This window comes from Balaenoptera borealis (assembly GCF_965194805.1).
Source record: "Balaenoptera borealis genome assembly, chromosome: 10".
NCBI classification, from domain to species: Eukaryota; Metazoa; Chordata; class Mammalia; order Artiodactyla; family Balaenopteridae; genus Balaenoptera; species Balaenoptera borealis.
This window is the reverse complement of record NC_138874.1, coordinates 42,862,371-43,006,549: the sequence shown is the minus strand read 5'-3', so window position 1 is coordinate 43,006,549 and position 144,179 is coordinate 42,862,371.

The window sequence follows — 144,179 nt, the reverse complement described above, 5'->3', positions numbered from 1 at the left end:
CAATGGAATATCACTCAGCCATGAAATCAACGTCATAAGGCTAGGAGCAGCATGATGAGTGGATTTAGGTACGACGATTCTAAGTGAAATAAGTCACACAGAAAAAGACACTTATCATAAGATATCACTTACAGAGGGAATGTAAAAACCGCTACCCTTGAACTGAATTACAAAACAGAACAGAGTCGCACGTTTAGAAAACACACTATGGCTGCTTAACGGGAAAGGTGAGGTGGGGTGATGCATAAAACAAGGGTTTCAAATTAGCTCAGATACCGTTCCATAAACCCAATATGTAATAGACAAGACCTACTCCTTGCTCAGTGAACTGGACTCAACAACCCCTATTCACCGCCCAAGAATATATCGGACTAGTAAGAATCTTAAAACCTATGTATTGATATCTCTCTGTAAGTGAGTCAAGTAGGTGTAAAGCGGCATAAACACAGCAGTGCAAAGCAGCTAAACCCCATTATAAAAATCAATTACTTTTAAAAACCCGTGAAACAAAGACAGTGAAAGAGAGAGTAATTCTTACAAAATTCGTTCAGGTGCTGCGATGCCACCTGGATTGACCATATCTAGACCCACAGCTGATTGAGACATAAGGGTGGACACTCTTGGGGCTGAGAGGTTTGGTGAGGTTGGGTGAGCTAACGCAGACCCTGTAAAGTAATACGGCGTGGTACCCATCCCATGGGTCCCAAATCTCCAGGTTCAAGGGCATCTTCCTACGTCGAAAACATGCACGAGAAACCCAGAAGATGGTACACTGTGTGACCGGGAAAGGTTTCTAAAACGCACCTCATTTCTCATCTCCTTGTGCTCCGGTTCGCCATTCCAGCCGCTTTACTAGCAATCTCCCTCCTTGGAGAATCAGCACCTTTAACCTCCTGTTCCGAACACGTTGCAATTTGTCCTGAGGATGAACGGGAAGAGGGGGAACCAATGAGAGACTAGCTCTAGGTGTTGGGACAGGCACAGGTCACTCTATTTTCCCATCAGGAAGCAGAATTAACCACAGGCTCAGCCTGCCGCCCGGAGCCAGAATAGGGCCTGAAGCAATCCTGCGCTTTTGCGGCCAGCTCCCAAGAAAGCGAGTTGAAAAATGGAGCTCAGGGGCACTGCAATTCACAAACCTGCAGAGTTAGAAATGATAACTCTCGTCCACAAATATATGGAGGGAAGGCTACGAAGAGGATTTGAAAGCAAGGCAGAATTGCAGGAAACCGATTTCAGGAGGTAGATTCGAATCGCCTTTAAAGCACAGGAAAAGCGGCAAAACCTCGACAATGATGCCCTTGGCCAAAAAGGGCGTATGCGTTTTTTCCTGAATATATTCAGGAAAAAACGCATACGCCCTTTTTGGCCAACCAAGCAACCTGGAAAGGCAAATCAGCGCTACAAAGAAGTCTCGCTTCCCATCGGTCAAAAGGGCCATGCTGAATAAAGTGTCAAAACCAGAAATGCAGGACAGGCCATGGAGAAATGGGAGCCTTGCTACGCTGATGGGCGGGCTGTAAATTGCCAACAGCCACTCTGGAGAAGTGTACGGTGTGTCCTGAAACATCTAAAAAACTCAGCTTAGAGAGCATAGGGCACTTCCACTCATGGGCGTATAAATTGGGAAAACTAAAAATCAGCAAGACACAGGCACCCCAAAGTTTAGGGCTGCTCTGTTGACAAGAACCTCCACTTCGTTACACCTTAAACATCCCAGGAAAGAGAAGAATGGATAAAGAAGTTGTGGTCCTTATGTACAATGGAATATCACTCAGCCATGAAATCAACGTCATAAGGCTAGGAGCAGCATGATGAGTGGATTTAGGTACGACGATTCTAAGTGAAATAAGTCACACAGAAAAAGACACTTATCATAAGATATCACTTACAGAGGGAATGTAAAAACCGCTACCCTTGAACTGAATTACAAAACAGAACAGAGTCGCACGTTTAGAAAACACACTATGGCTGCTTAACGGGAAAGGTGAGGTGGGGTGATGCATAAAACAAGGGTTTCAAATTAGCTCAGATACCGTTCCACAAACCCAATATGTAATAGACAAGACCTACTCCTTGCTCAGTGAACTGGACTCAACAACCCCTATTCACCGCCCAAGAATATATCTGACTAGTAAGAATCTTAAAACCTATGTAGTGATATCTCTCTGTAAGTGAGTCAAGTGGGTGAAAAGCGGCATAAACACAGCAGTGCAAAGCAGCTAAACCCCATTATAAAAATCAATTACTTTTAAAAACCCGTGAAACAAAGACAGTGAAAGAGAGAGAAATTCTTACAAAATTCGTTCAGGGGCTGCGATGCCACCTGGATTGACCATATCTATACCCACAGATGACTGAGACATAAGGGTGGACACTCTTGGGGCTGAGAGGTTTGGTGAGGTTGGGTGAGCAAACGCAGACCCTTTAAAGTAATACGGCGTGGTACCCATCCCATGGGTCCCAAATCTCCAGGTTCAAGGGCATCTTCCTACGTCGAAAACATGCACAAGCAACCCAGAAGATGGTACACCGTGTGACCGGGAAAGGTTTCTAAAACGCACCTCATTTCTCATCTCCTTGTGCTCCGGTTCGCCATTCCAGCCGCTTTACTAGCAATCTCCCTCCTTGGAGAATCAGCACCTTTAACCTCCTGTTCCGTACACGTTGCAATTTGTCCTGAGGATGAACGGGAAGAGGGGGAACCAATGAGAGACTAGCTCTAGGTGTTGGGACAGGCACAGGTCACTATATTTTCCCATCAGGAAGAAGAATTAACCACAGGCTCAGCCTGCCGCCGGGAGCCAGAATAGGGCCTGAAGCAATCCTGCGCTTTTGCGGCCAGCTCCCAAGAAAGCGAGTTGAATAATGGAGCTCAGGGGCACTGCAATTCACAAACCTGCAGAGTTAGAAATGATAACTCTCGTCCACAAATATATGGAGGGAAGGCAACGAAGAGGATTTGAAAGCAAGGCAGAATTGCAGGAAACCGATTCCAGGAGGTAGATTCGAATCACCTTTAAAGCACAGGAAAAGCGGCAAAACCTCGACAATGATGCCCTTGGCCAAAAAGGGCGTATGCGTTTTTTCCTGAATATATTCAGGAAAAAACGCATACGCCCTTTTTGGCCAACCAAGCAACCTGGAAAGGCAAATCAGCGCTACAAAGAAGTCTCGCTTCCCATCGGTCAAAAGGGCCATGCTGAATAAAGTGTCAAAACCAGAAATGCAGGACAGGCCATGGAGAAATGGGAGCCTTGCTACGCTGATGGGCGGGCTGTAAATTGCCAACAGCCACTCTGGAGAAGTGTACGGTGTGTCCTGAAACATCTAAAAAACTCAGCTTAGAGAGCATAGGGCACTTCCACTCATGGGCGTATAAATTGGGAAAACTAAAAATCAGCAAGACACAGGCACCCCAAAGTTTAGGGCTGCTCTGTTGACAAGAACCTCCACTTCGTTACACCTTAAACATCCCAGGAAAGAGAAGAATGGATAAAGAAGTTGTGGTCCTTATGTACAATGGAATATCACTCAGCCATGAAATCAACGTCATAAGGCTAGGAGCAGCATGATGAGTGGATTTAGGTACGACGATTCTAAGTGAAATAAGTCACACAGAAAGACACTTATCATAAGATATCACTTACAGAGAGAATGTAAAAACCGCTACCCTTGAACTGAATTACAAAACAGAACAGAGTCGCACGTTTAGAAAACACACTATGGCTGCTTAACGGGAAAGGTGAGGTGGGGTGATGCATAAAACAAGGGTTTCAAATTAGCTCAGATACCGTTCCATAAACCCAATATGTAATAGACAAGACCTACTCCTTGCTCAGTGAACTGGACTCAACGCCCCCTATTCACCACCCAAGAATATATCTGACTAGTAAGAATCTTAAAACCTATGTATTGATATCTCTCTGTAAGTGAGTCAAGTGGGTGAAAAGCGGCATAAACACAGCAGTGCAAAGCAGCTAAACCCTATTATAAAAATCAATTACTTTTAAAAACCCGTGAAACAAAGACAGTGAAAGAGAGAGAAATTCTTACAAAATTCGTTCAGGGGCTGCGATGCCACCTGGATTGACCATATCTAGACCCACAGATGACTGAGACATAAGGGTGGACACTCTTGGGGCTGAGAGGTTTGGTGAGGTTGGGTGAGCAAACGCAGACCCTTTAAAGTAATACGGCGTGGTACCCATCCCATGGGTCCCAAATCTCCAGGGTCAAGGGCATCTTCCTACGTCGAAAACATGCACGAGAAACCCAGAAGATGGTACACCGTGTGACCGGGAAAGGTTTCTAAAACGCACCTCATTTCTCATCTCCTTGTGCTCCGGTTCGCCATTCCAGCCGCTTTACTAGCAATCTCCCTCCTTGGAGAATCAGCACCTTTAACCTTCTGTTCCGTACACGTTGCAATTTGTCCTGAGGATGAACGGGAAGAGGGGGAACCAATGAGAGACTAGCTCTAGGTGTTGGGACAGGCACAGGTCACTCTATTTTCCCATCAGGAAGCAGAATTAACCACAGGCTCAGCCTGCCGCCCGGAGCCAGAATAGGGCCTGAAGCAATCCTGCGCTTTTGCGGCCAGCTCCCAAGAAAGCGAGTTGAAAAATGGAGCTCAGGGGCACTGCAATTCACAAACCTGCAGAGTTAGAAATGATAACTCTCGTCCACAAATATATGGAGGGAAGGCTACGAAGAGGATTTGAAAGCAAGGCAGAATTGCAGGAAACCGATTTCAGGAGGTAGATTCGAATCGCCTTTAAAGCACAGGAAAAGCGGCAAAACCTCGACAATGATGCCCTTGGCCAAAAAGGGCATATGCGTTTTTTCCTGAATATATTCAGGAAGAAACGCATACGCCCTTTTTGGCCAACCAAGCAACCTGGAAAGGCAAATCAGCGCTACAAAGAAGTCTCGCTTCCCATCGGTCAAAAGGGCCATGCTGAATAAAGTGTCAAAACCAGAAATGCAGGACAGGCCATGGAGAAATGGGAGCCTTGCTACGCTGATGGGCGGGCTGTAAATTGCCAACAGCCACTCTGGAGAAGTGTACGGTGTGTCCTGAAACATCTAAAAAACTCAGCTTAGAGAGCATAGGGCACTTCCACTCATGGGCGTATAAATTGGGAAAACTAAAAATCAGCAAGACACAGGCACCCCAAAGTTTAGGGCTGCTCTGTTGACAAGAACCTCCACTTCGTTACACCTTAAACATCCCAGGAAAGAGAAGAATGGATAAAGAAGTTGTGGTCCTTATGTACAATGGAATATCACTCAGCCATGAAATCAACGTCATAAGGCTAGGAGCAGCATGATGAGTGGATTTAGGTACGACGATTCTAAGTGAAATAAGTCACACAGAAAAAGACACTTATCATAAGATATCACTTACAGAGGGAATGTAAAAACCGCTACCCTTGAACTGAATTACAAAACAGAACAGAGTCGCACGTTTAGAAAACACACTATGGCTGCTTAACGGGAAAGGTGAGGTGGGGTGATGCATAAAACAAGGGTTTCAAATTAGCTCAGATACCGTTCCATAAACCCAATATGTAATAGACAAGACCTACTCCTTGCTCAGTGAACTGGACTCAACAACCCCTATTCACCGCCCAAGAATATATCTGACTAGTAAGAATCTTAAAACCTATGTATTGATATCTCTCTGTAAGTGAGTCAAGTAGGTGTAAAGCGGCATAAACACAGCAGTGCAAAGCAGCTAAACCCCATTATAAAAATCAATTACTTTTAAAAACCCGTGAAACAAAGACAGTGAAAGAGAGAGAAATTCTTACAAAATTCGTTCAGGTGCTGCGATGCCACCTGGATTGACCATATCTAGACCCACAGCTGATTGAGACATAAGGGTGGACACTCTTGGGGCTGAGAGGTTTGGTGAGGTTGGGTGAGCTAACGCAGACCCTGTAAAGTAATACGGCGTGGTACCCATCCCATGGGTCCCAAATCTCCAGGTTCAAGGGCATCTTCCTACGTCGAAAACATGCACGAGAAACCCAGAAGATGGTACACCGTGTGACCGGGAAAGGTTTCTAAAACGCACCTCATTTCTCATCTCCTTGTGCTCCGGTTCGCCATTCCAGCCGCTTTACTAGCAATCTCCCTCCTTGGAGAATCAGCACCTTTAACCTCCTGTTCCGAACACGTTGCAATTTGTCCTGAGGATGAACGGGAAGAGGGGGAACCAATGAGAGACTAGCTCTAGGTGTTGGGACAGGCACAGGTCACTCTATTTTCCCATCAGGAAGCAGAATTAACCACAGGCTCAGCCTGCCGCCCGGAGCCAGAATAGGGCCTGAAGCAATCCTGCGCTTTTGCGGCCAGCTCCCAAGAAAGCGAGTTGAAAAATGGAGCTCAGGGGCACTGCAATTCACAAACCTGCAGAGTTAGAAATGATAACTCTCGTCCACAAATATATGGAGGGAAGGCAACGAAGAGGATTTGAAAGCAAGGCAGAATTGCAGGAAACCGATTTCAGGAGGTAGATTCGAATCGCCTTTAAAGCACAGGAAAAGCGGCAAAACCTCGACAATGATGCCCTTGGCCAAAAAGGGCGTATGCGTTTTTTCCTGAATATATTCAGGAAAAAACGCATACGCCCTTTTTGGCCAACCAAGCAACCTGGAAAGGCAAATCAGCGCTACAAAGAAGTCTCGCTTCCCATCGGTCAAAAGGGCCATGCTGAATAAAGTGTCAAAACCAGAAATGCAGGACAGGCCATGGAGAAATGGGAGCCTTGCTACGCTGATGGGCGGGCTGTAAATTGCCAACAGCCACTCTGGAGAAGTGTACGGTGTGTCCTGAAACATCTAAAAAACTCAGCTTAGAGAGCATAGGGCACTTCCACTCATGGGCATATAAATTGGGAAAACTAAAAATCAGCAAGACACAGGCACCCCAAAGTTTAGGGCTGCTCTGTTGACAAGAACCTCCACTTCGTTACACCTTAAACATCCCAGGAAAGAGAAGAATGGATAAAGAAGTTGTGGTCCTTATGTACAATGGAATATCACTCAGCCATGAAATCAACGTCATAAGGCTAGGAGCAGCATGATGAGTGGATTTAGGTACGACGATTCTAAGTGAAATAAGTCACACAGAAAGACACTTATCATAAGATATCACTTACAGAGAGAATGTAAAAACCGCTACCCTTGAACTGAATTACAAAACAGAACAGAGTCGCACGTTTAGAAAACACACTATGGCTGCTTAACGGGAAAGGTGAGGTGGGGTGATGCATAAAACAAGGGTTTCAAATTAGCTCAGATACCGTTCCATAAACCCAATATGTAATAGACAAGACCTACTCCTTGCTCAGTGAACTGGACTCAACGCCCCCTATTCACCGCCCAAGAATATATCTGACTAGTAAGAATCTTAAAACCTATGTATTGATATCTCTCTGTAAGTGAGTCAAGTGGGTGAAAAGCGGCATAAACACAGCAGTGCAAAGCAGCTAAACCCTATTATAAAAATCAATTACTTTTAAAAACCCGTGAAACAAAGACAGTGAAAGAGAGAGAAATTCTTACAAAATTCGTTCAGGGGCTGCGATGCCACCTGGATTGACCATATCTAGACCCACAGATGACTGAGACATAAGGGTGGACACTCTTGGGGCTGAGAGGTTTGGTGAGGTTGGGTGAGCAAACGCAGACCCTTTAAAGTAATACGGCGTGGTACCCATCCCATGGGTCCCAAATCTCCAGGGTCAAGGGCATCTTCCTACGTCGAAAACATGCACGAGAAACCCAGAAGATGGTACACCGTGTGACCGGGAAAGGTTTCTAAAACGCACCTCATTTCTCATCTCCTTGTGCTCCGGTTCGCCATTCCAGCCGCTTTACTAGCAATCTCCCTCCTTGGAGAATCAGCACCTTTAACCTTCTGTTCCGTACAGGTTGCAATTTGTCCTGAGGATGAACGGGAAGAGGGGGAACCAATGAGAGACTAGCTCTAGGTGTTGGGACAGGCACAGGTCACTCTATTTTCCCATCAGGAAGCAGAATTAACCACAGGCTCAGCCTGCCGCCCGGAGCCAGAATAGGGCCTGAAGCAATCCTGCGCTTTTGCGGCCAGCTCCCAAGAAAGCGAGTTGAAAAATGGAGCTCAGGGGCACTGCAATTCACAAACCTGCAGAGTTAGAAATGATAACTCTCGTCCACAAATATATGGAGGGAAGGCTACGAAGAGGATTTGAAAGCAAGGCAGAATTGCAGGAAACCGATTTCAGGAGGTAGATTCGAATCGCCTTTAAAGCACAGGAAAAGCGGCAAAACCTCGACAATGATGCCCTTGGCCAAAAAGGGCGTATGCGTTTTTTCCTGAATATATTCAGGAAGAAACGCATACGCCCTTTTTGGCCAACCAAGCAACCTGGAAAGGCAAATCAGCGCTACAAAGAAGTCTCGCTTCCCATCGGTCAAAAGGGCCATGCTGAATAAAGTGTCAAAACCAGAAATGCAGGACAGGCCATGGAGAAATGGGAGCCTTGCTACGCTGATGGGCGGGCTGTAAATTGCCAACAGCCACTCTGGAGAAGTGTACGGTGTGTCCTGAAACATCTAAAAAACTCAGCTTAGAGAGCATAGGGCACTTCCACTCATGGGCGTATAAATTGGGAAAACTAAAAATCAGCAAGACACAGGCACCCCAAAGTTTAGGGCTGCTCTGTTGACAAGAACCTCCACTTCGTTACACCTTAAACATCCCAGGAAAGAGAAGAATGGATAAAGAAGTTGTGGTCCTTATGTACAATGGAATATCACTCAGCCATGAAATCAACGTCATAAGGCTAGGAGCAGCATGATGAGTGGATTTAGGTACGACGATTCTAAGTGAAATAAGTCACACAGAAAAAGACACTTATCATAAGATATCACTTACAGAGGGAATGTAAAAACCGCTACCCTTGAACTGAATTACAAAACAGAACAGAGTCGCACGTTTAGAAAACACACTATGGCTGCTTAACGGGAAAGGTGAGGTGGGGTGATGCATAAAACAAGGGTTTCAAATTAGCTCAGATACCGTTCCATAAACCCAATATGTAATAGACAAGACCTACTCCTTGCTCAGTGAACTGGACTCAACAACCCCTATTCACCGCCCAAGAATATATCTGACTAGTAAGAATCTTAAAACCTATGTATTGATATCTCTCTGTAAGTGAGTCAAGTAGGTGTAAAGCGGCATAAACACAGCAGTGCAAAGCAGCTAAACCCCATTATAAAAATCAATTACTTTTAAAAACCCGTGAAACAAAGACAGTGAAAGAGAGAGAAATTCTTACAAAATTCGTTCAGGTGCTGCGATGCCACCTGGATTGACCATATCTAGACCCACAGCTGATTGAGACATAAGGGTGGACACTCTTGGGGCTGAGAGGTTTGGTGAGGTTGGGTGAGCTAACGCAGACCCTGTAAAGTAATACGGCGTGGTACCCATCCCATGGGTCCCAAATCTCCAGGTTCAAGGGCATCTTCCTACGTCGAAAACATGCACGAGAAACCCAGAAGATGGTACACCGTGTGACCGGGAAAGGTTTCTAAAACGCACCTCATTTCTCATCTCCTTGTGCTCCGGTTCGCCATTCCAGCCGCTTTACTAGCAATCTCCCTCCTTGGAGAATCAGCACCTTTAACCTCCTGTTCCGAACACGTTGCAATTTGTCCTGAGGATGAACGGGAAGAGGGGGAACCAATGAGAGACTAGCTCTAGGTGTTGGGACAGGCACAGGTCACTCTATTTTCCCATCAGGAAGCAGAATTAACCACAGGCTCAGCCTGCCGCCCGGAGCCAGAATAGGGCCTGAAGCAATCCTGCGCTTTTGCGGCCAGCTCCCAAGAAAGCGAGTTGAAAAATGGAGCTCAGGGGCACTGCAATTCACAAACCTGCAGAGTTAGAAATGATAACTCTCGTCCACAAATATATGGAGGGAAGGCTACGAAGAGGATTTGAAAGCAAGGCAGAATTGCAGGAAACCGATTTCAGGAGGTAGATTCGAATCGCCTTTAAAGCACAGGAAAAGCGGCAAAACCTCGACAATGATGCCCTTGGCCAAAAAGGGCGTATGCGTTTTTTCCTGAATATATTCAGGAAAAAACGCATACGCCCTTTTTGGCCAACCAAGCAACCTGGAAAGGCAAATCAGCGCTACAAAGAAGTCTCGCTTCCCATCGGTCAAAAGGGCCATGCTGAATAAAGTGTCAAAACCAGAAATGCAGGACAGGCCATGGAGAAATGGGAGCCTTGCTACGCTGATGGGCGGGCTGTAAATTGCCAACAGCCACTCTGGAGAAGTGTACGGTGTGTCCTGAAACATCTAAAAAACTCAGCTTAGAGAGCATAGGGCACTTCCACTCATGGGCGTATAAATTGGGAAAACTAAAAATCAGCAAGACACAGGCACCCCAAAGTTTAGGGCTGCTCTGTTGACAAGAACCTCCACTTCGTTACACCTTAAACATCCCAGGAAAGAGAAGAATGGATAAAGAAGTTGTGGTCCTTATGTACAATGGAATATCACTCAGCCATGAAATCAACGTCATAAGGCTAGGAGCAGCATGATGAGTGGATTTAGGTACGACGATTCTAAGTGAAATAAGTCACACAGAAAAAGACACTTATCATAAGATATCACTTACAGAGGGAATGTAAAAACCGCTACCCTTGAACTGAATTACAAAACAGAACAGAGTCGCACGTTTAGAAAACACACTATGGCTGCTTAACGGGAAAGGTGAGGTGGGGTGATGCATAAAACAAGGGTTTCAAATTAGCTCAGATACCGTTCCATAAACCCAATATGTAATAGACAAGACCTACTCCTTGCTCAGTGAACTGGACTCAACAACCCCTATTCACCGCCCAAGAATATATCTGACTAGTAAGAATCTTAAAACCTATGTAGTGATATCTCTCTGTAAGTGAGTCAAGTGGGTGAAAAGCGGCATAAACACAGCAGTGCAAAGCAGCTAAACCCCATTATAAAAATCAATTACTTTTAAAAACCCGTGAAACAAAGACAGTGAAAGAGAGAGAAATTCTTACAAAATTCGTTCAGGGGCTGCGATGCCACCTGGATTGACCATATCTATACCCACAGATGACTGAGACATAAGGGTGGACACTCTTGGGGCTGAGAGGTTTGGTGAGGTTGGGTGAGCAAACGCAGACCCTTTAAAGTAATACGGCGTGGTACCCATCCCATGGGTCCCAAATCTCCAGGTTCAAGGGCATCTTCCTACGTCGAAAACATGCACAAGCAACCCAGAAGATGGTACACCGTGTGACCGGGAAAGGTTTCTAAAACGCACCTCATTTCTCATCTCCTTGTGCTCCGGTTCGCCATTCCAGCCGCTTTACTAGCAATCTCCCTCCTTGGAGAATCAGCACCTTTAACCTCCTGTTCCGTACACGTTGCAATTTGTCCTGAGGATGAACGGGAAGAGGGGGAACCAATGAGAGACTAGCTCTAGGTGTTGGGACAGGCACAGGTCACTATATTTTCCCATCAGGAAGAAGAATTAACCACAGGCTCAGCCTGCCGCCGGGAGCCAGAATAGGGCCTGAAGCAATCCTGCGCTTTTGCGGCCAGCTCCCAAGAAAGCGAGTTGAATAATGGAGCTCAGGGGCACTGCAATTCACAAACCTGCAGAGTTAGAAATGATAACTCTCGTCCACAAATATATGGAGGGAAGGCAACGAAGAGGATTTGAAAGCAAGGCAGAATTGCAGGAAACCGATTCCAGGAGGTAGATTCGAATCACCTTTAAAGCACAGGAAAAGCGGCAAAACCTCGACAATGATGCCCTTGGCCAAAAAGGGCGTATGCGTTCTTTCCTGAATATATTCAGGAAAAAACGCATACGCCCTTTTTGGCCAACCAAGCAACCTGGAAAGGCAAATCAGCGCTACAAAGAAGTCTCGCTTCCCATCGGTCAAAAGGGCCATGCTGAATAAAGTGTCAAAACCAGAAATGCAGGACAGGCCATGGAGAAATGGGAGCCTTGCTACGCTGATGGGCGGGCTGTAAATTGCCAACAGCCACTCTGGAGAAGTGTACGGTGTGTCCTGAAACATCTAAAAAACTCAGCTTAGAGAGCATAGGGCACTTCCACTCATGGGCGTATAAATTGGGAAAACTAAAAATCAGCAAGACACAGGCACCCCAAAGTTTAGGGCTGCTCTGTTGACAAGAACCTCCACTTCGTTACACCTTAAACATCCCAGGAAAGAGAAGAATGGATAAAGAAGTTGTGGTCCTTATGTACAATGGAATATCACTCAGCCATGAAATCAACGTCATAAGGCTAGGAGCAGCATGATGAGTGGATTTAGGTACGACGATTCTAAGTGAAATAAGTCACACAGAAAGACACTTATCATAAGATATCACTTACAGAGAGAATGTAAAAACCGCTACCCTTGAACTGAATTACAAAACAGAACAGAGTCGCACGTTTAGAAAACACACTATGGCTGCTTAACGGGAAAGGTGAGGTGGGGTGATGCATAAAACAAGGGTTTCAAATTAGCTCAGATACCGTTCCATAAACCCAATATGTAATAGACAAGACCTACTCCTTGCTCAGTGAACTGGACTCAACGCCCCCTATTCACCACCCAAGAATATATCTGACTAGTAAGAATCTTAAAACCTATGTATTGATATCTCTCTGTAAGTGAGTCAAGTGGGTGAAAAGCGGCATAAACACAGCAGTGCAAAGCAGCTAAACCCTATTATAAAAATCAATTACTTTTAAAAACCCGTGAAACAAAGACAGTGAAAGAGAGAGAAATTCTTACAAAATTCGTTCAGGGGCTGCGATGCCACCTGGATTGACCATATCTAGACCCACAGATGACTGAGACATAAGGGTGGACACTCTTGGGGCTGAGAGGTTTGGTGAGGTTGGGTGAGCAAACGCAGACCCTTTAAAGTAATACGGCGTGGTACCCATCCCATGGGTCCCAAATCTCCAGGGTCAAGGGCATCTTCCTACGTCGAAAACATGCACGAGAAACCCAGAAGATGGTACACCGTGTGACCGGGAAAGGTTTCTAAAACGCACCTCATTTCTCATCTCCTTGTGCTCCGGTTCGCCATTCCAGCCGCTTTACTAGCAATCTCCCTCCTTGGAGAATCAGCACCTTTAACCTTCTGTTCCGTACACGTTGCAATTTGTCCTGAGGATGAACGGGAAGAGGGGGAACCAATGAGAGACTAGCTCTAGGTGTTGGGACAGGCACAGGTCACTCTATTTTCCCATCAGGAAGCAGAATTAACCACAGGCTCAGCCTGCCGCCCGGAGCCAGAATAGGGCCTGAAGCAATCCTGCGCTTTTGCGGCCAGCTCCCAAGAAAGCGAGTTGAAAAATGGAGCTCAGGGGCACTGCAATTCACAAACCTGCAGAGTTAGAAATGATAACTCTCGTCCACAAATATATGGAGGGAAGGCTACGAAGAGGATTTGAAAGCAAGGCAGAATTGCAGGAAACCGATTTCAGGAGGTAGATTCGAATCGCCTTTAAAGCACAGGAAAAGCGGCAAAACCTCGACAATGATGCCCTTGGCCAAAAAGGGCATATGCGTTTTTTCCTGAATATATTCAGGAAGAAACGCATACGCCCTTTTTGGCCAACCAAGCAACCTGGAAAGGCAAATCAGCGCTACAAAGAAGTCTCGCTTCCCATCGGTCAAAAGGGCCATGCTGAATAAAGTGTCAAAACCAGAAATGCAGGACAGGCCATGGAGAAATGGGAGCCTTGCTACGCTGATGGGCGGGCTGTAAATTGCCAACAGCCACTCTGGAGAAGTGTACGGTGTGTCCTGAAACATCTAAAAAACTCAGCTTAGAGAGCATAGGGCACTTCCACTCATGGGCGTATAAATTGGGAAAACTAAAAATCAGCAAGACACAGGCACCCCAAAGTTTAGGGCTGCTCTGTTGACAAGAACCTCCACTTCGTTACACCTTAAACATCCCAGGAAAGAGAAGAATGGATAAAGAAGTTGTGGTCCTTATGTACAATGGAATATCACTCAGCCATGAAATCAACGTCATAAGGCTAGGAGCAGCATGATGAGTGGATTTAGGTACGACGATTCTAAGTGAAATAAGTCACACAGAAAAAGACACTTATCATAAGATATCACTTACAGAGGGAATGTAAAAACCGCTACCCTTGAACTGAATTACAAAACAGAACAGAGTCGCACGTTTAGAAAACACACTATGGCTGCTTAACGGGAAAGGTGAGGTGGGGTGATGCATAAAACAAGGGTTTCAAATTAGCTCAGATACCGTTCCATAAACCCAATATGTAATAGACAAGACCTACTCCTTGCTCAGTGAACTGGACTCAACAACCCCTATTCACCGCCCAAGAATATATCTGACTAGTAAGAATCTTAAAACCTATGTATTGATATCTCTCTGTAAGTGAGTCAAGTAGGTGTAAAGCGGCATAAACACAGCAGTGCAAAGCAGCTAAACCCCATTATAAAAATCAATTACTTTTAAAAACCCGTGAAACAAAGACAGTGAAAGAGAGAGAAATTCTTACAAAATTCGTTCAGGTGCTGCGATGCCACCTGGATTGACCATATCTAGACCCACAGCTGATTGAGACATAAGGGTGGACACTCTTGGGGCTGAGAGGTTTGGTGAGGTTGGGTGAGCTAACGCAGACCCTGTAAAGTAATACGGCGTGGTACCCATCCCATGGGTCCCAAATCTCCAGGTTCAAGGGCATCTTCCTACGTCGAAAACATGCACGAGAAACCCAGAAGATGGTACACCGTGTGACCGGGAAAGGTTTCTAAAACGCACCTCATTTCTCATCTCCTTGTGCTCCGGTTCGCCATTCCAGCCGCTTTACTAGCAATCTCCCTCCTTGGAGAATCAGCACCTTTAACCTCCTGTTCCGAACACGTTGCAATTTGTCCTGAGGATGAACGGGAAGAGGGGGAACCAATGAGAGACTAGCTCTAGGTGTTGGGACAGGCACAGGTCACTCTATTTTCCCATCAGGAAGCAGAATTAACCACAGGCTCAGCCTGCCGCCCGGAGCCAGAATAGGGCCTGAAGCAATCCTGCGCTTTTGCGGCCAGCTCCCAAGAAAGCGAGTTGAAAAATGGAGCTCAGGGGCACTGCAATTCACAAACCTGCAGAGTTAGAAATGATAACTCTCGTCCACAAATATATGGAGGGAAGGCAACGAAGAGGATTTGAAAGCAAGGCAGAATTGCAGGAAACCGATTTCAGGAGGTAGATTCGAATCGCCTTTAAAGCACAGGAAAAGCGGCAAAACCTCGACAATGATGCCCTTGGCCAAAAAGGGCGTATGCGTTTTTTCCTGAATATATTCAGGAAAAAACGCATACGCCCTTTTTGGCCAACCAAGCAACCTGGAAAGGCAAATCAGCGCTACAAAGAAGTCTCGCTTCCCATCGGTCAAAAGGGCCATGCTGAATAAAGTGTCAAAACCAGAAATGCAGGACAGGCCATGGAGAAATGGGAGCCTTGCTACGCTGATGGGCGGGCTGTAAATTGCCAACAGCCACTCTGGAGAAGTGTACGGTGTGTCCTGAAACATCTAAAAAACTCAGCTTAGAGAGCATAGGGCACTTCCACTCATGGGCATATAAATTGGGAAAACTAAAAATCAGCAAGACACAGGCACCCCAAAGTTTAGGGCTGCTCTGTTGACAAGAACCTCCACTTCGTTACACCTTAAACATCCCAGGAAAGAGAAGAATGGATAAAGAAGTTGTGGTCCTTATGTACAATGGAATATCACTCAGCCATGAAATCAACGTCATAAGGCTAGGAGCAGCATGATGAGTGGATTTAGGTACGACGATTCTAAGTGAAATAAGTCACACAGAAAGACACATCATAAGATATCACTTACAGAGAGAATGTAAAAACCGCTACCCTTGAACTGAATTACAAAACAGAACAGAGTCGCACGTTTAGAAAACACACTATGGCTGCTTAACGGGAAAGGTGAGGTGGGGTGATGCATAAAACAAGGGTTTCAAATTAGCTCAGATACCGTTCCATAAACCCAATATGTAATAGACAAGACCTACTCCTTGCTCAGTGAACTGGACTCAACGCCCCCTATTCACCGCCCAAGAATATATCTGACTAGTAAGAATCTTAAAACCTATGTATTGATATCTCTCTGTAAGTGAGTCAAGTGGGTGAAAAGCGGCATAAACACAGCAGTGCAAAGCAGCTAAACCCTATTATAAAAATCAATTACTTTTAAAAACCCGTGAAACAAAGACAGTGAAAGAGAGAGAAATTCTTACAAAATTCGTTCAGGGGCTGCGATGCCACCTGGATTGACCATATCTAGACCCACAGATGACTGAGACATAAGGGTGGACACTCTTGGGGCTGAGAGGTTTGGTGAGGTTGGGTGAGCAAACGCAGACCCTTTAAAGTAATACGGCGTGGTACCCATCCCATGGGTCCCAAATCTCCAGGGTCAAGGGCATCTTCCTACGTCAAAAACATGCACGAGAAACCCAGAAGATGGTACACCGTGTGACCGGGAAAGGTTTCTAAAACGCACCTCATTTCTCATCTCCTTGTGCTCCGGTTCGCCATTCCAGCCGCTTTACTAGCAATCTCCCTCCTTGGAGAATCAGCACCTTTAACCTTCTGTTCCGTACACGTTGCAATTTGTCCTGAGGATGAACGGGAAGAGGGGGAACCAATGAGAGACTAGCTCTAGGTGTTGGGACAGGCACAGGTCACTCTATTTTCCCATCAGGAAGCAGAATTAACCACAGGCTCAGCCTGCCGCCCGGAGCCAGAATAGGGCCTGAAGCAATCCTGCGCTTTTGCGGCCAGCTCCCAAGAAAGCGAGTTGAAAAATGGAGCTCAGGGGCACTGCAATTCACAAACCTGCAGAGTTAGAAATGATAACTCTCGTCCACAAATATATGGAGGGAAGGCTACGAAGAGGATTTGAAAGCAAGGCAGAATTGCAGGAAACCGATTTCAGGAGGTAGATTCGAATCGCCTTTAAAGCACAGGAAAAGCGGCAAAACCTCGACAATGATGCCCTTGGCCAAAAAGGGCGTATGCGTTTTTTCCTGAATATATTCAGGAAGAAACGCATACGCCCTTTTTGGCCAACCAAGCAACCTGGAAAGGCAAATCAGCGCTACAAAGAAGTCTCGCTTCCCATCGGTCAAAAGGGCCATGCTGAATAAAGTGTCAAAACCAGAAATGCAGGACAGGCCATGGAGAAATGGGAGCCTTGCTACGCTGATGGGCGGGCTGTAAATTGCCAACAGCCACTCTGGAGAAGTGTACGGTGTGTCCTGAAACATCTAAAAAACTCAGCTTAGAGAGCATAGGGCACTTCCACTCATGGGCGTATAAATTGGGAAAACTAAAAATCAGCAAGACACAGGCACCCCAAAGTTTAGGGCTGCTCTGTTGACAAGAACCTCCACTTCGTTACACCTTAAACATCCCAGGAAAGAGAAGAATGGATAAAGAAGTTGTGGTCCTTATGTACAATGGAATATCACTCAGCCATGAAATCAACGTCATAAGGCTAGGAGCAGCATGATGAGTGGATTTAGGTACGACGATTCTAAGTGAAATAAGTCACACAGAAAAAGACACTTATCATAAGATATCACTTACAGAGGGAATGTAAAAACCGCTACCCTTGAACTGAATTACAAAACAGAACAGAGTCGCACGTTTAGAAAACACACTATGGCTGCTTAACGGGAAAGGTGAGGTGGGGTGATGCATAAAACAAGGGTTTCAAATTAGCTCAGATACCGTTCCATAAACCCAATATGTAATAGACAAGACCTACTCCTTGCTCAGTGAACTGGACTCAACGCCCCCTATTCACCGCCCAAGAATATATCTGACTAGTAAGAATCTTAAAACCTATGTATTGATATCTCTCTGTAAGTGAGTCAAGTGGGTGTAAAGCGGCATAAACACAGCAGTGCAAAGCAGCTAAACCCTATTATAAAAATCAATTACTTTTAAAAACCCGTGAAACAAAGACAGTGAAAGAGAGAGAAATTCTTACAAAATTCGTTCAGGGGCTGCGATGCCACCTGGATTGACCATATCTAGACCCACAGCTGATTGAGACATAAGGGAGGACACGCTTGGGGCTGAGAGGTTTGGTGAGGTTGGGTGAGCTAACGCAGACCCTGTAAAGTAATACGGCGTGGTACCCATCCCATGGGTCCCAAATCTCCAGGGTCAAGGGCATCGTCCTACGTCGAAAACATGCACGAGAAACCCAGAAGATGGTACACCGTGTGACCGGGAAAGGTTTCTAAAACGCACCTCATTTCTCATCTCCTTGTGCTCCAGTTCGCCATTCCAGCCGCTTTACTAGCAATCTCCCTCCTTGGAGAATCAGCACCTTTAACCTCCTGTTCCGTACAGGTTGCAATTTGTCCTGAGGATGAACGGGAAGAGGGGGAACCAATGAGAGACTAGCTCTAGGTGTTGGGACAGGCACAGGTCACTCTATTTTCCCATCAGGAAGAAGAATTAACCACAGGCTCAGCCTGCCGCCCGGAGCCAGAAGAGGGCCTGAAGCAATCCTGCGCTTTTGCGGCCAGCTCCCAAGAAAGCGAGTTGAGAAATGGAGCTCAGGGGCACTGCAATTCACAGACCTGCACAGTTAGAAATGATAACTCTCGTCCACAAATATATTGAGGGAAGGCAACGAAGAGAATTTGAAAGCAAGGCAGAATTGCAGGAAACCGATTTCAGGAGGTAGATTCGAATCGCCTTTAAAGCACAGGAAAAGCGGCAAAACCTCGACAATGATGCCCTTGGCCAAAAAGGGCGTATGCGTTTTTTCCTGAATATATTCAGGAAAAAACGCATACGCCCTTTTTGGCCAACCAAGCAACCTGGAAAGGCAAATCAGCGCTACAAAGAAGTCTCGCTTCCCATCGGTCAAAAGGGCCATGCTGAATAAAGTGTCAAAACCAGAAATGCAGGACAGGCCATGGAGAAATGGGAGCCTTGCTACGCTGATGGGCGGGCTGTAAATTACCAACAGCCACTCTGGAGAAGTGTACGGTGTGTCCTGAAACATCTAAAAACTCAGCTTAGAGAGCATAGGGCACTTCCACTCATGGGCGTATAAATTGGGAAAACTAAAAATCAGCAAGACACAGGCACCCCAAAGGTTAGGGCTGCTCTGTTGACAAGAAACTCCACTTCGTTACACCTTAAACATCCCAGGAAAGAGAAGAATGGATAAAGAAGTTGTGGTCCTTATGTACAATGGAATATCACTCAGCCATGAAATCAACGTCATAAGGCTAGGAGCAGCATGATGAGTGGATTTAGGTACGACGATTCTAAGTGAAATAAGTCACACAGAAAAACACACTTATCATAAGATATCACTTATAGAGGGAATGTAAAAACCGCTACCCTTGAACTGAATTACAAAACAGAACAGAGTCGCACGTTTAGAAAACACACTATGGCTGCTTAACGGGAAAGGTGAGGTGGGGTGATGCATAAAACAAGGGTTTCAAATTAGCTCAGATACCGTTCCATAAACCCAATATGTAATAGACAAGACCTACTCCTTGCTCAGTGAACTGGACTCAACACCCCCTATTCACCGCCCAAGAATATATCTGACTAGTAAGAATCTTAAAACCTATGTATTGATATCTCTCTGTAAGTGAGTCAAGTGTGTGTAAAGCGGCATAAACACAGCAGTGCAAAGCAGCTAAACCCCATTATAAATATCAATTACTTTTAAAGACCCGTGAAACAAAGACAGTGAAAGAGAGAGAAATTCTTACAAAATTCGTTCAGGGGCTGCGATGCCACCTGGATTGACCATATCTAGACCCACAGCTGACTGAGACATAAGGGTGGACACTCTTGGGGCTGAGAGGTTTGGTGAGGTTGGGTGAGCTAACGCAGACCCTGTAAAGTAATACGGCGTGGTACCCATCCCATGGGTCCCAAATCTCCAGGTTCAAGGGCATCTTCCTACATCGAAAACATGCATGAGAAACCCAAAAGATGGTACACCGTGTGATCGGGAAAGGTTTCTAAAACGCACCTCATTTCTCATCTCCTTGTGCTCCGGTTCGCCATTCCAGCCGCTTTACTAGCAATCTCCCTCCTTGGAGAATCAGCACCTTTAACCTCCTGTTCCGTACAGGTTGCAATTTGTCCTGAGGATGAACGGGAAGAGGGGGAACCAATGAGAGACTCGCTCTAGGTGTTGGGACAGGCACAGGTCACTCTATTTTCCCATCAGGAAGAAGAATTAACCACAGGCTCAGCCTGCCGCCCCGAGCCAGAATAGGGCCTGAAGCAATCCTGCGCTTTTGCGGCCAGCTCCCAAGAAAGCGAGTTGAGAAATGGAGCGCAGGGGCACTGCAATTCACAGACCTGCACAGTTAGAAAGGATAACTCTCGTCCACAAATATATTGAGGGAAGGCAACGAAGAGGATTTGAAAGCAAGGCAGAATTGCAGGAAACCGATTTCAGGAGGTAGATTCGAATCGCCTTTAAAGCACAGGAAAAGCGGCAAAACCTCGACAATGATGCCCTTGGCCAAAAAGGGCGTATGCGTTTTTTCCTGAATATATTCAGGAAAAAACGCATACGCCCTTTTTGGCCAACCAAGCAACCTGGAAAGGCAAATCAGCGCTACAAAGAAGTCTCGCTTCCCATCGGTCAAAAGGGCCATGCTGAATAAAGTGTCAAAACCAGAAATGCAGGACAGGCCATGGAGAAATGGGAGCCTTGCTACGCTGATGGGCGGGCTGTAAATTACCAACAGCCACTCTGGAGAAGTGTACGGTGTGTCCTGAAACATCTAAAAACTCAGCTTAGAGAGCATAGGGCACTTCCACTCATGGGCGTATAAATTGGGAAAACTAAAAATCAGCAAGACACAGGCACCCCAAAGGTTAGGGCTGCTCTGTTGACAAGAAACTCCACTTCGTTACACCTTAAACATCCCAGGAAAGAGAAGAATGGATAAAGAAGTTGTGGTCCTTATGTACAATGGAATATCACTCAGCCATGAAATCAACGTCATAAGGCTAGGAGCAGCATGATGAGTGGATTTAGGTACGACGATTCTAAGTGAAATAAGTCACACAGAAAAAGACACTTATCATAAGATATCACTTATAGAGGGAATGTAAAAACCGCTACCCTTGAACTGAATTACAAAACAGAACAGAGTCGCACGTTTAGAAAACACACTATGGCTGCTTAACGGGAAAGGTGAGGTGGGGTGATGCATAAAACAAGGGTTTCAAATTAGCTCAGATACCGTTCCATAAACCCAATATGTAATAGACAAGACCTACTCCTTGCTCAGTGAACTGGACTCAACACCCCCTATTCACCGCCCAAGAATATATCTGACTAGTAAGAATCTTAAAACCTATGTATTGATATCTCTCTGTAAGTGAGTCAAGTGTGTGTAAAGCGGCATAAACACAGCAGTGCAAAGCAGCTAAACCCCATTATAAATATCAATTACTTTTAAAGACCCGTGAAACAAAGACAGTGAAAGAGAGAGAAATTCTTACAAAATTCGTTCAGGGGCTGCGATGCCACCTGGATTGACCATATCTAGACCCACAGCTGACTGAGCCATAAGGGTGGACACTCTTGGGGCTGAGAGGTTTGGTGAGGTTGGGTGAGCTAACGCAGACCCTGTAAAGTAGTACGGCGTGGTACCCATCCCATGGGTCCCAAATCTCCAGGTTCAAGGGCATCTTCCTACATCGAAAACATGCATGAGAAACCCAAAAGATGGTACACCGTGTGATCGGGAAAGGTTTCTAAAACGCACCTCATTTCTCATCTCCTTGTGCTCCGGTTCGCCATTCCAGCCGCTTTACTAGCAATCTCCCTCCTTGGAGAATCAGCACCTTTAACCTCCTGTTCCGTACAGGTTGCAATTTGTCCTGAGGATGAACGGGAAGAGGGGGAACCAATGAGAGACTCGCTCTAGGTGTTGGGACAGGCACAGGTCACTCTATTTTCCCATCAGGAAGAAGAATTAACCACAGGCTCAGCCTGCCGCCCCGAGCCAGAATAGGGCCTGAAGCAATCCTGCGCTTTTGCGGCCAGCTCCCAAGAAAGCGAGTTGAGAAATGGAGCGCAAGGGCACTGCAATTCACAGACCTGCACAGTTAGAAAGGATAACTCTCGTCCACAAATATATTGAGGGAAGGCAACGAAGAGGATTTGAAAGCAAGGCAGAATTGCAGGAAACAGATTTCAGGAGGTAGATTCGAATCGCCTTTAAAGCACAGGAAAAGCGGCAAAACCTCGACAATGATGCCCTTGGCCAAAAAGGGCGTATGCGTTTTTTCCTGAATATATTCAGGAAAAAACGCATACGCCCTTTTTGGCCAACCAAGCAACCTGGAAAGGCAAATCAGCGCTACAAAGAAGTCTCGCTTCCCATCGGTCCAAAGGGCCATGCTGAATAAAGTGTCAAAACCAGAAATGCAGGACAGGCCATGGAGAAATGGGAGCCTTGCTACGCTGATGGGCGGGCTGTAAATTGCCAACAGCCACTCTGGAGAAGTGTACGGTGTGTCCTGAAACATCAAAAAAACTCAGCTTAGAGAGCATAGGGCACTTCCACTCATGGGCGTATAAATTGGGAAAACTAAAAATCAGCAAGACACAGGCACCCCAAAGTTTAGGGCTGCTCTGTTGACAAGAAACTCCACTTCGTTACACCTTAAACATCCCAGGAAAGAGAAGAATGGATAAAGAAGTTGTGGTCCTTATGTACAATGGAATATCACTCAGCCATGAAATCAACGTCATAAGGCTAGGAGCAGCATGATAAGTGGATATAGGTGCGACGATTCTAAGTGAAATAGGTCACACAGAAAAAGACCCTTATCATAAGATATCACTTACAGAGGGAATGTAAAAACCGCTACCCTTGAACTGAATTACAAAACAGAACAGAGTCGCACGTTTAGAAAACACACTATGGCTGCTTAACGGGAAAGGTGAGGTGGGGTGATGCATAAAACAAGGGTTTCAAATTAGCTCAGATACCGTTCCATAAACCCAATATGTAATAGACAAGACCTACTCCTTGCTCAGTGAACTGGACTCAACACGCCCTATTCACCGCCCAAGAATATATTTGACTAGTAAGAATCTTAAAACCTATGTATTGCTATCTCTCTGTAAGTGAGTCAAGTGGGTGTAAAGCGGCATAAACACAGCAGTGCAAAGCAGCTAAACCCCATTATAAAAATCAATTACTTTTAAAGACCCGTGAAACAAAGACAGTGAAAGAGAGAGAAATTCTTACAAAATTCGTTCAGGGGCTGCGATGCCAGCTGGATTGACCATATCTAGACCCACAGCTGACTGAGCCATAAGGGTGGACACTCTTGGGGCTGAGAGGTTTGGTGAGGTTGGGTGAGCTAACGCAGACCCTTTAAAGTATTACGGCGTGGTACCCATCCCATGGGTCCCAAATCTCCAGGTTCAAGGGCATATTCCTACATCGAAAACATGCATGAGAAACTCAGAAGATGGTACACCGTGTGATCGGGAAAGGTTTCTAAAACGCACCTCATTTCTCATCTCCTTGTGCTCCGGTTCGCCATTCCAGCCGCTTTACTAGCAATCTCCCTCCTTGGAGAATCAGCACCTTTAACCTCCTGTTCCGTACAGGTTGCAATTTGTCCTGAGGATGAACGGGAAGAGGGGGAACCAATGAGAGACTAGCTCTAGGTGTTGGGACAGGCACAGGTCACTCTATTTTCCCATCAGGAAGAAGAATTAACCACAGGCTCAGCCTGCCGCCCGGAGCCAGAATAGGGCCTGAAGCAATCCTGTGCTTTTGCGGCCAGCTCCCAAGAAAGCGAGTTGAGAAATGGAGCTCAGGGGCACTGCAATTCACAGACCTGCACAGTTAGAAATGATAACTCTCGTCCACAAATATATTGAGGGAAGGCAACGAAGAGGATTTGAAAGCAAGGCAGAATTGCAGGAAACAGATTTCAGGAGGTAGATTCGAATCGCCTTTAAAGCACAGGAAAAGCGGCAAAACCTCGACAATGATGCCCTTGGCCAAAAAGGGCGTATGCGTTTTTTCCTGAATATATTCAGGAAAAAACGCATACGCCCTTTTTGGCCAACCAAGCAACCTGCAAAGGCAAATCAGCGCTACAAAGAAGTCTCGCTTCCCATCGGTCAAAAGGGCCATGCTGAATAAAGTGTCAAAACCAGAAATGCCGGACAGGCCATGGAGAAATGGGAGCCTTGCTACGCTGATGGGCGGGCTGTAAATTGCCAACAGCCACTCTGGAGAAGTGTACGGTGTGTCCTGAAACATCGAAAAAACTCAGCTTAGAGAGCATAGGGCACTTCCACTCATGGGCGTATAAATTGGGAAAACTAAAAATCAGCAAGACACAGGCACCCCAAAGTTTAGGGCTGCTCTGTTGACAAGAACCTCCACTTCGTTACACCTGAAACATCCCAGGAAAGAGAAGAATGGATAAAGAAGTTGTGGTCCTTATGTACAATGGAATATCACTCAGCCATGAAATCAACGTCATAAGGCTAGGAGCAGCATGATGAGTGGATATAGGTACGACGATTCTAAGTGAAATAGGTCACACAGAAAAAGACCCTTATCATAAGATATCACTTACAGAGTGAATGTAAAAACCGCTACCCTTGAACTGAATTACAAAACAGAACAGAGTCGCACGTTTAGAAAACACACTATGGCTGCTTAACGGGAAAGGTGAGGTGGGGTGATGCATAAAACAAGGGTTTCAAATTAGCTCAGATACCGTTCCATAAACCCAATATGTAATAGACAAGACCTACTCCTTGCTCAGTGAACTGGACTCAACACCCCCTAGTCACCGCCCAAGAATATATTTGACTAGTAAGAATCTTAAAACCTATGTATTGCTATCTCTCTGTAAGTGAGTCAAGTGGGTGTAAAGCGGCATAAACACAGCAGTGCAAAGCAGCTAAACCCCATTATAAAAATCAATTACTTTTAAAAACCCGTGAAACAAAGACAGTGAAAGAGAGAGAAATTCTTACAAAATTCGTTCAGGGGCTGCGATGCCATCTGGATTGACCATATCTAGACCCACAGCTGACTGAGCCATAAGGGTGGACACTCTTGGGGCTGAGAGGTTTGGTGAGGTTGGGTGAGCTAACGCAGACCCTGTAAAGTAATACGGCGTGGTACCCATCCCATGGGTCCCAAATCTCCAGGTTCAAGGGCATCTTCCTACATCGAAAACATGCATGAGAAACCCAAAAGATGGTACACCGTGTGATCGGGAAAGGTTTCTAAAACGCACCTCATTTCTCATCTCCTTGTGCTCCGGTTCGCCATTCCAGCCGCTTTACTAGCAATCTCCCTCCTTGGAGAATCAGCACCTTTAACCTCCTGTTCCGTACAGGTTGCAATTTGTCCTGAGGATGAACGGGAAGAGGGGGAACCAATGAGAGACTCGCTCTAGGTGTTGGGACAGGCACAGGTCACTCTATTTTCCCATCAGGAAGAAGAATTAACCACAGGCTCAGCCTGCCGCCCGGAGCCAGAATAGGGCCTGAAGCAATCCTGCGCTTTTGCGGCCAGCTCCCAAGAAAGCGAGTTGAGAAATGGAGCGCAGGGGCACTGCAATTCACAGACCTGCACAGTTAGAAATGATAACTCTCGTCCACAAATATATTGAGGGAAGGCAACGAAGAGAATTTGAAAGCAAGGCAGAATTGCAGGAAACAGATTTCAGGAGGTAGATTCGAATCGCCTTTAAAGCACAGGAAAAGCGGCAAAACCTCGACAATGATGCCCTTGGCCAAAAAGGGCGTATGCGTTTTTTCCTGAATATATTCAGGAAAAAACGCATACGCCCTTTTTGGCCAACCAAGCAACCTGCAAAGGCAAATCAGCGCTACAAAGAAGTCTCGCTTCCCATCGGTCAAAAGGGCCATGCTGAATAAAGTGTCAAAACCAGAAATGCAGGACAGGCCATGGAGAAATGGGAGCCTTGCTACGCTGATGGGCGGGCTGTAAATTGCCAACAGCCACTCTGGAGAAGTGTACGGTGTGTCCTGAAACATCGAAAAAACTCAGCTTAGAGAGCATAGGGCACTTCCACTCATGGGCGTATAAATTGGGAAAACTAAAAATCAGCAAGACACAGGCACCCCAAAGTTTAGGGCTGCTCTGTTGACAAGAACCTCCACTTCGTTACACCTGAAACATCCCAGGAAAGAGAAGAATGGATAAAGAAGTTGTGGTCCTTATGTACAATGGAATATCACTCAGCCATGAAATCAACGTCATAAGGCTAGGAGCAGCATGATGAGTGGATATAGGTACGACAATTCTAAGTGAAATAGGTCACACAGAAAAAGACACTTATCATAAGATATCACTTATAGAGGGAATGTAAAAACCGCTACCCTTGAACTGAATTACAAAACAGAACAGAGTCGCACGTTTAGAAAACACACTATGGCTGCTTAACGGGAAAGGTGAGGTGGGGTGATGCATAAAACAAGGGTTTCAATTTAGCTCAGCTACCATTCCATAAACCCAATATGTAATAGACAAGACCTACTCCTTGCTCAGTGAACTGGACTCAACACCCCCTATTCACCGCTCAAGAATATATTTGACTAGTAAGAATCTTAAAACCTATGTATTGCTATCTCTCTGTAAGTGAGTCAAGTAGGTGTAAAGCGGCATAAACACAGCAGTGCAAAGCAGCTAAACCCCATTATAAAAATCAATTACTTTTAAAAACCCGTGAAACAAAGACAGTGAAAGAGAGAGAAATTCTTACAAAATTCGTTCAGGGGCTGCGATGCCACCTGGGTTGACCATATCTAGACCCACAGCTGACTGAACCATAAGGGTGGACACTCTTGGGGCTGAGAGGTTTGGTGAGGTTGGGTGAGCTAACGCAGACCCTTTAAAGTATTACGGCGTGGTACCCATCCCATGGGTCCCAAATCCCCAAATCTCCAGGTTCAAGGGCATATTCCTACATCGAAAACATGCATGAGAAACCCAGTAGATGGTACACCGTGTGATCGGGAAAGGTTTCTAAAACGCACCTCATTTCTCATCTCCTTGTGCTCCAGTTCGCCATTCCAGCCGCTTTACTAGCAATCTCCCTCCTTGGAGAATCAGCACCTTTAACCTCCTGTTCCGTACAGGTTGCAATTTGTCCTGAGGATGAACGGGAAGAGGGGGAACCAATGAGAGACTAGCTCTAGGTGTTGGGACAGGCACAGGTCACTCTATTTTCCCATCAGGAAGAAGAATTAACCACAGGCTCAGCCTGCCGCCCGGAGCCAGAAGAGGGCCTGAAGCAATCCTGCGCTTTTGCGGCCAGCTCCCAAGAAAGCGAGTTGAAAAATGGAGCTCAGGGGCACTGCAATTCACAGACCTGCACAGTTAGAAATGATAACTCTCGTCCACAAATATATTGAGGGAAGGCAACGAAGAGAATTTGAAAGCAAGGCAGAATTGCAGGAAACAGATTTCAGGAGGTAGATTCGAATCGCCTTTAAAGCAGAGGAAAAGCGGCAAAACCTCGACAATGATGCCCTTGGCCAAAAAGGGCGTATGCGTTTTTTCCTGAATATATTCAGGAAAAAATGCATACGCCCTTTTTGGCCAACCAAGCAACCTGGAAAGGCAAATCAGCGCTACAAAGAAGTCTCGCTTCCCATCGGTCAAAAGGGCCATGCTGAATAAAGTGTCAAAACCAGAAATGCAGGACAGGCCATGGAGAAATGGGAGCCTTGCTACGCTGATGGGCGGGCTGTAAATTACCAACAGCCACTCTGGAGAAGTGTACGGTGTGTCCTGAAACATCTAAAAAACTCAGCTTAGAGAACATAGGGCACTTCCACTCATGGGCGTATAAATTGGGAAAACTAAAAATCAGCAAGACACAGGCACCCCAAAGTTTAGGGCTGCTCTGTTGACAAGAAACTCCACTTCGTTACACCTTAAACATCCCAGGAAAGAGAAGAATGGATAAAGAAGTTGTGGTCCTTATGTACAATGGAATATCACTCAGCCATGAAATCAACGTCATAAGGCTAGGAGCAGCATGATGAGTGGATTTAGGTATGACGATTCTAAGTGAAATAAGTCACACAGAAAAAGACACTTATCATAAGATATCACTTATAGAGGGAATGTAAAAACCGCTACCCTTGAACTGAATTACAAAAGAGAACAGAGTCGCACGTTTAGAAAACACACTATGGCTGCTTAACGGGAAAGGTGAGGTGGGGTGATGCCTAAAACAAGGGTTTCAATTTAGCTCAGCTACCGTTCCATAAACCCAATATGTAATAGACAAGACCTACTCCTTGCTCAGTGAACTGGACTCAACACCCCCTATTCACCGCGCAAGAATATATTTGACTAGTAAGAATCTTAAAACCTATGTATTGATATCTCTCTGTAAGTGAGTCAAGTAGGTGTAAAGCGGCATAAACACAGCAGTGCAAAGCAGCTAAACCCCATTATAAAAATCAATTACTTTTAAAAACCCGTGAAACAAAGACAGTGAAAGAGAGAGAAATTCTTACAAAATTCGTTCAGGGGCTGCGATGCCACCTGGATTGACGATATCTAGACCCACAGCTGACTGAGCCATAAGGGTGGACACTCTTGGGGCTGAGAGGTTTGGTGAGGTTGGGTGAGCTAACGCAGACCCTTTAAAGTATTACGGCGTGGTACCCATCCCATGGGTCCCAAATCCCCAAATCTCCAGGTTCAAGGGCATATTCCTACATCGAAAACATGCATGAGAAACCCAGAAGATGGTACACCGTGTGATCGGGAAAGGTTTCTAAAACGCACCTCATTTTTCATCTCCTTGTGCTCCAGTTCGCCATTCCAGCCGCTTTACTAGCAATCTCCCTCCTTGGAGAATCAGCACCTTTAACCTCCTGTTCCGTACAGGTTGCAATTTGTCCTGAGGATGAACGGGAAGAGGGGGAACCAATGAGAGACTAGCTCTAGGTGTTGGGACAGGCACAGGTCACTCTATTTTCCCATCAGGAAGAAGAATTAACCACAGGCTCAGCCTGCCGCCCGGAGCCAGAAGAGGGCCTGAAGCAATCCTGCGCTTTTGCGGCCAGCTCCCAAGAAAGCGAGTTGAGAAATGGAGCTCAGGGGCACTGCAATTCACAGACCTGCACAGTTAGAAATGATAACTCTCGTCCACAAATATATTGAGGGAAGGCAACGAAGAGAATTTGAAAGCAAGGCAGAATTGCAGGAAACCGATTTCAGGAGGTAGATTCGAATCGCCTTTAAAGCACAGGAAAAGCGGCAAAACCTCGACAATGATGCCCTTGGCCAAAAAGGGCATATGCGTTTTTTCCTAAATATATTCAGGAAAAAACGCATACGCCCTTTTTGGCCAACCAAGCAACCTGGAAAGGCAAATCAGCGCTACAAAGAAGTCTCGCTTCCCATCGGTCAAAAGGGCCATGCTGAATAAAGTGTCAAAACCAGAAATGCAGGACAGGCCATGGAGAAATGGGAGCCTTGCTACGCTGATGGGCGGGCTGTAAATTACCAACAGCCACTCTGGAGAAGTGTACGGTGTGTCCTGAAACATCTAAAAACTCAGCTTAGAGAGCATAGGGCACTTCCACTCATGGGCGTATAAATTGGGAAAACTAAAAATCAGCAAGACACAGGCACCCCAAAGTTTAGGGCTGCTCTGTTGACAAGAAACTCCACTTCGTTACACCTTAAACATCCCAGGAAAGAGAAGAATGGATAAAGAAGTTGTGGTCCTTATGTACAATGGAATATCACTCAGCCATGAAATCAACGTCATAAGGCTAGGAGCAGCATGATGAGTGGATTTAGGTACGACGATTCTAAGTGAAATAAGTCACACAGAAAAAGACACTTATCATAAGATATCACTTAGAGAGGGAATGTAAAAACCGCTACCCTTGAACTGAATTACAAAACAGAACAGAGTCGCACGTTTAGAAAACACACTATGGCTGCTTAACGGGAAAGGTGAGGTGGGGTGATGCATAAAACAAGGGTTTCAAATTAGCTCAGATACCGTTCCATAAACCCAATATGTAATAGACAAGACCTACTCCTTGCTCAGTGAACTGGACTCAACACCCCCTATTCACCGCCCAAGAATATATCTGACTAGTAAGAATCTTAAAACCTATGTATTGATATCTCTCTGTAAGTGAGTCAAGTGTGTGTAAAGCGGCATAAACACAGCAGTGCAAAGCAGCTAAACCCCATTATAAATATCAATTACTTTTAAAGACCCGTGAAACAAAGACAGTGAAAGAGAGAGAAATTCTTACAAAATTCGTTCAGGGGCTGCGATGCCACCTGGATTGACCATATCTAGACCCACAGCTGACTGAGCCATAAGGGTGGACACTCTTGGGGCTGAGAGGTTTGGTGAGGTTGGGTGAGCTAACGCAGACCCTGTAAAGTAATACGGCGTGGTACCCATCCCATGGGTCCCAAATCTCCAGGTTCAAGGGCATCTTCCTACATCGAAAACATGCATGAGAAACCCAAAAGATGGTACACCGTGTGATCGGGAAAGGTTTCTAAAACGCACCTCATTTCTCATCTCCTTGTGCTCCGGTTCGCCATTCCAGCCGCTTTACTAGCAATCTCCCTCCTTGGAGAATCAGCACCTTTAACCTCCTGTTCCGTACAGGTTGCAATTTGTCCTGAGGATGAACGGGAAGAGGGGGAACCAATGAGAGACTCGCTCTAGGTGTTGGGACAGGCACAGGTCACTCTATTTTCCCATCAGGAAGAAGAATTAACCACAGGCTCAGCCTGCCGCCCCGAGCCAGAATAGGGCCTGAAGCAATCCTGCGCTTTTGCGGCCAGCTCCCAAGAAAGCGAGTTGAGAAATGGAGCGCAGGGGCACTGCAATTCACAGACCTGCACAGTTAGAAATGATAACTCTCGTCCACAAATATATTGAGGGAAGGCAACGAAGAGAATTTGAAAGCAAGGCAGAATTGCAGGAAACAGATTTCAGGAGGTAGATTCGAATCGCCTTTAAAGCACAGGAAAAGCGGCAAAACCTCGACAATGATGCCCTTGGCCAAAAAGGGCGTATGCGTTTTTTCCTGAATATATTCAGGAAAAAACGCATACGCCCTTTTTGGCCAACCAAGCAACCTGCAAAGGCAAATCAGCGCTACAAAGAAGTCTCGCTTCCCATCGGTCAAAAGGGCCATGCGGAATAAAGTGTCAAAACCAGAAATGCAGGACAGGCCATGGAGAAATGGGAGCCTTGCTACGCTGATGGGCGGGCTGTAAATTGCCAACAGCCACTCTGGAGAAGTGTACGGTGTGTCCTGAAACATCTAAAAAACTCAGCTTAGAGAGCATAGGGCACTTCCACTCATGGGCGTATAAATTGGGAAAACTAAAAATCAGCAAGACACAGGCACCCCAAAGTTTAGGGCTGCTCTGTTGACAAGAACCTCCACTTCGTTACACCTGAAACATCCCAGGAAAGAGAAGAATGGATAAAGAAGTTGTGGTCCTTATGTACAATGGAATATCACTCAGCCATGAAATCAACGTCATAAGGCTAGGAGCAGCATGATGAGTGGATTTAGGTACGACGATTCTAAGTGAAATAGGTCACACAGAAAAAGACCCTTATCATAAGATATCACTTACAGAGGGAATGTAAAAACCGCTACCCTTGAACTGAATTACAAAACAGAACAGAGTCGCACGTTTAGAAAACACACTATGGCTGCTTAACGGGAAAGGTGAGGTGGGGTGATGCATAAAACAAGGGTTTCAATTTAGCTCAGCTACCGTTCCATAAACCCAATATGTAATAGACAAGACCTACTCCTTGCTCAGTGAACTGGACTCAACACCCCCTATTCACCGCTCAAGAATATATTTGACTAGTAAGAATCTTAAAACCTATGTATTGCTATCTCTCTGTAAGTGAGTCAAGTAGGTGTAAAGCGGCATAAACACAGCAGTGCAAAGCAGCTAAACCCCATTATAAAAATCAATTACTTTTAAAAACCCGTGAAACAAAGACAGTGAAAGAGAGAGAAATTCTTACAAAATTCGTTCAGGGGCTGCGATGCCACCTGGATTGACCATATCTAGACCCACAGCTGACTGAGCCATAAGGGTGGACACTCTTGGGGCTGAGAGGTTTGGTGAGGTTGGGTGAGCTAACGCAGACCCTTTAAAGTATTACGGCGTGGTACCCATCCCATGGGTCCCAAATCCCCAAATCTCCAGGTTCAAGGGCATATTCCTACATCGAAAACATGCATGAGAAACCCAGAAGATGGTACACCGTGTGATCGGGAAAGGTTTCTAAAACGCACCTAATTTCTCATCTCCTTGTGCTCCGGTTCGCCATTCCAGCCGCTTTACTAGCAATCTCCCTCCTTGGAGAATCAGCACCTTTAACCTCCTGTTCCGTACAGGTTGCAATTTGTCCTGAGGATGAACGGGAAGAGGGGGAACCAATGAGAGACTAGCTCTAGGTGTTGGGACAGGCACAGGTCACTCTATTTTCCCATCAGGAAGAAGAATTAACCACAGGCTCAGCCTGCCGCCCGGAGCCAGAAGAGGGCCTGAAGCAATCCTGCGCTTTTGCGGCCAGCTCCCAAGAAAGCGAGTTGAGAAATGGAGCTCAGGGGCACTGCAATTCACAGACCTGCACAGTTAGAAATGATAACTCTCGTCCACAAATATATTGAGGGAAGGCAACGAAGAGAATTTGAAAGCAAGGCAGAATTGCAGGAAACAGATTTCAGGAGGTAGATTCGAATCGCCTTTAAAGCAGAGGAAAAGCGGCAAAACCTCGACAATGATGCCCTTGGCCAAAAAGGGCGTATGCGTTTTTTCCTGAATATATTCAGGAAAAAACGCATACGCCCTTTTTGGCCAACCAAGCAACCTGGAAAGGCAAATCAGCGCTACAAAGAAGTCTCGCTTCCCATCGGTCAAAAGGGCCATGCTGAATAAAGTGTCAAAACCAGAAATGCAGGACAGGCCATGGAGAAATGGGAGCCTTGCTACGCTGATGGGCGGGCTGTAAATTACCAACAGCCACTCTGGAGAAGTGTACGGTGTGTCCTGAAACATCTAAAAAACTCAGCTTAGAGAGCATAGGGCACTTCCACTCATGGGCGTATAAATTGGGAAAACTAAAAATCAGCAAGACACAGGCACCCCAAAGTTTAGGGCTGCTCTGTTGACAAGAAACTCCACTTCGTTACACCTTAAACATCCCAGGAAAGAGAAGAATGGATAAAGAAGTTGTGGTCCTTATGTACAATGGAATATCACTCAGCCATGAAATCAACGTCATAAGGCTAGGAGCAGCATGATGAGTGGATTTAGGTACGACGATTCTAAGTGAAATAAGTCACACAGAAAAAGACACTTATCATAAGATATCACTTATAGAGGGAATGTAAAAACCGCTACCCTTGAACTGAATTACAAAACAGAACAGAGTCGCACGTTTAGAAAACACACTATGGCTGCTTAACGGGAAAGGTGACGTGGGGTGATGCATAAAACAAGGGTTTCAAATTAGCTCAGATACCGTTCCATAAACCCAATATGTAATAGACAAGACCTACTCCTTGCTCAGTGAACTGGACTCAACACCCCCTAGTCACCGCCCAAGAATATATTTGACTAGTAAGAATCTTAAAACCTATGTATTGCTATCTCTCTGTAAGTGAGTCAAGTAGGTGTAAAGCGGCATAAACACAGCAGTGCAAAGCAGCTAAACCCCATTATAAAAATCAATTACTTTTAAAAACCCGTGAAACAAAGACAGTGAAAGAGAGAGAAATTCTTACAAAATTCGTTCAGGGGCTGCGATGCCACCTGGATTGACCATATCTAGACCCACAGCTGACTGAGCCATAAGGGTGGACACTCTTGGGGCTGAGAGGTTTGGTGAGGTTGGGTGAGCTAACGCAGACCCTTTAAAGTATTACGGCGTGGTACCCATCCCATGGGTCCCAAATCCCCAAATCTCCAGGTTCAAGGGCATATTCCTACATCGAAAACATGCATGAGAAACCCAGAAGATGGTACACCGTGTGATCGGGAAAGGTTTCTAAAACGCACCTCATTTCTAATCTCCTTGTGCTCCGGTTCGCCATTCCAGCCCCTTTACTAGCAATCTCCCTCTTTGGAGAATCAGCACCTTTAACCTCCTGTTCCGTACAGGTTGCAATTTGTCCTGAGGATGAACGGGAAGAGGGGGAACCAATGAGAGACTAGCTCTAGGTGTTGGGACAGGCACAGGTCACTCTATTTTCCCATCAGAAAGCAGAATTAACCACAGGCTTAGCCTACCGCCCGGAGCCAGAATAGGGCCTGAAGCAATCCTGCGCTTTTGCGGCCAGCTCCCAAGAAAGCGAGTTGAAAAATTGAGCTCATGGGCACTGCAATTCACAGACCTGCACAGTTAGAAATGATAACTCTCGTCCACAAATATATTGAGGGAAGGCAACGAAGAGGATTTGAAAGCAAGGCAGAATTGCAGGAAACAGATTTCAGGAGGTAGATTCGAATCGCCTTTAAAGCACAGGAAAAGCGGCAAAACCTCGACAATGATGCCCTTGGCCAAAAAGGGCGTATGCGTTTTTTCCTGAATATATTCAGGAAAAAACGCATACGCCCTTTTTGGCCAACCAAGCAACCTGGAAAGGCAAATCAGCGCTACAAAGAAGTCTCGCCTCCCATCGGTCAAAAGGGCCATGCTGAATAAAGGGTCAAAACCAGAAATGCAGGACAGGCCATGGAGAAATGGGAGCCTTGCTACGCTGATGGGCGGGCTGTAAATTGCCAACAGCCACTCTGGAGAAGTGTACGGTGTGTCCTGAAACATCTAAAAAACTCAGCTTAGAGAGCATAGGGCAGTTCCACTCATGGGCGTATAAATTGGGAAAACTAAAAATCAGCAAGACACAGGCACCCCAAAGTTTAGGGCTGCTCTGTTGACAAGAACCTCCACTTCGTTACACCTGAAACATCCCAGGAAAGAGAAGAATGGATAAAGAAGTTGTGGTCCTTATGTACAATGGAATATCACTCAGCCATGAAATCAACGTCATAAGGCTAGGAGCAGCATGATGAGTGGATTTAGGTACGACGATTCTAAGTGAAATAGGTCACACAGAAAAAGACCCTTATCATAAGATATCACTTACAGAGGGAATGTAAAAACCGCTACCCTTGAACTGAATTACAAAACAGAACAGAGTCGCACGTTTAGAAAACACACTATGGCTGCTTAACGGGAAAGGTGACGTGGGGTGATGCATAAAACAAGGGTTTCAAATTAGCTCAGATACCGTTCCATAAACCCAATATGTAATAGACAAGACCTACTCCTTGCTCAGTGAACTGGACTCAACACGCCCTATTCACCGCCCAAGAATATATTTGACTAGTAAGAATCTTAAAACCTATGTATTGCTATCTCTCTGTAAGTGAGTCAAGTGGGTGTAAAGCGGCATAAACACAGCAGTGCAAAGCAGCTAAACCCCATTATAAAAATCAATTACTTTTAAAAACCCGTGAAACAAAGACAGTGAAAGAGAGAGAAATTCTTACAAAATTCGTTCAGGGGCTGCGATGCCACCTGGATTGACCATATCTAGACCCACAGCTGACTGAGCCATAAGGGTGGACACTCTTGGGGCTGAGAGGTTTGGTGAGGTTGGGTGAGCTAACGCAGACCCTGTAAAGTAATACGGCGTGGTACCCATCCCATGGGTCCCAATTCTCCAGGTTCAAGGGCATCTTTCTACATCGAAAACATGCATGAGAAACCCAGAAGATGGTACACCGTGTGATCGGGAAAGGTTTCTAAAACGCACCTCATTTCTCATCTCCTTGTGCTCCGGTTCGCCATTCCAGCCGCTTTACTAGCAATCTCCCTCCTTGGAGAATCAGCACCTTTAACCTCCTGTTCCGTACAGGTTGCAATTTGTCCTGAGGATGAACGGGAAGAGGGGGAACCAATGAGAGACTAGCTCTAGGTGTTGGGACAGGCACACGTCACTCTATTTTCCCATCAGGAAGAAAAATTAACCACAGGCTCAGCCTGCCGCCCGGAGCCAGAATAGGGCCTGAAGCAATCCTGCGCTTTTGCGGCCAGCTCCCAAGAAAGCGAGTTGAGAAATGGAGCTCAGGGGCACTGCAATTCACAGACCTGCACAGTTAGAAATGATAACTCTCGTCCACAAATATATTGAGGGAAGGCAACGAAGAGGATTTGAAAGCAAGGCAGAATTGCAGGAAACAGATTTCAGGAGGTAGATTCGAATCGCCTTTAAAGCACAGGAAAAGCGGCAAAACCTCGACTATGATGCCCTTGGCCAAAAAGGGCGTATGCGTTTTTTCCTGAATATATTCAGGAAAAAACGCATACGCCCTTTTTGGCCAACCAAGCAACCTGCAAAGGCAAATCAGCGCTACAAAGAAGTCTCGCTTCCCATCGGTCAAAAGGGCCATGCTGAATAAAGTGTCAAAACCAGAAATGCAGGACAGGCCATGGAGAAATGGGAGCCTTGCTACGCTGATAGGCGGGCTGTAAATTGCCAACAGCCACTCTGGAGAAGTGTACGGTGTGTCCTGAAACATCTAAAAAACTCAGCTTAGAGAGCATAGGGCACTTCCACTCATGGGCGTATAAATTGGGAAAACTAAAAATCAGCAAGACACAGGCACCCCAAAGTTTAGGGCTGCTCTGTTGACAAGAACCTCCACTTCGTTACACCTGAAACATCCCAGGAAAGAGAAGAATGGATAAAGAAGTTGTGGTCCTTATGTACAATGGAATATGACTCAGCCATGAAATCAACGTCATAAGGCTAGGAGCAGCATGATGAGTGGATATAGGTACGACGATTCTAAGTGAAATAGGTCACACAGAAAAAGACCCTTATCATAAGATATCACTTACAGAGGGAATGTAAAAACCGCTACCCTTGAACTGAATTACAAAACAGAACAGAGTCGCACGTTTAGGAAACACACTATGGCTGCTTAACGGGAAAGGTGAGGTGGGGTGATGCATAAAACAAGGGTTTCAAATTAGCTCAGATACCGTTCCATAAACCCAATATGTAATAGACAAGACCTACTCCTTGCTCAGTGAACTGGACTCAACACCCCCTAGTCACCGCCCAAGAATATATTTGACTAGTAAGAATCTTAAAACCTATGTATTGCTATCTCTCTGTAAGTGAGTCAAGTGGGTGTAAAGCGGCATAAACACAGCAGTGCAAAGCAGCTAAACCCCATTATAAAAATCAATTACTTTTAAAAACCCGTGAAACAAAGACAGTGAAAGAGAGAGAAATTCTTACAAAATTCGTTCAGTGGCTGCGATGCCACCTGGATTGACCATATCTAGACCCACAGCTGACTGAGACATAAGGGTGGACACTCTTGGGGCAGAGAGGTTTGGTGAGGTTGGGTGAGCTAACGCAGACCCTGTAAAGTAATACGGCGTGGTACCCATCCCATGGGTCCCAAATCTCCAGGTTCAAGGGCATCTTCCTACATCGAAAACATGCATGAGAAACCCAAAAGATGGTACACCGTGTGATCGGGAAAGGTTTCTAAAACGCACCTCATTTCTCATCTCCTTGTGCTCCGGTTCGCCATTCCAGCCGCTTTACTAGCAATCTCCCTCCTTGGAGAATCAGCACCTTTAACCTCCTGTTCCGTACAGGTTGCAATTTGTCCTGAGGATGAACGGGAAGAGGGGGAACCAATGAGAGACTCGCTCTAGGTGTTGGGACAGGCACAGGTCACTCTATTTTCCCATCAGGAAGAAGAATTAACCACAGGCTCAGCCTGCCGCCCGGAGCCAGAATAGGGCCTGAAGCAATCCTGCGCTTTTGCGGCCAGCTCCCAAGAAAGCGAGTTGAGAAATGGAGCGCAGGGGCACTGCAATTCACAGACCTGCACAGTTAGAAATGATAACTCTCGTCCACAAATATATTGAGGGAAGGCAACGAAGAGAATTTGAAAGCAAGGCAGAATTGCAGGAAACAGATTTCAGGAGGTAGATTCGAATCGCCTTTAAAGCACAGGAAAAGCGGCAAAACCTCGACAATGATGCCCTTGGCCAAAAAGGGCGTATGCGTTTTTTCCTGAATATATTCAGGAAAAAACGCATACGCCCTTTTTGGCCAACCAAGCAACCTGCAAAGGCAAATCAGCGCTACAAAGAAGTCTCGCTTCCCATCGGTCAAAAGGGCCATGCTGAATAAAGTGTCAAAACCAGAAATGCAGGACAGGCCATGGAGAAATGGGAGCCTTGCTACGCTGATGGGCGGGCTGTAAATTGCCAACAGCCACTCTGGAGAAGTGTACGGTGTGTCCTGAAACATCGAAAAAACTCAGCTTAGAGAGCATAGGGCACTTCCACTCATGGGCGTATAAATTGGGAAAACTAAAAATCAGCAAGACACAGGCACCCCAAAGTTTAGGGCTGCTCTGTTGACAAGAACCTCCACTTCGTTACACCTGAAACATCCCAGGAAAGAGAAGAATGGATAAAGAAGTTGTGGTCCTTATGTACAATGGAATATCACTCAGCCATGAAATCAACGTCATAAGGCTAGGAGCAGCATGATGAGTGGATATAGGTACGACAATTCTAAGTGAAATAGGTCACACAGAAAAAGACACTTATCATAAGATATCACTTATAGAGGGAATGTAAAAACCGCTACCCTTGAACTGAATTACAAAACAGAACAGAGTCGCACGTTTAGAAAACACACTATGGCTGCTTAACGGGAAAGGTGAGGTGGGGTGATGCATAAAACAAGGGTTTCAATTTAGCTCAGCTACCATTCCATAAACCCAATATGTAATAGACAAGACCTACTCCTTGCTCAGTGAACTGGACTCAACACCCCCTATTCACCGCTCAAGAATATATTTGACTAGTAAGAATCTTAAAACCTATGTATTGCTATCTCTCTGTAAGTGAGTCAAGTAGGTGTAAAGCGGCATAAACACAGCAGTGCAAAGCAGCTAAACCCCATTATAAAAATCAATTACATTTAAAAACCCGTGAAACAAAGACAGTGAAAGAGAGAGAAATTCTTACAAAATTCGTTCAGGGGCTGCGATGCCACCTGGATTGACCATATCTAGACCCACAGCTGACTGAGCCATAAGGGTGGACACTCTTGGGGCTGAGAGGTTTGGTGAGGTTGGGTGAGCTAACGCAGACCCTTTAAAGTATTACGGCGTGGTACCCATCCCATGGGTCCCAAATCCCCAAATCTCCAGGTTCAAGGGCATATTCCTACATCGAAAACATGCATGAGAAACCCAGAAGATGGTACACCGTGTGATCGGGAAAGGTTTCTAAAACGCACCTCATTTCTCATCTCCTTGTGCTCCAGTTCGCCATTCCAGCCGCTTTACTAGCAATCTCCCTCCTTGGAGAATCAGCACCTTTAACCTCCTGTTCCGTACAGGTTGCAATTTGTCCTGAGGATGAACGGGAAGAGGGGGAACCAATGAGAGACTAGCTCTAGGTGTTGGGACAGGCACAGGTCACTCTATTTTCCCATCAGGAAGAAGAATTAACCACAGGCTCAGCCTGCCGCCCGGAGCCAGAAGAGGGCCTGAAGCAATCCTGCGCTTTTGCGGCCAGCTCCCAAGAAAGCGAGTTGAAAAATGGAGCTCAGGGGCACTGCAATTCACAGACCTGCACAGTTAGAAATGATAACTCTCGTCCACAAATATATTGAGGGAAGGCAACGAAGAGAATTTGAAAGCAAGGCAGAATTGCAGGAAACAGATTTCAGGAGGTAGATTCGAATCGCCTTTAAAGCAGAGGAAAAGCGGCAAAACCTCGACAATGATGCCCTTGGCCAAAAAGGGCGTATGCGTTTTTTCCTGAATATATTCAGGAAAAAATGCATACGCCCTTTTTGGCCAACCAAGCAACCTGGAAAGGCAAATCAGCGCTACAAAGAAGTCTCGCTTCCCATCGGTCAAAAGGGCCATGCTGAATAAAGTGTCAAAACCAGAAATGCAGGACAGGCCATGGAGAAATGGGAGCCTTGCTACGCTGATGGGCGGGCTGTAAATTACCAACAGCCACTCTGGAGAAGTGTACGGTGTGTCCTGAAACATCTAAAAAACTCAGCTTAGAGAACATAGGGCACTTCCACTCATGGGCGTATAAATTGGGAAAACTAAAAATCAGCAAGACACAGGCACCCCAAAGTTTAGGGCTGCTCTGTTGACAAGAAACTCCACTTCGTTACACCTTAAACATCCCAGGAAAGAGAAGAATGGATAAAGAAGTTGTGGTCCTTATGTACAATGGAATATCACTCAGCCATGAAATCAACGTCATAAGGCTAGGAGCAGCATGATGAGTGGATTTAGGTATGACGATTCTAAGTGAAATAAGTCACACAGAAAAAGACACTTATCATAAGATATCACTTATAGAGGGAATGTAAAAACCGCTACCCTTGAACTGAATTACAAAAGAGAACAGAGTCGCACGTTTAGAAAACACACTATGGCTGCTTAACGGGAAAGGTGAGGTGGGGTGATGCCTAAAACAAGGGTTTCAATTTAGCTCAGCTACCGTTCCATAAACCCAATATGTAATAGACAAGACCTACTCCTTGCTCAGTGAACTGGACTCAACACCCCCTATTCACCGCGCAAGAATATATTTGACTAGTAAGAATCTTAAAACCTATGTATTGATATCTCTCTGTAAGTGAGTCAAGTAGGTGTAAAGCGGCATAAACACAGCAGTGCAAAGCAGCTAAACCCCATTATAAAAATCAATTACTTTTAAAAACCCGTGAAACAAAGACAGTGAAAGAGAGAGAAATTCTTACAAAATTCGTTCAGGGGCTGCGATGCCACCTGGATTGACGATATCTAGACCCACAGCTGACTGAGCCATAAGGGTGGACACTCTTGGGGCTGAGAGGTTTGGTGAGGTTGGGTGAGCTAACGCAGACCCTTTAAAGTATTACGGCGTGGTACCCATCCCATGGGTCCCAAATCCCCAAATCTCCAGGTTCAAGGGCATATTCCTACATCGAAAACATGCATGAGAAACCCAGAAGATGGTACACCGTGTGATCGGGAAAGGTTTCTAAAACGCACCTCATTTTTCATCTCCTTGTGCTCCAGTTCGCCATTCCAGCCGCTTTACTAGCAATCTCCCTCCTTGGAGAATCAGCACCTTTAACCTCCTGTTCCGTACAGGTTGCAATTTGTCCTGAGGATGAACGGGAAGAGGGGGAACCAATGAGAGACTAGCTCTAGGTGTTGGGACAGGCACAGGTCACTCTATTTTCCCATCAGGAAGAAGAATTAACCACAGGCTCAGCCTGCCGCCCGGAGCCAGAAGAGGGCCTGAAGCAATCCTGCGCTTTTGCGGCCAGCTCCCAAGAAAGCGAGTTGAGAAATGGAGCTCAGGGGCACTGCAATTCACAGACCTGCACAGTTAGAAATGATAACTCTCGTCCACAAATATATTGAGGGAAGGCAACGAAGAGAATTTGAAAGCAAGGCAGAATTGCAGGAAACCGATTTCAGGAGGTAGATTCGAATCGCCTTTAAAGCACAGGAAAAGCGGCAAAACCTCGACAATGATGCCCTTGGCCAAAAAGGGCATATGCGTTTTTTCCTAAATATATTCAGGAAAAAACGCATACGCCCTTTTTGGCCAACCAAGCAACCTGGAAAGGCAAATCAGCGCTACAAAGAAGTCTCGCTTCCCATCGGTCAAAAGGGCCATGCTGAATAAAGTGTCAAAACCAGAAATGCAGGACAGGCCATGGAGAAATGGGAGCCTTGCTACGCTGATGGGCAGGCTGTAAATTACCAACAGCCACTCTGGAGAAGTGTACGGTGTGTCCTGAAACATCTAAAAACTCAGCTTAGAGAGCATAGGGCACTTCCACTCATGGGCGTATAAATTGGGAAAACTAAAAATCAGCAAGACACAGGCACCCCAAAGTTTAGGGCTGCTCTGTTGACAAGAAACTCCACTTCGTTACACCTTAAACATCCCAGGAAAGAGAAGAATGGATAAAGAAGTTGTGGTCCTTATGTACAATGGAATATCACTCAGCCATGAAATCAACGTCATAAGGCTAGGAGCAGCATGATGAGTGGATTTAGGTACGACGATTCTAAGTGAAATAAGTCACACAGAAAAAGACACTTATCATAAGATATCACTTAGAGAGGGAATGTAAAAACCGCTACCCTTGAACTGAATTACAAAACAGAACAGAGTCGCACGTTTAGAAAACACACTATGGCTGCTTAACGGGAAAGGTGAGGTGGGGTGATGCATAAAACAAGGGTTTCAAATTAGCTCAGATACCGTTCCATAAACCCAATATGTAATAGACAAGACCTACTCCTTGCTCAGTGAACTGGACTCAACACCCCCTATTCACCGCCCAAGAATATATCTGACTAGTAAGAATCTTAAAACCTATGTATTGATATCTCTCTGTAAGTGAGTCAAGTGTGTGTAAAGCGGCATAAACACAGCAGTGCAAAGCAGCTAAACCCCATTATAAATATCAATTACTTTTAAAGACCCGTGAAACAAAGACAGTGAAAGAGAGAGAAATTCTTACAAAATTCGTTCAGGGGCTGCGATGCCACCTGGATTGACCATATCTAGACCCACAGCTGACTGAGACATAAGGGTGGACACTCTTGGGGCTGAGAGGTTTGGTGAGGTTGGGTGAGCTAACGCAGACCCTGTAAAGTAATACGGCGTGGTACCCATCCCATGGGTCCCAAATCTCCAGGTTCAAGGGCATCTTCCTACATCGAAAACATGCATGAGAAACCCAAAAGATGGTACACCGTGTGATCGGGAAAGGTTTCTAAAACGCACCTCATTTCTCATCTCCTTGTGCTCCGGTTCGCCATTCCAGCCGCTTTACTAGCAATCTCCCTCCTTGGAGAATCAGCACCTTTAACCTCCTGTTCCGTACAGGTTGCAATTTGTCCTGAGGATGAACGGGAAGAGGGGGAACCAATGAGAGACTCGCTCTAGGTGTTGGGACAGGCACAGGTCACTCTATTTTCCCATCAGGAAGAAGAATTAACCACAGGCTCAGCCTGCCGCCCCGAGCCAGAATAGGGCCTGAAGCAATCCTGCGCTTTTGCGGCCAGCTCCCAAGAAAGCGAGTTGAGAAATGGAGCGCAGGGGCACTGCAATTCACAGACCTGCACAGTTAGAAATGATAACTCTCGTCCACAAATATATTGAGGGAAGGCAACGAAGAGAATTTGAAAGCAAGGCAGAATTGCAGGAAACAGATTTCAGGAGGTAGATTCGAATCGCCTTTAAAGCACAGGAAAAGCGGCAAAACCTCGACAATGATGCCCTTGGCCAAAAAGGGCGTATGCGTTTTTTCCTGAATATATTCAGGAAAAAACGCATACGCCCTTTTTGGCCAACCAAGCAACCTGCAAAGGCAAATCAGCGCTACAAAGAAGTCTCGCTTCCCATCGGTCAAAAGGGCCATGCGGAATAAAGTGTCAAAACCAGAAATGCAGGACAGGCCATGGAGAAATGGGAGCCTTGCTACGCTGATGGGCGGGCTGTAAATTGCCAACAGCCACTCTGGAGAAGTGTACGGTGTGTCCTGAAACATCTAAAAAACTCAGCTTAGAGAGCATAGGGCACTTCCACTCATGGGCGTATAAATTGGGAAAACTAAAAATCAGCAAGACACAGGCACCCCAAAGTTTAGGGCTGCTCTGTTGACAAGAACCTCCACTTCGTTACACCTGAAACATCCCAGGAAAGAGAAGAATGGATAAAGAAGTTGTGGTCCTTATGTACAATGGAATATCACTCAGCCATGAAATCAACGTCATAAGGCTAGGAGCAGCATGATGAGTGGATTTAGGTACGACGATTCTAAGTGAAATAGGTCACACAGAAAAAGACCCTTATCATAAGATATCACTTACAGAGGGAATGTAAAAACCGCTACCCTTGAACTGAATTACAAAACAGAACAGAGTCGCACGTTTAGAAAACACACTATGGCTGCTTAACGGGAAAGGTGAGGTGGGGTGATGCATAAAACAAGGGTTTCAATTTAGCTCAGCTACCGTTCCATAAACCCAATATGTAATAGACAAGACCTACTCCTTGCTCAGTGAACTGGACTCAACACCCCCTATTCACCGCTCAAGAATATATTTGACTAGTAAGAATCTTAAAACCTATGTATTGCTATCTCTCTGTAAGTGAGTCAAGTAGGTGTAAAGCGGCATAAACACAGCAGTGCAAAGCAGCTAAACCCCATTATAAAAATCAATTACTTTTAAAAACCCGTGAAACAAAGACAGTGAAAGAGAGAGAAATTCTTACAAAATTCGTTCAGGGGCTGCGATGCCACCTGGATTGACCATATCTAGACCCACAGCTGACTGAGCCATAAGGGTGGACACTCTTGGGGCTGAGAGGTTTGGTGAGGTTGGGTGAGCTAACGCAGACCCTTTAAAGTATTACGGCGTGGTACCCATCCCATGGGTCCCAAATCCCCAAATCTCCAGGTTCAAGGGCATATTCCTACATCGAAAACATGCATGAGAAACCCAGAAGATGGTACACCGTGTGATCGGGAAAGGTTTCTAAAACGCACCTAATTTCTCATCTCCTTGTGCTCCGGTTCGCCATTCCAGCCGCTTTACTAGCAATCTCCCTCCTTGGAGAATCAGCACCTTTAACCTCCTGTTCCGTACAGGTTGCAATTTGTCCTGAGGATGAACGGGAAGAGGGGGAACCAATGAGAGACTAGCTCTAGGTGTTGGGACAGGCACAGGTCACTCTATTTTCCCATCAGGAAGAAGAATTAACCACAGGCTCAGCCTGCCGCCCGGAGCCAGAAGAGGGCCTGAAGCAATCCTGCGCTTTTGCGGCCAGCTCCCAAGAAAGCGAGTTGAGAAATGGAGCTCAGGGGCACTGCAATTCACAGACCTGCACAGTTAGAAATGATAACTCTCGTCCACAAATATATTGAGGGAAGGCAACGAAGAGAATTTGAAAGCAAGGCAGAATTGCAGGAAACAGATTTCAGGAGGTAGATTCGAATCGCCTTTAAAGCAGAGGAAAAGCGGCAAAACCTCGACAATGATGCCCTTGGCCAAAAAGGGCGTATGCGTTTTTTCCTGAATATATTCAGGAAAAAACGCATACGCCCTTTTTGGCCAACCAAGCAACCTGGAAAGGCAAATCAGCGCTACAAAGAAGTCTCGCTTCCCATCGGTCAAAAGGGCCATGCTGAATAAAGTGTCAAAACCAGAAATGCAGGACAGGCCATGGAGAAATGGGAGCCTTGCTACGCTGATGGGCGGGCTGTAAATTACCAACAGCCACTCTGGAGAAGTGTACGGTGTGTCCTGAAACATCTAAAAAACTCAGCTTAGAGAGCATAGGGCACTTCCACTCATGGGCGTATAAATTGGGAAAACTAAAAATCAGCAAGACACAGGCACCCCAAAGTTTAGGGCTGCTCTGTTGACAAGAAACTCCACTTCGTTACACCTTAAACATCCCAGGAAAGAGAAGAATGGATAAAGAAGTTGTGGTCCTTATGTACAATGGAATATCACTCAGCCATGAAATCAACGTCATAAGGCTAGGAGCAGCATGATGAGTGGATTTAGGTACGACGATTCTAAGTGAAATAAGTCACACAGAAAAAGACACTTATCATAAGATATCACTTATAGAGGGAATGTAAAAACCGCTACCCTTGAACTGAATTACAAAACAGAACAGAGTCGCACGTTTAGAAAACACACTATGGCTGCTTAACGGGAAAGGTGACGTGGGGTGATGCATAAAACAAGGGTTTCAAATTAGCTCAGATACCGTTCCATAAACCCAATATGTAATAGACAAGACCTACTCCTTGCTCAGTGAACTGGACTCAACACCCCCTAGTCACCGCCCAAGAATATATTTGACTAGTAAGAATCTTAAAACCTATGTATTGCTATCTCTCTGTAAGTGAGTCAAGTAGGTGTAAAGCGGCATAAACACAGCAGTGCAAAGCAGCTAAACCCCATTATAAAAATCAATTACTTTTAAAAACCCGTGAAACAAAGACAGTGAAAGAGAGAGAAATTCTTACAAAATTCGTTCAGGGGCTGCGATGCCACCTGGATTGACCATATCTAGACCCACAGCTGACTGAGCCATAAGGGTGGACACTCTTGGGGCTGAGAGGTTTGGTGAGGTTGGGTGAGCTAACGCAGACCCTTTAAAGTATTACGGCGTGGTACCCATCCCATGGGTCCCAAATCCCCAAATCTCCAGGTTCAAGGGCATATTCCTACATCGAAAACATGCATGAGAAACCCAGAAGATGGTACACCGTGTGATCGGGAAAGGTTTCTAAAACGCACCTCATTTCTAATCTCCTTGTGCTCCGGTTCGCCATTCCAGCCCCTTTACTAGCAATCTCCCTCTTTGGAGAATCAGCACCTTTAACCTCCTGTTCCGTACAGGTTGCAATTTGTCCTGAGGATGAACGGGAAGAGGGGGAACCAATGAGAGACTCGCTCTAGGTGTTGGGACAGGCACAGGTCACTCTATTTTCCCATCAGAAAGCAGAATTAACCACAGGCTTAGCCTACCGCCCGGAGCCAGAATAGGGCCTGAAGCAATCCTGCGCTTTTGCGGCCAGCTCCCAAGAAAGCGAGTTGAAAAATTGAGCTCATGGGCACTGCAATTCACAGACCTGCACAGTTAGAAATGATAACTCTCGTCCACAAATATATTGAGGGAAGGCAACGAAGAGGATTTGAAAGCAAGGCAGAATTGCAGGAAACAGATTTCAGGAGGTAGATTCGAATCGCCTTTAAAGCACAGGAAAAGCGGCAAAACCTCGACAATGATGCCCTTGGCCAAAAAGGGCGTATGCGTTTTTTCCTGAATATATTCAGGAAAAAACGCATACGCCCTTTTTGGCCAACCAAGCAACCTGGAAAGGCAAATCAGCGCTACAAAGAAGTCTCGCCTCCCATCGGTCAAAAGGGCCATGCTGAATAAAGGGTCAAAACCAGAAATGCAGGACAGGCCATGGAGAAATGGGAGCCTTGCTACGCTGATGGGCGGGCTGTAAATTGCCAACAGCCACTCTGGAGAAGTGTACGGTGTGTCCTGAAACATCTAAAAAACTCAGCTTAGAGAGCATAGGGCAGTTCCACTCATGGGCGTATAAATTGGGAAAACTAAAAATCAGCAAGACACAGGCACCCCAAAGTTTAGGGCTGCTCTGTTGACAAGAACCTCCACTTCGTTACACCTGAAACATCCCAGGAAAGAGAAGAATGGATAAAGAAGTTGTGGTCCTTATGTACAATGGAATATCACTCAGCCATGAAATCAACGTCATAAGGCTAGGAGCAGCATGATGAGTGGATTTAGGTACGACGATTCTAAGTGAAATAGGTCACACAGAAAAAGACCCTTATCATAAGATATCACTTACAGAGGGAATGTAAAAACCGCTACCCTTGAACTGAATTACAAAACAGAACAGAGTCGCACGTTTAGAAAACACACTATGGCTGCTTAACGGGAAAGGTGACGTGGGGTGATGCATAAAACAAGGGTTTCAAATTAGCTCAGATACCGTTCCATAAACCCAATATGTAATAGACAAGACCTACTCCTTGCTCAGTGAACTGGACTCAACACGCCCTATTCACCGCCCAAGAATATATTTGACTAGTAAGAATCTTAAAACCTATGTATTGCTATCTCTCTGTAAGTGAGTCAAGTGGGTGTAAAGCGGCATAAACACAGCAGTGCAAAGCAGCTAAACCCCATTATAAAAATCAATTACTTTTAAAAACCCGTGAAACAAAGACAGTGAAAGAGAGAGAAATTCTTACAAAATTCGTTCAGGGGCTGCGATGCCACCTGGATTGACCATATCTAGACCCACAGCTGACTGAGCCATAAGGGTGGACACTCTTGGGGCTGAGAGGTTTGGTGAGGTTGGGTGAGCTAACGCAGACCCTGTAAAGTAATACGGCGTGGTACCCATCCCATGGGTCCCAATTCTCCAGGTTCAAGGGCATCTTTCTACATCGAAAACATGCATGAGAAACCCAGAAGATGGTACACCGTGTGATCGGGAAAGGTTTCTAAAACGCACCTCATTTCTCATCTCCTTGTGCTCCGGTTCGCCATTCCAGCCGCTTTACTAGCAATCTCCCTCCTTGGAGAATCAGCACCTTTAACCTCCTGTTCCGTACAGGTTGCAATTTGTCCTGAGGATGAACGGGAAGAGGGGGAACCAATGAGAGACTAGCTCTAGGTGTTGGGACAGGCACACGTCACTCTATTTTCCCATCAGGAAGAAAAATTAACCACAGGCTCAGCCTGCCGCCCGGAGCCAGAATAGGGCCTGAAGCAATCCTGCGCTTTTGCGGCCAGCTCCCAAGAAAGCGAGTTGAGAAATGGAGCTCAGGGGCACTGCAATTCACAGACCTGCACAGTTAGAAATGATAACTCTCGTCCACAAATATATTGAGGGAAGGCAACGAAGAGGATTTGAAAGCAAGGCAGAATTGCAGGAAACAGATTTCAGGAGGTAGATTCGAATCGCCTTTAAAGCACAGGAAAAGCGGCAAAACCTCGACTATGATGCCCTTGGCCAAAAAGGGCGTATGCGTTTTTTCCTGAATATATTCAGGAAAAAACGCATACGCCCTTTTTGGCCAACCAAGCAACCTGCAAAGGCAAATCAGCGCTACAAAGAAGTCTCGCTTCCCATCGGTCAAAAGGGCCATGCTGAATAAAGTGTCAAAACCAGAAATGCAGGACAGGCCATGGAGAAATGGGAGCCTTGCTACGCTGATAGGCGGGCTGTAAATTGCCAACAGCCACTCTGGAGAAGTGTACGGTGTGTCCTGAAACATCTAAAAAACTCAGCTTAGAGAGCATAGGGCACTTCCACTCATGGGCGTATAAATTGGGAAAACTAAAAATCAGCAAGACACAGGCACCCCAAAGTTTAGGGCTGCTCTGTTGACAAGAACCTCCACTTCGTTACACCTGAAACATCCCAGGAAAGAGAAGAATGGATAAAGAAGTTGTGGTCCTTATGTACAATGGAATATGACTCAGCCATGAAATCAACGTCATAAGGCTAGGAGCAGCATGATGAGTGGATATAGGTACGACGATTCTAAGTGAAATAGGTCACACAGAAAAAGACCCTTATCATAAGATATCACTTACAGAGGGAATGTAAAAACCGCTACCCTTGAACTGAATTACAAAACAGAACAGAGTCGCACGTTTAGGAAACACACTATGGCTGCTTAACGGGAAAGGTGAGGTGGGGTGATGCATAAAACAAGGGTTTCAAATTAGCTCAGATACCGTTCCATAAACCCAATATGTAATAGACAAGACCTACTCCTTGCTCAGTGAACTGGACTCAACACCCCCTAGTCACCGCCCAAGAATATATTTGACTAGTAAGAATCTTAAAACCTATGTATTGCTATCTCTCTGTAAGTGAGTCAAGTGGGTGTAAAGCGGCATAAACACAGCAGTGCAAAGCAGCTAAACCCCATTATAAAAATCAATTACTTTTAAAAACCCGTGAAACAAAGACAGTGAAAGAGAGAGAAATTCTTACAAAATTCGTTCAGTGGCTGCGATGCCACCTGGATTGACCATATCTAGACCCACAGCTGACTGAGACATAAGGGTGGACACTCTTGGGGCAGAGAGGTTTGGTGAGGTTGGGTGAGCTAACGCAGACCCTGTAAAGTAATACGGCGTGGTACCCATCCCATGGGTCCCAAATCTCCAGGTTCAAGGGCATCTTCCTACATCGAAAACATGCATGAGAAACCCAAAAGATGGTACACCGTGTGATCGGGAAAGGTTTCTAAAACGCACCTCATTTCTCATCTCCTTGTGCTCCGGTTCGCCATTCCAGCCGCTTTACTAGCAATCTCCCTCCTTGGAGAATCAGCACCTTTAACCTCCTGTTCCGTACAGGTTGCAATTTGTCCTGAGGATGAACGGGAAGAGGGGGAACCAATGAGAGACTCGCTCTAGGTGTTGGGACAGGCACAGGTCACTCTATTTTCCCATCAGGAAGAAGAATTAACCACAGGCTCAGCCTGCCGCCCGGAGCCAGAATAGGGCCTGAAGCAATCCTGCGCTTTTGCGGCCAGCTCCCAAGAAAGCGAGTTGAGAAATGGAGCGCAGGGGCACTGCAATTCACAGACCTGCACAGTTAGAAATGATAACTCTCGTCCACAAATATATTGAGGGAAGGCAACGAAGAGAATTTGAAAGCAAGGCAGAATTGCAGGAAACAGATTTCAGGAGGTAGATTCGAATCGCCTTTAAAGCACAGGAAAAGCGGCAAAACCTCGACAATGATGCCCTTGGCCAAAAAGGGCGTATGCGTTTTTTCCTGAATATATTCAGGAAAAAACGCATACGCCCTTTTTGGCCAACCAAGCAACCTGCAAAGGCAAATCAGCGCTACAAAGAAGTCTCGCTTCCCATCGGTCAAAAGGGCCATGCTGAATAAAGTGTCAAAACCAGAAATGCAGGACAGGCCATGGAGAAATGGGAGCCTTGCTACGCTGATGGGCGGGCTGTAAATTGCCAACAGCCACTCTGGAGAAGTGTACGGTGTGTCCTGAAACATCGAAAAAACTCAGCTTAGAGAGCATAGGGCACTTCCACTCATGGGCGTATAAATTGGGAAAACTAAAAATCAGCAAGACACAGGCACCCCAAAGTTTAGGGCTGCTCTGTTGACAAGAACCTCCACTTCGTTACACCTGAAACATCCCAGGAAAGAGAAGAATGGATAAAGAAGTTGTGGTCCTTATGTACAATGGAATATCACTCAGCCATGAAATCAACGTCATAAGGCTAGGAGCAGCATGATGAGTGGATATAGGTACGACAATTCTAAGTGAAATAGGTCACACAGAAAAAGACACTTATCATAAGATATCACTTATAGAGGGAATGTAAAAACCGCTACCCTTGAACTGAATTACAAAACAGAACAGAGTCGCACGTTTAGAAAACACACTATGGCTGCTTAACGGGAAAGGTGAGGTGGGGTGATGCATAAAACAAGGGTTTCAATTTAGCTCAGCTACCATTCCATAAACCCAATATGTAATAGACAAGACCTACTCCTTGCTCAGTGAACTGGACTCAACACCCCCTATTCACCGCTCAAGAATATATTTGACTAGTAAGAATCTTAAAACCTATGTATTGCTATCTCTCTGTAAGTGAGTCAAGTAGGTGTAAAGCGGCATAAACACAGCAGTGCAAAGCAGCTAAACCCCATTATAAAAATCAATTACATTTAAAAACCCGTGAAACAAAGACAGTGAAAGAGAGAGAAATTCTTACAAAATTCGTTCAGGGGCTGCGATGCCACCTGGATTGACCATATCTAGACCCACAGCTGACTGAGCCATAAGGGTGGACACTCTTGGGGCTGAGAGGTTTGGTGAGGTTGGGTGAGCTAACGCAGACCCTTTAAAGTATTACGGCGTGGTACCCATCCCATGGGTCCCAAATCCCCAAATCTCCAGGTTCAAGGGCATATTCCTACATCGAAAACATGCATGAGAAACCCAGAAGATGGTACACCGTGTGATCGGGAAAGGTTTCTAAAACGCACCTCATTTCTCATCTCCTTGTGCTCCAGTTCGCCATTCCAGCCGCTTTACTAGCAATCTCCCTCCTTGGAGAATCAGCACCTTTAACCTCCTGTTCCGTACAGGTTGCAATTTGTCCTGAGGATGAACGGGAAGAGGGGGAACCAATGAGAGACTAGCTCTAGGTGTTGGGACAGGCACAGGTCACTCTATTTTCCCATCAGGAAGAAGAATTAACCACAGGCTCAGCCTGCCGCCCGGAGCCAGAAGAGGGCCTGAAGCAATCCTGCGCTTTTGCGGCCAGCTCCCAAGAAAGCGAGTTGAAAAATGGAGCTCAGGGGCACTGCAATTCACAGACCTGCACAGTTAGAAATGATAACTCTCGTCCACAAATATATTGAGGGAAGGCAACGAAGAGAATTTGAAAGCAAGGCAGAATTGCAGGAAACAGATTTCAGGAGGTAGATTCGAATCGCCTTTAAAGCAGAGGAAAAGCGGCAAAACCTCGACAATGATGCCCTTGGCCAAAAAGGGCGTATGCGTTTTTTCCTGAATATATTCAGGAAAAAATGCATACGCCCTTTTTGGCCAACCAAGCAACCTGGAAAGGCAAATCAGCGCTACAAAGAAGTCTCGCTTCCCATCGGTCAAAAGGGCCATGCTGAATAAAGTGTCAAAACCAGAAATGCAGGACAGGCCATGGAGAAATGGGAGCCTTGCTACGCTGATGGGCGGGCTGTAAATTACCAACAGCCACTCTGGAGAAGTGTACGGTGTGTCCTGAAACATCTAAAAAACTCAGCTTAGAGAACATAGGGCACTTCCACTCATGGGCGTATAAATTGGGAAAACTAAAAATCAGCAAGACACAGGCACCCCAAAGTTTAGGGCTGCTCTGTTGACAAGAAACTCCACTTCGTTACACCTTAAACATCCCAGGAAAGAGAAGAATGGATAAAGAAGTTGTGGTCCTTATGTACAATGGAATATCACTCAGCCATGAAATCAACGTCATAAGGCTAGGAGCAGCATGATGAGTGGATTTAGGTATGACGATTCTAAGTGAAATAAGTCACACAGAAAAAGACACTTATCATAAGATATCACTTATAGAGGGAATGTAAAAACCGCTACCCTTGAACTGAATTACAAAAGAGAACAGAGTCGCACGTTTAGAAAACACACTATGGCTGCTTAACGGGAAAGGTGAGGTGGGGTGATGCCTAAAACAAGGGTTTCAATTTAGCTCAGCTACCGTTCCATAAACCCAATATGTAATAGACAAGACCTACTCCTTGCTCAGTGAACTGGACTCAACACCCCCTATTCACCGCTCAAGAATATATTTGACTAGTAAGAATCTTAAAACCTATGTATTGATATCTCTCTGTAAGTGAGTCAAGTAGGTGTAAAGCGGCATAAACACAGCAGTGCAAAGCAGCTAAACCCCATTATAAAAATCAATTACTTTTAAAAACCCGTGAAACAAAGACAGTGAAAGAGAGAGAAATTCTTACAAAATTCGTTCAGGGGCTGCGATGCCACCTGGATTGACGATATCTAGACCCACAGCTGACTGAGCCATAAGGGTGGACACTCTTGGGGCTGAGAGGTTTGGTGAGGTTGGGTGAGCTAACGCAGACCCTTTAAAGTATTACGGCGTGGTACCCATCCCATGGGTCCCAAATCCCCAAATCTCCAGGTTCAAGGGCATATTCCTACATCGAAAACATGCATGAGAAACCCAGAAGATGGTACACCGTGTGATCGGGAAAGGTTTCTAAAACGCACCTCATTTCTCATCTCCTTGTGCTCCAGTTCGCCATTCCAGCCGCTTTACTAGCAATCTCCCTCCTTGGAGAATCAGCACCTTTAACCTCCTGTTCCGTACAGGTTGCAATTTGTCCTGAGGATGAACGGGAAGAGGGGGAACCAATGAGAGACTAGCTCTAGGTGTTGGGACAGGCACAGGTCACTCTATTTTCCCATCAGGAAGAAGAATTAACCACAGGCTCAGCCTGCCGCCCGGAGCCAGAAGAGGGCCTGAAGCAATCCTGCGCTTTTGCGGCCAGCTCCCAAGAAAGCGAGTTGAGAAATGGAGCTCAGGGGCACTGCAATTCACAGACCTGCACAGTTAGAAATGATAACTCTCGTCCACAAATATATTGAGGGAAGGCAACGAAGAGAATTTGAAAGCAAGGCAGAATTGCAGGAAACCGATTTCAGGAGGTAGATTCGAATCGCCTTTAAAGCACAGGAAAAGCGGCAAAACCTCGACAATGATGCCCTTGGCCAAAAAGGGCATATGCGTTTTTTCCTAAATATATTCAGGAAAAAACGCATACGCCCTTTTTGGCCAACCAAGCAACCTGGAAAGGCAAATCAGCGCTACAAAGAAGTCTCGCTTCCCATTGGTCAAAAGGGCCATGCTGAATAAAGTGTCAAAACCAGAAATGCAGGACAGGCCATGGAGAAATGGGAGCCTTGCTACGCTGATGGGCGGGCTGTAAATTACCAACAGCCACTCTGGAGAAGTGTACGGTGTGTCCTGAAACATCTAAAAACTCAGCTTAGAGAGCATAGGGCACTTCCACTCATGGGCGTATAAATTGGGAAAACTAAAAATCAGCAAGACACAGGCACCCCAAAGTTTAGGGCTGCTCTGTTGACAAGAAACTCCACTTCGTTACACCTTAAACATCCCAGGAAAGAGAAGAATGGATAAAGAAGTTGTGGTCCTTATGTACAATGGAATATCACTCAGCCATGAAATCAACGTCATAAGGCTAGGAGCAGCATGATGAGTGGATTTAGGTACGACGATTCTAAGTGAAATAAGTCACACAGAAAAAGACACTTATCATAAGATATCACTTAGAGAGGGAATGTAAAAACCGCTACCCTTGAACTGAATTACAAAACAGAACAGAGTCGCACGTTTAGAAAACACACTATGGCTGCTTAACGGGAAAGGTGAGGTGGGGTGATGCATAAAACAAGGGTTTCAAATTAGCTCAGATACCGTTCCATAAACCCAATATGTAATAGACAAGACCTACTCCTTGCTCAGTGAACTGGACTCAACACCCCCTATTCACCGCCCAAGAATATATCTGACTAGTAAGAATCTTAAAACCTATGTATTGATATCTCTCTGTAAGTGAGTCAAGTGTGTGTAAAGCGGCATAAACACAGCAGTGCAAAGCAGCTAAACCCCATTATAAATATCAATTACTTTTAAAGACCCGTGAAACAAAGACAGTGAAAGAGAGAGAAATTCTTACAAAATTCGTTCAGGGGCTGCGATGCCACCTGGATTGACCATATCTAGACCCACAGCTGACTGAGACATAAGGGTGGACACTCTTGGGGCTGAGAGGTTTGGTGAGGTTGGGTGAGCTAACGCAGACCCTGTAAAGTAATACGGCGTGGTACCCATCCCATGGGTCCCAAATCTCCAGGTTCAAGGGCATCTTCCTACATCGAAAACATGCATGAGAAACCCAAAAGATGGTACACCGTGTGATCGGGAAAGGTTTCTAAAACGCACCTCATTTCTCATCTCCTTGTGCTCCGGTTCGCCATTCCAGCCGCTTTACTAGCAATCTCCCTCCTTGGAGAATCAGCACCTTTAACCTCCTGTTCCGTACAGGTTGCAATTTGTCCTGAGGATGAACGGGAAGAGGGGGAACCAATGAGAGACTCGCTCTAGGTGTTGGGAAAGGCACAGGTCACTCTATTTTCCCATCAGGAAGAAGAATTAACCACAGGCTCAGCCTGCCGCCCCGAGCCAGAATAGGGCCTGAAGCAATCCTGCGCTTTTGCGGCCAGCTCCCAAGAAAGCGAGTTGAGAAATGGAGCGCAGGGGCACTGCAATTCACAGACCTGCACAGTTAGAAATGATAACTCTCGTCCACAAATATATTGAGGGAAGGCAACGAAGAGAATTTGAAAGCAAGGCAGAATTGCAGGAAACCGATTTCAGGAGGTAGATTCGAATCGCCTTTAAAGCACAGGAAAAGCGGCAAAACCTCGACAATGATGCCCTTGGCCAAAAAGGGCGTATGCGTTTTTTCCTGAATATATTCAGGAAAAAACGCATACGCCCTTTTTGGCCAACCAAGCAACCTGCAAAGGCAAATCAGCGCTACAAAGAAGTCTCGCTTCCCATCGGTCAAAAGGGCCATGCGGAATAAAGTGTCAAAACCAGAAATGCAGGACAGGCCATGGAGAAATGGGAGCCTTGCTACGCTGATGGGCGGGCTGTAAATTGCCAACAGCCACTCTGGAGAAGTGTACGGTGTGTCCTGAAACATCTAAAAAACTCAGCTTAGAGAGCATAGGGCACTTCCACTCATGGGCGTATAAATTGGGAAAACTAAAAATCAGCAAGACACAGGCACCCCAAAGTTTAGGGCTGCTCTGTTGACAAGAACCTCCACTTCGTTACACCTGAAACATCCCAGGAAAGAGAAGAATGGATAAAGAAGTTGTGGTCCTTATGTACAATGGAATATCACTCAGCCATGAAATCAACGTCATAAGGCTAGGAGCAGCATGATGAGTGGATTTAGGTACGACGATTCTAAGTGAAATAGGTCACACAGAAAAAGACCCTTATCATAAGATATCACTTACAGAGGGTATGTAAAAACCGCTACCCTTGAACTGAATTACAAAACAGAACAGAGTCGCACGTTTAGAAAACACACTATGGCTGCTTAACGGGAAAGGTGAGGTGGGGTGATGCATAAAACAAGGGTTTCAATTTAGCTCAGCTACCGTTCCATAAACCCAATATGTAATAGACAAGACCTACTCCTTGCTCAGTGAACTGGACTCAACACCCCCTATTCACCGCTCAAGAATATATTTGACTAGTAAGAATCTTAAAACCTATGTATTGCTATCTCTCTGTAATGAGTCAAGTAGGTGTAAAGCGGCATAAACACAGCAGTGCAAAGCAGCTAAACCCCATTATAAAAATCAATTACTTTTAAAAACCCGTGAAACAAAGACAGTGAAAGAGAGAGAAATTCTTACAAAATTCGTTCAGGGGCTGCGATGCCACCTGGATTGACCATATCTAGACCCACAGCTGACTGAGCCATAAGGGTGGACACTCTTGGGGCTGAGAGGTTTGGTGAGGTTGGGTGAGCTAACGCAGACCCTTTAAAGTATTACGGCGTGGTACCCATCCCATGGGTCCCAAATCCCCAAATCTCCAGGTTCAAGGGCATATTCCTACATCGAAAACATGCATGAGAAACCCAGAAGATGGTACACCGTGTGATCGGGAAAGGTTTCTAAAACGCACCTAATTTCTCATCTCCTTGTGCTCCGGTTCGCCATTCCAGCCGCTTTACTAGCAATCTCCCTCCTTGGAGAATCAGCACCTTTAACCTCCTGTTCCGTACAGGTTGCAATTTGTCCTGAGGATGAACGGGAAGAGGGGGAACCAATGAGAGACTAGCTCTAGGTGTTGGGACAGGCACAGGTCACTCTATTTTCCCATCAGGAAGAAGAATTAACCACAGGCTCAGCCTGCCGCCCGGAGCCAGAAGAGGGCCTGAAGCAATCCTGCGCTTTTGCGGCCAGCTCCCAAGAAAGCGAGTTGAGAAATGGAGCTCAGGGGCACTGCAATTCACAGACCTGCACAGTTAGAAATGATAACTCTCGTCCACAAATATATTGAGGGAAGGCAACGAAGAGAATTTGAAAGCAAGGCAGAATTGCAGGAAACAGATTTCAGGAGGTAGATTCGAATCGCCTTTAAAGCAGAGGAAAAGCGGCAAAACCTCGACAATGATGCCCTTGGCCAAAAAGGGCGTATGCGTTTTTTCCTGAATATATTCAGGAAAAACGCATACGCCCTTTTTGGCCAACCAAGCAACCTGGAAAGGCAAATCAGCGCTACAAAGAAGTCTCGCTTCCCATCGGTCAAAAGGGCCATGCTGAATAAAGTGTCAAAACCAGAAATGCAGGACAGGCCATGGAGAAATGGGAGCCTTGCTACGCTGATGGGCGGGCTGTAAATTACCAACAGCCACTCTGGAGAAGTGTACGGTGTGTCCTGAAACATCTAAAAAACTCAGCTTAGAGAGCATAGGGCACTTCCACTCATGGGCGTATAAATTGGGAAAACTAAAAATCAGCAAGACACAGGCACCCCAAAGTTTAGGGCTGCTCTGTTGACAAGAAACTCCACTTCGTTACACCTTAAACATCCCAGGAAAGAGAAGAATGGATAAAGAAGTTGTGGTCCTTATGTACAATGGAATATCACTCAGCCATGAAATCAACGTCATAAGGCTAGGAGCAGCATGATGAGTGGATTTAGGTACGACGATTCTAAGTGAAATAAGTCACACAGAAAAAGACACTTATCATAAGATATCACTTATAGAGGGAATGTAAAAACCGCTACCCTTGAACTGAATTACAAAACAGAACAGAGTCGCACGTTTAGAAAACACACTATGGCTGCTTAACGGGAAAGGTGACGTGGGGTGATGCATAAAACAAGGGTTTCAAATTAGCTCAGATACCGTTCCATAAACCCAATATGTAATAGACAAGACCTACTCCTTGCTCAGTGAACTGGACTCAACACCCCCTAGTCACCGCCCAAGAATATATTTGACTAGTAAGAATCTTAAAACCTATGTATTGCTATCTCTCTGTAAGTGAGTCAAGTAGGTGTAAAGCGGCATAAACACAGCAGTGCAAAGCAGCTAAACCCCATTATAAAAATCAATTACTTTTAAAAACCCGTGAAACAAAGACAGTGAAAGAGAGAGAAATTCTTACAAAATTCGTTCAGGGGCTGCGATGCCACCTGGATTGACCATATCTAGACCCACAGCTGACTGAGCCATAAGGGTGGACACTCTTGGGGCTGAGAGGTTTGGTGAGGTTGGGTGAGCTAACGCAGACCCTTTAAAGTATTACGGCGTGGTACCCATCCCATGGGTCCCAAATCCCCAAATCTCCAGGTTCAAGGGCATATTCCTACATCGAAAACATGCATGAGAAACCCAGAAGATGGTACACCGTGTGATCGGGAAAGGTTTCTAAAACGCACCTCATTTCTAATCTCCTTGTGCTCCGGTTCGCCATTCCAGCCCCTTTACTAGCAATCTCCCTCTTTGGAGAATCAGCACCTTTAACCTCCTGTTCCGTACAGGTTGCAATTTGTCCTGAGGATGAACGGGAAGAGGGGGAACCAATGAGAGACTAGCTCTAGGTGTTGGGACAGGCACAGGTCACTCTATTTTCCCATCAGAAAGCAGAATTAACCACAGGCTTAGCCTACCGCCCGGAGCCAGAATAGGGCCTGAAGCAATCCTGCGCTTTTGCGGCCAGCTCCCAAGAAAGCGAGTTGAAAAATTGAGCTCATGGGCACTGCAATTCACAGACCTGCACAGTTAGAAATGATAACTCTCGTCCACAAATATATTGAGGGAAGGCAACGAAGAGGATTTGAAAGCAAGGCAGAATTGCAGGAAACAGATTTCAGGAGGTAGATTCGAATCGCCTTTAAAGCACAGGAAAAGCGGCAAAACCTCGACAATGATGCCCTTGGCCAAAAAGGGCGTATGCGTTTTTTCCTGAATATATTCAGGAAAAAACGCATACGCCCTTTTTGGCCAACCAAGCAACCTGGAAAGGCAAATCAGCGCTACAAAGAAGTCTCGCTTCCCATCGGTCAAAAGGGCCATGCTGAATAAAGGGTCAAAACCAGAAATGCAGGACAGGCCATGGAGAAATGGGAGCCTTGCTACGCTGATGGGCGGGCTGTAAATTGCCAACAGCCACTCTGGAGAAGTGTACGGTGTGTCCTGAAACATCTAAAAAACTCAGCTTAGAGAGCATAGGGCAGTTCCACTCATGGGCGTATAAATTGGGAAAACTAAAAATCAGCAAGACACAGGCACCCCAAAGTTTAGGGCTGCTCTGTTGACAAGAACCTCCACTTCGTTACACCTGAAACATCCCAGGAAAGAGAAGAATGGATAAAGAAGTTGTGGTCCTTATGTACAATGGAATATCACTCAGCCATGAAATCAACGTCATAAGGCTAGGAGCAGCATGATGAGTGGATTTAGGTACGACGATTCTAAGTGAAATAGGTCACACAGAAAAAGACCCTTATCATAAGATATCACTTACAGAGGGAATGTAAAAACCGCTACCCTTGAACTGAATTACAAAACAGAACAGAGTCGCACGTTTAGAAAACACACTATGGCTGCTTAACGGGAAAGGTGACGTGGGGTGATGCATAAAACAAGGGTTTCAAATTAGCTCAGATACCGTTCCATAAACCCAATATGTAATAGACAAGACCTACTCCTTGCTCAGTGAACTGGACTCAACACGCCCTATTCACCGCCCAAGAATATATTTGACTAGTAAGAATCTTAAAACCTATGTATTGCTATCTCTCTGTAAGTGAGTCAAGTGGGTGTAAAGCGGCATAAACACAGCAGTGCAAAGCAGCTAAACCCCATTATAAAAATCAATTACTTTTAAAAACCCGTGAAACAAAGACAGTGAAAGAGAGAGAAATTCTTACAAAATTCGTTCAGGGGCTGCGATGCCACCTGGATTGACCATATCTAGACCCACAGCTGACTGAGACATAAGGGTGGACACTCTTGGGGCTGAGAGGTTTGGTGAGGTTGGGTGAGCTAACGCAGACCCTGTAAAGTAATACGGCGTGGTACCCATCCCATGGGTCCCAAATCTCCAGGTTCAAGGGCATCTTTCTACATCGAAAACATGCATGAGAAACCCAGAAGATGGTACACCGTGTGATCGGGAAAGGTTTCTAAAACGCACCTCATTTCTCATCTCCTTGTGCTCCGGTTCGCCATTCCAGCCGCTTTACTAGCAATCTCCCTCCTTGGAGAATCAGCACCTTTAACCTCCTGTTCCGTACAGGTTGCAATTTGTCCTGAGGATGAACGGGAAGAGGGGGAACCAATGAGAGACTCGCTCTAGGTGTTGGGAAAGGCACAGGTCACTCTATTTTCCCATCAGGAAGAAGAATTAACCACAGGCTCAGCCTGCCGCCCCGAGCCAGAATAGGGCCTGAAGCAATCCTGCGCTTTTGCGGCCAGCTCCCAAGAAAGCGAGTTGAGAAATGGAGCGCAGGGGCACTGCAATTCACAGACCTGCACAGTTAGAAATGATAACTCTCGTCCACAAATATATTGAGGGAAGGCAACGAAGAGAATTTGAAAGCAAGGCAGAATTGCAGGAAACAGATTTCAGGAGGTAGATTCGAATCGCCTTTAAAGCACAGGAAAAGCGGCAAAACCTCGACAATGATGCCCTTGGCCAAAAAGGGCGTATGCGTTTTTTCCTGAATATATTCAGGAAAAAACGCATACGCCCTTTTTGGCCAACCAAGCAACCTGCAAAGGCAAATCAGCGCTACAAAGAAGTCTCGCTTCCCATCGGTCAAAAGGGCCATGCGGAATAAAGTGTCAAAACCAGAAATGCAGGACAGGCCATGGAGAAATGGGAGCCTTGCTACGCTGATGGGCGGGCTGTAAATTGCCAACAGCCACTCTGGAGAAGTGTACGGTGTGTCCTGAAACATCTAAAAAACTCAGCTTAGAGAGCATAGGGCACTTCCACTCATGGGCGTATAAATTGGGAAAACTAAAAATCAGCAAGACACAGGCACCCCAAAGTTTAGGGCTGCTCTGTTGACAAGAACCTCCACTTCGTTACACCTGAAACATCCCAGGAAAGAGAAGAATGGATAAAGAAGTTGTGGTCCTTATGTACAATGGAATATCACTCAGCCATGAAATCAACGTCATAAGGCTAGGAGCAGCATGATGAGTGGATTTAGGTACGACGATTCTAAGTGAAATAGGTCACACAGAAAAAGACCCTTATCATAAGATATCACTTACAGAGGGTATGTAAAAACCGCTACCCTTGAACTGAATTACAAAACAGAACAGAGTCGCACGTTTAGAAAACACACTATGGCTGCTTAACGGGAAAGGTGAGGTGGGGTGATGCATAAAACAAGGGTTTCAATTTAGCTCAGCTACCGTTCCATAAACCCAATATGTAATAGACAAGACCTACTCCTTGCTCAGTGAACTGGACTCAACACCCCCTATTCACCGCTCAAGAATATATTTGACTAGTAAGAATCTTAAAACCTATGTATTGCTATCTCTCTGTAAGTGAGTCAAGTAGGTGTAAAGCGGCATAAACACAGCAGTGCAAAGCAGCTAAACCCCATTATAAAAATCAATTACTTTTAAAAACCCGTGAAACAAAGACAGTGAAAGAGAGAGAAATTCTTACAAAATTCGTTCAGGGGCTGCGATGCCACCTGGATTGACCATATCTAGACCCACAGCTGACTGAGCCATAAGGGTGGACACTCTTGGGGCTGAGAGGTTTGGTGAGGTTGGGTGAGCTAACGCAGACCCTTTAAAGTATTACGGCGTGGTACCCATCCCATGGGTCCCAAATCCCCAAATCTCCAGGTTCAAGGGCATATTCCTACATCGAAAACATGCATGAGAAACCCAGAAGATGGTACACCGTGTGATCGGGAAAGGTTTCTAAAACGCACCTAATTTCTCATCTCCTTGTGCTCCGGTTCGCCATTCCAGCCGCTTTACTAGCAATCTCCCTCCTTGGAGAATCAGCACCTTTAACCTCCTGTTCCGTACAGGTTGCAATTTGTCCTGAGGATGAACGGGAAGAGGGGGAACCAATGAGAGACTAGCTCTAGGTGTTGGGACAGGCACAGGTCACTCTATTTTCCCATCAGGAAGAAGAATTAACCACAGGCTTAGCCTACCGCCCGGAGCCAGAATAGGGCCTGAAGCAATCCTGCGCTTTTGCGGCCAGCTCCCAAGAAAGCGAGTTGAAAAATTGAGCTCATGGGCACTGCAATTCACAGACCTGCACAGTTAGAAATGATAACTCTCGTCCACAAATATATTGAGGGAAGGCAACGAAGAGGATTTGAAAGCAAGGCAGAATTGCAGGAAACAGATTTCAGGAGGTAGATTCGAATCGCCTTTAAAGCACAGGAAAAGCGGCAAAACCTCGACAATGATGCCCTTGGCCAAAAAGGGCGTATGCGTTTTTTCCTGAATATATTCAGGAAAAAACGCATACGCCCTTTTTGGCCAACCAAGCAACCTGGAAAGGCAAATCAGCGCTACAAAGAAGTCTCGCTTCCCATCGGTCAAAAGGGCCATGCTGAATAAAGGGTCAAAACCAGAAATGCAGGACAGGCCATGGAGAAATGGGAGCCTTGCTACGCTGATGGGCGGGCTGTAAATTGCCAACAGCCACTCTGGAGAAGTGTACGGTGTGTCCTGAAACATCTAAAAAACTCAGCTTAGAGAGCATAGGGCAGTTCCACTCATGGGCGTATAAATTGGGAAAACTAAAAATCAGCAAGACACAGGCACCCCAAAGTTTAGGGCTGCTCTGTTGACAAGAACCTCCACTTCGTTACACCTGAAACATCCCAGGAAAGAGAAGAATGGATAAAGAAGTTGTGGTCCTTATGTACAATGGAATATCACTCAGCCATGAAATCAACGTCATAAGGCTAGGAGCAGCATGATGAGTGGATTTAGGTACGACGATTCTAAGTGAAATAGGTCACACAGAAAAAGACCCTTATCATAAGATATCACTTACAGAGGGAATGTAAAAACCGCTACCCTTGAACTGAATTACAAAACAGAACAGAGTCGCACGTTTAGAAAACACACTATGGCTGCTTAACGGGAAAGGTGACGTGGGGTGATGCATAAAACAAGGGTTTCAAATTAGCTCAGATACCGTTCCATAAACCCAATATGTAATAGACAAGACCTACTCCTTGCTCAGTGAACTGGACTCAACACGCCCTATTCCCCAAGAATATATTTGACTAGTAAGAATCTTAAAACCTATGTATTGCTATCTCTCTGTAAGTGAGTCAAGTGGGTGTAAAGCGGCATAAACACAGCAGTGCAAAGCAGCTAAACCCCATTATAAAAATCAATTACTTTTAAAAACCCGTGAAACAAAGACAGTGAAAGAGAGAGAAATTCTTACAAAATTCGTTCAGGGGCTGCGATGCCACCTGGATTGACCATATCTAGACCCACAGCTGACTGAGCCATAAGGGTGGACACTCTTGGGGCTGAGAGGTTTGGTGAGGTTGGGTGAGCTAACGCAGACCCTGTAAAGTAATACGGCGTGGTACCCATCCCATGGGTCCCAAATCTCCAGGTTCAAGGGCATCTTTCTACATCGAAAACATGCATGAGAAACCCAGAAGATGGTACACCGTGTGATCGGGAAAGGTTTCTAAAACGCACCTCATTTCTCATCTCCTTGTGCTCCGGTTCGCCATTCCAGCCACTTTACTAGCAATCTCCCTCCTTGGAGAATCAGCACCTTTAACCTCCTGTTCCGTACAGGTTGCAATTTGTCCTGAGGATGAACGGGAAGAGGGGGAACCAATGAGAGACTAGCTCTAGGTGTTGGGACAGGCACACGTCACTCTATTTTCCCATCAGGAAGAAAAATTAACCACAGGCTCAGCCTGCCGCCCGGAGCCAGAATAGGGCCTGAAGCAATCCTGCGCTTTTGCGGCCAGCTCCCAAGAAAGCGAGTTGAGAAATGGAGCTCAGGGGCACTGCAATTCACAGACCTGCACAGTTAGAAATGATAACTCTCGTCCACAAATATATTGAGGGAAGGCAACGAAGAGGATTTGAAAGCAAGGCAGAATTGCAGGAAACAGATTTCAGGAGGTAGATTCGAATCGCCTTTAAAGCACAGGAAAAGCGGCAAAACCTCGACTATGATGCCCTTGGCCAAAAAGGGCGTATGCGTTTTTTCCTGAATATATTCAGGAAAAAACGCATACGCCCTTTTTGGCCAACCAAGCAACCTGCAAAGGCAAATCAGCGCTACAAAGAAGTCTCGCTTCCCATCGGTCAAAAGGGCCATGCTGAATAAAGTGTCAAAACCAGAAATGCAGGACAGGCCATGGAGAAATGGGAGCCTTGCTACGCTGATGGGCGGGCTGTAAATTGCCAACAGCCACTCTGGAGAAGTGTACGGTGTGTCCTGAAACATCTAAAAAACTCAGCTTAGAGAGCATAGGGCACTTCCACTCATGGGCGTATAAATTGGGAAAACTAAAAATCAGCAAGACACAGGCACCCCAAAGTTTAGGGCTGCTCTGTTGACAAGAACCTCCACTTCGTTACACCTGAAACATCCCAGGAAAGAGAAGAATGGATAAAGAAGTTGTGGTCCTTATGTACAATGGAATATGACTCAGCCATGAAATCAACGTCATAAGGCTAGGAGCAGCATGATGAGTGGATATAGGTACGACGATTCTAAGTGAAATAGGTCACACAGAAAAAGACCCTTATCATAAGATATCACTTACAGAGGGAATGTAAAAACCGCTACCCTTGAACTGAATTACAAAACAGAACAGAGTCGCACGTTTAGGAAACACACTATGGCTGCTTAACGGGAAAGGTGAGGTGGGGTGATGCATAAAACAAGGGTTTCAAATTAGCTCAGATACCGTTCCATAAACCCAATATGTAATAGACAAGACCTACTCCTTGCTCAGTGAACTGGACTCAACACCCCCTAGTCACCGCCCAAGAATATATTTGACTAGTAAGAATCTTAAAACCTATGTATTGCTATCTCTCTGTAAGTGAGTCAAGTGGGTGTAAAGCGGCATAAACACAGCAGTGCAAAGCAGCTAAACCCCATTATAAAAATCAATTACTTTTAAAAACCCGTGAAACAAAGACAGTGAAAGAGAGAGAAATTCTTACAAAATTCGTTCAGTGGCTGCGATGCCACCTGGATTGACCATATCTAGACCCACAGCTGACTGAGACATAAGGGTGGACACTCTTGGGGCAGAGAGGTTTGGTGAGGTTGGGTGAGCTAACGCAGACCCTGTAAAGTAATACGGCGTGGTACCAATCCCATGGGTCCCAAATCTCCAGGTTCAAGGGCATCTTCCTACATCGAAAACATGCATGAGAAACCCAGAAGATGGTACACCGTGTGATCGGGAAAGGTTTCTAAAACGCACCTCATTTCTCATCTCCTTGTGCTCCGGTTCGCTATTCCAGCCGCTTTACTAGCAATCTCCCTCCTTGGAGAATCAGCACCTTTAACCTCCTGTTCCGTACAGGTTGCAATTTGTCCTGAGGATGAACGGGAAGAGGGGGAACCAATGAGAGACTAGCTCTAGGTGTTGGGACAGGCACAGGTCACTCTATTCTCCCATCAGGAAGAAGAATTAACCACAGGCTCAGCCTGCCGCCCGGAGCCAGAATAGGGCCTGAAGCAATCCTGCGCTTTTGCGGCCAGTTCCCAAGAAAGCGAGTTGAAAAATGGAGCTCAGGGGCCCTGCAATTCACAGACCTGCACAGTTAGAAAGGATAACTCTCGTCCACAAATATATTGAGGGAAGGCAACGAAGAGGATTTGAAAGCAAGGCAGAATTGCAGGAAACAGATTTCAGGAGGTAGATTCGAATCGCCTTTAAAGCACAGGAAAAGCGGCAAAACCTCGACAATGATGCCCTTGGCCAAAAAGGGCGTATGCGTTTTTTCCTGAATATATTCAGGAAAAAACGCATACGCCCTTTTTGGCCAACCAAGCAACCTGGAAAGGCAGATCAGCGCTACAAAGAAGGCTCGCTTCCCATCGGTCCAAAGGGCCATGCTGAATAAAGTGTCAAAACCAGAAATGCAGGACAGGCCATGGAGAAATGGGAGCCTTGCTACGCTGATGGGCGGGCTGTAAATTGCCAACAGCCACTCTGGAGAAGTGTACGGTGTGTCCTGAAACATCTAAAAAACTCAGCTTAGAGAGCATAGGGCACTTCCACTCATGGGCGTATAAATTGGGAAAACTAAAAATCAGCAAGACACAGGCACCCCAAAGTTTAGGGCTGCTCTGTTGACAAGAACCTCCACTTCGTTACACCTGAAACATCCCAGGAAAGAGAAGAATGGATAAAGAAGTTGTGGTCCTTATGTACAATGGAATATCACTCAGCCATGAAATCAACGTCATAAGGCTAGGAGCAGCATGATGAGTGGATATAGGTACGACGATTCTAAGTGAAATAGGTCACACAGAAAAAGACACTTATCATAAGATATCACTTATAGAGGGAATGTAAAAACCGCTACCCTTGAACTGAATTACAAAACAGAACAGAGTCGCACGTTTAGAAAACACACTATGGCTGCTTAACGGGAAAGGTGAGGTGGGGTGATGCATAAAACAAGGGTTTCAAATTAGCTCAGATACCGTTCCATAAACCCAATATGTAATAGACAAGACCTACTCCTTGCTCAGTTTACTGGACTCAACACCCCCTATTCAGCGCCCAAGAATATATTTGACTAGTAAGAATCTTAAAACCTATGTATTGCTATCTCTCTGTAAGTGAGTCAAGTGGGTGTAAAGCGGCATAAACACAGCAGTGCAAAGCAGCTAAACCCCATTATAAAAATCAATTACTTTTAAAGACCCGTGAAACAAAGACAGTGAAAGAGAGAGAAATTCTTACAAAATTCGTTCAGGGGCTGCGATGCCACCTGGATTGACCATATCTAGACCCACAGCTGACTGAGACATAAGGGTGGACACTCTTGGGGCTGAGAGGTTTGGTGAGGTTGGGTGAGCTAACGCAGACCCTGTAAAGTAATACGGCGTGGTACCCATCCCATGGGTCCCAAATCTCCAGGGTCAAGGGCATCTTCCTACATCGAAAACATGCATGAGAAACCCAGAAGATGGTACACCGTGTGATCGGGAAAGGTTTCTAAAACGCACCTCATTTCTCATCTCCTTGTGCTCCGGTTCGCCATTCCAGCCGCTTTACTAGCAATCTCCCTCCTTGGAGAATCAGCACCTTTAACCTCCTGTTCCATACAGGTTGCAATTTGTCCTGAGGATGAACGGGAAGAGGGGGAACCAATGAGAGACTAGCTCTAGGTGTTGGGACAGGCACAGGTCACTCTATTTTCCCATCAGGAAGAAGAATTAACCACAGGCTCAGCCTGCCGCCCGGAGCCAGAATAGGGCCTGAAGCAATCCTGCGCTTTTGCGGCCAGTTCCCAAGAAAGCGAGTTGAAAAATGGAGCTCAGGGGCACTGCAATTCACAGACCTGCACAGTTAGAAAGGATAACTCTCGTCCACAAATATATTGAGGGAAGGCAACGAAGAGGATTTGAAAGCAAGGCAGAATTGCAGGAAACAGATTTCAGGAGGTAGATTCGAATCGCCTTTAAAGCACAGGAAAAGCGGCAAAACCTCGACAATGATGCCCTTGGCCAAAAAGGGCGTATGCGTTTTTTCCTGAATATATTCAGGAAAAAACGCATACGCCCTTTTTGGCCAACCAAGCAACCTGGAAAGGCAAATCAGCGCTACAAAGAAGTCTCGCTTCCCATCGGTCCAAAGGGCCATGCTGAATAAAGTGTCAAAACCAGAAATGCAGGACAGGCCATGGAGAAATGGGAGCCTTGCTACGCTGATGGGCGGGCTGTAAATTGCCAACAGCCACTCTGGAGAAGTGTACGGTGTGTCCTGAAACATCAAAAAAACTCAGCTTAGAGAGCATAGGGCACTTCCACTCATGGGCGTATAAATTGGGAAAACTAAAAATCAGCAAGACACAGGCACCCCAAAGTTTAGGGCTGCTCTGTTGACAAGAAACTCCACTTCGTTACACCTTAAACATCCCAGGAAAGAGAAGAATGGATAAAGAAGTTGTGGTCCTTATGTACAATGGAATATCACTCAGCCATGAAATCAACGTCATAAGGCTAGGAGCAGCATGATAAGTGGATATAGGTGCGACGATTCTAAGTGAAATAGGTCACACAGAAAAAGACCCTTATCATAAGATATCACTTACAGAGGGAATGTAAAAACCGCTACCCTTGAACTGAATTACAAAACAGAACAGAGTCGCACGTTTAGAAAACACACTATGGCTGCTTAACGGGAAAGGTGAGGTGGGGTGATGCATAAAACAAGGGTTTCAAATTAGCTCAGATACCGTTCCATAAACCCAATATGTAATAGACAAGACCTACTCCTTGCTCAGTGAACTGGACTCAACACGCCCTATTCACCGCCCAAGAATATATTTGACTAGTAAGAATCTTAAAACCTATGTATTGCTATCTCTCCGTAAGTGAGTCAAGTGGGTGTAAAGCGGCATAAACACAGCAGTGCAAAGCAGCTAAACCCCATTATAAAAATCAATTACTTTTAAAGACCCGTGAAACAAAGACAGTGAAAGAGAGAGAAATTCTTACAAAATTCGTTCAGGGGCTGCGATGCCACCTGGATTGACCATATCTAGACCCACAGCTGACTGAGCCATAAGGGTGGACACTCTTGGGGCTGAGAGGTTTGGTGAGGTTGGGTGAGCTAACGCAGACCCTTTAAAGTATTACGGCGTGGTACCCATCCCATGGGTCCCAAATCTCCAGGTTCAAGGGCATATTCCTATATCGAAAACATGCATGAGAAACTCAGAAGATGGTACACCGTGTGATCGGGAAAGGTTTCTAAAACGCACCTCATTTCTCATCTCCTTGTGCTCCGGTTCGCCATTCCAGCCGCTTTACTAGCAATCTCCCTCCTTGGAGAATCAGCACCTTTAACCTCCTGTTCCGTACAGGTTGCAATTTGTCCTGAGGATGAACGGGAAGAGGGGGAACCAATGAGAGACTAGCTCTAGGTGTTGGGACAGGCACAGGTCACTCTATTTTCCCATCAGGAAGAAGAATTAACCACAGGCTCAGCCTGCCGCCCGGAGCCAGAATAGGGCCTGAAGCAATCCTGTGCTTTTGCGGCCAGCTCCCAAGAAAGCGAGTTGAGAAATGGAGCTCAGGGGCACTGCAATTCACAGACCTGCACAGTTAGAAATGATAACTCTCGTCCACAAATATATTGAGGGAAGGCAACGAAGAGGATTTGAAAGCAAGGCAGAATTGCAGGAAACAGATTTCAGGAGGTAGATTCGAATCGCCTTTAAAGCACAGGAAAAGCGGCAAAACCTCGACAATGATGCCCTTGGCCAAAAAGGGCGTATGCGTTTTTTCCTGAATATATTCAGGAAAAAACGCATACGCCCTTTTTGGCCAACCAAGCAACCTGCAAAGGCAAATCAGCGCTACAAAGAAGTCTCGCTTCCCATCGGTCAAAAGGGCCATGCTGAATAAAGTGTCAAAACCAGAAATGCCGGACAGGCCATGGAGAAATGGGAGCCTTGCTACGCTGATGGGCGGGCTGTAAATTGCCAACAGCCACTCTGGAGAAGTGTACGGTGTGTCCTGAAACATCTAAAAAACTCAGCTTAGAGAGCATAGGGCACTTCCACTCATGGGCGTATAAATTGGGAAAACTAAAAATCAGCAAGACACAGGCACCCCAAAGTTTAGGGCTGCTCTGTTGACAAGAACCTCCACTTCGTTACACCTGAAACATCCCAGGAAAGAGAAGAATGGATAAAGAAGTTGTGGTCCTTATGTACAATGGAATATCACTCAGCCATGAAATCAACGTCATAAGGCTAGGAGCAGCATGATGAGTGGATATAGGTACGACGATTCTAAGTGAAATAAGTCACACAGAAAAAGACCCTTATCATAAGATATCACTTACAGAGGGAATGTAAAAACCGCTACCCTTGAACTGAATTACAAAACAGAACAGAGTCGCACGTTTAGAAAACACACTATGGCTGCTTAACGGGAAAGGTGAGGTGGGGTTATGCATAAAACAAGGGTTTCAAATTAGCTCAGATACCGTTCCATAAACCCAATATGTAATAGACAAGACCTACTCCTTGCTCAGTGAACTGGACTCAACACCCCCTAGTCACCGCCCAAGAATATATTTGACTAGTAAGAATCTTAAAACCTATGTATTGCTATCTCTCTGTAAGTGAGTCAAGTGGGTGTAAAGCGGCATAAACACAGCAGTGCAAAGCAGCTAAACCCCATTATAAAAATCAATTACTTTTAAAAACCCGTGAAACAAAGACAGTGAAAGAGAGAGAAATTCTTACAAAATTCGTTCAGGGGCTGCGATGCCACCTGGATTGACCATATCTAGACCCACAGCTGACTGAGACATAAGGGTGGACACTCTTGGGGCTGAGAGGTTTGGTGAGGTTGGGTGAGCTAACGCAGACCCTGTAAAGTAATACGGCGTGGTACCCATCCCATGGGTCCCAAATCTCCAGGTTCAAGGGCATCTTCCTACATCGAAAACATGCATGAGAAACCCAAAAGATGGTACACCGTGTGATCGGGAAAGGTTTCTAAAACGCACCTCATTTCTCATCTCCTTGTGCTCCGGTTCGCCATTCCAGCCGCTTTACTAGCAATCTCCCTCCTTGGAGAATCAGCACCTTTAACCTCCTGTTCCGTACAGGTTGCAATTTGTCCTGAGGATGAACGGGAAGAGGGGGAACCAATGAGAGACTCGCTCTAGGTGTTGGGACAGGCACAGGTCACTCTATTTTCCCATCAGGAAGAAGAATTAACCACAGGCTCAGCCTGCCGCCCCGAGCCAGAATAGGGCCTGAAGCAATCCTGCGCTTTTGCGGCCAGCTCCCAAGAAAGCGAGTTGAGAAATGGAGCGCAGGGGCACTGCAATTCACAGACCTGCACAGTTAGAAATGATAACTCTCGTCCACAAATATATTGAGGGAAGGCAACGAAGAGAATTTGAAAGCAAGGCAGAATTGCAGGAAACAGATTTCAGGAGGTAGATTCGAATCGCCTTTAAAGCACAGGAAAAGCGGCAAAACCTCGACAATGATGCCCTTGGCCAAAAAGGGCGTATGCGTTTTTTCCTGAATATATTCAGGAAAAAACGCATACGCCCTTTTTGGCCAACCAAGCAACCTGGAAAGGCAAATCAGCGCTACAAAGAAGTCTCGCTTCCCATCGGTCCAAAGGGCCATGCTGAATAAAGTGTCAAAACCAGAAATGCAGGACAGGCCATGGAGAAATGGGAGCCTTGCTACGCTGATGGGCGGGCTGTAAATTGCCAACAGCCACTCTGGAGAAGTGTACGGTGTGTCCTGAAACATCTAAAAAACTCAGCTTAGAGAGCATAGGGCACTTCCACTCATGGGCGTATAAATTGGGAAAACTAAAAATCAGCAAGACACAGGCACCCCAAAGTTTAGGGCTGCTCTGTTGACAAGAACCTCCACTTCGTTACACCTGAAACATCCCAGGAAAGAGAAGAATGGATAAAGAAGTTGTGGTCCTTATGTACAATGGAATATCACTCAGCCATGAAATCAACGTCATAAGGCTAGGAGCAGCATGATGAGTGGATATAGGTACGACGATTCTAAGTGAAATAGGTCACACAGAAAAAGACACTTATCATAAGATATCACTTATAGAGGGAATGTAAAAACCGCTACCCTTGAACTGAATTACAAAACAGAACAGAGTCGCACGTTTAGAAAACACACTATGGCTGCTTAACGGGAAAGGTGAGGTGGGGTGATGCATAAAACAAGGGTTTCAATTTAGCTCAGCTACCGTTCCATAAACCCAATATGTAATAGACAAGACCTACTCCTTGCTCAGTGAACTGGACTCAACACCCCCTATTCACCGCTCAAGAATATATTTGACTAGTAAGAATCTTAAAACCTATGTATTGCTATCTCTCTGTAAGTGAGTCAAGTAGGTGTAAAGCGGCATAAACACAGCAGTGCAAAGCAGCTAAACCCCATTATAAAAATCAATTACTTTTAAAAACCCGTGAAACAAAGACAGTGAAAGAGAGAGAAATTCTTACAAAATTCGTTCAGGGGCTGCGATGCCACCTGGATTGACCATATCTAGACCCACAGCTGACTGAGCCATAAGGGTGGACACTCTTGGGGTTGAGAGGTTTGGTGAGGTTGGGTGAGCTAACGCAGACCCTTTAAAGTATTACGGCGTGGTACCCATCCCATGGGTCCCAAATCCCCAAATCTCCAGGTTCAAGGGCATATTCCTACATCGAAAACATGCATGAGAAACCCAGAAGATGGTACACCGTGTGATCGGGAAAGGTTTCTAAAACGCACCTCATTTCTCATCTCCTTGTGCTCCAGTTCGCCATTCCAGCCGCTTTACTAGCAATCTCCCTCCTTGGAGAATCAGCACCTTTAACCTCCTGTTCCGTACAGGTTGCAATTTGTCCTGAGGATGAACGGGAAGAGGGGGAACCAATGAGAGACTAGCTCTAGGTGTTGGGACAGGCACAGGTCACTCTATTTTCCCATCAGGAAGAAGAATTAACCACAGGCTCAGCCTGCCGCCCGGAGCCAGAAGAGGGCCTGAAGCAATCCTGCGCTTTTGCGGCCAGCTCCCAAGAAAGCGAGTTGAGAAATGGAGCTCAGGGGCACTGCAATTCACAGACCTGCACAGTTAGAAATGATAACTCTCGTCCACAAATATATTGAGGGAAGGCAACGAAGAGAATTTGAAAGCAAGGCAGAATTGCAGGAAACCGATTTCAGGAGGTAGATTCGAATCGCCTTTAAAGCACAGGAAAAGCGGCAAAACCTCGACAATGATGCCCTTGGCCAAAAAGGGCGTATGCGTTTTTTCCTGAATATATTCAGGAAAAAACGCATACGCCCTTTTTGGCCAACCAAGCAACCTGGAAAGGCAAATCAGCGCTACAAAGAAGTCTCGCTTCCCATCGGTCAAAAGGGCCATGCTGAATAAAGTGTCAAAACCAGAAATGCAGGACAGGCCATGGAGAAATGGGAGCCTTGCTACGCTGATGGGCGGGCTGTAAATTACCAACAGCCACTCTGGAGAAGTGTACGGTGTGTCCTGAAACATCTAAAAACTCAGCTTAGAGAGCATAGGGCACTTCCACTCATGGGCGTATAAATTGGGAAAACTAAAAATCAGCAAGACACAGGCACCCCAAAGGTTAGGGCTGCTCTGTTGACAAGAAACTCCACTTCGTTACACCTTAAACATCCCAGGAAAGAGAAGAATGGATAAAGAAGTTGTGGTCCTTATGTACAATGGAATATCACTCAGCCATGAAATCAACGTCATAAGGCTAGGAGCAGCATGATGAGTGGATTTAGGTACGACGATTCTAAGTGAAATAAGTCACACAGAAAAACACACTTATCATAAGATATCACTTATAAAGGGAATGTAAAAACCGCTACCCTTGAACTGAATTACAAAACAGAACAGAGTCGCACGTTTAGAAAACACACTATGGCTGCTTAACGGGAAAGGTGAGGTGGGGTGATGCATAAAACAAGGGTTTCAAATTAGCTCAGATACCGTTCCATAAACCCAATATGTAATAGACAAGACCTACTCCTTGCTCAGTGAACTGGACTCAACACCCCCTATTCACCGCCCAAGAATATATCTGACTAGTAAGAATCTTAAAACCTATGTATTGATATCTCTCTGTAAGTGAGTCAAGTGTGTGTAAAGCGGCATAAACACAGCAGTGCAAAGCAGCTAAACCCCATTATAAATATCAATTACTTTTAAAGACCCGTGAAACAAAGACAGTGAAAGAGAGAGAAATTCTTACAAAATTCGTTCAGGGGCTGCGATGCCACCTGGATTGACCATATCTAGACCCACAGCTGACTGAGACATAAGGGTGGACACTCTTGGGGCTGAGAGGTTTGGTGAGGTTGGGTGAGCTAACGCAGACCCTGTAAAGTAATACGGCGTGGTACCCATCCCATGGGTCCCAAATCTCCAGGTTCAAGGGCATCTTCCTACATCGAAAACATGCATGAGAAACCCAAAAGATGGTACACCGTGTGATCGGGAAAGGTTTCTAAAACGCACCTCATTTCTCATCTCCTTGTGCTCCGGTTCGCCATTCCAGCCGCTTTACTAGCAATCTCCCTCCTTGGAGAATCAGCACCTTTAACCTCCTGTTCCGTACAGGTTGCAATTTGTCCTGAGGATGAACGGGAAGAGGGGGAACCAATGAGAGACTCGCTCTAGGTGTTGGGACAGGCACAGGTCACTCTATTTTCCCATCAGGAAGAAGAATTAACCACAGGCTCAGCCTGCCGCCCCGAGCCAGAATAGGGCCTGAAGCAATCCTGCGCTTTTGCGGCCAGCTCCCAAGAAAGCGAGTTGAGAAATGGAGCGCAGGGGCACTGCAATTCACAGACCTGCACAGTTAGAAAGGATAACTCTCGTCCACAAATATATTGAGGGAAGGCAACGAAGAGGATTTGAAAGCAAGGCAGAATTGCAGGAAACCGATTTCAGGAGGTAGATTCGAATCGCCTTTAAAGCACAGGAAAAGCGGCAAAACCTCGACAATGATGCCCTTGGCCAAAAAGGGCGTATGCGTTTTTTCCTGAATATATTCAGGAAAAAACGCATACGCCCTTTTTGGCCAACCAAGCAACCTGGAAAGGCAAATCAGCGCTACAAAGAAGTCTCGCTTCCCATCGGTCAAAAGGGCCATGCTGAATAAAGTGTCAAAACCAGAAATGCAGGACAGGCCATGGAGAAATGGGAGCCTTGCTACGCTGATGGGCGGGCTGTAAATTACCAACAGCCACTCTGGAGAAGTGTACGGTGTGTCCTGAAACATCTAAAAACTCAGCTTAGAGAGCATAGGGCACTTCCACTCATGGGCGTATAAATTGGGAAAACTAAAAATCAGCAAGACACAGGCACCCCAAAGGTTAGGGCTGCTCTGTTGACAAGAAACTCCACTTCGTTACACCTTAAACATCCCAGGAAAGAGAAGAATGGATAAAGAAGTTGTGGTCCTTATGTACAATGGAATATCACTCAGCCATGAAATCAACGTCATAAGGCTAGGAGCAGCATGATGAGTGGATTTAGGTACGACGATTCTAAGTGAAATAAGTCACACAGAAAAAGACACTTATCATAAGATATCACTTATAGAGGGAATGTAAAAACCGCTACCCTTGAACTGAATTACAAAACAGAACAGAGTCGCACGTTTAGAAAACACACTATGGCTGCTTAACGGGAAAGGTGAGGTGGGGTGATGCATAAAACAAGGGTTTCAAATTAGCTCAGATACCGTTCCATAAACCCAATATGTAATAGACAAGACCTACTCCTTGCTCAGTGAACTGGACTCAACACCCCCTATTCACCGCCCAAGAATATATCTGACTAGTAAGAATCTTAAAACCTATGTATTGATATCTCTCTGTAAGTGAGTCAAGTGTGTGTAAAGCGGCATAAACACAGCAGTGCAAAGCAGCTAAACCCCATTATAAATATCAATTACTTTTAAAGACCCGTGAAACAAAGACAGTGAAAGAGAGAGAAATTCTTACAAAATTCGTTCAGGGGCTGCGATGCCACCTGGATTGACCATATCTAGACCCACAGCTGACTGAGACATAAGGGTGGACACTCTTGGGGCTGAGAGGTTTGGTGAGGTTGGGTGAGCTAACGCAGACCCTGTAAAGTAATACGGCGTGGTACCCATCCCATGGGTCCCAAATCTCCAGGTTCAAGGGCATCTTCCTACATCGAAAACATGCATGAGAAACCCAAAAGATGGTACACCGTGTGATCGGGAAAGGTTTCTAAAACGCACCTCATTTCTCATCTCCTTGTGCTCCGGTTCGCCATTCCAGCCGCTTTACTAGCAATCTCCCTCCTTGGAGAATCAGCACCTTTAACCTCCTGTTCCGTACAGGTTGCAATTTGTCCTGAGGATGAACGGGAAGAGGGGGAACCAATGAGAGACTCGCTCTAGGTGTTGGGACAGGCACAGGTCACTCTATTTTCCCATCAGGAAGAAGAATTAACCACAGGCTCAGCCTGCCGCCCCGAGCCAGAATAGGGCCTGAAGCAATCCTGCGCTTTTGCGGCCAGCTCCCAAGAAAGCGAGTTGAGAAATGGAGCGCAAGGGCACTGCAATTCACAGACCTGCACAGTTAGAAAGGATAACTCTCGTCCACAAATATATTGAGGGAAGGCAACGAAGAGGATTTGAAAGCAAGGCAGAATTGCAGGAAACAGATTTCAGGAGGTAGATTCGAATCGCCTTTAAAGCACAGGAAAAGCGGCAAAACCTCGACAATGATGCCCTTGGCCAAAAAGGGCGTATGCGTTTTTTCCTGAATATATTCAGGAAAAAACGCATACGCCCTTTTTGGCCAACCAAGCAACCTGGAAAGGCAAATCAGCGCTACAAAGAAGTCTCGCTTCCCATCGGTCCAAAGGGCCATGCTGAATAAAGTGTCAAAACCAGAAATGCAGGACAGGCCATGGAGAAATGGGAGCCTTGCTACGCTGATGGGCGGGCTGTAAATTGCCAACAGCCACTCTGGAGAAGTGTACGGTGTGTCCTGAAACATCAAAAAAACTCAGCTTAGAGAGCATAGGGCACTTCCACTCATGGGCGTATAAATTGGGAAAACTAAAAATCAGCAAGACACAGGCACCCCAAAGTTTAGGGCTGCTCTGTTGACAAGAAACTCCACTTCGTTACACCTTAAACATCCCAGGAAAGAGAAGAATGGATAAAGAAGTTGTGGTCCTTATGTACAATGGAATATCACTCAGCCATGAAATCAACGTCATAAGGCTAGGAGCAGCATGATAAGTGGATATAGGTGCGACGATTCTAAGTGAAATAGGTCACACAGAAAAAGACCCTTATCATAAGATATCACTTACAGAGGGAATGTAAAAACCGCTACCCTTGAACTGAATTACAAAACAGAACAGAGTCGCACGTTTAGAAAACACACTATGGCTGCTTAACGGGAAAGGTGAGGTGGGGTGATGCATAAAACAAGGGTTTCAAATTAGCTCAGATACCGTTCCATAAACCCAATATGTAATAGACAAGACCTACTCCTTGCTCAGTGAACTGGACTCAACACGCCCTATTCACCGCCCAAGAATATATTTGACTAGTAAGAATCTTAAAACCTATGTATTGCTATCTCTCTGTAAGTGAGTCAAGTGGGTGTAAAGCGGCATAAACACAGCAGTGCAAAGCAGCTAAACCCCATTATAAAAATCAATTACTTTTAAAGACCCGTGAAACAAAGACAGTGAAAGAGAGAGAAATTCTTACAAAATTCGTTCAGGGGCTGCGATGCCACCTGGATTGACCATATCTAGACCCACAGCTGACTGAGCCATAAGGGTGGACACTCTTGGGGCTGAGAGGTTTGGTGAGGTTGGGTGAGCTAACGCAGACCCTTTAAAGTATTACGGCGTGGTACCCATCCCATGGGTCCCAAATCTCCAGGTTCAAGGGCATATTCCTACATCGAAAACATGCATGAGAAACTCAGAAGATGGTACACCGTGTGATCGGGAAAGGTTTCTAAAACGCACCTCATTTCTCATCTCCTTGTGCTCCGGTTCGCCATTCCAGCCGCTTTACTAGCAATCTCCCTCCTTGGAGAATCAGCACCTTTAACCTCCTGTTCCGTACAGGTTGCAATTTGTCCTGAGGATGAACGGGAAGAGGGGGAACCAATGAGAGACTAGCTCTAGGTGTTGGGACAGGCACAGGTCACTCTATTTTCCCATCAGGAAGAAGAATTAACCACAGGCTCAGCCTGCCGCCCGGAGCCAGAATAGGGCCTGAAGCAATCCTGTGCTTTTGCGGCCAGCTCCCAAGAAAGCGAGTTGAGAAATGGAGCTCAGGGGCACTGCAATTCACAGACCTGCACAGTTAGAAATGATAACTCTCGTCCACAAATATATTGAGGGAAGGCAACGAAGAGGATTTGAAAGCAAGGCAGAATTGCAGGAAACAGATTTCAGGAGGTAGATTCGAATCGCCTTTAAAGCACAGGAAAAGCGGCAAAACCTCGACAATGATGCCCTTGGCCAAAAAGGGCGTATGCGTTTTTTCCTGAATATATTCAGGAAAAAACGCATACGCCCTTTTTGGCCAACCAAGCAACCTGCAAAGGCAAATCAGCGCTACAAAGAAGTCTCGCTTCCCATCGGTCAAAAGGGCCATGCTGAATAAAGTGTCAAAACCAGAAATGCCGGACAGGCCATGGAGAAATGGGAGCCTTGCTACGCTGATGGGCGGGCTGTAAATTGCCAACAGCCACTCTGGAGAAGTGTACGGTGTGTCCTGAAACATCGAAAAAACTCAGCTTAGAGAGCATAGGGCACTTCCACTCATGGGCGTATAAATTGGGAAAACTAAAAATCAGCAAGACACAGGCACCCCAAAGTTTTGGGCTGCTCTGTTGACAAGAACCTCCACTTCGTTACACCTGAAACATCCCAGGAAAGAGAAGAATGGATAAAGAAGTTGTGGTCCTTATGTACAATGGAATATCACTCAGCCATGAAATCAACGTCATAAGGCTAGGAGCAGCATGATGAGTGGATATAGGTACGACGATTCTAAGTGAAATAGGTCACACAGAAAAAGACCCTTATCATAAGATATCACTTACAGAGGGAATGTAAAAACCGCTACCCTTGAACTGAATTACAAAACAGAACAGAGTCGCACGTTTAGAAAACACACTATGGCTGCTTAACGGGAAAGGTGAGGTGGGGTGATGCATAAAACAAGGGTTTCAAATTAGCTCAGATACCGTTCCATAAACCCAATATGTAATAGACAAGACCTACTCCTTGCTCAGTGAACTGGACTCAACACCCCCTAGTCACCGCCCAAGAATATATTTGACTAGTAAGAATCTTAAAACCTATGTATTGCTATCTCTCTGTAAGTGAGTCAAGTGGGTGTAAAGCGGCATAAACACAGCAGTGCAAAGCAGCTAAACCCCATTATAAAAATCAATTACTTTTAAAAACCCGTGAAACAAAGACAGTGAAAGAGAGAGAAATTCTTACAAAATTCGTTCAGGGGCTGCGATGCCACCTGGATTGACCATATCTAGACCCACAGCTGACTGAGCCATAAGGGTGGACACTCTTGGGGCTGAGAGGTTTGGTGAGGTTGGGTGAGCTAACGCAGACCCTGTAAAGTAATACGGCGTGGTACCCATCCCATGGGTCCCAAATCTCCAGGTTCAAGGGCATCTTCCTACATCGAAAACATGCATGAGAAACCCAAAAGATGGTACACCGTGTGATCGGGAAAGGTTTCTAAAACGCACCTCATTTCTCATCTCCTTGTGCTCCGGTTCGCCATTCCAGCCGCTTTACTAGCAATCTCCCTCCTTGGAGAATCAGCACCTTTAACCTCCTGTTCCGTACAGGTTGCAATTTGTCCTGAGGATGAACGGGAAGAGGGGGAACCAATGAGAGACTCGCTCTAGGTGTTGGGACAGGCACAGGTCACTCTATTTTCCCATCAGGAAGAAGAATTAACCACAGGCTCAGCCTGCCGCCCGGAGCCAGAATAGGGCCTGAAGCAATCCTGCGCTTTTGCGGCCAGCTCCCAAGAAAGCGAGTTGAGAAATGGAGCGCAGGGGCACTGCAATTCACAGACCTGCACAGTTAGAAATGATAACTCTCGTCCACAAATATATTGAGGGAAGGCAACGAAGAGAATTTGAAAGCAAGGCAGAATTGCAGGAAACAGATTTCAGGAGGTAGATTCGAATCGCCTTTAAAGCACAGGAAAAGCGGCAAAACCTCGACAATGATGCCCTTGGCCAAAAAGGGCGTATGCGTTTTTTCCTGAATATATTCAGGAAAAAACGCATACGCCCTTTTTGGCCAACCAAGCAACCTGCAAAGGCAAATCAGCGCTACAAAGAAGTCTCGCTTCCCATCGGTCAAAAGGGCCATGCTGAATAAAGTGTCAAAACCAGAAATGCAGGACAGGCCATGGAGAAATGGGAGCCTTGCTACGCTGATGGGCGGGCTGTAAATTGCCAACAGCCACTCTGGAGAAGTGTACGGTGTGTCCTGAAACATCGAAAAAACTCAGCTTAGAGAGCATAGGGCACTTCCACTCATGGGCGTATAAATTGGGAAAACTAAAAATCAGCAAGACACAGGCACCCCAAAGTTTAGGGCTGCTCTGTTGACAAGAACCTCCACTTCGTTACACCTGAAACATCCCAGGAAAGAGAAGAATGGATAAAGAAGTTGTGGTCCTTATGTACAATGGAATATCACTCAGCCATGAAATCAACGTCATAAGGCTAGGAGCAGCATGATGAGTGGATATAGGTACGACAATTCTAAGTGAAATAGGTCACACAGAAAAAGACACTTATCATAAGATATCACTTATAGAGGGAATGTAAAAACCGCTACCCTTGAACTGAATTACAAAACAGAACAGAGTCGCACGTTTAGAAAACACACTATGGCTGCTTAACGGGAAAGGTGAGGTGGGGTGATGCATAAAACAAGGGTTTCAATTTAGCTCAGCTACCATTCCATAAACCCAATATGTAATAGACAAGACCTACTCCTTGCTCAGTGAACTGGACTCAACACCCCCTATTCACCGCTCAAGAATATATTTGACTAGTAAGAATCTTAAAACCTATGTATTGCTATCTCTCTGTAAGTGAGTCAAGTAGGTGTAAAGCGGCATAAACACAGCAGTGCAAAGCAGCTAAACCCCATTATAAAAATCAATTACTTTTAAAAACCCGTGAAACAAAGACAGTGAAAGAGAGAGAAATTCTTACAAAATTCGTTCAGGGGCTGCGATGCCACCTGGATTGACCATATCTAGACCCACAGCTGACTGAGCCATAAGGGTGGACACTCTTGGGGCTGAGAGGTTTGGTGAGGTTGGGTGAGCTAACGCAGACCCTTTAAAGTATTACGGCGTGGTACCCATCCCATGGGTCCCAAATCCCCAAATCTCCAGGTTCAAGGGCATATTCCTACATCGAAAACATGCATGAGAAACCCAGAAGATGGTACACCGTGTGATCGGGAAAGGTTTCTAAAACGCACCTCATTTCTCATCTCCTTGTGCTCCAGTTCGCCATTCCAGCCGCTTTACTAGCAATCTCCCTCCTTGGAGAATCAGCACCTTTAACCTCCTGTTCCGTACAGGTTGCAATTTGTCCTGAGGATGAACGGGAAGAGGGGGAACCAATGAGAGACTAGCTCTAGGTGTTGGGACAGGCACAGGTCACTCTATTTTCCCATCAGGAAGAAGAATTAACCACAGGCTCAGCCTGCCGCCCAGAGCCAGAAGAGGGCCTGAAGCAATCCTGCGCTTTTGCGGCCAGCTCCCAAGAAAGCGAGTTGAAAAATGGAGCTCAGGGGCACTGCAATTCACAGACCTGCACAGTTAGAAATGATAACTCTCGTCCACAAATATATTGAGGGAAGGCAACGAAGAGAATTTGAAAGCAAGGCAGAATTGCAGGAAACAGATTTCAGGAGGTAGATTCGAATCGCCTTTAAAGCAGAGGAAAAGCGGCAAAACCTCGACAATGATGCCCTTGGCCAAAAAGGGCGTATGCGTTTTTTCCTGAATATATTCAGGAAAAAATGCATACGCCCTTTTTGGCCAACCAAGCAACCTGGAAAGGCAAATCAGCGCTACAAAGAAGTCTCGCTTCCCATCGGTCAAAAGGGCCATGCTGAATAAAGTGTCAAAACCAGAAATGCAGGACAGGCCATGGAGAAATGGGAGCCTTGCTACGCTGATGGGCGGGCTGTAAATTACCAACAGCCACTCTGGAGAAGTGTACGGTGTGTCCTGAAACATCTAAAAAACTCAGCTTAGAGAACATAGGGCACTTCCACTCATGGGCGTATAAATTGGGAAAACTAAAAATCAGCAAGACACAGGCACCCCAAAGTTTAGGGCTGCTCTGTTGACAAGAAACTCCACTTCGTTACACCTTAAACATCCCAGGAAAGAGAAGAATGGATAAAGAAGTTGTGGTCCTTATGTACAATGGAATATCACTCAGCCATGAAATCAACGTCATAAGGCTAGGAGCAGCATGATGAGTGGATTTAGGTATGACGATTCTAAGTGAAATAAGTCACACAGAAAAAGACACTTATCATAAGATATCACTTATAGAGGGAATGTAAAAACCGCTACCCTTGAACTGAATTACAAAAGAGAACAGAGTCGCACGTTTAGAAAACACACTATGGCTGCTTAACGGGAAAGGTGAGGTGGGGTGATGCCTAAAACAAGGGTTTCAATTTAGCTCAGCTACCGTTCCATAAACCCAATATGTAATAGACAAGACCTACTCCTTGCTCAGTGAACTGGACTCAACACCCCCTATTCACCGCTCAAGAATATATTTGACTAGTAAGAATCTTAAAACCTATGTATTGATATCTCTCTGTAAGTGAGTCAAGTAGGTGTAAAGCGGCATAAACACAGCAGTGCAAAGCAGCTAAACCCCATTATAAAAATCAATTACTTTTAAAAACCCGTGAAACAAAGACAGTGAAAGAGAGAGAAATTCTTACAAAATTCGTTCAGGGGCTGCGATGCCACCTGGATTGACGATATCTAGACCCACAGCTGACTGAGCCATAAGGGTGGACACTCTTGGGGCTGAGAGGTTTGGTGAGGTTGGGTGAGCTAACGCAGACCCTTTAAAGTATTACGGCGTGGTACCCATCCCATGGGTCCCAAATCCCCAAATCTCCAGGTTCAAGGGCATATTCCTACATCGAAAACATGCATGAGAAACCCAGAAGATGGTACACCGTGTGATCGGGAAAGGTTTCTAAAACGCACCTCATTTCTCATCTCCTTGTGCTCCAGTTCGCCATTCCAGCCGCTTTACTAGCAATCTCCCTCCTTGGAGAATCAGCACCTTTAACCTCCTGTTCCGTACAGGTTGCAATTTGTCCTGAGGATGAACGGGAAGAGGGGGAACCAATGAGAGACTAGCTCTAGGTGTTGGGACAGGCACAGGTCACTCTATTTTCCCATCAGGAAGAAGAATTAACCACAGGCTCAGCCTGCCGCCCGGAGCCAGAAGAGGGCCTGAAGCAATCCTGCGCTTTTGCGGCCAGCTCCCAAGAAAGCGAGTTGAGAAATGGAGCTCAGGGGCACTGCAATTCACAGACCTGCACAGTTAGAAATGATAACTCTCGTCCACAAATATATTGAGGGAAGGCAACGAAGAGAATTTGAAAGCAAGGCAGAATTGCAGGAAACCGATTTCAGGAGGTAGATTCGAATCGCCTTTAAAGCACAGGAAAAGCGGCAAAACCTCGACAATGATGCCCTTGGCCAAAAAGGGCATATGCGTTTTTTCCTAAATATATTCAGGAAAAAACGCATACGCCCTTTTTGGCCAACCAAGCAACCTGGAAAGGCAAATCAGCGCTACAAAGAAGTCTCGCTTCCCATCGGTCAAAAGGGCCATGCTGAATAAAGTGTCAAAACCAGAAATGCAGGACAGGCCATGGAGAAATGGGAGCCTTGCTACGCTGATGGGCGGGCTGTAAATTACCAACAGCCACTCTGGAGAAGTGTACGGTGTGTCCTGAAACATCTAAAAACTCAGCTTAGAGAGCATAGGGCACTTCCACTCATGGGCGTATAAATTGGGAAAACTAAAAATCAGCAAGACACAGGCACCCCAAAGTTTAGGGCTGCTCTGTTGACAAGAAACTCCACTTCGTTACACCTTAAACATCCCAGGAAAGAGAAGAATGGATAAAGAAGTTGTGGTCCTTATGTACAATGGAATATCACTCAGCCATGAAATCAACGTCATAAGGCTAGGAGCAGCATGATGAGTGGATTTAGGTACGACGATTCTAAGTGAAATAAGTCACACAGAAAAAGACACTTATCATAAGATATCACTTAGAGAGGGAATGTAAAAACCGCTACCCTTGAACTGAATTACAAAACAGAACAGAGTCGCACGTTTAGAAAACACACTATGGCTGCTTAACGGGAAAGGTGAGGTGGGGTGATGCATAAAACAAGGGTTTCAAATTAGCTCAGATACCGTTCCATAAACCCAATATGTAATAGACAAGACCTACTCCTTGCTCAGTGAACTGGACTCAACACCCCCTATTCACCGCCCAAGAATATATCTGACTAGTAAGAATCTTAAAACCTATGTATTGATATCTCTCTGTAAGTGAGTCAAGTGTGTGTAAAGCGGCATAAACACAGCAGTGCAAAGCAGCTAAACCCCATTATAAATATCAATTACTTTTAAAGACCCGTGAAACAAAGACAGTGAAAGAGAGAGAAATTCTTACAAAATTCGTTCAGGGGCTGCGATGCCACCTGGATTGACCATATCTAGACCCACAGCTGACTGAGACATAAGGGTGGACACTCTTGGGGCTGAGAGGTTTGGTGAGGTTGGGTGAGCTAACGCAGACCCTGTAAAGTAATACGGCGTGGTACCCATCCCATGGGTCCCAAATCTCCAGGTTCAAGGGCATCTTCCTACATCGAAAACATGCATGAGAAACCCAAAAGATGGTACACCGTGTGATCGGGAAAGGTTTCTAAAACGCACCTCATTTCTCATCTCCTTGTGCTCCGGTTCGCCATTCCAGCCGCTTTACTAGCAATCTCCCTCCTTGGAGAATCAGCACCTTTAACCTCCTGTTCCGTACAGGTTGCAATTTGTCCTGAGGATGAACGGGAAGAGGGGGAACCAATGAGAGACTCGCTCTAGGTGTTGGGAAAGGCACAGGTCACTCTATTTTCCCATCAGGAAGAAGAATTAACCACAGGCTCAGCCTGCCGCCCCGAGCCAGAATAGGGCCTGAAGCAATCCTGCGCTTTTGCGGCCAGCTCCCAAGAAAGCGAGTTGAGAAATGGAGCGCAGGGGCACTGCAATTCACAGACCTGCACAGTTAGAAATGATAACTCTCGTCCACAAATATATTGAGGGAAGGCAACGAAGAGAATTTGAAAGCAAGGCAGAATTGCAGGAAACAGATTTCAGGAGGTAGATTCGAATCGCCTTTAAAGCACAGGAAAAGCGGCAAAACCTCGACAATGATGCCCTTGGCCAAAAAGGGCGTATGCGTTTTTTCCTGAATATATTCAGGAAAAAACGCATACGCCCTTTTTGGCCAACCAAGCAACCTGCAAAGGCAAATCAGCGCTACAAAGAAGTCTCGCTTCCCATCGGTCAAAAGGGCCATGCGGAATAAAGTGTCAAAACCAGAAATGCAGGACAGGCCATGGAGAAATGGGAGCCTTGCTACGCTGATGGGCGGGCTGTAAATTGCCAACAGCCACTCTGGAGAAGTGTACGGTGTGTCCTGAAACATCTAAAAAACTCAGCTTAGAGAGCATAGGGCACTTCCACTCATGGGCGTATAAATTGGGAAAACTAAAAATCAGCAAGACACAGGCACCCCAAAGTTTAGGGCTGCTCTGTTGACAAGAACCTCCACTTCGTTACACCTGAAACATCCCAGGAAAGAGAAGAATGGATAAAGAAGTTGTGGTCCTTATGTACAATGGAATATCACTCAGCCATGAAATCAACGTCATAAGGCTAGGAGCAGCATGATGAGTGGATTTAGGTACGACGATTCTAAGTGAAATAGGTCACACAGAAAAAGACCCTTATCATAAGATATCACTTACAGAGGGAATGTAAAAACCGCTACCCTTGAACTGAATTACAAAACAGAACAGAGTCGCACGTTTAGAAAACACACTATGGCTGCTTAACGGGAAAGGTGAGGTGGGGTGATGCATAAAACAAGGGTTTCAATTTAGCTCAGCTACCGTTCCATAAACCCAATATGTAATAGACAAGACCTACTCCTTGCTCAGTGAACTGGACTCAACACCCCCTATTCACCGCTCAAGAATATATTTGACTAGTAAGAATCTTAAAACCTATGTATTGCTATCTCTCTGTAAGTGAGTCAAGTAGGTGTAAAGCGGCATAAACACAGCAGTGCAAAGCAGCTAAACCCCATTATAAAAATCAATTACTTTTAAAAACCCGTGAAACAAAGACAGTGAAAGAGAGAGAAATTCTTACAAAATTCGTTCAGGGGCTGCGATGCCACCTGGATTGACGATATCTAGACCCACAGCTGACTGAGCCATAAGGGTGGACACTCTTGGGGCTGAGAGGTTTGGTGAGGTTGGGTGAGCTAACGCAGACCCTTTAAAGTATTACGGCGTGGTACCCATCCCATGGGTCCCAAATCCCCAAATCTCCAGGTTCAAGGGCATATTCCTACATCGAAAACATGCATGAGAAACCCAGAAGATGGTACACCGTGTGATCGGGAAAGGTTTCTAAAACGCACCTAATTTCTCATCTCCTTGTGCTCCGGTTCGCCATTCCAGCCGCTTTACTAGCAATCTCCCTCCTTGGAGAATCAGCACCTTTAACCTCCTGTTCCGTACAGGTTGCAATTTGTCCTGAGGATGAACGGGAAGAGGGGGAACCAATGAGAGACTAGCTCTAGGTGTTGGGACAGGCACAGGTCACTCTATTTTCCCATCAGGAAGAAGAATTAACCACAGGCTCAGCCTGCCGCCCGGAGCCAGAAGAGGGCCTGAAGCAATCCTGCGCTTTTGCGGCCAGCTCCCAAGAAAGCGAGTTGAGAAATGGAGCTCAGGGGCACTGCAATTCACAGACCTGCACAGTTAGAAATGATAACTCTCGTCCACAAATATATTGAGGGAAGGCAACGAAGAGAATTTGAAAGCAAGGCAGAATTGCAGGAAACAGATTTCAGGAGGTAGATTCGAATCGCCTTTAAAGCAGAGGAAAAGCGGCAAAACCTCGACAATGATGCCCTTGGCCAAAAAGGGCGTATGCGTTTTTTCCTGAATATATTCAGGAAAAAACGCATACGCCCTTTTTGGCCAACCAAGCAACCTGGAAAGGCAAATCAGCGCTACAAAGAAGTCTCGCTTCCCATCGGTCAAAAGGGCCATGCTGAATAAAGTGTCAAAACCAGAAATGCAGGACAGGCCATGGAGAAATGGGAGCCTTGCTACGCTGATGGGCGGGCTGTAAATTACCAACAGCCACTCTGGAGAAGTGTACGGTGTGTCCTGAAACATCTAAAAAACTCAGCTTAGAGAGCATAGGGCACTTCCACTCATGGGCGTATAAATTGGGAAAACTAAAAATCAGCAAGACACAGGCACCCCAAAGTTTAGGGCTGCTCTGTTGACAAGAAACTCCACTTCGTTACACCTTAAACATCCCAGGAAAGAGAAGAATGGATAAAGAAGTTGTGGTCCTTATGTACAATGGAATATCACTCAGCCATGAAATCAACGTCATAAGGCTAGGAGCAGCATGATGAGTGGATTTAGGTACGACGATTCTAAGTGAAATAAGTCACACAGAAAAAGACACTTATCATAAGATATCACTTATAGAGGGAATGTAAAAACCGCTACCCTTGAACTGAATTACAAAACAGAACAGAGTCGCACGTTTAGAAAACACACTATGGCTGCTTAACGGGAAAGGTGACGTGGGGTGATGCATAAAACAAGGGTTTCAAATTAGCTCAGATACCGTTCCATAAACCCAATATGTAATAGACAAGACCTACTCCTTGCTCAGTGAACTGGACTCAACACCCCCTAGTCACCGCCCAAGAATATATTTGACTAGTAAGAATCTTAAAACCTATGTATTGCTATCTCTCTGTAAGTGAGTCAAGTAGGTGTAAAGCGGCATAAACACAGCAGTGCAAAGCAGCTAAACCCCATTATAAAAATCAATTACTTTTAAAAACCCGTGAAACAAAGACAGTGAAAGAGAGAGAAATTCTTACAAAATTCGTTCAGGGGCTGCGATGCCACCTGGATTGACCATATCTAGACCCACAGCTGACTGAGCCATAAGGGTGGACACTCTTGGGGCTGAGAGGTTTGGTGAGGTTGGGTGAGCTAACGCAGACCCTTTAAAGTATTACGGCGTGGTACCCATCCCATGGGTCCCAAATCCCCAAATCTCCAGGTTCAAGGGCATATTCCTACATCGAAAACATGCATGAGAAACCCAGAAGATGGTACACCGTGTGATCGGGAAAGGTTTCTAAAACGCACCTCATTTCTAATCTCCTTGTGCTCCGGTTCGCCATTCCAGCCCCTTTACTAGCAATCTCCCTCTTTGGAGAATCAGCACCTTTAACCTCCTGTTCCGTACAGGTTGCAATTTGTCCTGAGGATGAACGGGAAGAGGGGGAACCAATGAGAGACTAGCTCTAGGTGTTGGGACAGGCACAGGTCACTCTATTTTCCCATCAGAAAGCAGAATTAACCACAGGCTTAGCCTACCGCCCGGAGCCAGAATAGGGCCTGAAGCAATCCTGCGCTTTTGCGGCCAGCTCCCAAGAAAGCGAGTTGAAAAATTGAGCTCATGGGCACTGCAATTCACAGACCTGCACAGTTAGAAATGATAACTCTCGTCCACAAATATATTGAGGGAAGGCAACGAAGAGGATTTGAAAGCAAGGCAGAATTGCAGGAAACAGATTTCAGGAGGTAGATTCGAATCGCCTTTAAAGCACAGGAAAAGCGGCAAAACCTCGACAATGATGCCCTTGGCCAAAAAGGGCGTATGCGTTTTTTCCTGAATATATTCAGGAAAAAACGCATACGCCCTTTTTGGCCAACCAAGCAACCTGGAAAGGCAAATCAGCGCTACAAAGAAGTCTCGCTTCCCATCGGTCAAAAGGGCCATGCTGAATAAAGGGTCAAAACCAGAAATGCAGGACAGGCCATGGAGAAATGGGAGCCTTGCTACGCTGATGGGCGGGCTGTAAATTGCCAACAGCCACTCTGGAGAAGTGTACGGTGTGTCCTGAAACATCTAAAAAACTCAGCTTAGAGAGCATAGGGCAGTTCCACTCATGGGCGTATAAATTGGGAAAACTAAAAATCAGCAAGACACAGGCACCCCAAAGTTTAGGGCTGCTCTGTTGACAAGAACCTCCACTTCGTTACACCTGAAACATCCCAGGAAAGAGAAGAATGGATAAAGAAGTTGTGGTCCTTATGTACAATGGAATATCACTCAGCCATGAAATCAACGTCATAAGGCTAGGAGCAGCATGATGAGTGGATTTAGGTACGACGATTCTAAGTGAAATAGGTCACACAGAAAAAGACCCTTATCATAAGATATCACTTACAGAGGGAATGTAAAAACCGCTACCCTTGAACTGAATTACAAAACAGAACAGAGTCGCACGTTTAGAAAACACACTATGGCTGCTTAACGGGAAAGGTGACGTGGGGTGATGCATAAAACAAGGGTTTCAAATTAGCTCAGATACCGTTCCATAAACCCAATATGTAATAGACAAGACCTACTCCTTGCTCAGTGAACTGGACTCAACACGCCCTATTCACCGCCCAAGAATATATTTGACTAGTAAGAATCTTAAAACCTATGTATTGCTATCTCTCTGTAAGTGAGTCAAGTGGGTGTAAAGCGGCATAAACACAGCAGTGCAAAGCAGCTAAACCCCATTATAAAAATCAATTACTTTTAAAAACCCGTGAAACAAAGACAGTGAAAGAGAGAGAAATTCTTACAAAATTCGTTCAGGGGCTGCGATGCCACCTGGATTGACCATATCTAGACCCACAGCTGACTGAGCCATAAGGGTGGACACTCTTGGGGCTGAGAGGTTTGGTGAGGTTGGGTGAGCTAACGCAGACCCTGTAAAGTAATACGGCGTGGTACCCATCCCATGGGTCCCAAATCTCTAGGTTCAAGGGCATCTTTCTACATCGAAAACATGCATGAGAAACCCAGAAGATGGTACACCGTGTGATCGGGAAAGGTTTCTAAAACGCACCTCATTTCTCATCTCCTTGTGCTCCGGTTCGCCATTCCAGCCGCTTTACTAGCAATCTCCCTCCTTGGAGAATCAGCACCTTTAACCTCCTGTTCCGTACAGGTTGCAATTTGTCCTGAGGATGAACGGGAAGAGGGGGAACCAATGAGAGACTAGCTCTAGGTGTTGGGACAGGCACACGTCACTCTATTTTCCCATCAGGAAGAAAAATTAACCACAGGCTCAGCCTGCCGCCCGGAGCCAGAATAGGGCCTGAAGCAATCCTGCGCTTTTGCGGCCAGCTCCCAAGAAAGCGAGTTGAGAAATGGAGCTCAGGGGCACTGCAATTCACAGACCTGCACAGTTAGAAATGATAACTCTCGTCCACAAATATATTGAGGGAAGGCAACGAAGAGGATTTGAAAGCAAGGCAGAATTGCAGGAAACAGATTTCAGGAGGTAGATTCGAATCGCCTTTAAAGCACAGGAAAAGCGGCAAAACCTCGACTATGATGCCCTTGGCCAAAAAGGGCGTATGCGTTTTTTCCTGAATATATTCAGGAAAAAACGCATACGCCCTTTTTGGCCAACCAAGCAACCTGCAAAGGCAAATCAGCGCTACAAAGAAGTCTCGCTTCCCATCGGTCAAAAGGGCCATGCTGAATAAAGTGTCAAAACCAGAAATGCAGGACAGGCCATGGAGAAATGGGAGCCTTGCTACGCTGATGGGCGGGCTGTAAATTGCCAACAGCCACTCTGGAGAAGTGTACGGTGTGTCCTGAAACATCTAAAAAACTCAGCTTAGAGAGCATAGGGCACTTCCACTCATGGGCGTATAAATTGGGAAAACTAAAAATCAGCAAGACACAGGCACCCCAAAGTTTAGGGCTGCTCTGTTGACAAGAACCTCCACTTCGTTACACCTGAAACATCCCAGGAAAGAGAAGAATGGATAAAGAAGTTGTGGTCCTTATGTACAATGGAATATGACTCAGCCATGAAATCAACGTCATAAGGCTAGGAGCAGCATGATGAGTGGATATAGGTACGACGATTCTAAGTGAAATAGGTCACACAGAAAAAGACCCTTATCATAAGATATCACTTACAGAGGGAATGTAAAAACCGCTACCCTTGAACTGAATTACAAAACAGAACAGAGTCGCACGTTTAGGAAACACACTATGGCTGCTTAACGGGAAAGGTGAGGTGGGGTGATGAATAAAACAAGGGTTTCAAATTAGCTCAGATACCGTTCCATAAACCCAATATGTAATAGACAAGACCTACTCCTTGCTCAGTGAACTGGACTCAACACCCCCTAGTCACCGCCCAAGAATATATTTGACTAGTAAGAATCTTAAAACCTATGTATTGCTATCTCTCTGTAAGTGAGTCAAGTGGGTGTAAAGCGGCATAAACACAGCAGTGCAAGGCAGCTAAACCCCATTATAAAAATCAATTACTTTTAAAAACCCGTGAAACAAAGACAGTGAAAGAGAGAGAAATTCTTACAAAATTCGTTCAGTGGCTGCGATGCCACCTGGATTGACCATATCTAGACCCACAGCTGACTGAGACATAAGGGTGGACACTCTTGGGGCAGAGAGGTTTGGTGAGGTTGGGTGAGCTAACGCAGACCCTGTAAAGTAATACGGCGTGGTACCAATCCCATGGGTCCCAAATCTCCAGGTTCAAGGGCATCTTCCTACATCGAAAACATGCATGAGAAACCCAGAAGATGGTACACCGTGTGATCGGGAAAGGTTTCTAAAACGCACCTCATTTCTCATCTCCTTGTGCTCCGGTTCGCTATTCCAGCCGCTTTACTAGCAATCTCCCTCCTTGGAGAATCAGCACCTTTAACCTCCTGTTCCGTACAGGTTGCAATTTGTCCTGAGGATGAACGGGAAGAGGGGGAACCAATGAGAGACTAGCTCTAGGTGTTGGGACAGGCACAGGTCACTCTATTCTCCCATCAGGAAGAAGAATTAACCACAGGCTCAGCCTGCCGCCCGGAGCCAGAATAGGGCCTGAAGCAATCCTGCGCTTTTGCGGCCAGTTCCCAAGAAAGCGAGTTGAAAAATGGAGCTCAGGGGCCCTGCAATTCACAGACCTGCACAGTTAGAAAGGATAACTCTCGTCCACAAATATATTGAGGGAAGGCAACGAAGAGGATTTGAAAGCAAGGCAGAATTGCAGGAAACAGATTTCAGGAGGTAGATTCGAATCGCCTTTAAAGCACAGGAAAAGCGGCAAAACCTCGACAATGATGCCCTTGGCCAAAAAGGGCGTATGCGTTTTTTCCTGAATATATTCAGGAAAAAACGCATACGCCCTTTTTGGCCAACCAAGCAACCTGGAAAGGCAAATCAGCGCTACAAAGAAGGCTCGCTTCCCATCGGTCCAAAGGGCCATGCTGAATAAAGTGTCAAAACCAGAAATGCAGGACAGGCCATGGAGAAATGGGAGCCTTGCTACGCTGATGGGCGGGCTGTAAATTGCCAACAGCCACTCTGGAGAAGTGTACGGTGTGTCCTGAAACATCTAAAAAACTCAGCTTAGAGAGCATAGGGCACTTCCACTCATGGGCGTATAAATTGGGAAAACTAAAAATCAGCAAGACACAGGCACCCCAAAGTTTAGGGCTGCTCTGTTGACAAGAACCTCCACTTCGTTACACCTGAAACATCCCAGGAAAGAGAAGAATGGATAAAGAAGTTGTGGTCCTTATGTACAATGGAATATCACTCAGCCATGAAATCAACGTCATAAGGCTAGGAGCAGCATGATGAGTGGATATAGGTACGACGATTCTAAGTGAAATAGGTCACACAGAAAAAGACACTTATCATAAGATATCACTTATAGAGGGAATGTAAAAACCGCTACCCTTGAACTGAATTACAAAACAGAACAGAGTCGCACGTTTAGAAAACACACTATGGCTGCTTAACGGGAAAGGTGAGGTGGGGTGATGCATAAAACAAGGGTTTCAAATTAGCTCAGATACCGTTCCATAAACCCAATATGTAATAGACAAGACCTACTCCTTGCTCAGTTTACTGGACTCAACACCCCCTATTCAGCGCCCAAGAATATATTTGACTAGTAAGAATCTTAAAACCTATGTATTGCTATCTCTCTGTAAGTGAGTCAAGTGGGTGTAAAGCGGCATAAACACAGCAGTGCAAAGCAGCTAAACCCCATTATAAAAATCAATTACTTTTAAAGACCCGTGAAACAAAGACAGTGAAAGAGAGAGAAATTCTTACAAAATTCGTTCAGGGGCTGCGATGCCACCTGGATTGACCATATCTAGACCCACAGCTGACTGAGACATAAGGGTGGACACTCTTGGGGCTGAGAGGTTTGGTGAGGTTGGGTGAGCTAACGCAGACCCTGTAAAGTAATACGGCGTGGTACCCATCCCATGGGTCCCAAATCTCCAGGGTCAAGGGCATCTTCCTACATCGAAAACATGCATGAGAAACCCAGAAGATGGTACACCGTGTGATCGGGAAAGGTTTCTAAAACGCACCTCATTTCTCATCTCCTTGTGCTCCGGTTCGCCATTCCAGCCGCTTTACTAGCAATCTCCCTCCTTGGAGAATCAGCACCTTTAACCTCCTGTTCCATACAGGTTGCAATTTGTCCTGAGGATGAACGGGAAGAGGGGGAACCAATGAGAGACTAGCTCTAGGTGTTGGGACAGGCACAGGTCACTCTATTTTCCCATCAGGAAGAAGAATTAACCACAGGCTCAGCCTGCCGCCCGGAGCCAGAATAGGGCCTGAAGCAATCCTGCGCTTTTGCGGCCAGTTCCCAAGAAAGCGAGTTGAAAAATGGAGCTCAGGGGCACTGCAATTCACAGACCTGCACAGTTAGAAAGGATAACTCTCGTCCACAAATATATGGAGGGAAGGCAACGAAGAGGATTTGAAAGCAAGGCAGAATTGCAGGAAACAGATTTCAGGAGGTAGATTCGAATCGCCTTTAAAGCACAGGAAAAGCGGCAAAACCTCGACAATGATGCCCTTGGCCAAAAAGGGCGTATGCGTTTTTTCCTGAATATATTCAGGAAAAAACGCATACGCCCTTTTTGGCCAACCAAGCAACCTGGAAAGGCAAATCAGCGCTACAAAGAAGTCTCGCTTCCCATCGGTCAAAAGGGCCATGCTGAATAAAGTGTCAAAACCAGAAATGCAGGACAGGCCATGGAGAAATGGGAGCCTTGCTACGCTGATGGGCGGGCTGTAAATTGCCAACAGCCACTCTGGAGAAGTGTACGGTGTGTCCTGAAACATCAAAAAAACTCAGCTTAGAGAGCATAGGGCACTTCCACTCATGGGCGTATAAATTGGGAAAACTAAAAATCAGCAAGACACAGGCACCCCAAAGTTTAGGGCTGCTCTGTTGACAAGAAACTCCACTTCGTTACACCTTAAACATCCCAGGAAAGAGAAGAATGGATAAAGAAGTTGTGGTCCTTATGTACAATGGAATATCACTCAGCCATGAAATCAACGTCATAAGGCTAGGAGCAGCATGATAAGTGGATATAGGTGCGACGATTCTAAGTGAAATAGGTCACACAGAAAAAGACCCTTATCATAAGATATCACTTACAGAGGGAATGTAAAAACCGCTACCCTTGAACTGAATTACAAAACAGAACAGAGTCGCACGTTTAGAAAACACACTATGGCTGCTTAACGGGAAAGGTGAGGTGGGGTGATGCATAAAACAAGGGTTTCAAATTAGCTCAGATACCGTTCCATAAACCCAATATGTAATAGACAAGACCTACTCCTTGCTCAGTGAACTGGACTCAACACGCCCTATTCACCGCCCAAGAATATATTTGACTAGTAAGAATCTTAAAACCTATGTATTGCTATCTCTCTGTAAGTGAGTCAAGTGGGTGTAAAGCGGCATAAACACAGCAGTGCAAAGCAGCTAAACCCCATTATAAAAATCAATTACTTTTAAAGACCCGTGAAACAAAGACAGTGAAAGAGAGAGAAATTCTTACAAAATTCGTTCAGGGGCTGCGATGCCAGCTGGATTGACCATATCTAGACCCACAGCTGACTGAGCCATAAGGGTGGACACTCTTGGGGCTGAGAGGTTTGGTGAGGTTGGGTGAGCTAACGCAGACCCTTTAAAGTATTACGGCGTGGTACCCATCCCATGGGTCCCAAATCTCCAGGTTCAAGGGCATATTCCTATATCGAAAACATGCATGAGAAACTCAGAAGATGGTACACCGTGTGATCGGGAAAGGTTTCTAAAACGCACCTCATTTCTCATCTCCTTGTGCTCCGGTTCGCCATTCCAGCCGCTTTACTAGCAATCTCCCTCCTTGGAGAATCAGCACCTTTAACCTCCTGTTCCGTACAGGTTGCAATTTGTCCTGAGGATGAACGGGAAGAGGGGGAACCAATGAGAGACTAGCTCTAGGTGTTGGGACAGGCACAGGTCACTCTATTTTCCCATCAGGAAGAAGAATTAACCACAGGCTCAGCCTGCCGCCCGGAGCCAGAATAGGGCCTGAAGCAATCCTGTGCTTTTGCGGCCAGCTCCCAAGAAAGCGAGTTGAGAAATGGAGCTCAGGGGCACTGCAATTCACAGACCTGCACAGTTAGAAATGATAACTCTCGTCCACAAATATATTGAGGGAAGGCAACGAAGAGGATTTGAAAGCAAGGCAGAATTGCAGGAAACAGATTTCAGGAGGTAGATTCGAATCGCCTTTAAAGCACAGGAAAAGCGGCAAAACCTCGACAATGATGCCCTTGGCCAAAAAGGGCGTATGCGTTTTTTCCTGAATATATTCAGGAAAAAACGCATACGCCCTTTTTGGCCAACCAAGCAACCTGCAAAGGCAAATCAGCGCTACAAAGAAGTCTCGCTTCCCATCGGTCAAAAGGGCCATGCTGAATAAAGTGTCAAAACCAGAAATGCCGGACAGGCCATGGAGAAATGGGAGCCTTGCTACGCTGATGGGCGGGCTGTAAATTGCCAACAGCCACTCTGGAGAAGTGTACGGTGTGTCCTGAAACATCTAAAAAACTCAGCTTAGAGAGCATAGGGCACTTCCACTCATGGGCGTATAAATTGGGAAAACTAAAAATCAGCAAGACACAGGCACCCCAAAGTTTAGGGCTGCTCTGTTGACAAGAACCTCCACTTCGTTACACCTGAAACATCCCAGGAAAGAGAAGAATGGATAAAGAAGTTGTGGTCCTTATGTACAATGGAATATCACTCAGCCATGAAATCAACGTCATAAGGCTAGGAGCAGCATGATGAGTGGATATAGGTACGACGATTCTAAGTGAAATAAGTCACACAGAAAAAGACCCTTATCATAAGATATCACTTACAGAGGGAATGTAAAAACCGCTACCCTTGAACTGAATTACAAAACAGAACAGAGTCGCACGTTTAGAAAACACACTATGGCTGCTTAACGGGAAAGGTGAGGTGGGGTTATGCATAAAACAAGGGTTTCAAATTAGCTCAGATACCGTTCCATAAACCCAATATGTAATAGACAAGACCTACTCCTTGCTCAGTGAACTGGACTCAACACCCCCTAGTCACCGCCCAAGAATATATTTGACTAGTAAGAATCTTAAAACCTATGTATTGCTATCTCTCTGTAAGTGAGTCAAGTGGGTGTAAAGCGGCATAAACACAGCAGTGCAAAGCAGCTAAACCCCATTATAAAAATCAATTACTTTTAAAAACCCGTGAAACAAAGACAGTGAAAGAGAGAGAAATTCTTACAAAATTCGTTCAGGGGCTGCGATGCCACCTGGATTGACCATATCTAGACCCACAGCTGACTGAGACATAAGGGTGGACACTCTTGGGGCTGAGAGGTTTGGTGAGGTTGGGTGAGCTAACGCAGACCCTGTAAAGTAATACGGCGTGGTACCCATCCCATGGGTCCCAAATCTCCAGGTTCAAGGGCATCTTCCTACATCGAAAACATGCATGAGAAACCCAAAAGATGGTACACCGTGTGATCGGGAAAGGTTTCTAAAACGCACCTCATTTCTCATCTCCTTGTGCTCCGGTTCGCCATTCCAGCCGCTTTACTAGCAATCTCCCTCCTTGGAGAATCAGCACCTTTAACCTCCTGTTCCGTACAGGTTGCAATTTGTCCTGAGGATGAACGGGAAGAGGGGGAACCAATGAGAGACTCGCTCTAGGTGTTGGGACAGGCACAGGTCACTCTATTTTCCCATCAGGAAGAAGAATTAACCACAGGCTCAGCCTGCCGCCCCGAGCCAGAATAGGGCCTGAAGCAATCCTGCGCTTTTGCGGCCAGCTCCCAAGAAAGCGAGTTGAGAAATGGAGCGCAGGGGCACTGCAATTCACAGACCTGCACAGTTAGAAATGATAACTCTCGTCCACAAATATATTGAGGGAAGGCAACGAAGAGAATTTGAAAGCAAGGCAGAATTGCAGGAAACAGATTTCAGGAGGTAGATTCGAATCGCCTTTAAAGCACAGGAAAAGCGGCAAAACCTCGACAATGATGCCCTTGGCCAAAAAGGGCGTATGCGTTTTTTCCTGAATATATTCAGGAAAAAACGCATACGCCCTTTTTGGCCAACCAAGCAACCTGGAAAGGCAAATCAGCGCTACAAAGAAGTCTCGCTTCCCATCGGTCCAAAGGGCCATGCTGAATAAAGTGTCAAAACCAGAAATGCAGGACAGGCCATGGAGAAATGGGAGCCTTGCTACGCTGATGGGCGGGCTGTAAATTGCCAACAGCCACTCTGGAGAAGTGTACGGTGTGTCCTGAAACATCGAAAAAACTCAGCTTAGAGAGCATAGGGCACTTCCACTCATGGGCGTATAAATTGGGAAAACTAAAAATCAGCAAGACACAGGCACCCCAAAGTTTAGGGCTGCTCTGTTGACAAGAACCTCCACTTCGTTACACCTGAAACATCCCAGGAAAGAGAAGAATGGATAAAGAAGTTGTGGTCCTTATGTACAATGGAATATCACTCAGCCATGAAATCAACGTCATAAGGCTAGGAGCAGCATGATGAGTGGATATAGGTACGACGATTCTAAGTGAAATAGGTCACACAGAAAAAGACACTTATCATAAGATATCACTTATAGAGGGAATGTAAAAACCGCTCCCCTTGAACTGAATTACAAAACAGAACAGAGTCGCACGTTTAGAAAACACACTATGGCTGCTTAACGGGAAAGGTGAGGTGGGGTGATGCATAAAACAAGGGTTTCAATTTAGCTCAGCTACCGTTCCATAAACCCAATATGTAATAGACAAGACCTACTCCTTGCTCAGTGAACTGGACTCAACACCCCCTATTCACCGCTCAAGAATATATTTGACTAGTAAGAATCTTAAAACCTATGTATTGCTATCTCTCTGTAAGTGAGTCAAGTAGGTGTAAAGCGGCATAAACACAGCAGTGCAAAGCAGCTAAACCCCATTATAAAAATCAATTACTTTTAAAAACCCGTGAAACAAAGACAGTGAAAGAGAGAGAAATTCTTACAAAATTCGTTCAGGGGCTGCGATGCCACCTGGATTGACCATATCTAGACCCACAGCTGACTGAGCCATAAGGGTGGACACTCTTGGGGTTGAGAGGTTTGGTGAGGTTGGGTGAGCTAACGCAGACCCTTTAAAGTATTACGGCGTGGTACCCATCCCATGGGTCCCAAATCCCCAAATCTCCAGGTTCAAGGGCATATTCCTACATCGAAAACATGCATGAGAAACCCAGAAGATGGTACACCGTGTGATCGGGAAAGGTTTCTAAAACGCACCTCATTTCTCATCTCCTTGTGCTCCAGTTCGCCATTCCAGCCGCTTTACTAGCAATCTCCCTCCTTGGAGAATCAGCACCTTTAACCTCCTGTTCCGTACAGGTTGCAATTTGTCCTGAGGATGAACGGGAAGAGGGGGAACCAATGAGAGACTAGCTCTAGGTGTTGGGACAGGCACAGGTCACTCTATTTTCCCATCAGGAAGAAGAATTAACCACAGGCTCAGCCTGCCGCCCGGAGCCAGAAGAGGGCCTGAAGCAATCCTGCGCTTTTGCGGCCAGCTCCCAAGAAAGCGAGTTGAGAAATGGAGCTCAGGGGCACTGCAATTCACAGACCTGCACAGTTAGAAATGATAACTCTCGTCCACAAATATATTGAGGGAAGGCAACGAAGAGAATTTGAAAGCAAGGCAGAATTGCAGGAAACCGATTTCAGGAGGTAGATTCGAATCGCCTTTAAAGCACAGGAAAAGCGGCAAAACCTCGACAATGATGCCCTTGGCCAAAAAGGGCGTATGCGTTTTTTCCTGAATATATTCAGGAAAAAACGCATACGCCCTTTTTGGCCAACCAAGCAACCTGGAAAGGCAAATCAGCGCTACAAAGAAGTCTCGCTTCCCATCGGTCAAAAGGGCCATGCTGAATAAAGTGTCAAAACCAGAAATGCAGGACAGGCCATGGAGAAATGGGAGCCTTGCTACGCTGATGGGCGGGCTGTAAATTACCAACAGCCACTCTGGAGAAGTGTACGGTGTGTCCTGAAACATCTAAAAACTCAGCTTAGAGAGCATAGGGCACGTCCACTCATGGGCGTATAAATTGGGAAAACTAAAAATCAGCAAGACACAGGCACCCCAAAGTTTAGGGCTGCTCTGTTGACAAGAAACTCCACTTCGTTACACCTTAAACATCCCAGGAAAGAGAAGAATGGATAAAGAAGTTGTGGTCCTTATGTACAATGGAATATCACTCAGCCATGAAATCAACGTCATAAGGCTAGGAGCAGCATGATGAGTGGATTTAGGTACGACGATTCTAAGTGAAATAAGTCACACAGAAAAAGACACTTATCATAAGATATCACTTATAGAGGGAATGTAAAAACCGCTACCCTTGAACTGAATTACAAAACAGAACAGAGTCGCACGTTTAGAAAACACACTATGGCTGCTTAACGGGAAAGGTGAGGTGGGGTGATGCATAAAACAAGGGTTTCAAATTAGCTCAGATACCGTTCCATAAACCCAATATGTAATAGACAAGACCTACTCCTTGCTCAGTGAACTGGACTCAACACCCCCTATTCACCGCCCAAGAATATATCTGACTAGTAAGAATCTTAAAACCTATGTATTGATATCTCTCTGTAAGTGAGTCAAGTGTGTGTAAAGCGGCATAAACACAGCAGTGCAAAGCAGCTAAACCCCATTATAAATATCAATTACTTTTAAAGACCCGTGAAACAAAGACAGTGAAAGAGAGAGAAATTCTTACAAAATTCGTTCAGGGGCTGCGATGCCACCTGGATTGACCATATCTAGACCCACAGCTGACTGAGCCATAAGGGTGGACACTCTTGGGGCTGAGAGGTTTGGTGAGGTTGGGTGAGCTAACGCAGACCCTGTAAAGTAATACGGCGTGGTACCCATCCCATGGGTCCCAAATCTCCAGGTTCAAGGGCATCTTCCTACATCGAAAACATGCATGAGAAACCCAAAAGATGGTACACCGTGTGATCGGGAAAGGTTTCTAAAACGCACCTCATTTCTCATCTCCTTGTGCTCCGGTTCGCCATTCCAGCCGCTTTACTAGCAATCTCCCTCCTTGGAGAATCAGCACCTTTAACCTCCTGTTCCGTACAGGTTGCAATTTGTCCTGAGGATGAACGGGAAGAGGGGGAACCAATGAGAGACTCGCTCTAGGTGTTGGGACAGGCACAGGTCACTCTATTTTCCCATCAGGAAGAAGAATTAACCACAGGCTCAGCCTGCCGCCCCGAGCCAGAATAGGGCCTGAAGCAATCCTGCGCTTTTGCGGCCAGCTCCCAAGAAAGCGAGTTGAGAAATGGAGCGCAGGGGCACTGCAATTCACAGACCTGCACAGTTAGAAATGATAACTCTCGTCCACAAATATATTGAGGGAAGGCAACGAAGAGAATTTGAAAGCAAGGCAGAATTGCAGGAAACAGATTTCAGGAGGTAGATTCGAATCGCCTTTAAAGCACAGGAAAAGCGGCAAAACCTCGACAATGATGCCCTTGGCCAAAAAGGGCGTATGCGTTTTTTCCTGAATATATTCAGGAAAAAACGCATACGCCCTTTTTGGCCAACCAAGCAACCTGCAAAGGCAAATCAGCGCTACAAAGAAGTCTCGCTTCCCATCGGTCAAAAGGGCCATGCTGAATAAAGTGTCAAAACCAGAAATGCAGGACAGGCCATGGAGAAATGGAGCCTTGCTACGCTGATGGGCGGGCTGTAAATTGCCAACAGCCACTCTGGAGAAGTGTACGGTGTGTCCTGAAACATCTAAAAAACTCAGCTTAGAGAGCATAGGGCACTTCCACTCATGGGCGTATAAATTGGGAAAACTAAAAATCAGCAAGACACAGGCACCCCAAAGTTTAGGGCTGCTCTGTTGACAAGAACCTCCACTTCGTTACACCTGAAACATCCCAGGAAAGAGAAGAATGGATAAAGAAGTTGTGGTCCTTATGTACAATGGAATATCACTCAGCCATGAAATCAACGTCATAAGGCTAGGAGCAGCATGATGAGTGGATATAGGTACGACGATTCTAAGTGAAATAGGTCACACAGAAAAAGACCCTTATCATAAGATATCACTTACAGAGGGAATGTAAAAACCGCTACCCTTGAACTGAATTACAAAACAGAACAGAGTCGCACGTTTAGAAAACACACTATGGCTGCTTAACGGGAAAGGTGAGGTGGGGTGATGCATAAAACAAGGGTTTCAATTTAGCTCAGCTACCGTTCCATAAACCCAATATGTAATAGACAAGACCTACTCCTTGCTCAGTGAACTGGACTCAACACCCCCTATTCACCGCTCAAGAATATATTTGACTAGTAAGAATCTTAAAACCTATGTATTGCTATCTCTCTGTAAGTGAGTCAAGTAGGTGTAAAGCGGCATAAACACAGCAGTGCAAAGCAGCTAAACCCCATTATAAAAATCAATTACTTTTAAAAACCCGTGAAACAAAGACAGTGAAAGAGAGAGAAATTCTTACAAAATTCGTTCAGGGGCTGCGATGCCACCTGGATTGACCATATCTAGACCCACAGCTGACTGAGCCATAAGGGTGGACACTCTTGGGGCTGAGAGGTTTGGTGAGGTTGGGTGAGCTAATGCAGACCCTTTAAAGTATTACGGCGTGGTACCCATCCCATGGGTCCCAAATCCCCAAATCTCCAGGTTCAAGGGCATATTCCTACATCGAAAACATGCATGAGAAACCCAGAAGATGGTACACCGTGTGATCGGGAAAGGTTTCTAAAACGCACCTCATTTCTCATCTCCTTGTGCTCCAGTTCGCCATTCCAGCCGCTTTACTAGCAATCTCCCTCCTTGGAGAATCAGCACCTTTAACCTCCTGTTCCGTACAGGTTGCAATTTGTCCTGAGGATGAACGGGAAGAGGGGGAACCAATGAGAGACTAGCTCTAGGTGTTGGGACAGGCACAGGTCACTCTATTTTCCCATCAGGAAGAAGAATTAACCACAGGCTCAGCCTGCCGCCCGGAGCCAGAAGAGGGCCTGAAGCAATCCTGCGCTTTTGCGGCCAGCTCCCAAGAAAGCGAGTTGAGAAATGGAGCTCAGGGGCACTGCAATTCACAGACCTGCACAGTTAGAAATGATAACTCTCGTCCACAAATATATTGAGGGAAGGCAACGAAGAGAATTTGAAAGCAAGGCAGAATTGCAGGAAACAGATTTCAGGAGGTAGATTCGAATCGCCTTTAAAGCAGAGGAAAAGCGGCAAAACCTCGACAATGATGCCCTTGGCCAAAAAGGGCGTATGCGTTTTTTCCTGAATATATTCAGGAAAAAACGCATACGCCCTTTTTGGCCAACCAAGCAACCTGGAAAGGCAAATCAGCGCTACAAAGAAGTCTCGCTTCCCATCGGTCAAAAGGGCCATGCTGAATAAAGTGTCAAAACCAGAAATGCAGGACAGGCCATGGAGAAATGGGAGCCTTGCTACGCTGATGGGCGGGCTGTAAATTACCAACAGCCACTCTGGAGAAGTGTACGGTGTGTCCTGAAACATCTAAAAAACTCAGCTTAGAGAGCATAGGGCACTTCCACTCATGGGCGTATAAATTGGGAAAACTAAAAATCAGCAAGACACAGGCACCCCAAAGTTTAGGGCTGCTCTGTTGACAAGAAACTCCACTTCGTTACACCTTAAACATCCCAGGAAAGAGAAGAATGGATAAAGAAGTTGTGGTCCTTATGTACAATGGAATATCACTCAGCCATGAAATCAACGTCATAAGGCTAGGAGCAGCATGATGAGTGGATTTAGGTACGACGATTCTAAGTGAAATAAGTCACACAGAAAAAGACACTTATCATAAGATATCACTTATAGAGGGAATGTAAAAACCGCTACCCTTGAACTGAATTACAAAACAGAACAGAGTCGCACGTTTAGAAAACACACTATGGCTGCTTAACGGGAAAGGTGACGTGGGGTGATGCATAAAACAAGGGTTTCAAATTAGCTCAGATACCGTTCCATAAACCCAATATGTAATAGACAAGACCTACTCCTTGCTCAGTGAACTGGACTCAACACCCCCTAGTCACCGCCCAAGAATATATTTGACTAGTAAGAATCTTAAAACCTATGTATTGCTATCTCTCTGTAAGTGAGTCAAGTAGGTGTAAAGCGGCATAAACACAGCAGTGCAAAGCAGCTAAACCCCATTATAAAAATCAATTACTTTTAAAAACCCGTGAAACAAAGACAGTGAAAGAGAGAGAAATTCTTACAAAATTCGTTCAGGGGCTGCGATGCCACCTGGATTGACCATATCTAGACCCACAGCTGACTGAGCCATAAGGGTGGACACTCTTGGGGCTGAGAGGTTTGGTGAGGTTGGGTGAGCTAACGCAGACCCTTTAAAGTATTACGGCGTGGTACCCATCCCATGGGTCCCAAATCCCCAAATCTCCAGGTTCAAGGGCATATTCCTACATCGAAAACATGCATGAGAAACCCAGAAGATGGTACACCGTGTGATCGGGAAAGGTTTCTAAAACGCACCTCATTTCTCATCTCCTTGTGCTCCAGTTCGCCATTCCAGCCGCTTTACTAGCAATCTCCCTCCTTGGAGAATCAGCACCTTTAACCTCCTGTTCCGTACAGGTTGCAATTTGTCCTGAGGATGAACGGGAAGAGGGGGAACCAATGAGAGACTAGCTCTAGGTGTTGGGACAGGCACAGGTCACTCTATTTTCCCATCAGGAAGAAGAATTAACCACAGGCTCAGCCTGCCACCCGGAGCCAGAAGAGGGCCTGAAGCAATCCTGCGCTTTTGCGGCCAGCTCCCAAGAAAGCGAGTTGAGAAATGGAGCTCAGGGGCACTGCAATTCACAGACCTGCACAGTTAGAAATGATAACTCTCGTCCACAAATATATTGAGGGAAGGCAACGAAGAGAATTTGAAAGCAAGGCAGAATTGCAGGAAACCGATTTCAGGAGGTAGATTCGAATCGCCTTTAAAGCACAGGAAAAGCGGCAAAACCTCGACAATGATGCCCTTGGCCAAAAAGGGCGTATGCGTTTTTTCCTGAATATATTCAGGAAAAAACGCATACGCCCTTTTTGGCCAACCAAGCAACCTGGAAAGGCAAATCAGCGCTACAAAGAAGTCTCGCTTCCCATCGGTCAAAAGGGCCATGCTGAATAAAGTGTCAAAACCAGAAATGCAGGACAGGCCATGGAGAAATGGGAGCCTTGCTACGCTGATGGGCGGGCTGTAAATTACCAACAGCCACTCTGGAGAAGTGTACGGTGTGTCCTGAAACATCTAAAAAACTCAGCTTAGAGAGCATAGGGCACTTCCACTCATGAGCGTATAAATTGGGAAAACTGAAAATCAGCAAGACACAGGCACCCCAAAGTTTAGGGCTGCTCTGTTGACAAGAAACTCCACTTCGTTACACCTGAAACATCCCAGGAAAGAGAAGAATGGATAAAGAAGTTGTGGTCCTTATGTACAATGGAATATCACTCAGCCATGAAATCAACGTCATAAGGCTAGGAGCAGCATGATGAGTGGATTTAGGTACGACGATTCTAAGTGAAATAAGTCACACAGAAAAAGACACTTATCATAAGATATCACTTATAGAGGGAATGTAAAAACCGCTACCCTTGAACTGAATTACAAAACAGAACAGAGTCGCACGTTTAGAAAACACACTATGGCTGCTTAACGGGAAAGGTGAGGTGGGGTGATGCATAAAACAAGGGTTTCAATTTAGCTCAGCTACCGTTCCATAAACCCAATATGTAATAGACAAGACCTACTCCTTGCTCAGTGAACTGGACTCAACACCCCCTATTCACTGCTCAAGAATATATTTGACTAGTAAGAATCTTAAAACCTATGTATTGCTATCTCTCTGTAAGTGAGTCAAGTAGGTGTAAAGCGGCATAAACACAGCAGTGCAAAGCAGCTAAACCCCATTATAAAAATCAATTACTTTTAAAAACCCGTGAAACAAAGACAGTGAAAGAGAGAGAAATTCTTACAAAATTCGTTCAGGGGCTGCGATGCCACCTGGATTGACCATATCTAAACCCACAGCTGACTGAGCCATAAGGGTGGACACTCTTGGGGCTGAGAGGATTGGTGAGGTTGGGTGAGCTAATGCAGACCCTTTAAAGTATTACGGCGTGGTACCCATCCCATGGGTCCCAAATCCCCAAATCTCCAGGTTCAAGGGCATATTCCTACATCGAAAACATGCATGAGAAACCCAGAAGATGGTACACCGTGTGATCGGGAAAGGTTTCTAAAACGCACCTCATTTCTAATCTCCTTGTGCTCCGGTTCGCCATTCCAGCCCCTTTACTAGCAATCTCCCTCTTTGGAGAATCAGCACCTTTAACCTCCTGTTCCGTACAGGTTGCAATTTGTCCTGAGGATGAACGGGAAGAGGGGGAACCAATGAGAGACTAGCTCTAGGTGTTGGGACAGGCACAGGTCACTCTATTTTCCCATCAGGAAGAAGAATTAACCACAGGCTTAGCCTACCGCACGGAGCCAGAATAGGGCCTGAAGCAATCCTGCGCTTTTGCGGCCAGCTCCCAAGAAAGCGAGTTGAAAAATTGAGCTCATGGGCACTGCAATTCACAGACCTGCACAGTTAGAAATGATAACTCTCGTCCACAAATATATTGAGGGAAGGCAACGAAGAGGATTTGAAAGCAAGGCAGAATTGCAGGAAACAGATTTCAGGAGGTAGATTCGAATCGCCTTTAAAGCACAGGAAAAGCGGCAAAACCTCGACAATGATGCCCTTGGCCAAAAAGGGCGTATGCGTTTTTTCCTGAATATATTCAGGAAAAAACGCATACGCCCTTTTTGGCCAACCAAGCAACCTGGAAAGGCAAATCAGCGCTACAAAGAAGTCTCGCTTCCCATCGGTCAAAAGGGCCATGCTGAATAAAGTGTCAAAACCAGAAATGCAGGACAGGCCATGGAGAAATGGAGCCTTGCTACGCTGATGGGCGGGCTGTAAATTGCCAACAGCCACTCTGGAGAAGTGTACGGTGTGTCCTGAAACATCTAAAAAACTCAGCTTAGAGAGCATAGGGCACTTCCACTCATGGGCGTATAAATTGGGAAAACTAAAAATCAGCAAGACACAGGCACCCCAAAGTTTAGGGCTGCTCTGTTGACAAGAACCTCCACTTCGTTACACCTGAAACATCCCAGGAAAGAGAAGAATGGATAAAGAAGTTGTGGTCCTTATGTACAATGGAATATCACTCAGCCATGAAATCAACGTCATAAGGCTAGGAGCAGCATGATGAGTGGATATAGGTACGACAATTCTAAGTGAAATAGGTCACACAGAAAAAGACCCTTATCATAAGATATCACTTACAGAGGGAATGTAAAAACCGCTACCCTTGAACTGAATTACAAAACAGAACAGAGTCGCACGTTTAGAAAACACACTATGGCTGCTTAACGGGAAAGGTGAGGTGGGGTGATGCATAAAACAAGGGTTTCAATTTAGCTCAGCTACCGTTCCATAAACCCAATATGTAATAGACAAGACCTACTCCTTGCTCAGTGAACTGGACTCAACACCCCCTATTCACCGCTCAAGAATATATTTGACTAGTAAGAATCTTAAAACCTATGTATTGCTATCTCTCTGTAAGTGAGTCAAGTAGGTGTAAAGCGGCATAAACACAGCAGTGCAAAGCAGCTAAACCCCATTATAAAAATCAATTACTTTTAAAAACCCGTGAAACAAAGACAGTGAAAGAGAGAGAAATTCTTACAAAATTCGTTCAGGGGCTGCGATGCCACCTGGATTGACCATATCTAGACCCACAGCTGACTGAGCCATAAGGGTGGACACTCTTGGGGCTGAGAGGTTTGGTGAGGTTGGGTGAGCTAATGCAGACCCTTTAAAGTATTACGGCGTGGTACCCATCCCATGGGTCCCAAATCCCCAAATCTCCAGGTTCAAGGGCATATTCCTACATCGAAAACATGCATGAGAAACCCAGAAGATGGTACACCGTGTGATCGGGAAAGGTTTCTAAAACGCACCTCATTTCTCATCTCCTTGTGCTCCAGTTCGCCATTCCAGCCGCTTTACTAGCAATCTCCCTCCTTGGAGAATCAGCACCTTTAACCTCCTGTTCCGTACAGGTTGCAATTTGTCCTGAGGATGAACGGGAAGAGGGGGAACCAATGAGAGACTAGCTCTAGGTGTTGGGACAGGCACAGGTCACTCTATTCTCCCATCAGGAAGAAGAATTAACCACAGGCTCAGCCTGCCGCCCGGAGCCAGAATAGGGCCTGAAGCAATCCTGCGCTTTTGCGGCCAGTTCCCAAGAAAGCGAGTTGAAAAATGGAGCTCAGGGGCCCTGCAATTCACAGACCTGCACAGTTAGAAAGGATAACTCTCGTCCACAAATATATTGAGGGAAGGCAACGAAGAGGATTTGAAAGCAAGGCAGAATTGCAGGAAACAGATTTCAGGAGGTAGATTCGAATCGCCTTTAAAGCACAGGAAAAGCGGCAAAACCTCGACAATGATGCCCTTGGCCAAAAAGGGCGTATGCGTTTTTTCCTGAATATATTCAGGAAAAAACGCATACGCCCTTTTTGGCCAACCAAGCAACCTGGAAAGGCAAATCAGCGCTACAAAGAAGGCTCGCTTCCCATCGGTCCAAAGGGCCATGCTGAATAAAGTGTCAAAACCAGAAATGCAGGACAGGCCATGGAGAAATGGGAGCCTTGCTACGCTGATGGGCGGGCTGTAAATTGCCAACAGCCACTCTGGAGAAGTGTACGGTGTGTCCTGAAACATCTAAAAAACTCAGCTTAGAGAGCATAGGGCACTTCCACTCATGGGCGTATAAATTGGGAAAACTAAAAATCAGCAAGACACAGGCACCCCAAAGTTTAGGGCTGCTCTGTTGACAAGAACCTCCACTTCGTTACACCTGAAACATCCCAGGAAAGAGAAGAATGGATAAAGAAGTTGTGGTCCTTATGTACAATGGAATATCACTCAGCCATGAAATCAACGTCATAAGGCTAGGAGCAGCATGATGAGTGGATATAGGTACGACGATTCTAAGTGAAATAGGTCACACAGAAAAAGACACTTATCATAAGATATCACTTATAGAGGGAATGTAAAAACCGCTACCCTTGAACTGAATTACAAAACAGAACAGAGTCGCACGTTTAGAAAACACACTATGGCTGCTTAACGGGAAAGGTGAGGTGGGGTGATGCATAAAACAAGGGTTTCAAATTAGCTCAGATACCGTTCCATAAACCCAATATGTAATAGACAAGACCTACTCCTTGCTCAGTTTACTGGACTCAACACCCCCTATTCAGCGCCCAAGAATATATTTGACTAGTAAGAATCTTAAAACCTATGTATTGCTATCTCTCTGTAAGTGAGTCAAGTGGGTGTAAAGCGGCATAAACACAGCAGTGCAAAGCAGCTAAACCCCATTATAAAAATCAATTACTTTTAAAGACCCGTGAAACAAAGACAGTGAAAGAGAGAGAAATTCTTACAAAATTCGTTCAGGGGCTGCGATGCCACCTGGATTGACCATATCTAGACCCACAGCTGACTGAGACATAAGGGTGGACACTCTTGGGGCTGAGAGGTTTGGTGAGGTTGGGTGAGCTAACGCAGACCCTGTAAAGTAATACGGCGTGGTACCCATCCCATGGGTCCCAAATCTCCAGGGTCAAGGGCATCTTCCTACATCGAAAACATGCATGAGAAACCCAGAAGATGGTACACCGTGTGATCGGGAAAGGTTTCTAAAACGCACCTCATTTCTCATCTCCTTGTGCTCCGGTTCGCCATTCCAGCCGCTTTACTAGCAATCTCCCTCCTTGGAGAATCAGCACCTTTAACCTCCTGTTCCATACAGGTTGCAATTTGTCCTGAGGATGAACGGGAAGAGGGGGAACCAATGAGAGACTAGCTCTAGGTGTTGGGACAGGCACAGGTCACTCTATTTTCCCATCAGGAAGAAGAATTAACCACAGGCTCAGCCTGCCGCCCGGAGCCAGAATAGGGCCTGAAGCAATCCTGCGCTTTTGCGGCCAGTTCCCAAGAAAGCGAGTTGAAAAATGGAGCTCAGGGGCACTGCAATTCACAGACCTGCACAGTTAGAAAGGATAACTCTCGTCCACAAATATATTGAGGGAAGGCAACGAAGAGGATTTGAAAGCAAGGCAGAATTGCAGGAAACAGATTTCAGGAGGTAGATTCGAATCGCCTTTAAAGCACAGGAAAAGCGGCAAAACCTCGACAATGATGCCCTTGGCCAAAAAGGGCGTATGCGTTTTTTCCTGAATATATTCAGGAAAAAACGCATACGCCCTTTTTGGCCAACCAAGCAACCTGGAAAGGCAAATCAGCGCTACAAAGAAGTCTCGCTTCCCATCGGTCCAAAGGGCCATGCTGAATAAAGTGTCAAAACCAGAAATGCAGGACAGGCCATGGAGAAATGGGAGCCTTGCTACGCTGATGGGCGGGCTGTAAATTGCCAACAGCCACTCTGGAGAAGTGTACGGTGTGTCCTGAAACATCAAAAAAACTCAGCTTAGAGAGCATAGGGCACTTCCACTCATGGGCGTATAAATTGGGAAAACTAAAAATCAGCAAGACACAGGCACCCCAAAGTTTAGGGCTGCTCTGTTGACAAGAAACTCCACTTCGTTACACCTTAAACATCCCAGGAAAGAGAAGAATGGATAAAGAAGTTGTGGTCCTTATGTACAATGGAATATCACTCAGCCATGAAATCAACGTCATAAGGCTAGGAGCAGCATGATAAGTGGATATAGGTGCGACGATTCTAAGTGAAATAGGTCACACAGAAAAAGACCCTTATCATAAGATATCACTTACAGAGGGAATGTAAAAACCGCTACCCTTGAACTGAATTACAAAACAGAACAGAGTCGCACGTTTAGAAAACACACTATGGCTGCTTAACGGGAAAGGTGAGGTGGGGTGATGCATAAAACAAGGGTTTCAAATTAGCTCAGATACCGTTCCATAAACCCAATATGTAATAGACAAGACCTACTCCTTGCTCAGTGAACTGGACTCAACACCCCCTAGTCACCGCCCAAGAATATATTTGACTAGTAAGAATCTTAAAACCTATGTATTGCTATCTCTCTGTAAGTGAGTCAAGTGGGTGTAAAGCGGCATAAACACAGCAGTGCAAAGCAGCTAAACCCCATTATAAAAATCAATTACTTTTAAAAACCCGTGAAACAAAGACAGTGAAAGAGAGAGAAATTCTTACAAAATTCGTTCAGGGGCTGCGATGCCACCTGGATTGACCATATCTAGACCCACAGCTGACTGAGACATAAGGGTGGACACTCTTGGGGCTGAGAGGTTTGGTGAGGTTGGGTGAGCTAACGCAGACCCTGTAAAGTAATACGGCGTGGTACCCATCCCATGGGTCCCAAATCTCCAGGTTCAAGGGCATCTTCCTACATCGAAAACATGCATGAGAAACCCAAAAGATGGTACACCGTGTGATCGGGAAAGGTTTCTAAAACGCACCTCATTTCTCATCTCCTTGTGCTCCGGTTCGCCATTCCAGCCGCTTTACTAGCAATCTCCCTCCTTGGAGAATCAGCACCTTTAACCTCCTGTTCCGTACAGGTTGCAATTTGTCCTGAGGATGAACGGGAAGAGGGGGAACCAATGAGAGACTCGCTCTAGGTGTTGGGACAGGCACAGGTCACTCTATTTTCCCATCAGGAAGAAGAATTAACCACAGGCTCAGCCTGCCGCCCCGAGCCAGAATAGGGCCTGAAGCAATCCTGCGCTTTTGCGGCCAGCTCCCAAGAAAGCGAGTTGAGAAATGGAGCGCAGGGGCACTGCAATTCACAGACCTGCACAGTTAGAAATGATAACTCTCGTCCACAAATATATTGAGGGAAGGCAACGAAGAGAATTTGAAAGCAAGGCAGAATTGCAGGAAACAGATTTCAGGAGGTAGATTCGAATCGCCTTTAAAGCACAGGAAAAGCGGCAAAACCTCGACAATGATGCCCTTGGCCAAAAAGGGCGTATGCGTTTTTTCCTGAATATATTCAGGAAAAAACGCATACGCCCTTTTTGGCCAACCAAGCAACCTGGAAAGGCAAATCAGCGCTACAAAGAAGTCTCGCTTCCCATCGGTCCAAAGGGCCATGCTGAATAAAGTGTCAAAACCAGAAATGCAGGACAGGCCATGGAGAAATGGGAGCCTTGCTACGCTGATGGGCGGGCTGTAAATTGCCAACAGCCACTCTGGAGAAGTGTACGGTGTGTCCTGAAACATCGAAAAAACTCAGCTTAGAGAGCATAGGGCACTTCCACTCATGGGCGTATAAATTGGGAAAACTAAAAATCAGCAAGACACAGGCACCCCAAAGTTTAGGGCTGCTCTGTTGACAAGAACCTCCACTTCGTTACACCTGAAACATCCCAGGAAAGAGAAGAATGGATAAAGAAGTTGTGGTCCTTATGTACAATGGAATATCACTCAGCCATGAAATCAACGTCATAAGGCTAGGAGCAGCATGATGAGTGGATATAGGTACGACGATTCTAAGTGAAATAGGTCACACAGAAAAAGACACTTATCATAAGATATCACTTATAGAGGGAATGTAAAAACCGCTCCCCTTGAACTGAATTACAAAACAGAACAGAGTCGCACGTTTAGAAAACACACTATGGCTGCTTAACGGGAAAGGTGAGGTGGGGTGATGCATAAAACAAGGGTTTCAATTTAGCTCAGCTACCGTTCCATAAACCCAATATGTAATAGACAAGACCTACTCCTTGCTCAGTGAACTGGACTCAACACCCCCTATTCACCGCTCAAGAATATATTTGACTAGTAAGAATCTTAAAACCTATGTATTGCTATCTCTCTGTAAGTGAGTCAAGTAGGTGTAAAGCGGCATAAACACAGCAGTGCAAAGCAGCTAAACCCCATTATAAAAATCAATTACTTTTAAAAACCCGTGAAACAAAGACAGTGAAAGAGAGAGAAATTCTTACAAAATTCGTTCAGGGGCTGCGATGCCACCTGGATTGACCATATCTAGACCCACAGCTGACTGAGCCATAAGGGTGGACACTCTTGGGGTTGAGAGGTTTGGTGAGGTTGGGTGAGCTAACGCAGACCCTTTAAAGTATTACGGCGTGGTACCCATCCCATGGGTCCCAAATCCCCAAATCTCCAGGTTCAAGGGCATATTCCTACATCGAAAACATGCATGAGAAACCCAGAAGATGGTACACCGTGTGATCGGGAAAGGTTTCTAAAACGCACCTCATTTCTCATCTCCTTGTGCTCCAGTTCGCCATTCCAGCCGCTTTACTAGCAATCTCCCTCCTTGGAGAATCAGCACCTTTAACCTCCTGTTCCGTACAGGTTGCAATTTGTCCTGAGGATGAACGGGAAGAGGGGGAACCAATGAGAGACTAGCTCTAGGTGTTGGGACAGGCACAGGTCACTCTATTTTCCCATCAGGAAGAAGAATTAACCACAGGCTCAGCCTGCCGCCCGGAGCCAGAAGAGGGCCTGAAGCAATCCTGCGCTTTTGCGGCCAGCTCCCAAGAAAGCGAGTTGAGAAATGGAGCTCAGGGGCACTGCAATTCACAGACCTGCACAGTTAGAAATGATAACTCTCGTCCACAAATATATTGAGGGAAGGCAACGAAGAGAATTTGAAAGCAAGGCAGAATTGCAGGAAACCGATTTCAGGAGGTAGATTCGAATCGCCTTTAAAGCACAGGAAAAGCGGCAAAACCTCGACAATGATGCCCTTGGCCAAAAAGGGCGTATGCGTTTTTTCCTGAATATATTCAGGAAAAAACGCATACGCCCTTTTTGGCCAACCAAGCAACCTGGAAAGGCAAATCAGCGCTACAAAGAAGTCTCGCTTCCCATCGGTCAAAAGGGCCATGCTGAATAAAGTGTCAAAACCAGAAATGCAGGACAGGCCATGGAGAAATGGGAGCCTTGCTACGCTGATGGGCGGGCTGTAAATTACCAACAGCCACTCTGGAGAAGTGTACGGTGTGTCCTGAAACATCTAAAAACTCAGCTTAGAGAGCATAGGGCACGTCCACTCATGGGCGTATAAATTGGGAAAACTAAAAATCAGCAAGACACAGGCACCCCAAAGTTTAGGGCTGCTCTGTTGACAAGAAACTCCACTTCGTTACACCTTAAACATCCCAGGAAAGAGAAGAATGGATAAAGAAGTTGTGGTCCTTATGTACAATGGAATATCACTCAGCCATGAAATCAACGTCATAAGGCTAGGAGCAGCATGATGAGTGGATTTAGGTACGACGATTCTAAGTGAAATAAGTCACACAGAAAAAGACACTTATCATAAGATATCACTTAGAGAGGGAATGTAAAAACCGCTACCCTTGAACTGAATTACAAAACAGAACAGAGTCGCACGTTTAGAAAACACACTATGGCTGCTTAACGGGAAAGGTGAGGTGGGGTGATGCATAAAACAAGGGTTTCAAATTAGCTCAGATACCGTTCCATAAACCCAATATGTAATAGACAAGACCTACTCCTTGCTCAGTGAACTGGACTCAACACCCCCTATTCACCGCCCAAGAATATATCTGACTAGTAAGAATCTTAAAACCTATGTATTGATATCTCTCTGTAAGTGAGTCAAGTGTGTGTAAAGCGGCATAAACACAGCAGTGCAAAGCAGCTAAACCCCATTATAAATATCAATTACTTTTAAAGACCCGTGAAACAAAGACAGTGAAAGAGAGAGAAATTCTTACAAAATTCGTTCAGGGGCTGCGATGCCACCTGGATTGACCATATCTAGACCCACAGCTGACTGAGCCATAAGGGTGGACACTCTTGGGGCTGAGAGGTTTGGTGAGGTTGGGTGAGCTAACGCAGACCCTGTAAAGTAATACGGCGTGGTACCCATCCCATGGGTCCCAAATCTCCAGGTTCAAGGGCATCTTCCTACATCGAAAACATGCATGAGAAACCCAAAAGATGGTACACCGTGTGATCGGGAAAGGTTTCTAAAACGCACCTCATTTCTCATCTCCTTGTGCTCCGGTTCGCCATTCCAGCCGCTTTACTAGCAATCTCCCTCCTTGGAGAATCAGCACCTTTAACCTCCTGTTCCGTACAGGTTGCAATTTGTCCTGAGGATGAACGGGAAGAGGGGGAACCAATGAGAGACTCGCTCTAGGTGTTGGGACAGGCACAGGTCACTCTATTTTCCCATCAGGAAGAAGAATTAACCACAGGCTCAGCCTGCCGCCCCGAGCCAGAATAGGGCCTGAAGCAATCCTGCGCTTTTGCGGCCAGCTCCCAAGAAAGCGAGTTGAGAAATGGAGCGCAGGGGCACTGCAATTCACAGACCTGCACAGTTAGAAATGATAACTCTCGTCCACAAATATATTGAGGGAAGGCAACGAAGAGAATTTGAAAGCAAGGCAGAATTGCAGGAAACAGATTTCAGGAGGTAGATTCGAATCGCCTTTAAAGCACAGGAAAAGCGGCAAAACCTCGACAATGATGCCCTTGGCCAAAAAGGGCGTATGCGTTTTTTCCTGAATATATTCAGGAAAAAACGCATACGCCCTTTTTGGCCAACCAAGCAACCTGCAAAGGCAAATCAGCGCTACAAAGAAGTCTCGCTTCCCATCGGTCAAAAGGGCCATGCTGAATAAAGTGTCAAAACCAGAAATGCAGGACAGGCCATGGAGAAATGGAGCCTTGCTACGCTGATGGGCGGGCTGTAAATTGCCAACAGCCACTCTGGAGAAGTGTACGGTGTGTCCTGAAACATCTAAAAAACTCAGCTTAGAGAGCATAGGGCACTTCCACTCATGGGCGTATAAATTGGGAAAACTAAAAATCAGCAAGACACAGGCACCCCAAAGTTTAGGGCTGCTCTGTTGACAAGAACCTCCACTTCGTTACACCTGAAACATCCCAGGAAAGAGAAGAATGGATAAAGAAGTTGTGGTCCTTATGTACAATGGAATATCACTCAGCCATGAAATCAACGTCATAAGGCTAGGAGCAGCATGATGAGTGGATATAGGTACGACGATTCTAAGTGAAATAGGTCACACAGAAAAAGACCCTTATCATAAGATATCACTTACAGAGGGAATGTAAAAACCGCTACCCTTGAACTGAATTACAAAACAGAACAGAGTCGCACGTTTAGAAAACACACTATGGCTGCTTAACGGGAAAGGTGAGGTGGGGTGATGCATAAAACAAGGGTTTCAATTTAGCTCAGCTACCGTTCCATAAACCCAATATGTAATAGACAAGACCTACTCCTTGCTCAGTGAACTGGACTCAACACCCCCTATTCACCGCTCAAGAATATATTTGACTAGTAAGAATCTTAAAACCTATGTATTGCTATCTCTCTGTAAGTGAGTCAAGTAGGTGTAAAGCGGCATAAACACAGCAGTGCAAAGCAGCTAAACCCCATTATAAAAATCAATTACTTTTAAAAACCCGTGAAACAAAGACAGTGAAAGAGAGAGAAATTCTTACAAAATTCGTTCAGGGGCTGCGATGCCACCTGGATTGACCATATCTAGACCCACAGCTGACTGAGCCATAAGGGTGGACACTCTTGGGGCTGAGAGGTTTGGTGAGGTTGGGTGAGCTAATGCAGACCCTTTAAAGTATTACGGCGTGGTACCCATCCCTTGGGTCCCAAATCCCCAAATCTCCAGGTTCAAGGGCATATTCCTACATCGAAAACATGCATGAGAAACCCAGAAGATGGTACACCGTGTGATCGGGAAAGGTTTCTAAAACGCACCTCATTTCTCATCTCCTTGTGCTCCAGTTCGCCATTCCAGCCGCTTTACTAGCAATCTCCCTCCTTGGAGAATCAGCACCTTTAACCTCCTGTTCCGTACAGGTTGCAATTTGTCCTGAGGATGAACGGGAAGAGGGGGAACCAATGAGAGACTAGCTCTAGGTGTTGGGACAGGCACAGGTCACTCTATTTTCCCATCAGGAAGAAGAATTAACCACAGGCTCAGCCTGCCGCCCGGAGCCAGAAGAGGGCCTGAAGCAATCCTGCGCTTTTGCGGCCAGCTCCCAAGAAAGCGAGTTGAGAAATGGAGCTCAGGGGCACTGCAATTCACAGACCTGCACAGTTAGAAATGATAACTCTCGTCCACAAATATATTGAGGGAAGGCAACGAAGAGAATTTGAAAGCAAGGCAGAATTGCAGGAAACAGATTTCAGGAGGTAGATTCGAATCGCCTTTAAAGCAGAGGAAAAGCGGCAAAACCTCGACAATGATGCCCTTGGCCAAAAAGGGCGTATGCGTTTTTTCCTGAATATATTCAGGAAAAAACGCATACGCCCTTTTTGGCCAACCAAGCAACCTGGAAAGGCAAATCAGCGCTACAAAGAAGTCTCGCTTCCCATCGGTCAAAAGGGCCATGCTGAATAAAGTGTCAAAACCAGAAATGCAGGACAGGCCATGGAGAAATGGGAGCCTTGCTACGCTGATGGGCGGGCTGTAAATTACCAACAGCCACTCTGGAGAAGTGTACGGTGTGTCCTGAAACATCTAAAAAACTCAGCTTAGAGAGCATAGGGCACTTCCACTCATGGGCGTATAAATTGGGAAAACTAAAAATCAGCAAGACACAGGCACCCCAAAGTTTAGGGCTGCTCTGTTGACAAGAAACTCCACTTCGTTACACCTTAAACATCCCAGGAAAGAGAAGAATGGATAAAGAAGTTGTGGTCCTTATGTACAATGGAATATCACTCAGCCATGAAATCAACGTCATAAGGCTAGGAGCAGCATGATGAGTGGATTTAGGTACGACGATTCTAAGTGAAATAAGTCACACAGAAAAAGACACTTATCATAAGATATCACTTATAGAGGGAATGTAAAAACCGCTACCCTTGAACTGAATTACAAAACAGAACAGAGTCGCACGTTTAGAAAACACACTATGGCTGCTTAACGGGAAAGGTGACGTGGGGTGATGCATAAAACAAGGGTTTCAAATTAGCTCAGATACCGTTCCATAAACCCAATATGTAATAGACAAGACCTACTCCTTGCTCAGTGAACTGGACTCAACACCCCCTAGTCACCGCCCAAGAATATATTTGACTAGTAAGAATCTTAAAACCTATGTATTGCTATCTCTCTGTAAGTGAGTCAAGTAGGTGTAAAGCGGCATAAACACAGCAGTGCAAAGCAGCTAAACCCCATTATAAAAATCAATTACTTTTAAAAACCCGTGAAACAAAGACAGTGAAAGAGAGAGAAATTCTTACAAAATTCGTTCAGGGGCTGCGATGCCACCTGGATTGACCATATCTAGACCCACAGCTGACTGAGCCATAAGGGTGGACACTCTTGGGGCTGAGAGGTTTGGTGAGGTTGGGTGAGCTAACGCAGACCCTTTAAAGTATTACGGCGTGGTACCCATCCCATGGGTCCCAAATCCCCAAATCTCCAGGTTCAAGGGCATATTCCTACATCGAAAACATGCATGAGAAACCCAGAAGATGGTACACCGTGTGATCGGGAAAGGTTTCTAAAACGCACCTCATTTCTCATCTCCTTGTGCTCCAGTTCGCCATTCCAGCCGCTTTACTAGCAATCTCCCTCCTTGGAGAATCAGCACCTTTAACCTCCTGTTCCGTACAGGTTGCAATTTGTCCTGAGGATGAACGGGAAGAGGGGGAACCAATGAGAGACTAGCTCTAGGTGTTGGGACAGGCACAGGTCACTCTATTTTCCCATCAGGAAGAAGAATTAACCACAGGCTCAGCCTGCCACCCGGAGCCAGAAGAGGGCCTGAAGCAATCCTGCGCTTTTGCGGCCAGCTCCCAAGAAAGCGAGTTGAGAAATGGAGCTCAGGGGCACTGCAATTCACAGACCTGCACAGTTAGAAATGATAACTCTCGTCCACAAATATATTGAGGGAAGGCAACGAAGAGAATTTGAAAGCAAGGCAGAATTGCAGGAAACCGATTTCAGGAGGTAGATTCGAATCGCCTTTAAAGCACAGGAAAAGCGGCAAAACCTCGACAATGATGCCCTTGGCCAAAAAGGGCGTATGCGTTTTTTCCTGAATATATTCAGGAAAAAACGCATACGCCCTTTTTGGCCAACCAAGCAACCTGGAAAGGCAAATCAGCGCTACAAAGAAGTCTCGCTTCCCATCGGTCAAAAGGGCCATGCTGAATAAAGTGTCAAAACCAGAAATGCAGGACAGGCCATGGAGAAATGGGAGCCTTGCTACGCTGATGGGCGGGCTGTAAATTACCAACAGCCACTCTGGAGAAGTGTACGGTGTGTCCTGAAACATCTAAAAAACTCAGCTTAGAGAGCATAGGGCACTTCCACTCATGAGCGTATAAATTGGGAAAACTGAAAATCAGCAAGACACAGGCACCCCAAAGTTTAGGGCTGCTCTGTTGACAAGAAACTCCACTTCGTTACACCTGAAACATCCCAGGAAAGAGAAGAATGGATAAAGAAGTTGTGGTCCTTATGTACAATGGAATATCACTCAGCCATGAAATCAACGTCATAAGGCTAGGAGCAGCATGATGAGTGGATTTAGGTACGACGATTCTAAGTGAAATAAGTCACACAGAAAAAGACACTTATCATAAGATATCACTTATAGAGGGAATGTAAAAACCGCTACCCTTGAACTGAATTACAAAACAGAACAGAGTCGCACGTTTAGAAAACACACTATGGCTGCTTAACGGGAAAGGTGAGGTGGGGTGATGCATAAAACAAGGGTTTCAATTTAGCTCAGCTACCGTTCCATAAACCCAATATGTAATAGACAAGACCTACTCCTTGCTCAGTGAACTGGACTCAACACCCCCTATTCACTGCTCAAGAATATATTTGACTAGTAAGAATCTTAAAACCTATGTATTGCTATCTCTCTGTAAGTGAGTCAAGTAGGTGTAAAGCGGCATAAACACAGCAGTGCAAAGCAGCTAAACCCCATTATAAAAATCAATTACTTTTAAAAACCCGTGAAACAAAGACAGTGAAAGAGAGAGAAATTCTTACAAAATTCGTTCAGGGGCTGCGATGCCACCTGGATTGACCATATCTAGACCCACAGCTGACTGAGCCATAAGGGTGGACACTCTTGGGGCTGAGAGGATTGGTGAGGTTGGGTGAGCTAATGCAGACCCTTTAAAGTATTACGGCGTGGTACCCATCCCATGGGTCCCAAATCCCCAAATCTCCAGGTTCAAGGGCATATTCCTACATCGAAAACATGCATGAGAAACCCAGAAGATGGTACACCGTGTGATCGGGAAAGGTTTCTAAAACGCACCTCATTTCTAATCTCCTTGTGCTCCGGTTCGCCATTCCAGCCCCTTTACTAGCAATCTCCCTCTTTGGAGAATCAGCACCTTTAACCTCCTGTTCCGTACAGGTTGCAATTTGTCCTGAGGATGAACGGGAAGAGGGGGAACCAATGAGAGACTAGCTCTAGGTGTTGGGACAGGCACAGGTCACTCTATTTTCCCATCAGAAAGTAGAATTAACCACAGGCTTAGCCTACCGCACGGAGCCAGAATAGGGCCTGAAGCAATCCTGCGCTTTTGCGGCCAGCTCCCAAGAAAGCGAGTTGAAAAATTGAGCTCATGGGCACTGCAATTCACAGACCTGCACAGTTAGAAATGATAACTCTCGTCCACAAATATATTGAGGGAAGGCAACGAAGAGGATTTGAAAGCAAGGCAGAATTGCAGGAAACAGATTTCAGGAGGTAGATTCGAATCGCCTTTAAAGCACAGGAAAAGCGGCAAAACCTCGACAATGATGCCCTTGGCCAAAAAGGGCGTATGCGTTTTTTCCTGAATATATTCAGGAAAAAACGCATACGCCCTTTTTGGCCAACCAAGCAACCTGGAAAGGCAAATCAGCGCTACAAAGAAGTCTCGCTTCCCATCGGTCAAAAGGGCCATGCTGAATAAAGTGTCAAAACCAGAAATGCAGGACAGGCCATGGAGAAATGGAGCCTTGCTACGCTGATGGGCGGGCTGTAAATTGCCAACAGCCACTCTGGAGAAGTGTACGGTGTGTCCTGAAACATCTAAAAAACTCAGCTTAGAGAGCATAGGGCACTTCCACTCATGGGCGTATAAATTGGGAAAACTAAAAATCAGCAAGACACAGGCACCCCAAAGTTTTGGGCTGCTCTGTTGACAAGAACCTCCACTTCGTTACACCTGAAACATCCCAGGAAAGAGAAGAATGGATAAAGAAGTTGTGGTCCTTATGTACAATGGAATATCACTCAGCCATGAAATCAACGTCATAAGGCTAGGAGCAGCATGATGAGTGGATATAGGTACGACGATTCTAAGTGAAATAGGTCACACAGAAAAAGACCCTTATCATAAGATATCACTTACAGAGGGAATGTAAAAACCGCTACCCTTGAACTGAATTACAAAACAGAACAGAGTCGCACGTTTAGAAAACACACTATGGCTGCTTAACGGGAAAGGTGAGGTGGGGTGATGCATAAAACAAGGGTTTCAATTTAGCTCAGCTACCGTTCCATAAACCCAATATGTAATAGACAAGACCTACTCCTTGCTCAGTGAACTGGACTCAACACCCCCTATTCACCGCTCAAGAATATATTTGACTAGTAAGAATCTTAAAACCTATGTATTGCTATCTCTCTGTAAGTGAGTCAAGTAGGTGTAAAGCGGCATAAACACAGCAGTGCAAAGCAGCTAAACCCCATTATAAAAATCAATTACTTTTAAAAACCCGTGAAACAAAGACAGTGAAAGAGAGAGAAATTCTTACAAAATTCGTTCAGGGGCTGCGATGCCACCTGGATTGACCATATCTAGACCCACAGCTGACTGAGCCATAAGGGTGGACACTCTTGGGGCTGAGAGGTTTGGTGAGGTTGGATGAGCTAATGCAGACCCTTTAAAGTATTACGGCGTAGTACCCATCCCATGGGTCCCAAATCCCCAAATCTCCAGGTTCAAGGGCATATTCCTACATCGAAAACATGCATGAGAAACCCAGAAGATGGTACACCGTGTGATCGGGAAAGGTTTCTAAAACGCACCTCATTTCTCATCTCCTTGTGCTCCAGTTCGCCATTCCAGCCGCTTTACTAGCAATCTCCCTCCTTGGAGAATCAGCACCTTTAACCTCCTGTTCCGTACAGGTTGCAATTTGTCCTGAGGATGAACGGGAAGAGGGGGAACCAATGAGAGACTAGCTCTAGGTGTTGGGACAGGCACAGGTCACTCTATTTTCCCATCAGGAAGAAGAATTAACCACAGGCTCAGCCTGCCGCCCGGAGCCAGAAGAGGGCCTGAAGCAATCCTGCGCTTTTGCGGCCAGCTCCCAAGAAAGCGAGTTGAGAAATGGAGCTCAGGGGCACTGCAATTCACAGACCTGCACAGTTAGAAATGATAACTCTCGTCCACAAATATATTGAGGGAAGGCAACGAAGAGAATTTGAAAGCAAGGCAGAATTGCAGGAAACAGATTTCAGGAGGTAGATTCGAATCGCCTTTAAAGCAGAGGAAAAGCGGCAAAACCTCGACAATGATGCCCTTGGCCAAAAAGGGCGTATGCGTTTTTTCCTGAATATATTCAGGAAAAAACGCATACGCCCTCTTTGGCCAACCAAGCAACCTGGAAAGGCAAATCAGCGCTACAAAGAAGTCTCGCTTCCCATCGGTCAAAAGGGCCATGCTGAATAAAGTGTCAAAACCAGAAATGCAGGACAGGCCATGGAGAAATGGGAGCCTTGCTACGCTGATGGGCGGGCTGTAAATTACCAACAGCCACTCTGGAGAAGTGTACGGTGTGTCCTGAAACATCTAAAAAACTCAGCTTAGAGAGCATAGGGCACTTCCACTCATGGGCGTATAAATTGGGAAAACTAAAAATCAGCAAGACACAGGCACCCCAAAGTTTAGGGCTGCTCTGTTGACAAGAAACTCCACTTCGTTACACCTTAAACATCCCAGGAAAGAGAAGAATGGATAAAGAAGTTGTGGTCCTTATGTACAATGGAATATCACTCAGCCATGAAATCAACGTCATAAGGCTAGGAGCAGCATGATGAGTGGATTTAGGTACGACGATTCTAAGTGAAATAAGTCACACAGAAAAAGACACTTATCATAAGATATCACTTATAGAGGGAATGTAAAAACCGCTACCCTTGAACTGAATTACAAAACAGAACAGAGTCGCACGTTTAGAAAACACACTATGGCTGCTTAACGGGAAAGGTGACGTGGGGTGATGCATAAAACAAGGGTTTCAAATTAGCTCAGATACCGTTCCATAAACCCAATATGTAATAGACAAGACCTACTCCTTGCTCAGTGAACTGGACTCAACACCCCCTAGTCACCGCCCAAGAATATATTTGACTAGTAAGAATCTTAAAACCTATGTATTGCTATCTCTCTGTAAGTGAGTCAAGTAGGTGTAAAGCGGCATAAACACAGCAGTGCAAAGCAGCTAAACCCCATTATAAAAATCAATTACTTTTAAAAACCCGTGAAACAAAGACAGTGAAAGAGAGAGAAATTCTTACAAAATTCGTTCAGGGGCTGCGATGCCACCTGGATTGACCATATCTAGACCCACAGCTGACTGAGCCATAAGGGTGGACACTCTTGGGGCTGAGAGGTTTGGTGAGGTTGGGTGAGCTAACGCAGACCCTTTAAAGTATTACGGCGTGGTACCCATCCCATGGGTCCCAAATCCCCAAATCTCCAGGTTCAAGGGCATATTCCTACATCGAAAACATGCATGAGAAACCCAGAAGATGGTACACCGTGTGATCGGGAAAGGTTTCTAAAACGCACCTCATTTCTCATCTCCTTGTGCTCCAGTTCGCCATTCCAGCCGCTTTACTAGCAATCTCCCTCCTTGGAGAATCAGCACCTTTAACCTCCTGTTCCGTACAGGTTGCAATTTGTCCTGAGGATGAACGGGAAGAGGGGGAACCAATGAGAGACTAGCTCTAGGTGTTGGGACAGGCACAGGTCACTCTATTTTCCCATCAGGAAGAAGAATTAACCACAGGCTCAGCCTGCCACCCGGAGCCAGAAGAGGGCCTGAAGCAATCCTGCGCTTTTGCGGCCAGCTCCCAAGAAAGCGAGTTGAGAAATGGAGCTCAGGGGCACTGCAATTCACAGACCTGCACAGTTAGAAATGATAACTCTCGTCCACAAATATATTGAGGGAAGGCAACGAAGAGAATTTGAAAGCAAGGCAGAATTGCAGGAAACCGATTTCAGGAGGTAGATTCGAATCGCCTTTAAAGCACAGGAAAAGCGGCAAAACCTCGACAATGATGCCCTTGGCCAAAAAGGGCGTATGCGTTTTTTCCTGAATATATTCAGGAAAAAACGCATACGCCCTTTTTGGCCAACCAAGCAACCTGGAAAGGCAAATCAGCGCTACAAAGAAGTCTCGCTTCCCATCGGTCAAAAGGGCCATGCTGAATAAAGTGTCAAAACCAGAAATGCAGGACAGGCCATGGAGAAATGGGAGCCTTGCTACGCTGATGGGCGGGCTGTAAATTACCAACAGCCACTCTGGAGAAGTGTACGGTGTGTCCTGAAACATCTAAAAAACTCAGCTTAGAGAGCATAGGGCACTTCCACTCATGAGCGTATAAATTGGGAAAACTGAAAATCAGCAAGACACAGGCACCCCAAAGTTTAGGGCTGCTCTGTTGACAAGAAACTCCACTTCGTTACACCTGAAACATCCCAGGAAAGAGAAGAATGGATAAAGAAGTTGTGGTCCTTATGTACAATGGAATATCACTCAGCCATGAAATCAACGTCATAAGGCTAGGAGCAGCATGATGAGTGGATTTAGGTACGACGATTCTAAGTGAAATAAGTCACACAGAAAAAGACACTTATCATAAGATATCACTTATAGAGGGAATGTAAAAACCGCTACCCTTGAACTGAATTACAAAACAGAACAGAGTCGCACGTTTAGAAAACACACTATGGCTGCTTAACGGGAAAGGTGAGGTGGGGTGATGCATAAAACAAGGGTTTCAATTTAGCTCAGCTACCGTTCCATAAACCCAATATGTAATAGACAAGACCTACTCCTTGCTCAGTGAACTGGACTCAACACCCCCTATTCACTGCTCAAGAATATATTTGACTAGTAAGAATCTTAAAACCTATGTATTGCTATCTCTCTGTAAGTGAGTCAAGTAGGTGTAAAGCGGCATAAACACAGCAGTGCAAAGCAGCTAAACCCCATTATAAAAATCAATTACTTTTAAAAACCCGTGAAACAAAGACAGTGAAAGAGAGAGAAATTCTTACAAAATTCGTTCAGGGGCTGCGATGCCACCTGGATTGACCATATCTAGACCCACAGCTGACTGAGCCATAAGGGTGGACACTCTTGGGGCTGAGAGGTTTGGTGAGGTTGGGTGAGGTAATGCAGACCCTTTAAAGTATTACGGCGTGGTACCCATCCCATGGGTCCCAAATCCCCAAATCTCCAGGTTCAAGGGCATATTCCTACATCGAAAACATGCATGAGAAACCCAGAAGATGGTACACCGTGTGATCGGGAAAGGTTTCTAAAACGCACCTCATTTCTAATCTCCTTGTGCTCCGGTTCGCCATTCCAGCCCCTTTACTAGCAATCTCCCTCTTTGGAGAATCAGCACCTTTAACCTCCTGTTCCGTACAGGTTGCAATTTGTCCTGAGGATGAACGGGAAGAGGGGGAACCAATGAGAGACTAGCTCTAGGTGTTGGGACAGGCACAGGTCACTCTATTTTCCCATCAGAAAGTAGAATTAACCACAGGCTTAGCCTACCGCACGGAGCCAGAATAGGGCCTGAAGCAATCCTGCGCTTTTGCGGCCAGCTCCCAAGAAAGCGAGTTGAAAAATTGAGCTCATGGGCACTGCAATTCACAGACCTGCACAGTTAGAAATGATAACTCTCGTCCACAAATATATTGAGGGAAGGCAACGAAGAGGATTTGAAAGCAAGGCAGAATTGCAGGAAACAGATTTCAGGAGGTAGATTCGAATCGCCTTTAAAGCACAGGAAAAGCGGCAAAACCTCGACAATGATGCCCTTGGCCAAAAAGGGCGTATGCGTTTTTTCCTGAATATATTCAGGAAAAAACGCATACGCCCTTTTTGGCCAACCAAGCAACCTGGAAAGGCAAATCAGCGCTACAAAGAAGTCTCGCTTCCCATCGGTCAAAAGGGCCATGCTGAATAAAGGGTCAAAACCAGAAATGCAGGACAGGCCATGGAGAAATGGGAGCCTTGCTACGCTGATGGGCGGGCTGTAAATTGCCAACAGCCACTCTGGAGAAGTGTACGGTGTGTCCTGAAACATCTAAAAAACTCAGCTTAGAGAGCATAGGGCACTTCCACTCATGGGCGTATAAATTGGGAAAACTAAAAATCAGCAAGACACAGGCACCCCAAAGTTTAGGGCTGCTCTGTTGACAAGAACCTCCACTTCGTTACACCTGAAACATCCCAGGAAAGAGAAGAATGGATAAAGAAGTTGTGGTCCTTATGTACAATGGAATATCACTCAGCCATGAAATCAACGTCATAAGGCTAGGAGCAGCATGATGAGTGGATTTAGGTACGACGATTCTAAGTGAAATAGGTCACACAGAAAAAGACCCTTATTATAAGATATCACTTACAGAGGGAATGTAAAAACCGCTACCCTTGAACTGAATTACAAAACAGAACAGAGTCGCACGTTTAGAAAACACACTATGGCTGCTTAACGGGAAAGGTGACGTGGGGTGATGCATAAAACAAGGGTTTCAAATTAGCTCAGATACCGTTCCATAAACCCAATATGTAATAGACAAGACCTACTCCTTGCTCAGTGAACTGGACTCAACACGCCCTATTCACCGCCCAAGAATATATTTGACTAGTAAGAATCTTAAAACCTATGTATTGCTATCTCTCTGTAAGTGAGTCAAGTGGGTGTAAAGCGGCATAAACACAGCAGTGCAAAGCAGCTAAACCCCATTATAAAAATCAATTACTTTTAAAAACCCGTGAAACAAAGACAGTGAAAGAGAGAGAAATTCTTACAAAATTCGTTCAGGGGCTGCGATGCCACCTGGATTGACCATATCTAGACCCACAGCTGACTGAGCCATAAGGGTGGACACTCTTGGGGCTGAGAGGTTTGGTGAGGTTGGGTGAGCTAACGCAGACCCTGTAAAGTAATACGGCGTGGTACCCATCCCATGGGTCCCAAATCTCCAGGTTCAAGGGCATCTTCCTACATCGAAAACATGCATGAGAAACCCAGAAGATGGTACACTGTGTGATCGGGAAAGGTTTCTAAAACGCACCTCATTTCTCATCTCCTTGTGCTCCGGTTCGCCATTCCAGCCGCTTTACTAGCAATCTCCCTCCTTGGAGAATCAGCACCTTTAACCTCCTGTTCCGTACAGGTTGCAATTTGTCCTGAGGATGAACGGGAAGAGGGGGAACCAATGAGAGACTAGCTCTAGGTGTTGGGACAGGCACAGGTCACTCTATTTTCCCATCAGGAAGAAGAATTAACCACAGGCTCAGCCTGCCGCCCGGAGCCAGAATAGGGCCTGAAGCAATCCTGCGCTTTTGCGGCCAGCTCCCAAGAAAGCGAGTTGAGAAATGGAGCTCAGGGGCACTGCAATTCACAGACCTGCACAGTTAGAAATGATAACTCTCGTCCACAAATATATTGAGGGAAGGCAACGAAGAGGATTTGAAAGCAAGGCAGAATTGCAGGAAACAGATTTCAGGAGGTAGATTCGAATCGCCTTTAAAGCACAGGAAAAGCGGCAAAACCTCGACTATGATGCCCTTGGCCAAAAAGGGCGTATGCGTTTTTTCCTGAATATATTCAGGAAAAAACGCATACGCCCTTTTTGGCCAACCAAGCAACCTGCAAAGGCAAATCAGCGCTACAAAGAAGTCTCGCTTCCCATCGGTCCAAAGGGCCATGCTGAATAAAGTGTCAAAACCAGAAATGCAGGACAGGCCATGGAGAAATGGGAGCCTTGCTACGCTGATGGGCGGGCTGTAAATTGCCAACAGCCACTCTGGAGAAGTGTACGGTGTGTCTTGAAACATCTAAAAAACTCAGCTTAGAGAGCATAGGGCACTTCCACTCATGGGCGTATAAATTGGGAAAACTAAAAATCAGCAAGACACAGGCACCCCAAAGTTTAGGGCTGCTCTGTTGACAAGAACCTCCACTTCGTTACACCTGAAACATCCCAGGAAAGAGAAGAATGGATAAAGAAGTTGTGGTCCTTATGTACAATGGAATATGACTCAGCCATGAAATCAACGTCATAAGGCTAGGAGCAGCATGATGAGTGGATATAGGTACGACGATTCTAAGTGAAATAGGTCACACAGAAAAAGACCCTTATCATAAGATATCACTTACAGAGGCAATGTAAAAACCGCTACCCTTGAACTGAATTACAAAACAGAACAGAGTCGCACGTTTAGGAAACACACTATGGCTGCTTAACGGGAAAGGTGAGGTGGGGTGATGCATAAAACAAGGGTTTCAAATTAGCTCAGATACCGTTCCATAAACCCAATATGTAATAGACAAGACCTACTCCTTGCTCAGTGAACTGGACTCAACACCCCCTATTCACCGCCCAAGAATATATTTGACTAGTAAGAATCTTAAAACCTATGTATTGCTATCTCTCTGTAAGTGAGTCAAGTGGGTGTAAAGCGGCATAAACACAGCAGTGCAAAGCAGCTAAACCCCATTATAAAAATCAATTACTTTTAAAAACCCGTGAAACAAAGACAGTGAAAGAGAGAGAAATTCTTACAAAATTCGTTCAGGGGCTGCGATGCCACCTGGATTGACCATATCTAGACCCACAGCTGACTGAGACATAAGGGTGGACACTCTTGGGGCTGAGAGGTTTGGTGAGGTTGGGTGAGCTAACGCAGACCCTGTAAAGTAATACGGCGTGGTACCCATCCCATGGGTCCCAAATCTCCAGGTTCAAGGGCATCTTCCTACATCGAAAACATGCATGAGAAACCCAGAAGATGGTACACCGTGTGATCGGGAAAGGTTTCTAAAACGCACCTCATTTCTCATCTCCTTGTGCTCCGGTTCGCTATTCCAGCCGCTTTACTAGCAATCTCCCTCCTGGGAGAATCAGCACCTTTAACCTCCTGTTCCGTACAGGTTGCAATTTGTCCTGAGGATGAACGGGAAGAGGGGGAACCAATGAGAGACTAGCTCTAGGTGTTGGGACAGGCACAGGTCACTCTATTCTCCCATCAGGAAGAAGAATTAACCACAGGCTCAGCCTGCCGCCCGGAGCCAGAATAGGGCCTGAAGCAATCCTGCGCTTTTGCGGCCAGTTCCCAAGAAAGCGAGTTGAAAAATGGAGCTCAGGTGCCCTGCAATTCACAGACCTGCACAGTTAGAAATGATAACTCTCGTCCACAAATATATTGAGGGAAGGCAACGAAGAGGATTTGAAAGCAAGGCAGAATTGCAGGAAACAGATTTCAGGAGGTAGATTCGAATCGCCTTTAAAGCACAGGAAAAGCGGCAAAACCTCGACAATGATGCCCTTGGCCAAAAAGGGCGTATGCGTTTTTTCCTGAATATATTCAGGAAAAAACGCATACGCCCTTTTTGGCCAACCAAGCAACCTGGAAAGGCAAATCAGCGCTACAAAGAAGGCTCGCTTCCCATCGGTCAAAAGGGCCATGCTGAATAAAGTGTCAAAACCAGAAATGCAGGACAGGCCATGGAGAAATGGGAGCCTTGCTACGCTGATGGGCGGGCTGTAAATTGCCAACAGCCACTCTGGAGAAGTGTACGGTGTGTCCTGAAACATCGAAAAAACTCAGCTTAGAGAGCATAGGGCACTTCCACTCATGGGCGTATAAATTGGGAAAACTAAAAATCAGCAAGACACAGGCACCCCAAAGTTTAGGGCTGCTCTGTTGACAAGAACCTCCACTTCGTTACACCTGAAACATCCCAGGAAAGAGAAGAATGGATAAAGAAGTTGTGGTCCTTATGTACAATGGAATATCACTCAGCCATGAAATCAACGTCATAAGGCTAGGAGCAGCATGATGAGTGGATATAGGTACGACGATTCTAAGTGAAATAGGTCACACAGAAAAAGACACTTATCATAAGATATCACTTATAGAGGGAATGTAAAAACCGCTACCCTTGAACTGAATTACAAAACAGAACAGAGTCGCACGTTTAGAAAACACACTATGGCTGCTTAACGGGAAAGGTGAGGTGGGGTGATGCATAAAACAAGGGTTTCAAATTAGCTCAGATACCGTTCCATAAACCCAATATGTAATAGACAAGACCTACTCCTTGCTCAGTTTACTGGACTCAACACCCCCTATTCAGCGCCCAAGAATATATTTGACTAGTAAGAATCTTAAAACCTATGTATTGCTATCTCTCTGTAAGTGAGTCAAGTAGGTGTAAAGCGGCATAAACACAGCAGTGCAAAGCAGCTAAACCCCATTATAAAAATCAATTACTTTTAAAAACCCGTGAAACAAAGACAGTGAAAGAGAGAGAAATTCTTACAAAATTCGTTCAGGGGCTGCGATGCCACCTGGATTGACCATATCTAGACCCACAGCTGACTGAGCCATAAGGGTGGACACTCTTGGGGCTGAGAGGTTTGGTGAGGTTGGGTGAGGTAATGCAGACCCTTTAAAGTATTACGGCGTGGTACCCATCCCATGGGTCCCAAATCCCCAAATCTCCAGGTTCAAGGGCATATTCCTACATCGAAAACATGCATGAGAAACCCAGAAGATGGTACACCGTGTGATCGGGAAAGGTTTCTAAAACGCACCTCATTTCTAATCTCCTTGTGCTCCGGTTCGCCATTCCAGCCCCTTTACTAGCAATCTCCCTCTTTGGAGAATCAGCACCTTTAACCTCCTGTTCCGTACAGGTTGCAATTTGTCCTGAGGATGAACGGGAAGAGGGGGAACCAATGAGAGACTAGCTCTAGGTGTTGGGACAGGCACAGGTCACTCTATTTTCCCATCAGAAAGTAGAATTAACCACAGGCTTAGCCTACCGCACGGAGCCAGAATAGGGCCTGAAGCAATCCTGCGCTTTTGCGGCCAGCTCCCAAGAAAGCGAGTTGAAAAATTGAGCTCATGGGCACTGCAATTCACAGACCTGCACAGTTAGAAATGATAACTCTCGTCCACAAATATATTGAGGGAAGGCAACGAAGAGGATTTGAAAGCAAGGCAGAATTGCAGGAAACAGATTTCAGGAGGTAGATTCGAATCGCCTTTAAAGCACAGGAAAAGCGGCAAAACCTCGACAATGATGCCCTTGGCCAAAAAGGGCGTATGCGTTTTTTCCTGAATATATTCAGGAAAAAACGCATACGCCCTTTTTGGCCAACCAAGCAACCTGGAAAGGCAAATCAGCGCTACAAAGAAGTCTCGCTTCCCATCGGTCAAAAGGGCCATGCTGAATAAAGGGTCAAAACCAGAAATGCAGGACAGGCCATGGAGAAATGGGAGCCTTGCTACGCTGATGGGCGGGCTGTAAATTGCCAACAGCCACTCTGGAGAAGTGTACGGTGTGTCCTGAAACATCTAAAAAACTCAGCTTAGAGAGCATAGGGCACTTCCACTCATGGGCGTATAAATTGGGAAAACTAAAAATCAGCAAGACACAGGCACCCCAAAGTTTAGGGCTGCTCTGTTGACAAGAACCTCCACTTCGTTACACCTGAAACATCCCAGGAAAGAGAAGAATGGATAAAGAAGTTGTGGTCCTTATGTACAATGGAATATCACTCAGCCATGAAATCAACGTCATAAGGCTAGGAGCAGCATGATGAGTGGATTTAGGTACGACGATTCTAAGTGAAATAGGTCACACAGAAAAAGACCCTTATTATAAGATATCACTTACAGAGGGAATGTAAAAACCGCTACCCTTGAACTGAATTACAAAACAGAACAGAGTCGCACGTTTAGAAAACACACTATGGCTGCTTAACGGGAAAGGTGACGTGGGGTGATGCATAAAACAAGGGTTTCAAATTAGCTCAGATACCGTTCCATAAACCCAATATGTAATAGACAAGACCTACTCCTTGCTCAGTGAACTGGACTCAACACGCCCTATTCACCGCCCAAGAATATATTTGACTAGTAAGAATCTTAAAACCTATGTATTGCTATCTCTCTGTAAGTGAGTCAAGTGGGTGTAAAGCGGCATAAACACAGCAGTGCAAAGCAGCTAAACCCCATTATAAAAATCAATTACTTTTAAAAACCCGTGAAACAAAGACAGTGAAAGAGAGAGAAATTCTTACAAAATTCGTTCAGGGGCTGCGATGCCACCTGGATTGACCATATCTAGACCCACAGCTGACTGAGCCATAAGGGTGGACACTCTTGGGGCTGAGAGGTTTGGTGAGGTTGGGTGAGCTAACGCAGACCCTGTAAAGTAATACGGCGTGGTACCCATCCCATGGGTCCCAAATCTCCAGGTTCAAGGGCATCTTCCTACATCGAAAACATGCATGAGAAACCCAGAAGATGGTACACTGTGTGATCGGGAAAGGTTTCTAAAACGCACCTCATTTCTCATCTCCTTGTGCTCCGGTTCGCCATTCCAGCCGCTTTACTAGCAATCTCCCTCCTTGGAGAATCAGCACCTTTAACCTCCTGTTCCGTACAGGTTGCAATTTGTCCTGAGGATGAACGGGAAGAGGGGGAACCAATGAGAGACTAGCTCTAGGTGTTGGGACAGGCACAGGTCACTCTATTTTCCCATCAGGAAGAAGAATTAACCACAGGCTCAGCCTGCCGCCCGGAGCCAGAATAGGGCCTGAAGCAATCCTGCGCTTTTGCGGCCAGCTCCCAAGAAAGCGAGTTGAGAAATGGAGCTCAGGGGCACTGCAATTCACAGACCTGCACAGTTAGAAATGATAACTCTCGTCCACAAATATATTGAGGGAAGGCAACGAAGAGGATTTGAAAGCAAGGCAGAATTGCAGGAAACAGATTTCAGGAGGTAGATTCGAATCGCCTTTAAAGCACAGGAAAAGCGGCAAAACCTCGACTATGATGCCCTTGGCCAAAAAGGGCGTATGCGTTTTTTCCTGAATATATTCAGGAAAAAACGCATACGCCCTTTTTGGCCAACCAAGCAACCTGCAAAGGCAAATCAGCGCTACAAAGAAGTCTCGCTTCCCATCGGTCCAAAGGGCCATGCTGAATAAAGTGTCAAAACCAGAAATGCAGGACAGGCCATGGAGAAATGGGAGCCTTGCTACGCTGATGGGCGGGCTGTAAATTGCCAACAGCCACTCTGGAGAAGTGTACGGTGTGTCTTGAAACATCTAAAAAACTCAGCTTAGAGAGCATAGGGCACTTCCACTCATGGGCGTATAAATTGGGAAAACTAAAAATCAGCAAGACACAGGCACCCCAAAGTTTAGGGCTGCTCTGTTGACAAGAACCTCCACTTCGTTACACCTGAAACATCCCAGGAAAGAGAAGAATGGATAAAGAAGTTGTGGTCCTTATGTACAATGGAATATGACTCAGCCATGAAATCAACGTCATAAGGCTAGGAGCAGCATGATGAGTGGATATAGGTACGACGATTCTAAGTGAAATAGGTCACACAGAAAAAGACCCTTATCATAAGATATCACTTACAGAGGCAATGTAAAAACCGCTACCCTTGAACTGAATTACAAAACAGAACAGAGTCGCACGTTTAGGAAACACACTATGGCTGCTTAACGGGAAAGGTGAGGTGGGGTGATGCATAAAACAAGGGTTTCAAATTAGCTCAGATACCGTTCCATAAACCCAATATGTAATAGACAAGACCTACTCCTTGCTCAGTGAACTGGACTCAACACCCCCTATTCACCGCCCAAGAATATATTTGACTAGTAAGAATCTTAAAACCTATGTATTGCTATCTCTCTGTAAGTGAGTCAAGTGGGTGTAAAGCGGCATAAACACAGCAGTGCAAAGCAGCTAAACCCCATTATAAAAATCAATTACTTTTAAAAACCCGTGAAACAAAGACAGTGAAAGAGAGAGAAATTCTTACAAAATTCGTTCAGGGGCTGCGATGCCACCTGGATTGACCATATCTAGACCCACAGCTGACTGAGACATAAGGGTGGACACTCTTGGGGCTGAGAGGTTTGGTGAGGTTGGGTGAGCTAACGCAGACCCTGTAAAGTAATACGGCGTGGTACCCATCCCATGGGTCCCAAATCTCCAGGTTCAAGGGCATCTTCCTACATCGAAAACATGCATGAGAAACCCAGAAGATGGTACACCGTGTGATCGGGAAAGGTTTCTAAAACGCACCTCATTTCTCATCTCCTTGTGCTCCGGTTCGCTATTCCAGCCGCTTTACTAGCAATCTCCCTCCTGGGAGAATCAGCACCTTTAACCTCCTGTTCCGTACAGGTTGCAATTTGTCCTGAGGATGAACGGGAAGAGGGGGAACCAATGAGAGACTAGCTCTAGGTGTTGGGACAGGCACAGGTCACTCTATTCTCCCATCAGGAAGAAGAATTAACCACAGGCTCAGCCTGCCGCCCGGAGCCAGAATAGGGCCTGAAGCAATCCTGCGCTTTTGCGGCCAGTTCCCAAGAAAGCGAGTTGAAAAATGGAGCTCAGGTGCCCTGCAATTCACAGACCTGCACAGTTAGAAATGATAACTCTCGTCCACAAATATATTGAGGGAAGGCAACGAAGAGGATTTGAAAGCAAGGCAGAATTGCAGGAAACAGATTTCAGGAGGTAGATTCGAATCGCCTTTAAAGCACAGGAAAAGCGGCAAAACCTCGACAATGATGCCCTTGGCCAAAAAGGGCGTATGCGTTTTTTCCTGAATATATTCAGGAAAAAACGCATACGCCCTTTTTGGCCAACCAAGCAACCTGGAAAGGCAAATCAGCGCTACAAAGAAGGCTCGCTTCCCATCGGTCAAAAGGGCCATGCTGAATAAAGTGTCAAAACCAGAAATGCAGGACAGGCCATGGAGAAATGGGAGCCTTGCTACGCTGATGGGCGGGCTGTAAATTGCCAACAGCCACTCTGGAGAAGTGTACGGTGTGTCCTGAAACATCGAAAAAACTCAGCTTAGAGAGCATAGGGCACTTCCACTCATGGGCGTATAAATTGGGAAAACTAAAAATCAGCAAGACACAGGCACCCCAAAGTTTAGGGCTGCTCTGTTGACAAGAACCTCCACTTCGTTACACCTGAAACATCCCAGGAAAGAGAAGAATGGATAAAGAAGTTGTGGTCCTTATGTACAATGGAATATCACTCAGCCATGAAATCAACGTCATAAGGCTAGGAGCAGCATGATGAGTGGATATAGGTACGACGATTCTAAGTGAAATAGGTCACACAGAAAAAGACACTTATCATAAGATATCACTTATAGAGGGAATGTAAAAACCGCTACCCTTGAACTGAATTACAAAACAGAACAGAGTCGCACGTTTAGAAAACACACTATGGCTGCTTAACGGGAAAGGTGAGGTGGGGTGATGCATAAAACAAGGGTTTCAAATTAGCTCAGATACCGTTCCATAAACCCAATATGTAATAGACAAGACCTACTCCTTGCTCAGTTTACTGGACTCAACACCCCCTATTCAGCGCCCAAGAATATATTTGACTAGTAAGAATCTTAAAACCTATGTATTGCTATCTCTCTGTAAGTGAGTCAAGTGGGTGTAAAGCGGCATAAACACAGCAGTGCAAAGCAGCTAAACCCCATTATAAATATCAATTACTTTTAAAGACCCGTGAAACAAAGACAGTGAAAGAGAGAGAAATTCTTACAAAATTCGTTCAGGGGCTGCGATGCCACCTGGATTGACCATATCTAGACCCACAGCTGACTGAGACATAAGGGTGGACACTCTTGGGGCTGAGAGGTTTGGTGAGGTTGGGTGAGCTAACGCAGACCCTGTAAAGTAATACGGCGTGGTACCCATCCCAAGGGTCCCAAATCTCCAGGGTCAAGGGCATCTTCCTACATCGAAAACATGCATGAGAAACCCAGAAGATGGTACACCGTGTGATCGGGAAAGGTTTCTAAAACGCACCTCATTTCTCATCTCCTTGTGCTCCGGTTCGCCATTCCAGCCGCTTTACTAGCAATCTCCCTCCTTGGAGAATCAGCACCTTTAACCTCCTGTTCCGTACAGGTTGCAATTTGTCCTGAGGATGAACGGGAAGAGGGGGAACCAATGAGAGACTAGCTCTAGGTGTTGGGACAGGCACAGGTCACTCTATTTTCCCATCAGGAAGAAGAATTAACCACAGGCTCAGCCTGCCGCCCGGAGCCAGAATAGGGCCTGAAGCAATCCTGCGCTTTTGCGGCCAGTTCCCAAGAAAGCGAGTTGAAAAATGGAGCTCAGGGGCACTGCAATTCACAGACCTGCACAGTTAGAAAGGATAACTCTCGTCCACAAATATATTGAGGGAAGGCAACGAAGAGGATTTGAAAGCAAGGCAGAATTGCAGGAAACAGATTTCAGGAGGTAGATTCGAATCGCCTTTAAAGCACAGGAAAAGCGGCAAAACCTCGACAATGATGCCCTTGGCCAAAAAGGGCGTATGCGTTTTTTCCTGAATATATTCAGGAAAAAACGCATACGCCCTTTTTGGCCAACCAAGCAACCTGGAAAGGCAAATCAGCGCTACAAAGAAGGCTCGCTTCCCATCGGTCCAAAGGGCCATGCTGAATAAAGTGTCAAAACCAGAAATGCAGGACAGGCCATGGAGAAATGGGAGCCTTGCTACGCTGATGGGCGGGCTGTAAATTGCCAACAGCCACTCTGGAGAAGTGTACGGTGTGTCCTGAAACATCGAAAAAACTCAGCTTAGAGAGCATAGGGCACTTCCACTCATGGGCGTATAAATTGGGAAAACTAAAAATCAGCAAGACACAGGCACCCCAAAGTTTAGGGCTGCTCTGTTGACAAGAACCTCCACTTCGTTACACCTGAAACATCCCAGGAAAGAGAAGAATGGATAAAGAAGTTGTGGTCCTTATGTACAATGGAATATCACTCAGCCATGAAATCAACGTCATAAGGCTAGGAGCAGCATGATGAGTGGATATAGGTACGACGATTCTAAGTGAAATAGGTCACACAGAAAAAGACACTTATCATAAGATATCACTTATAGAGGGAATGTAAAAACCGCTACCCTTGAACTGAATTACAAAACAGAACAGAGTCGCACGTTTAGAAAACACACTATGGCTGCTTAACGGGAAAGGTGAGGTGGGGTGATGCATAAAACAAGGGTTTCAAATTAGCTCAGATACCGTTCCATAAACCCAATATGTAATAGACAAGACCTACTCCTTGCTCAGTTTACTGGACTCAACACCCCCTATTCAGCGCCCAAGAATATATTTGACTAGTAAGAATCTTAAAACCTATGTATTGCTATCTCTCTGTAAGTGAGTCAAGTGGGTGTAAAGCGGCATAAACACAGCAGTGCAAAGCAGCTAAACCCCATTATAAAAATCAATTACTTTTAAAGACCCGTGAAACAAAGACAGTGAAAGAGAGAGAAATTCTTACAAAATTCGTTCAGGGGCTGCGATGCCACCTGGATTGACCATATCTAGACCCACAGCTGACTGAGACATAAGGGTGGACACTCTTGGGGCTGAGAGGTTTGGTGAGGTTGGGTGAGCTAACGCAGACCCTGTAAAGTAATACGGCGTGGTACCCATCCCATGGGTCCCAAATCTCCAGGGTCAAGGGCATCTTCCTACATCGAAAACATGCATGAGAAACCCAGAAGATGGTACACCGTGTGATCGGGAAAGGTTTCTAAAACGCACCTCATTTCTCATCTCCTTGTGCTCCGGTTCGCCATTCCAGCCGCTTTACTAGCAATCTCCCTCCTTGGAGAATCAGCACCTTTAACCTCCTGTTCCGTACAGGTTGCAATTTGTCCTGAGGATGAACGGGAAGAGGGGGAACCAATGAGAGACTAGCTCTAGGTGTTGGGACAGGCACAGGTCACTCTATTTTCCCATCAGGAAGAAGAATTAACCACAGGCTCAGCCTGCCGCCCGGAGCCAGAATAGGGCCTGAAGCAATCCTGCGCTTTTGCGGCCAGTTCCCAAGAAAGCGAGTTGAAAAATGGAGCTCAGGGGCACTGCAATTCACAGACCTGCACAGTTAGAAAGGATAACTCTCGTCCACAAATATATTGAGGGAAGGCAACGAAGAGGATTTGAAAGCAAGGCAGAATTGCAGGAAACAGATTTCAGGAGGTAGATTCGAATCGCCTTTAAAGCACAGGAAAAGCGGCAAAACCTCGACAATGATGCCCTTGGCCAAAAAGGGCGTATGCGTTTTTTCCTGAATATATTCAGGAAAAAACGCATACGCCCTTTTTGGCCAACCAAGCAACCTGGAAAGGCAAATCAGCGCTACAAAGAAGTCTCGCTTCCCATCGGTCCAAAGGGCCATGCTGAATAAAGTGTCAAAACCAGAAATGCAGGACAGGCCATGGAGAAATGGGAGCCTTGCTACGCTGATGGGCGGGCTGTAAATTGCCAACAGCCACTCTGGAGAAGTGTACGGTGTGTCCTGAAACATCAAAAAAACTCAGCTTAGAGAGCATAGGGCACTTCCACTCATGGGCGTATAAATTGGGAAAACTAAAAATCAGCAAGACACAGGCACCCCAAAGTTTAGGGCTGCTCTGTTGACAAGAAACTCCACTTCGTTACACCTTAAACATCCCAGGAAAGAGAAGAATGGATAAAGAAGTTGTGGTCCTTATGTACAATGGAATATCACTCAGCCATGAAATCAACGTCATAAGGCTAGGAGCAGCATGATAAGTGGATATAGGTGCGACGATTCTAAGTGAAATAGGTCACACAGAAAAAGACCCTTATCATAAGATATCACTTACAGAGAGAATGTAAAAACCGCTACCCTTGAACTGAATTACAAAACAGAACAGAGTCGCACGTTTAGAAAACACACTATGGCTGCTTAACGGGAAAGGTGAGGTGGGGTGATGCATAAAACAAGGGTTTCAAATTAGCTCAGATACCGTTCCATAAACCCAATATGTAATAGACAAGACCTACTCCTTGCTCAGTGAACTGGACTCAACACGCCCTATTCACCGCCCAAGAATATATTTGACTAGTAAGAATCTTAAAACCTATGTATTGCTATCTCTCTGTAAGTGAGTCAAGTGGGTGTAAAGCGGCATAAACACAGCAGTGCAAAGCAGCTAAACCCCATTATAAAAATCAATTACTTTTAAAGACCCGTGAAACAAAGACAGTGAAAGAGAGAGAAATTCTTACAAAATTCGTTCAGGGGCTGCGATGCCACCTGGATTGACCATATCTAGACCCACAGCTGACTGAGCCATAAGGGTGGACACTCTTGGGGCTGAGAGGTTTGGTGAGGTTGGGTGAGCTAACGCAGACCCTTTAAAGTATTACGGCGTGGTACCCATCCCATGGGTCCCAAATCTCCAGGTTCAAGGGCATATTCCTACATCGAAAACATGCATGAGAAACTCAGAAGATGGTACACCGTGTGATCGGGAAAGGTTTCTAAAACGCACCTCATTTCTCATCTCCTTGTGCTCCGGTTCGCCATTCCAGCCGCTTTACTAGCAATCTCCCTCCTTGGAGAATCAGCACCTTTAACCTCCTGTTCCGTACAGGTTGCAATTTGTCCTGAGGATGAACGGGAAGAGGGGGAACCAATGAGAGACTAGCTCTAGGTGTTGGGACAGGCACAGGTCACTCTATTTTCCCATCAGGAAGAAGAATTAACCACAGGCTCAGCCTGCCGCCCGGAGCCAGAATAGGGCCTGAAGCAATCCTGCGCTTTTGCGGCCAGTTCCCAAGAAAGCGAGTTGAAAAATGGAGCTCAGGGGCACTGCAATTCACAGACCTGCACAGTTAGAAAGGATAACTCTCGTCCACAAATATATTGAGGGAAGGCAACGAAGAGGATTTGAAAGCAAGGCAGAATTGCAGGAAACAGATTTCAGGAGGTAGATTCGAATCGCCTTTAAAGCACAGGAAAAGCGGCAAAACCTCGACAATGATGCCCTTGGCCAAAAAGGGCGTATGCGTTTTTTCCTGAATATATTCAGGAAAAAACGCATACGCCCTTTTTGGCCAACCAAGCAACCTGGAAAGGCAAATCAGCGCTACAAAGAAGGCTCGCTTCCCATCGGTCCAAAGGGCCATGCTGAATAAAGTGTCAAAACCAGAAATGCAGGACAGGCCATGGAGAAATGGGAGCCTTGCTACGCTGATGGGCGGGCTGTAAATTGCCAACAGCCACTCTGGAGAAGTGTACGGTGTGTCCTGAAACATCGAAAAAACTCAGCTTAGAGAGCATAGGGCACTTCCACTCATGGGCGTATAAATTGGGAAAACTAAAAATCAGCAAGACACAGGCACCCCAAAGTTTAGGGCTGCTCTGTTGACAAGAACCTCCACTTCGTTACACCTGAAACATCCCAGGAAAGAGAAGAATGGATAAAGAAGTTGTGGTCCTTATGTACAATGGAATATCACTCAGCCATGAAATCAACGTCATAAGGCTAGGAGCAGCATGATGAGTGGATATAGGTACGACGATTCTAAGTGAAATAGGTCACACAGAAAAAGACACTTATCATAAGATATCACTTATAGAGGGAATGTAAAAACCGCTACCCTTGAACTGAATTACAAAACAGAACAGAGTCGCACGTTTAGAAAACACACTATGGCTGCTTAACGGGAAAGGTGAGGTGGGGTGATGCATAAAACAAGGGTTTCAAATTAGCTCAGATACCGTTCCATAAACCCAATATGTAATAGACAAGACCTACTCCTTGCTCAGTTTACTGGACTCAACACCCCCTATTCAGCGCCCAAGAATATATTTGACTAGTAAGAATCTTAAAACCTATGTATTGCTATCTCTCTGTAAGTGAGTCAAGTGGGTGTAAAGCGGCATAAACACAGCAGTGCAAAGCAGCTAAACCCCATTATAAATATCAATTACTTTTAAAGACCCGTGAAACAAAGACAGTGAAAGAGAGAGAAATTCTTACAAAATTCGTTCAGGGGCTGCGATGCCACCTGGATTGACCATATCTAGACCCACAGCTGACTGAGACATAAGGGTGGACACTCTTGGGGCTGAGAGGTTTGGTGAGGTTGGGTGAGCTAACGCAGACCCTGTAAAGTAATACGGCGTGGTACCCATCCCATGGGTCCCAAATCTCCAGGGTCAAGGGCATCTTCCTACATCGAAAACATGCATGAGAAACCCAGAAGATGGTACACCGTGTGATCGGGAAAGGTTTCTAAAACGCACCTCATTTCTCATCTCCTTGTGCTCCGGTTCGCCATTCCAGCCGCTTTACTAGCAATCTCCCTCCTTGGAGAATCAGCACCTTTAACCTCCTGTTCCGTACAGGTTGCAATTTGTCCTGAGGATGAACGGGAAGAGGGGGAACCAATGAGAGACTAGCTCTAGGTGTTGGGACAGGCACAGGTCACTCTATTTTCCCATCAGGAAGAAGAATTAACCACAGGCTCAGCCTGCCGCCCGGAGCCAGAATAGGGCCTGAAGCAATCCTGCGCTTTTGCGGCCAGTTCCCAAGAAAGCGAGTTGAAAAATGGAGCTCAGGGGCACTGCAATTCACAGACCTGCACAGTTAGAAAGGATAACTCTCGTCCACAAATATATTGAGGGAAGGCAACGAAGAGGATTTGAAAGCAAGGCAGAATTGCAGGAAACAGATTTCAGGAGGTAGATTCGAATCGCCTTTAAAGCACAGGAAAAGCGGCAAAACCTCGACAATGATGCCCTTGGCCAAAAAGGGCGTATGCGTTTTTTCCTGAATATATTCAGGAAAAAACGCATACGCCCTTTTTGGCCAACCAAGCAACCTGGAAAGGCAAATCAGCGCTACAAAGAAGTCTCGCTTCCCATCGGTCCAAAGGGCCATGCTGAATAAAGTGTCAAAACCAGAAATGCAGGACAGGCCATGGAGAAATGGGAGCCTTGCTACGCTGATGGGCGGGCTGTAAATTGCCAACAGCCACTCTGGAGAAGTGTACGGTGTGTCCTGAAACATCAAAAAAACTCAGCTTAGAGAGCATAGGGCACTTCCACTCATGGGCGTATAAATTGGGAAAACTAAAAATCAGCAAGACACAGGCACCCCAAAGTTTAGGGCTGCTCTGTTGACAAGAACCTCCACTTCGTTACACCTTAAACATCCCAGGAAAGAGAAGAATGGATAAAGAAGTTGTGGTCCTTATGTACAATGGAATATCACTCAGCCATGAAATCAACGTCTTAAGGCTAGGAGCAGCATGATGAGTGGATTTAGGTACGACGATTCTAAGTGAAATAAGTCACACAGAAAAAGACACTTATCATAAGATATCACTTACAGAGGGAATGTAAAAACCGCTACCCTTGAACTGAATTACAAAACAGAACAGAGTAGCACGTTTAGAAAACACACTATGGCTGCTTAACGGGAAAGGTGAGGTGGGGTGATGCATAAAACAAGGGTTTCAAATTAGCTCAGATACCGTTCCATAAACCCAATATGTAATAGACAAGACCTACTCCTTGCTCAGTGAACTGGACTCAACGCCCCCTATTCACCGCCCAAGAATATATCTGACTAGTAAGAATCTTAAAACCTATGTATTGATATCTCTCTGTAAGTGAGTCAAGTGGGTGAAAAGCGGCATAAACACAGCAGTGCAAAGCAGCTAAACCCTATTATAAAAATCAATTACTTTTAAAAACCCGTGAAACAAAGACAGTGAAAGAGAGAGAAATTCTTACAAAATTCGTTCAGGGGCTGCGATGCCACCTGGATTGACCATATCTAGACCCACAGATGACTGAGACATAAGGGTGGACACTCTTGGGGCTGAGAGGTTTGGTGAGGTTGGGTGAGCAAATGCAGACCCTTTAAAGTAATACGGCATGGTACCCATCCCATGGGTCCCAAATCTCCAGGTTCAAGGGCATCTTCCTACGTCGAAAACATGCATGAGAAACCCAGAAGATGGTACACCGTGTGACCGGGAAAGGTTTCTAAAACGCACCTCATTTCTCATCTCCTTGTGCTCCGGTTCGCCATTCCAGCCGCTTTACTAGCAATCTCCCTCCTTGGAGAATCAGCACCTTTAACCTCCTGTTCCGTACAGGTTGCAATTTGTCCTGAGGATGAACGGGAAGAGGGGGAACCAATGAGAGACTAGCTCTAGGTGTTGGGACAGGCACAGGTCACTCTAATTTCCCATCAGGAAGAAGAATTAACCACAGGCTCAGCCTGCCGCCCGGAGCCAAAATAGGGCCTGAAGCAATCCTGCGCTTTTGCGGCCAGCTCCCAAGAAAGCGAGTTGAAAAATGGAGCTCAGGGGCACTGCAATTCACAAACCTGCAGTTAGAAATGATAACTCTCGTCCACAAATATATGGAGGGAAGGCAACGAAGAGGATTTGAAAGCAAGGCAGAATTGCAGGAAACCGATTTCAGGAGGTAGATTCGAATCGCCTTTAAAGCACAGGAAAAGCGGCAAAACCTCGACAATGATGCCCTTGGCCAAAAAGGGCGTATGCGTTTTTTCCTGAATATATTCAGGAAAAAACGCATACGCCCTTTTTGGCCAACCAAGCAACCTGGAAAGGCAAATCAGCGCT